General features: G+C 36.8%; 3 protein-coding genes, 2 non-coding genes and 1 pseudogene across 8 annotated transcripts; 3 read left to right on the top strand and 3 right to left on the bottom strand.

Moving 5' to 3' along the window:
• Nucleotides 1-3649: 3649 nt before the first annotated feature.
• On the bottom strand, nucleotides 3650-5082 carry LOC113766127 (annotated as a pseudogene).
• Nucleotides 5083-33637: 28555 nt separating this feature from the next.
• LOC113765259 lies at nucleotides 33638-34122 on the top strand. The gene is made up of 2 exons (XM_027309377.1): nucleotides 33638-33719; nucleotides 33792-34122. Exons 1-2 carry the CDS (start codon nucleotides 33645-33647, stop codon nucleotides 34119-34121), a joined length of 405 nt encoding a protein of 134 aa, XP_027165178.1. The 5' UTR covers nucleotides 33638-33644; the 3' UTR covers nucleotide 34122.
• Nucleotides 34123-41592: 7470 nt separating this feature from the next.
• LOC113765258 (glycine-rich cell wall structural protein-like) lies at nucleotides 41593-42748 on the bottom strand. Its single transcript, XM_027309375.1, has 2 exons — nucleotides 42593-42748; nucleotides 41593-42054 (listed from the first exon to the last, which is right to left on the bottom strand). Exons 1-2 carry the CDS (start codon nucleotides 42702-42704, stop codon nucleotides 41759-41761), a joined length of 408 nt encoding a protein of 135 aa, XP_027165176.1. The 5' UTR covers nucleotides 42705-42748; the 3' UTR covers nucleotides 41593-41758.
• A 10195-nt stretch (nucleotides 42749-52943) lies between these two features.
• LOC113764831 (cold and drought-regulated protein CORA-like) lies at nucleotides 52944-93199 on the bottom strand. Of its 4 annotated transcripts, XM_027308844.1 has the most exons (3): nucleotides 93067-93198; nucleotides 92174-92407; nucleotides 91620-91746 (listed from the first exon to the last, which is right to left on the bottom strand). In XM_027308844.1, the coding sequence occupies exons 1-2, from the start codon at nucleotides 93155-93157 to the stop codon at nucleotides 92223-92225; spliced, it is 276 nt and encodes a 91-aa protein (XP_027164645.1). In that variant the 5' UTR covers nucleotides 93158-93198; the 3' UTR covers nucleotides 91620-91746; nucleotides 92174-92222. The 4 variants fall into 4 exon arrangements, with proteins under 4 accessions (XP_027164643.1, XP_027164642.1, XP_027164645.1 ...); XM_027308842.1 differs by lacking the exons at nucleotides 91620-91746; nucleotides 92174-92407 and adding an exon at nucleotides 52944-53374 and having other exon boundaries at nucleotides 93067-93199; XM_027308841.1 differs by lacking the exons at nucleotides 91620-91746; nucleotides 92174-92407; nucleotides 93067-93198 and adding exons at nucleotides 52953-53374; nucleotides 54025-54173.
• LOC113767183 lies at nucleotides 77601-77707 on the top strand. Its single transcript, XR_003467903.1, has one exon. It is a non-coding gene; the product is annotated as a small nucleolar RNA R71 (small nucleolar RNA).
• Nucleotides 81690-81796, top strand: LOC113767217. The gene has a single exon (XR_003467936.1). It is a non-coding gene; the product is annotated as a small nucleolar RNA R71 (small nucleolar RNA).
• Nucleotides 93200-127215: the final 34016 nt, after the last annotated feature.

Genomic DNA, 127215 nt, shown 5'->3' with positions numbered 1-127215 from the left:
GCAACTTCAAAACATATCTCCCAAAAATAGTGGCGAGCTTCCAGGGATAAGTCCCGCGGTCTTTCTTTTTGGACTTAACTCTGCGGCCTCTGGCGTGGGCACGCTCTGGAATGAATAGTCTTCTGGAAATTGGCCTCTTTTCATCACTTTTGATACCAATCGCCTGCAACTGACACAAATATCAATTATGAGCAGAAACCCATTACTTTGCATAATAAGTGGCCAAAATTGAGATCAAATACCATCAAATAAAATACACAATTGTCTCACTATCATAAGAGTAGAAGACCTTTCTATATGTATGAAATTCAACTGGTCTCTTCAACTACTAAATGACTTGAGCGGAGTCACCCTCCTTGGGATGACTGTACTAAGCTAATTACTTTGAAGGGATGTTATTTACTTTTATTCATCTTTATTTTACCCCAAAAAGAAAACTAAAATGACTGTCAGACTTAGGTACTATTGTGTCATTTGCAATTGAGGTCTACCCCTTATACCGTGTCTCATAGCATTTTTTCCTTGCTCAACCTACATGGTTCAATTCCAAGGCACACTTGTCATATCTAACCGGACAAATAAGTGACAGTGTCCTCAAATACAGGAAAATTCGAAGCCATTTTTTTAGGGAGAGGATGTAGGAATACATGAACCCTTATCTGCTCTTGAAGTGGTCAAATTTGGCATTTGACAAAGATAGTTTCGGAGTGTCACATAAGCAGTGGACCTTAGAAATATAAGACAAGTTTATCCAATTCAGCACTTAATATAAATCCTTCACGAGTTCTTCTCGACTTTTCAATCAATGCCAAATTTGTCTATTTTGGCACTTAACATTTTGCGCAAAAACGTATGTATATTTGTTCTTTGATAACAAAAAAAGAAAAAGAAATTAATGTGCTACAATGTGCAATTTGTAAGCCAAGTTGCAATTTAGTTTGACGTGTCCAATGCGATCCCGACAAACAAATTCAATTAATAGTTCCAAGTTGCAATTCTGCTAGAAGTCAAACTTCCTGCTTCGGCACGTAAAACGCTGCATGTCTTGCTTCTATCATTCATTAAAGCATTGACAGAGACTCCACGGGGTTGGATGCTGCAGAAAACAAACATTTTATTTCAAGAAATGTAACAGAAATTATGAATGTATTATGGTTTTTTCAAAATAGAAACATTTACCAGGACCTATGCACCTTTAAATGCCCTTTAAATGTATGTTTCTTCACTTTTTTTTGCGCTTATAATGTGCTATTGTGATAAGATTATTTTTCTTCCATTTAATGCCTCCGGACACGTTAATTATGCCCAGCAGCCAAGTGGATAAATCATTAAATTCTGCATGCAATGCACGGAAAATTCAATGAGTTATCTACTTGGATTATATAATGTCCGCCAGCCTCGTGGGTAAATCGACTAGGATGAAAGGGTTGGAGGTTTCGACCCAAATTGCAGGTCAAAGCTTTCAGTACTGTCGTACAAAGAACTGAATCGGCAGGTCGACACTATTAATTGTAGAAAATGACTTTCAACAGCATATATAGTGACCTAGTCCACTAAGGGTTTAATTAGCATGTGTCCAATAATGCTTTTTTTTTACTTTTACAGTATCTAATCAATCTTTTCCTCGCAAATGATATATCCAGAGCATCTACTGTAGCTTTACAGCAAATATTTTCTTTCTTTTAAAAAAAATAATAAAAAAAAATCAACCTGTCAGGTTGGGAAAAATTTTCAAAAAATTATGAAACTTGGAATTTAGCATTGGAATGGGGTTTGTCTTTCCACAGCTTTCAGTAGCTTGAACATTGTGAATAGATAGGAATTGTATTATGCATCTGAGTCTATCTCTTGTAGAAATTTCCATTCTTGATCTCAACAAAATTAAACAATTTTACCTTGAAAAAACGATGACAGTTTATGTTCTTCACTGGTTAAAGTTGGGTTCATTTTGAAAAGGTTGACTTTGTCATTTTTAGAGATTTTTTTTTGCTATGTTATTATCACTGACCACTTTCCTCTAATACTATAATTTCAAAAATCAATAATAATTCGCATTTACATATTGACACTAAGAAGTTCCCATCTTTTTAATGCTTTATGCTTCTTTTGTCACCAAAAATCGTGCATGTTCAGCTCAATACTTTAATTTTTATCAAACAACTGCACTTACCACCACTCAGAAAAAGAACCCCATCACAGATTTTGAATTAATGGTCTGGATCATAATGATGACAAAACATAAAGATAGTTAAATTTTATTTTGTAGAATTCAAAATGAAAAGCTTCTCCCAGAAACTATGACATTTTTAACCCATCCCGCAGTGCAATTGTACAATTACTTTCGTAATTAGGATATCCCATTAATTATTCTTTTAGTATAGCTTTAGTAGTGGTGACAAATTTTTCTTTATGTCACAGTACTGAATTGGTGGTATAAAGAAAAAATCCAATATGACATGGCTAGTCTGAGAAAAGAATATTATATTATACAATTTGCAATTTTACATGGTCAATCTCAGTTTATCCCCTCAAACTAGGTGGTAAAAGATAATTTTACCCCCAAACGTAAATTATACAAAGAATTATAAAAGATAATTTCTGACAAATCCTTTAGGTATTAAAAAAACATATCAAATAGCTCAGAAAGTAAACCAAAACAAAGAAAAAAGAGATTCACAATATCTACGTTATCTTAACTCCTCTCATGTAGGAAAATAGTAAATAGTAAAGGAAATTGTCACTTTGCCTTTAAAACTCGACTCACTTGGTGGGAACATTTGTTAGATGATCGTGAGACCTTTGATTTGGGATTCAAGCACTCAGTTTTCTTTCTTCCTTTCACCTCGTAAGACTTGAAGTCTTTCTTTTAACCCAAAAAAAAAGTCATTTTATTGAACTTTCAATGTTTGAAGTACATGTGAAATTGCAGAAAGCATAAAAGAGGTGAATAAAGGTTTATGATCAATTATGAATAGATCGCGAGACTTTTTGGTGCAGCAAATTTCAAGTAAACACCTAAACTATGTTCTTCGAGATCATTTAGTGTGTTAAATTGGCAATCAGTTAAAGGATTTGTTCATATAATATCATCCCAAAATTTGATTTGCACTGCTAATGTTGCCATGAATTGCAGCTCCCAACTGGTACCACTCAATTTTACAGTAAGCTGACCAGTAGAACTAGCAGTCTAATCAGTATTGCCACGAATACGAGTAAGGGTTTTTTTTTTTTTTTTTTTTTGGTTATCTATGATTAGTCAAAAATATAATCCAAAAGGAAGGGTTGCATTTGCCAAATTTGCTATCTCAAACATTTGTGTTAGATTAAAAACGAAGCATACTTAAAAAAAAGTCCTAGAATTACAGAAAAAGTGACCAGAATAAGCCTCGATTTTTTCTAATTTGAAATAGTAACCTTCCCAATTTTTAGTGGAGAATGACTGAATTGAAGACATATCCCATGAAATATTTTGTCATCACAACAAAAGTGCTCAAAACGAGACACAAATACACTCACATACTTGAAATATTTAACTACCCAACAAATACATGGAGTCATATTACATGATCAATAATCAAGCTCTTATCCGCACTTCATACTACTAAGTGCTGCTATATATCACCAATGAGCTTGCTAGAAGCTGGCTTCATTAGTTCTGAGGCTCAGCATCCACAGCCCGACCAGGATAGTAGCAGCACCTGCAACCCCCACCATAATAGTTTCGGCCGCAACAACCAAAGCGGCAATTTCCACCATAACCACCACGGCCACCCCCAGGATATCCACCATACCTTCCTCCTGGATAGCCCCCGTATCCACCACCTGGGTACCCCCCATAACCTCCTCCAGGATACCCTCCACACCCCCCCTCCGGGATAACCACCATATCCTCCTCCGGGGTACCCACCATAGCCACCTGGGTACTTGGCTTCTTTTAGGCCATTTGCTTCTTCTGTCTTGGCTGCAATGAGCATAAATATGGCACGCGCGTTAATTACTTCAGTCACAATTTCAAATAGTAAACTTTCGACAGATTTGTGTTCATGCTTTTGGTCAACGCATATGATATCAATGAAGTATCATAATCATTTGGAATTCTGTCTTCTAATGTATGTGTCAAAATTATTGCCTTCTTTTCACAAACTCCCTGAACATGGTCATCACTACCAACTGAAAGATAATTTTATCATAGTGAACATGGTTCTTGCTAATTAATCGTTTATACACTATCGATATTGGGAAATTCTATAGCAATATGATTGGATGCATGTCATATGTAAACAATTAAAGCTTCAAATTTGGTTAGAAGTTACATGTTGTATATTCATACTCATGTAAAATAAGAATTACTAAACCAATGTAAAGAAAAGGGCAAATTATATTTTACCCCCCTATGATTTGTTATTTTTGTACATAACCTCCTTACCGTTTAAAAAATTATACATAATTCCCTCATAATTTGGATTAAAGTGTCAAAGTGATCGAAATGATTATTCGTAATGAAACCTTTGAAAATATTAAAATTACCCTTATTTAAAAATTAAAATGATTGAATTAATCAAAATATATAAATATAATATACATGACACACTAACTCCGTATAATTTTATATTTTACCATATAATTCCTTAGTGTCAAACCTTCCCCAGTATGATTTTATATTTTATCATATAATACTAGTTAAAACACACATTAACTAGAATTAGCGTATTACCACCCCCAAGCCCCGCTTCAGGAAAAGGCTTGACACTTAAAGGTGCAGCTTATCTAAGGTGCATCTAAACCTTAAAGAACACTTCAGCTATGTTTCTTAGTACTCGGACACTTCACATGTGCAACCAAAATTATATACATAACTTGAAATGCTAAATTCTGTGGTCCAAAGTTTTAAATTAACATATGCTACAAAGAAAGCCAGGCAGATAAGAAATGGGTGGAATTTGAATTGGAGAATAAATTCTTACAATTGTCAACTGACACTGACGTGGAAGTTTCAGCCAACTCCCTAGCATCCACCTGCGACGTGATCATTAGAACTACAGCCAACGAAATGCAAGACAAAAGAAGTTTCTTGGAACTCATTTCTGCTCAAGGTATTTTATGTAATCAAAATTTGTTTTGGGAAGGATGAGAAAGCTTGTGTAGATTGACGTCTATTTATACGAAAATCTGTGAGACATTGCCGTCAAATGGATGTGGTTGGGCGTTAAAGGAAAGATTACGATCATTGGTACAAAGTCAATGCTATCATAAGTTGCAGTCCCTCTGCGGCAAGTATTATTGTCAATCAATTTGGACGTAGGAGTGACTTTGATCACATTCATTCCGAGTTGAATAATATCTCAAACATATTGTTGAGAAAGAAAATTCACATAAAAGAAAAGGTAAACTTTGCAATTCGTGAACGGTTATTAAATAAAAAAAAAAAAAAGTATGCCTAGTAGGCAGTTAAATTAAGTGACATTTGCATTACAAAAGCAATATCTTGTAAAATATGTTAAAACTTCTAGTTTTTAGAAACAAAATACCATATGATATTGCAAACTATAAGATTGGAAGAATGTGTAATTTAAATTGCTTGTGGCATAAATTAGTGCCGCATTATGTCTTGTCTTTTGACCAATTCAATAGTTAAATGCTAATTTGTGGACGGTTTGTTATGTTATCTAATTTAGTTCTAGAATTTGAAGTACAAGTCCGGATAATATTTCTATCATGGCGGAGTTAGGAGTTGGGACACTATGTTAATTCATATATACTGAAGGATTAATCATTAAACTCTGCAAACGTGCACGGACCATAATTTCAGATCAACGCTCTCAGTACTATCGTACAAAGAACTGAATCGGTTGGTCGCTCAATATTAATGGTAGAAAAAATGGATTCAAGGCCTCACAATCTTGCACAATTTGAACTTTGACGTAAATCAATAGAATTTCAGTAAAAATCAGGTCCGATTTGATGTAAATCAGGTGCAGTTCAATGTACATTGGTTTGTTATTATTTGGTGTAAATTAGGTACAATTTGATATAAGTTGATTATTATCATTTAGTATAAGCTGAGAGCAATTTGGTATAAATTAAAAGTAAATTGTTAATTTATACCAACTTATGCGAAATGGAACTTGTGATGCCCCATTTATGAAAAAATGACTTTCAACAACATGGTGACTAAATGACCGAGTCCATTAGGGGTTTACTTAGCATATGTCCAATAATATTTATTTTTACTTTTTACAGGTTTACTAAGCACGTGTCCAATAATACTTATTTTTACTTTTTAGAGTAACAAATCAATTTTTCTTCTCAAATGATATATCCAGAGCATGTGTTGTAGCTTTACAGCCAACTTTTTCTTTCTTTCTCAAAAAAGCTGCTTTGTTGATCATGATGCTTTGACTTTACCTCGTAAACGTGTCATTTCACAAATCTCTGGTTTTCACGCTAAGTCACTTCCTCTTCGATATCTTGGGTGTACTCTCTACTCAAGGAGAAGGAAAAGCAGTTATTTTTCAGATATCTGCGCTTCAGTTGCTAAGAGAGTTTTGTCTTGGAAGGAGAAGCTTTTGTCATCTGGAGGGAGGTGAAGTCCCTCGCCAAGTTTGGCAATCGTTTCAAGTAGAGATTGGCGAGTTTGTCACTCCTTCAACGGTAAAGCATGCAGTCATTCAATGGTGGTTGCGGCCAGCTAAAAACATGAAGCTTAAACTGGTTTATCAGTTGCTGCCATTGCTGATTTGCTGGCATCTTTGGAAAGCTAGGAATACTGCGGTTTGGGAGAGAAAATTCTTAAATTGTGATGAAAAAAAAAATTATTCTACAAAGGGGGTAATTTTTGAAGTTGATGCCAGACTTGTGATCTTCGCATTTGTGAAATGCGAGTTCAGATACCTCGCATTTCACAAATGCGAGGTAGGTGTTTTCAGAAAAAAAGAAAAACAAGATCACATTTTCCAAATGCGAGATTGCTCAATTCGAAAACATCGTTGGTGTCTATCTCAGAATGCAATTTTACTCTCTCCGTGCAGCCAAAACTCCTGACTCTCAAAATTATCTTGGTCACCGCTTTGTCATCGGAAATCTCTCGGCCTTGTCCTCGGAAGCTCTTCAAATTTGTAGAGCCGCAGCATTTCTCGTCCGAAGCTCTCATCGGAAGCAGCGGAAGCTGTCGGCCATTGAAGAGCTTCCCCTTTGGGAACCCATCTCTGCTAGCTAGCTGCCCTCTCTCCCTCCTCCCAATTTGCCATTTTTACAACCTCAACAGGACACCCCCTCACTTTTGAGTCCCATTTGCACTGCACATTTTATTTTCTCTTGGCATCCGGCTTTCTCCATTTGAGTCCTTTCACCAGAAACAGCATAAGAGGTAAGAATTAAATTTTGTTCTGAGTTTAAATATTTTTCTGGGATTTTTTTGTTTTTCAAATTGAAGTGGCTTTTCTAATATGGCAATTTATTGGACATTGTTGTTGTTTCGGTTGGTCTCTTATTTGGTAGTATAACAGCATCAGAAAATGTTTGATAAAATGTTTGTCGAAAGCGTAATTTGGAATTGGCCGGAAAAGGGAGAAAAAGTTTGAAAAATCACAGTTTCTGCAATTAGTGCAGAGAAAGACAGATCCGAGCTCGGATCCAATAAAACCCAGTTGGATCCGAGGGCGCGTCTGAAAGATCCGAACTCGGATCCAATAAAACCCGATTGGATCCGAGGGCTCGTCTAATCATCCGGAGGAACGGATCCGAAGCCCATGGATCCGAACCCTGATTGAACCAATCCGACCTCGGATCGGTTGGCTATATGAACAAAACCGAGGGCTCGGTTCCTCATTTTCCAGCTTTCTTCTGACTGCAGTGGTGAACCAACATAATAATTGTTGGGTTGCCAATTTTTTACTTGAATTATACTTGAATTTAAGCACCCTTATCCTTCCAAATTTTTAAACCCTGTATAAGAACTTTATATTAAACACCCCTTACTAAAACTAACATTTGTGGAGGTAAAGGCAAGGTTTGAAGTGAAAATGCTTAATATTCCCGCTCCACTACTTTTGTCTTTTATACCAATCCTATATTTACTATCGCTATTTGGAGAAAAAAAACTTGTTGCTAAAAACATTGGGAAAAACTAAACTATATAAGATTTGACAATTCTAGTTATTATTAATTCCCTAAACACCCCTTTCCTCGATTTTTAGTCTTCCTACGTTAACCTCTGATTAAATTATCCTCATCATTCTAACCATTATATATGCAAAAAAGAAGAAGATAATAAAAGTAAACCTACAAAAAATGGTTAATCTAATAATTGTTGAATGCTAACATCTCTCTTGGAGCAAATACATCTCTCTCTTTAAATGATTATTTTAAGAATGTTTTTATAATTTAGGGGTGAGTTTGTTACAAAATATATAATTGTAGGGGAAGTTAGTGACCCACTTAACATTGCAAGAATCTTAAGTGGGTGACACAAGCACACATGGAAATTCACACACAAATAAAAATACGCGACCACACAATACGCGATCTCATGGTCGCATATTATTTGTCGTGTTTTCTTCGTGGTTAGTGTTTCCGGAAAACATCATAAATGTTTTGGGAAAAGGTAAAAAGTTTTAGATATGCTGACTACATCATTCGTTTACTAATTTGTACCTTAAACGCACATTCAAAATGATAAATATATGTCCTTTATATCACAATTTAAACAATATAAAAAAGTAGGGATTGTTATTTGTTATATAGTCTTGTACTACATGGGCTAATTTATTTTATTCCAAAATAGGGATTCTTTTCACACATATGTCTATAGAGAGACCTCTGCGAGTGTCTCTTTATTGGAGAGGTAAAATACACTATGAGGATGGGTCAATTTGTTACTTGCCTCGTACCTGCAACTGTACATTCTTATTACGATCCAGAATTGGATATGATGAGTTGGTGGATAGAATTTATCAATATATGGAGGTCGATAAGGGGCTGTTCAAGTTGAATATATTTCTCCGCCAACCTTGTGGCCGGAGCTCTTATAATGTCTCCCCAGTGGTGGATGATGAAACTCTGGAGATAATGTATGATGTATGGAACAAAATTGTCCCATACATCGCAGAACTTTATATCGAGAAGGAGGAAATATTCCAAAATCCTCGAGTTAGTAGCACATTCATTTTACCAAATACCAATTGTGGTCTGATGATGTCGCTTGTCCATGCATGCATGGATCCAGCAAGATTTCGACTATACTCTAGTACAGCAGTACTAGAGACAGCATCGGTATCACAATTGCAACATAGGGATTGTGTTAGGGATTCGGTAGAGCCACGTCTTACATCAGGCTTAAGGACGGGTCTTGAATCTGTTGAAGGCCTTGACTCGATTCAAAGTTTTAGAGATCCAGAATCGCCGGATCATATTGGTAGTTATGGCTTCAATTTCACTGCTGGTCCAAGTCATTGTAACACATTTCTAGCTGATGATTCGGAGCATGATATAGAAGATGTAGAAGAATCTGAGTCGGTTGATGTGTCAGGCAGTGACTCAGATGGCGAAATTGAACAACGTGGAGCCCACCAGGATCTCGAGAACCAACAGCCCTTTGATGCAGCTGGCAACCTCTCATATGCTCCACGAGGATTCAAATTCTTCTCTAACCTTGGAAACATAGATGATGACGATCAACTCACTGATAAAAGTGAGTTGGAGCGCATTGTGACATTCAGTGAGGAGAATAATAATATAAGTCTGCACATGAGATTTGAGAGCAAACAACAGCTGAGCAGGGCTATTAGAATGTGGTCTATCAATCATAATAGGGAGTTTAGGGTTGTTGAGAGCAAGAGTAACACTTGGGTTGCCAAATGTAAATCTGCATTTGAAAGGAGCACTACCACTGCGGCCAACATGTTATGTCCTCCATGCGACTGGTGTGTCCGAGCAGTGAAAAAAAAGACTCATGGATTGTGGTAAATAACCAAATGGGTCAACGACCATAATTGTGTTGGTGATTTGATGAGTAATAGCAATGCTAGCCTTACACCTTCGGTTATTGCTAGACACATAGTTCGTAGCATTGAAGATGATCCCGGGTTTAAAGTAAAGAATATAGTAAGCCATGTTAAGGAAGTTTTGAAGGTGGATGTCTCTTATAAAAAGGTTTGGTACGGCAGACGCAAAGCTATTGAACTTATATTTGGTTCTTGGGATGCCAATTTTGCCGAACTACCAAAATATGTTGATGCACTTATGCAGTCAAATCAGGGATCTGTGACCAGGTGGTTGCACCATTCTGATAGTATGGATCGTGTGAAGACATTTAAGTATGTCTTCTGGGCTTTTGGACCGGCTATTGATGCATTTCACATGTGTCGACTGGTTATATGTGTTGATGGCACTCATTTGCGTGGCGAATATAAAGGCAAACTACTTGTTGCAGTTACGCAAGATGCCAACAACAAGATTATTCCGATAGCCTATGCCATTGTCGACGAAGAAACTATTTCTAGTTGGTCTTGGTTCATGGAACAACTAAGATACAATGTGGCCCGTGATCGGTATCTTATTTGTGTCATTTCGGATCGGCATAATGGTATCATCCATGCCATGATACATTATGACTATTGGCAAGAACCTTTGGCCTTTCATAGATTTTGCCTACGACACGTTAGGAGTAACCTAATGACTCACTTCAAAGGCTTGCACCTTAAAAGGTTGTCTTGGGCAATGGGAAGAGCCAGACAATTGCGCAAGTGGCGGGCATTCAAACGAGAATTGAGGAACATGTTTCCAGTTGCATGGACTTATCTGTCTAACATTGGAGCTGAAAAGTGGTGTCTAACACATGACGGTGAGAACCGTTGGGGTATTCTTACAACCAACATATCCGAAAGTTATAATAATGTACTTAGAGGAGCACGTCATTTGCCTATCCGGGCTTGTATTGATATGACATTTCATCGGACAGTTGAGTTGTTTAAAACCAGAAGAGAGGATGCTAGACATTGCCGTAATCCATTTCCTCCAAAGATATGGCGGCGGTTTAAGAATTCGGACCTGAATTTGGGCTTTTTCCTCTTCCATTTTTGCATCATTATCACCTTCCATCATCACTCTACACATTTGAGGTAACTATTTTCAACTTTCTTTGAAATTTTACATTTCTCAATTCTTCAATTTTTGTATTTTTCTATAAATTTGGGAAATGCATATATGTTGGATTTTAATGTCCAAATTTTGCTACATTGTGCTAGTATATGTCATTACAAATACTTGTTTGCTTAGAATTGAGAAATTTGTTAATATGGTGATAAATTTTGTATAATTTTTCTAATGAAAGCACATAATTCAATGTTTGCAATTTCCTATTTCTTTGTATATGTGGCATTTGATTGGTTGAAATGAAGTTCATTTTGTGCAAAGTGATGATAAATTGTAGTAAGTATAGTGGATTGTTATGCATTGCTTTGAGGAAAATAGACAAAAGCTGAGAATTGTTTGAATTGAGGATGTTTTTCGTAATGCATGAGGAGATGTTGTGTTCAATTGATGATTAAGGCTTAACTTAATAGCACATTGTCTTTGATAGTCCATTTTACGTTGAGATAATATTCTATGCTTGCAATTGGTTTTAAATCTCACACATTTGGATTTATCATGTGACAGTTAATTTCCTTATAGAAAATATATCTTCTCAATGTTAAAAATGGATTTGAGAATGTGTTAAGCAGAGTATTTGCTTCAATTTGTTGATTGTTGGCAGGGAGTTTCGTCCTTTTACAAGGGGAAACTCTACTGAAATTTTTTTCAAAATACTTTCCAACATTTTTTGAAATGTATTTTCAAGGAATTTAGATTGCTTTTAATGTGCATTGATCTTGTTCTTGATATAGGCACCATGGTCCGCACAAGAAGGGCTATTATTCGCACTCCTTCCCCCTCTTCAAGCGAGGAACGCACTCCCTCACCTGAGAAGTCACCAGTGGAGGAATCCCCTTCACCTGAGTCGCCTCCACACTCACGGCGTAAGACAGCGTCCACGAGCCGTGACGAGCCACTTCCTGACTACGATACCACTCGTTTCACCTCGCTCGACAATCAACAGTGGTACGAGGCCGGTTTGGACAAAGAAATCATTATTGAAAAACATTTGGCACCAGAGGTGGATGACCACTACAAGGTCTCCACGGCATTCAAACGTCTTGGATGGGAAACTAACCTTAATTTGCCGAAGCATTACTACCCCAATCTGGTCCGGGAGTTCTACGCCAATGTGGAAAACAAACAGAGTCACAGTGGCAACCTCATCGTCTCATGGGTTCGAGGCAAAAGAGTGACTCTAAATCGGGATACAATCGCCAAATTCATCAAACTCAAAGATGAAGGAGAAGATGTTAAATTGACCAAGGAGTTCAAGACACGTGATCCATGGCAAGTGGGAGAGGCCGTGGCACGTCTTAAGGGTCAGTACCGTGAGCGAAGAAGTGCGAAAAAGCTCACGGTATACGCCGACTCCTTCGAGCATCGGTACCACCTGATCGTCTATCTTTTTGCCTTTAATGTGGTGCCGAAAAAGAGTGAAAAATGGAAGCTCCACAATAGTGACTTATACTTTCTGGATAAGATGATGCATGGAGTGGGTAGACAGTTGACCGGTATTCCTCTACCCAGCATCGTCATCAGCTACATGCGAACTACCGCTCGAATGAGGCTGGCGAGACCTGTTTCGGATTTCCTCGACTGCTCTCCCATCTTTTTTAGAAGCTCAAGGTTCCTCTTGGAACCGAGCGGGCCATTGTCACTAGGTCCACCGAGGAGGTCAGTGTCTCGATACTCAAATCCTTGGGTATCCCAACTGATTTTGGAGCTGCTCTAATTCGAGACACTGGAGAGGCTTCGACTTCTGCTCAGCCTCCGCCTCATACTGAACCACAAGCGGAAGCTCAAGAGACGGAGGCACAATGGAGTCTTCCTCCTCCCGTTCCACGACCACCACCTCCGCCGCGATCCAAGTGGCAAGAGCTTCTCAATGCTATTTGCTGTATGGAGACACGAGTCGTCGAGCGCATTGACCAGACGGAGCGGATGATGACTGAGCGACTCGACAGACATGATCGCCGTCTTCGTGCGATCGAGGATCATTTCCATATCCGCCAGTCACCTACTCCAACACTTCAACATGAGGAGGGGCATATTGGTACTTCACATGGTCCTCATGGAGCTGAGGGGGCAGTAGACCCTCGTTCCGAGCAGCCATGAAGATTTTTAGCTGATTACATCCGTTGTTGCTTTATTTTTCTTTTATTGGGTTCAGTATAAACATTGTAGTTTTCTTTTGGAATCTCCTGTGCTACTTGTGGTTTTTTGTACTCTTTTGTTTCATGGTGGATAGAATTTTGATGATCGTGAGGATTAATGGCTTCACACTGAATCACCACTTATTTTGAGGGAAGTTTCAGTTTCTTTAACCTTCCTCTACAATGAGGACATTGTAGCTTTTAAGTGTGGGGGAGGGATTACTTGATCTTATGGGTAATTGTGTCTCGAAATGCATGATTTTAGTTGTCTATAGCTTAAAAATATTGGAATTATATTTGGAAATATTGTCATGAGGTTAATTTTCTTGAAATTGAGGTTGTTGGCAGTGAGTTTCATTCATTTTTATGGGGAAACTCTGTCAAAATTTTTCTAAAATATTTTTCAATATTTCATTGCAATTCTTTCAATTAAATGGCCAAAATGTTCAATTTTAAGTGTCTAATTCTTCCATTAGATAAAATGTTATATGTATTTTGGAAAAGTTTAGTCCTTATTTGACTTGGAATTAGTCGTTATGCAATTAGAATTTTTATATTTTAGAAAGTATATTTGGCTAAATAAGGAAAATTATGCTTAGAATTTTGCATGTTTAATGATATTTTTCATTTTTACTTAATTTTATAAGTAAGTGATTGATATAGTCAAGACAAGACCAGATTCTTTCTTTGATTATGCTTAGAGGGAAAAGAAAAAAAAATTATTGTTAAAAAAAAAAACAACCTACTCCAATGATTCACATACTGAGTAACCAGGGATTGGCATTTACAAATGTCGACATTCGCGTAAAAAGGTATTGAAATTAAGAGTATGCTTCGCAATTTGAATAAGTGAAATGTTGAGTAACCGGGAATCATCACCTAAAAGTGTCGATTTTCGCGTAAAAAGACATTTCTACTATTTAAGTAAAATGAAGTATGAATAAATCCCTCTTAGTTATGAAAATTTTATGGTTATGGGATGAGGAAGGCCATAGAAATGACTATGTGATTTACTTATTTGTGAAATTAAGATAAAACGAGAGATTGATTGAATTTGTTGAATTAAAGCATAATTTTTTTATTTCATTGAATATTATGAGTATTTAATGTAATCTGAGAAATGACACAATGATTGTGTTGAGGAATTAAATTTGACAAAAGTATATATATTGTTTTATCTCTTGGATCATTGTGGTAGCTATGTGTGCAATTGCTTGAGGACAAGTGTGGGGGAATTTGATAAGAGAATGTTTAACGTATATTTTGTACAAGTTTGGCATGAACTTTTGGTATGTTTTGAGAAGATTAAAGCCATATTTGAACTCTTTTGGTGATAATTGCTTAAATATTGTTTAAGTGTTCAAAACTTGATAAATGAGTGGATTAATGCATTAATTTTTTGAAATTGTGAAGGTTATTGAGGTATGAAATTCATGCACAAGCTGAAAGAAATGTAAGGACCGTCCACAGGATAAAGTACACAAGAAATTAGGAGCAAAAATGAAGAGAAAAGAGAAGAAGTGAAAAACTGGAAAAACACCAGCAGGGATCCGAGCCCGGATCTGTGTGAGTAACGAGCCGATCCGAGCCCTCGTCTGTACTTCCGGAGCAGTGTATCCGAGTACAAACGATCCGAGCTCGGATCCATAAAAGAAAGGCCTCGGATCCTAAAAATCCGAGCTCGGATCCATTTTCACCCCCTCGGATCCGAGGCCCGGATCTGTCTCTCTCTTCAGCAAGTGGCATTTGTGAAATGCGAGGTATATGAGCTCGCATTTTGTGAAATGCGAGGTCATATATACCTCGCATTTCACAAATGCGAGGTCTGTTTTTTTTTTTTTTTTTTTGAATTTCGGTGATGGAAAAATTTAGGGAGACTTCGCATTCAGCAAATGCAAAGACCCCAAGGATAGAAAACCATACACAAAATGCCCCCTTTGTAGAATTTTTTTAAAAATCATCATAATTTTAGAAATTTCTCGGTTTGGGAAGACATGGGAGTTGGAAGGTACTCGTGGCCATGTTTTTACTCTTCACTGGTGAGTTGGAAAAAAACATTTAAGCTCATCCCGGTTAGGTGGATCCCTCCAGTCTTGACGACATGTAAACTGAATACCGATGGTAGTTCTTTTGGTAATCCGAGAAGGAGTGGTGGTGGGGGGGGGGTTTGAGGAATAGCTCAGGGATATTTTTGTTAGGTTTTGCGTGTTATTGGGGTGTCATGTCGAGTTTACATTCAGAGTTGAAGGCTTTGTTATTTGGAGTTAAGCTTTGTGTTATGCGAGGTTTCTTTTGCTTGCATTTGGAATCAGATTCTTTACTTCTAGTCCAAATGGTTAAGGGGGTTAGTAGATGTCCATGGGGTTTGCAACGAGAGCTAGACCAATTGCTCACTTTTAGGCATTTCTTTCAATCCCTCACTCATTGTTATCGTCAAGCGAATTTGCCTGCAGACCGCTTATCTAAGGTTGGAACTGAGTTAAAGTCCAATATAGTGTATGATTCGTGGTTGCAATTGCCACGATTAGTTCGTGGAGACCTCAAGTTGGATAGGTTAGGTTATCCTAATTTTCGGGTTTACTAAACATTTGGATTTCTGGAATGGAATCTAGGACGTCCACAATCATTCAAGCGCTGTTGCTGCTGCTGTTGTTTCGCTGTTGATGCTGCTGTTTTTTGGCTCTCTGGTTGAGCAATTCTCACTTTTTGCTGGTTTGGATGTTTTTGCACCTCTGTTTGGCAGCTGCTGATGTAATGTGATATTTATTTCTCAAAAAAAAAAAAATTAAAGTGAGAGTTTATGTCTTTCACTAGCTAAAGGTTGGGTTCCTTTTGAAAAAGATCGAATTTGTTATTTTTGGTGAATTTTGCTATGTTGTTATCACTAGCCATTTTCTTGTAATAGTATAATTTTAGAAATAAATAATAATCCCATTTACATATTGGCAAAACACCGAGCATGTTCAGTTCAGGACTATAATTTTTATCAAACAAAAAAGAACCTTTTTGCCTTAATTGTCACAGATTTTGGACTAATGGTCTCGAAAAATTTCAAGCCTTAATTGTCAATGGCCAAAGACTGGACTGCTTCCATCCTTTTGCCCATGCTTCTGCAACTTGTTTTTGTTTTTCATCGTGCAACTGATGAAAATGTTAGAAACAATGGAATAAGCTTACATGTGCATGTGCAACAAAAATTTTACTTTAATCTGTATTGTTTCTTCATATTCGTAGAGCCATTCAGTTTAAAGGTTGAACCAGGGAAGAATTCAGAACCAAATAAAAAGATTAATTCTACCTTTTACCCTTCAACCATAGCTATAATTTTATTTTGATCCCTGAACTTCGTAATGAGATACTTTAGTTTCTATAATATGAAATATGTCCCAAAATATGGACAAAAAAAAAAAAACTAATGCAGGCCAATTCTTCAATGTTTTTAAATTTAAGATAGTCTTCTCTCAAATTCCTATAATTTTCATTTTATATATAAGAGTTTCAATTGTAAACATCAATTTAAGCACTCGTGATTTCCTATAATTCTACTAGTCAAGACTAAAGAGAGTAAGTTTCGACCGGACTAACATGAAATGACTTTCTAATGCCAAGTGTTATTCCATCCTTTTCATATTTCTTTTTTTTTTCCCTATCCTCTTTGGCCTTTATACTTCGGAAAAGAAAGGAAGGTGGAAGGAGTTGTTTACTCTGTAAGCTGGCCAGAACGTTTGATGTACACAATATTGGTAAACAACTACTGCATTGAGCCAACTTACACATGGATGGATGAATGATACAGTTGATCAAGCTCTTATTCATGTTTCACTCTAGAAAAAACAACTATTACATTGAGCCAAGTATAGTATTGAGCCTAGACTAGAGGCTGGTTTATTAATTCAGAGGCTTTACATCGACTGCCTGACCTCTGCCATAATAACTGCAGCCAGACAACAACCAAAGCGATAATATCCTTATAGAATATGATAGATTAAGTTATTAAAATATTATTATTGCGACCAAAAAAAAAAATTCACCGTAACCACCATGGCTAACCACCACTAGGGTACCCTCCATATCCATCCCCAGAGAATGACTTTCAACAATACAGACTAAGTCTTAGAGTTGAATTCGTGTCAATCGAATCACGCTCAATCTTTTTACTTTTGCATTCAGTCAATTTTTCCCCAGCAATTGATACTTCCATAGTACCTATTTTAGTTTCACAGTAAAAGAAGGCGAATTGTTCATGTCTCTAATATGATATAATTTACTTCATTTTATGCAGTTTCTGAATATAGAAATGCCCAATTAAGTTAAAACTCTAAATCAGGGCAGAACTAAGAACCAAATAAATTGTGCCAACTCAGTTTAGGCTTCTGTACAAGTATGTACTCGATGAGCAAAACTCTCCCTGGTATCAATAGTGTCAAAGCGCACTGTTGTGCCCCTTTTCTAATGCTAAAAAAATAACAAAGTATAGTTTCTAGAAGGGCAAATTATCCCAGTGGCCACTAAACTTTTGCCATCGTCGAGTTTTGGTCACTCAACTATTAAAAGGCTGGTTTTGACCATCAAACTGTATAAAAGGTAGACTCGAGCCTGTCGCGCCCCACTTTTCGAATGAATTGTGTATGGTGTGGTGTGTGATGATGTGATGTGTGAAGTGTGGTGTGAACGTGTGCAAAATGAAAAGTAAAAAGGCCATGGGACTTTGGAAAGCGACGATTTGGCCAAATGAAATTTTAAAAAGGGTTTTTTAAATATGAAAACGGAGTCGCCACTTGGTATAGATTTGGGGTGTACCAAGTCACCCAAAAAGTGTTTTTTAAAGACAAAGTAGTAAAACCCTTTTTAAAACGACTCCTAGTCCACGTAAGCCAAAGAAAAAGGTTCGGGGGTCACGTTTGACAAAGGGGAAGGCAAGGATAGAATCCAAGGCACCCCTTTGACCTAGCCAAGGCTAGTTGCGCGACTCAACCAATTTTTCCTAATTTTTCTACCCAAGGTATGTATCGCGTATTGGATATGTCTATATGAATGCAAAAACCTAGACCTAGGGGGATTGGGGGAAATTTCTCTTCAAAGGTTGAGTGGTGCCAATCACATTAATTGTGAAGCCCAATAATGATCCTTTTGGAGAGGTCACACCTAAACCTAAATGACGTGAAAAATGAGTGGAATGCATGCCATGTGAAAGTGTGAGTTTGTGTGAAGTGAGAAAAATGATAAAAGATAAGATAAGAGTGAAGGTGTGCAAATGTAGATGAAAGTACTCGTGTGCGAGTGAAGATAAAATGTTCGTGTGCAAGTGGAGATAAAAAAGTGTTCGTGTGCAAGTGAAGGTGATAAAAAGGTGCATGTGTGCAAATGAGACGAAAGTGAAAGTGTAATGATAGAGTGGATTGAGAATGCATGAGCCTAGGGAATTCATGCATATTGGGTACGGGGAGACCTAAATCGTGACTTGATTTTCCCTTTGATTAGAAGGCGAAACTAGCGTGCTAAGGCTATCGAGTAGCCACACTCGCTCGTTTCCCTCATCAGAAGGGGACTCTCATGCAAATGTACACTATAACTATCATGATATGCAAAAATCCTAAAAAGAAGGGAAAGGGGGTTCAAGGAGCATGCCAAGTGATAAAACTAAGAAAAATGCATGATATGTGGTGAACAAGCAAATGACATGCTAATGAGGGGAAATCCCTAAGGGTCTAGCGTTGGACTAGCCCATTCTATGAATTCCGACTAGCGTTGGACTAGCGGAAACGTACATTCATCCATTCCATTCATTCATGGCTATGAAAGCAAGTAGACATGCCAAAATACTCGTAAACACATAGCACATAGCATTTAGCATGCTCGACTAGATGCAAGAGCCTAACAAAGCAAATTAACACGTAGTAACTAAGCATGCAAGACACATAAGACAATTAAAGCCCTAACTATTACATTTGCTAGCTAGGCACATGACTTCGATAGGTCTTCATTGAATGCTCCTCCAAGCCCTATCTATTACATTAGGGAGACCCTACTACAATCTAAAAGGGGGAAAAGGAATAAAATAATTAAATCCCTAACTATTACAAGCCAAGAGGTGTACACATACCCCATAAAGAATAACTTAAATAAAAAAACAAAAGGTAAATAAAATAAATGAAAGGAATTAAAGAAAGGCAAGGAAAGCAACGTAGACATGCATATTCACATAACACGTAGGAGCACGTAGGAAAAATAAAATCAAAGAGATAGAGGTTACCTCCCTTGAGTTGTGAAATGAAAAGAATATTAGCTTCAAAACAATAAAAGGGTCAAGGCACCAATTTATTTGGCAAATAATCACAAATGATAAAAATAAGCATGAATTTGAATCAATTGAATCATGTCAACAACCCACATTTAAGAAGTCAAAAGAAGAAGGGACTTAATTGCAAAAATGAACAAAGTTTTGGGGTCAAAATTAAAGAAAAATAAAGTTCAGGGACCTAATCGCAATTACATTAGGGACCCAATTGAAAGGAATGGAAAGCTTCCAGGGCCACAGTACAGTTAAGGGAAAATGCAGGGGCTGATTTGCAATTTCGTTTCTGGTTTCTTCATGGACCAGGCTATTGGGCCATTTTATTCACTTCTTGGGCCAAAATCCTCTTAGCACAAATCAGGACCCAAGCAAAACAGATGGGCTAGCCTACTATTTTGGCCCAAAATTAGCCAACCAAACAGATGGATCATGATCCTCTGGCCCAAGCCAAAAATCCAAACAAAAGTGTTGGGCTCTATCTTCCTAAGCCCAAACAAAGTAATCCCTTAATCCAAAACACTTATTTTACTAAACCCAACAAGATAAACAAATTTAACTAAAATTATTAAGCCCCAATCATGACCCCAAATCAAGAATGAATCTATCCACAAAGTCACATAAAATATGCAAACAGAGGATTACACTTAAAAGGACAAAATTAGTTCAATTCATCCAGATTTTGGGCCACAATGAAATTAGGCAGAACATGAAGGGTTCAATTGCATTTTTTTAGAAATTTATGCTCTGCAGAAGCTCTCTTCTTCAACGCTAATTTCTGGGTTCCGCAATCGAAAGGCTATTCAATGTACAATTCATGCACAAACCCAAATTCAAGCCTGAGATTCGGATTACTAAAGATTCCCTTTGATTATCACAACTCCTTTTGATTAACACACCCAAATCAAGAACATTAAACCATTGAAGATCCAAAATACATCAGATGCCATTTCAGCTTTCTTCGCAAACAGGGACATGCCGAATTCGGTAACAGACAACAAAACCCAGAAAATGGGAAGCATAAGGGAACGGAAAAAGAAAGATGCAAGACAGCAATACATCAAAGTTTCTCAGGCAATTCGTCGAACAGGTTGAGGGCATCAGAAATTTTACTAATCTTCTACTCAACTAAAGCTATATTCAACCCCAAAATTTTGTCAAAACACAGGAAACTTCAGTCCAATCGACATCCAAAACAGACATACTTCCAGTTCATGAATACTCAACAGAAAATTTGCTACTAGCCACAAACGTGAAAATAAAAATACAAAACAGGCTTTGAAAGCTTGAATAGAACTGAAATTTGAAAGACAATGGCGGCTCACCTTCTTCAATCTGGATTTGGCCATTCACGGACGGCAATGACGGACCCAGGCGAGATGGTGACTGCTCCATTTGCTCTGTTTTTTTTCAATTTTTCCTTTCACTTTGCCGAAGCCTTCTTCCTCTGGTTCCTTTGTCCTCGCCCGAAGCTCTCCCTTGCCTCCTTCTTGGTTCGCTTTTCTTTTTCAGCAACTAGCCGTCGACTACCCCCCAGAACCTCTCAGCTCTCTCCTGCTCTCACTCAGCCGTCCTCCCTCTCTCTGTTTTTTCCTTTCATTCCCTCTTTTTAGCTCCCACGTAGCCCTTTTTCTGTTTTGCTGTCTCCTTGCTCAGACCGCCGCTCCTCATTTCCTTTAGTTTCCCCTCTGTTTTTCTTCCCTTTCTGGTTTTTTCCCTTAGCCCCTTTGGTAGCTCCCCTTCTCTGTTCAATTTCCTTTCAGCCGCCGCTCTCCCACGAAGCTCCACCACCAGCTCTCGTAGCCTCTTTTCAAAGCCCAGACGCAGAACTTCTTTTCCCTTGTTCTAGTTTTCCTTTGCTCTGTTTTTGCTTTTTTTCCTTTTCGTAGCTCCACCACCAGCTCTCCTCTTTTAGCCGAAGCTCCCACCTCTCTCAGACCTCTCTTACGTTTTTCTTCTCTTTTACTAGCCGGCCATCCTTTGTTTCCGCCCCCTCCTGTTTGCTAGCTCTCCCTTCTTCTCTTTCGTTGTCCCTTTTCCTTCATAGCCTCCTCAGCCGTCATCTCCTTGGTTTTTCCTTTCTCTCTGTTTTTCCCACCGTAAGCCTTGGCCGCCCTTTTTGCTTGTCTTTTTTTCCCTTTTTGTTTCTGCTATTTTTTCGTTCCACCTCCCCGTAGCTTGTTTCTTTTTGTTTCAAAAATTCCCTAAGCTCAACAAGTGTCCTTGACACCTACCCCTCTATACAATTGTCCTATAATTCCTTAGACACTTGTCTAATGATTATTTTATACACTTGTCCAACATGCACACTTCCACCTATCCACACATTTTTCTTTCTTTTTCATTTCCATTTTTCTTCAAAAATCAATTAAAAATAAATTAACAATTTTCAAACCAAATTTTAAGAGAATTAAAGCCACTTTTAACATCTTACAAAAATGAAAATGAAGAATCTAACTCAATTAAATAAATAAAAATAAATGATAGAAATTAAATTAAAAATAATTAAAATTTGGTGTCTACAGTTTGCCCCTCTTTGTCTGAGTTTTGGAAAAACTTGAGACAAAGAAGTAGACACCAAATACTTACCTGTGTTATTCGGCAGTGAATGTCTCGAACGATGAATGCTTTAGAAATGGGGGACTGACCCCTTTGACAAACTTTTGAAATGGGACTGCCCTAGACAAGAAATTTAAAACGGGATAGACCCAAACAGGAATATAAATGGGATAGACCCACGGGATAGACCCGGACAGGAATGTAAATGGGATAGACCCAAACAGAAATTTAAATGGAATAGACTCGGACAGAAATTGAAATGGGATAGACCCAGACAGAAATTTAAATGGGATAGACCCGGACAGAAATTTAAATGGGATAGACCCAGACAGAAATTTAAACGGAACTGACCCGAACAGAATTTAAACGGGACTGACCCGAACAGAAATTTAAACGGGACTGACCCGAACAGAATTTAAACGGGACTGACCCGAACAGAAATTAAACGGGACTGACCCGAACAGAATTTAAAACGGGACTGACCCGACAGAAATTTTAAAGGACTGACGCCGAAACAGAAATTAACGGGCTGACGAACAGATTTACGGACTGAACCCGAACGAAATTTAAACGGGACTGACCCGAACAGAAATTAAACGGGACTGACCCGAACAGAATTTAAACGGGACTGACCCGAACAGAAATTTAAACGGGACTGACCCGAACAGAAATTTAAACGGGACTGACCCGAACAGAATTTAAACGGGATTGACTAGAGATAGAAAATTCAAATCATGGGACTGGCCCGAATAAGCTTTGAATTGTGGGACTGACCCGAAAATGCTCTTGATCGTGGGACTGACCCGAATGAGCTTTTGATCATGGGACTGACCCGAAAATGCTTTTGATCGTGGGACTGACCCGAAAATGCTTTTGATCGTGGGACTGACCCGGAAATGCTTTAAAATTGGGATAGACCCACGGGATCTTTGGAATGTTGCGGCACAAAATCCAGGCCCAACGTGATGTTTGGACTGTTGGCGGCACGAAACTCAGGCCCAACGTGATTTTTAGATGTTGGCGGCACGAAACTCAGGCCCAACGTGACATTTGGATTGTTGGCGGCACGAAACTCAGGCCCAACTTGATATTTGGAATGTTGGCGGCACGAAACTCAGGCCCAACGTGATTTTTAGAATGGTCAGTGGGATAAGACCCAATCCTGCCATCCAATTGGTGAAGAATTTGATTCGTCAAAATACAAGAAATTAAATTTGACTTTCCAAGAAACAAAATTTTGAACTTGTTTTTTTTGATTTTTTGAATTTTTGATGATTTGATTTTTTTTGTTTTTGTTTTTGTTCAAAATTTGCCCCAGTATGATGAATTGGTCAGTGAGACGACATCTGAGCCTGACGGGGTGTGGACGGTCAGCGGGTATAAACCCGGTCCTGCCGATGCGGATAAACCCGGTCCAATGTGAGATAAGTCAGCGGATTAAACCGGTTCCTGCGAGATGGCGGATAAAACCGTCCAATGTAGATAGTCGCTGGATTAAACCCGGTCCTCCGAGATTGGCGGATAAAACCCGTCCAATTGAGAAAGCGGTCACGGGATTAAACCCGGTCCTGCGAATTGGCGGATATAAAACCTAGGTCCAATGTGAGATTAACGCGCAGCGGAATTAAACCGTCCTGCCGAGATTGGCGGGATTTAAAAACCCGGTCCAATTTGAAAAAACGGCAGCGATTATACCGGTCTCCGAGATTGGCGGAAAAAACCGGTCCCAATTTATAAAAACGGTCAGCGGATTATACCCACCTGCGAGATGGCGGGAAAAACCGGTCCCAATTTTGATAAAACGGTCAGCGGCGATTATACCCGGTCCTGCCGAGATTGGCGGGATAAAACCCGGTCCCAATTTGATAAAAACGGTCAGCGGGATTATACCCGATCCTGCCGAGATTGGCGGGATAAAACCCGGTCCCAATGTGATAAAGTGATGTTGGCGGCACCAAGTCCAGGCCCAACGTGATTTTGTGAAGTTGGCGGCACAAAGTCCAGGCCCAACTATTTTTGGAACAAGAAATTGAATTGGATTTGTCAAGAAACAAGACATTAAATTTGATTTTCCAAGAAACAAGAATTTGATTTTGATTCTTGATTTTTCTGAATTTTCCCCTTCCCTTCGGATTTTGCCGAGAGAATTTTTCAACAAAATTTGCCCCAGTGTCGGGTCCATTTTTCCTCCTTCTTCTTGCTTCTCTTTGCAGTATCGGCCTTCCGCCTTACTGGATGCTTTTCGTCATTTTGAATCATGAATACCTGCACAGGGGTCTTCACAAAGCATGACATGCACTTAAATTTCATGAAAAGAGCAACGTGATTGATTCGAAAATGTATCATTTTGACTTTTGGATGAAATCCTCAAATGTATTGCGGAAAATTTTGCCCCAGTGTGGGCACACCTAATTGCAAAAATGTGTTTGGATGAAGCTTCATTTATTTGAACAAAGTAAGGAACTGTGTTTCCTATACAATGCGAAGAAATCTAAAATATCTTGCTTAAACTCATACAGAAAATTTCATGATGAATTTTCTCAAGATAACACCAATTTCAAGAAGATTTCTTCCTTACTTTTAGCATTGGTGCTTAGGGTAACGGGTCACCACTTCTGGTTGACTCATCTTTTCAGGACCAATCAAGTGACTTTTTTTTTTTTTTGAAATGGCTAAGGAAATGGGAGATAAGAATCTGTCTCATTTTTGTGCCCCAGTTGTATGTAATCCATTCAATGTCACATCTTAGTGAAAGCGAAAAGTTTGTTACCCTTATTTTCAAGAAAACTTAGTCAACATACAAGCTTTCTAGGCTTGTAACGTATGGACAGAAGTGATAGCTAAAACATGTGGAAACGGGTTATGCCCCTATGATCACAAATGATTTGATGAATTTCTTATGAGCATGATCCTCACTTTGGATTGTCATGAAAGAATAAGTCCACGATGGACTTTATTAGCTTGTAATTTGGCTTGAAAACGATAGTTTAAGACTTTCAAGGATATTGCACCATAGATCGCATTTTTCCAAAATTGCCCCTATTTTGAAATCAAAAGATCTCAGACTTTGTTTGCATTTTTCTCATCACTCACCAGAGACTTCAGCGTCGATTTTTCTGCATTTTCTTGCATTTACTTTCCTTTCTTTGCTTTTTGCCTCTTTTCCCTTTCCCTCGAGCTGATGGGTTTTCACATGGTGAGTAGCGTCAACCTCATACTCAAGCAATTCAGAAATACAGCTAAAATTTTCCGGCATCAGAAATTTTCTTGACAGGGCCATTGCAAAGAACAGAAGTCAGGACTTTCGGCTTTTGTAATGGGGTCAGGTGGGGTGCTTAGAAAAGTTAAGGCTTGAAAACGGATTTCAACACTGGTTTGAAGAATCTGAGATCGCATTGTTGCGTCAACCCTATTTTAGGGTAAAATCAGAATTTGCCCCAGTTTTTACTCAATTGATTTTCTTTTCCCTTTTGATTTTTCGGCCTTTTGCCATTCTTTTGAACTTTCACAAAATTTGCCCCAGTTTATTTTTGAACTGAGGTTCTCTTTTCTTCCTTTGCCTTTTGATTTTGTGGCTTTTCACTTTTCCGCTTCTTGAAATTTTCTTTTCAACCCAAACTTGCCCCAGTGTGGGGTTTGCGACTCTCAGGGTTCGCCAAACGAAGTATTTTATTCTGAAGGCTCAAAAGGGATAACTAGGGATAAAATGTTTGATTGGAAAAGAAGATGGCCTGACTTGTATTCCGTTCCTTACATTAACTCTGAGAGGAAACTTTCGTTAATGGGAAATTTTTGGCATGTATCTGAATTAACTGATTGAGGAAAACCCTTGTTCATCCATATTTGTGAAACGTTGGCGATCCACGCGGACAAATCTCTTCCCTTTCTTTTTTCCCAAAAATTGAAACCCAGATAGATTCAAATTTCTCCAATTTGTGATTCCCTCTTTTTTCCTTTTGGCATTTTTACTTTTCTCTTTTCTCCTTTTTTTCAAAATTTCCCAATCTCCTTCCCCAATGTGGGGTGCGATCATATGTGCACTCGAAAAGAACCACCAATTTAGCTCAAACGAGGATGCAAGGGATGATCAGTGTTTAGATTGCAGAAATGACGGCCAAAGTATCATTCTTATACCTCATGACAACCGAAGTAGCGAAATGGTCATTGAAAATCCATTCTTCTTTTGATATTTGAAAATTTTTCAATGAAGGGTAGTGATCATTAAGACCCTTATTTGAAACGAAATTATTCTTTTAGAAGCTCAAATGGGAGAGTAAATGATGAAAATCTGTATAGGTAATGAAACGAATGCTTGAAGTATCATTCCAAATTTTCCAAACAAATAAGAATAATGCACATTTTTGCTTTCACTTAGATGTGAATTGAACCAGATTGGACACCTTGAACATTTTCAAGCAAAAGTTGCCCCAATTTGCGATTTATCAATCAATGTGACTGATTTTATTTTGGAATTAAGTGAAGGAGAAAGGTATCTCATAGGGCCTTTTGAGTGACCGTTCACTCTCTTTCTTTCTGAGCACTCTTATTGTACAGGTTGGAACACCAATCGAGTGTAAGGATTTTAGGAAGCATACACTTGTGAAATTCAGGCTATAGGTTGAAAAATCTCAAATTGGGTCTTATTTCTCAAAAATCATCATGAAATCTCCAATGAGTAAGAGTAAAGAATGAAATGTACATAAATATACACAAAACAAAAATTGTCCAAAAAATTTTATTGTTGAAAAAGTTTGAAACAAAATTGCTCAATCAATTATGATACAAATGAGAAGAGAGAAACTCGTAAAGAGCTCACACATACACTTTTTGTCTCCTTTTTCAAATATACAAAATTTTCCTTTGGAGAACAATTACAACATCTCTCAGAGGGTTTTCATCGTAGGATCCGCCCAAGAATCAAATAACACTTGTAATCTTCAAACTTTATTGGATTAAAATTATCATCAGATATAGAAGAATATTTTCGTCTTATTGAAACATTTTTATGAATGCAGGGGAGGGGGAAACAAAAGAAAAATACCCCGAGTTAGTAGGCCAAACTGCAAAATCGGTATGCATGTCCTATGGGGGGAACCTTTTTTATGCCAAGGGTAGGCCTAGCATGAAAATGCAATCCGCTAGAATAGGCACTATACAATACCTGATGGATCCGATCAACTCATGGAGTGAAAAATAACTTGAAAAATTTGGCCCATTGGAATGAAAAGAGACATTTGTCCTAAAATGAGGGAAAAGTCCGAATGGATTGCTACTTTGGTCGATGCATGAAATAATGTGTAAAAGAGATTGCAATGTCTCAATTAATTTATTCGGTGACCCTTAGACTTAAACCCTAAAAAGGGAAAAAACGGGTCAAATGGATTGGATAATATTGATGATTCATTTAAAAATGACCAAATTGCCCTAAAAATAGGTAAACTGGTCAAATGAATTAAATGAAATTTGATTTATTCAAAAATTGATCGAATCGCCCTAAAAAGGGTAGATTGGTCAAATGAATGAAACTTGATTTATTCAAAATCGACCGAATGACCCTAAAAAGGGTAAATTGGTCAAATGAATTGGATGAAATGAATTTATTTAAAAATGATTAGATTGTACTAAAATTGAATGAATTGAAAAAAAATGGATTGGATAAGATGGATGATTTGTTCAAAAATCGATTGAATTATTCGCCCACTGGGTGGTTTCAAGAAATCATTACAATGCCTTGGTCTATGAGCCTCTAAAATCAAAATTTGGCCTCTATATTTATCGTCTCAACAATGAGGAATCATTTGTGAATTTTCTTCGAATTAATGTCCTTTTACGCAAGGGAATTTTACCAATTTTGAGAAAATGGCCAAAAAGTGATTATTAGATGCTTATATTCCAAAAATTGCTTCATGAAAATGATCGGATCTTTACCTTACCTTGTGCACTACCCCTTCGGATGGTACGAGAAAGGTAAACGTGCAAGTCTCATTTGGATTACATATCCGAGACATGGGGTGGTTTATTCCTAACACGGGATCCCCCAAATGGCATTCCCTTTCTAGGGTTTATGCGTGATGCCAGTTTATTAAAGCGATGTAAATATGTGACAAATATGACCTAAAGGACATAAATAATGTATCGGGGGGAAAAAGTCTAAAAATGAAATATATTTATTGAAATCAAGTGCAAAGACTGAAATTTAAACATGTGAGCTATCTAGAGGGTGAGTCACTAAAAGAGTGCCAAAAGGGCCTCTTATCGCTAAGGCATATGAATGCAAGCCAAGAAACAAAAGAATGGTTAGTGCAATTGATAGTACACATAACACATTGGGAGCAATTAAGAAAAGAAATACAATAAAGCAAGTAAAAGGGGTGGAACCCCTTCCCTCGTGCCTAATGTGCTTAAAATAGGGTGAGGCCGACTCTACCTTAGGTCATTCTAATATGGATGCATGAGGCTGGGGTTCACTAATGCCTAGACTCGATAAAGCTTCGGCTCCCAAGCCTTCAGACCTAAAGGCGAAGGGTCATCACTCCCAGGGCCTTCGGTCGGTGGCTCGAGTGATCCCTTAGGTAGCGCTATGGGCGCAGAGCACACCATCCGCCTACCCAAGGCAATCGATCCTAATCCTACAAGGCGGTGTGGGATGGCGCCCACGAAAATACAAATAAAATGGGATAAAGCAAATAAATATGCACGTATGAAGTGTTCCCCTAATTTGAGGGAAGGGGTTGAGAACCACGCGAGGCTCTAAAGGTGACACACCCCCTCCCAAATGCAATGCAAGCGCGAGATAAACAAGTAAACAACATCCAATCAACCAATCACACATACGTGAGTGAGGGAAAAGTTTGATACGCGCGCGATGCGAAAAAGTCCTAAAATAAAAATGCAACCCTAATATCCAAATGCAATGCATAAAAAGGGTAGAAAAAGGAAATGAATGGCTAAGTCAAGTGCTTGGACCCACTTAGGAAGTCCCCAGTGGAGTCGCCAACTGTCGCGCCCCACTTTTCGAATGAATTGTGTATGGTGTGGTGTGTGATGATGTGATGTGTGAAGTGTGGTGTGAACGTGTGCAAAATGAAAAGTAAAAAGGCCATGGGACTTTGGAAAGCGACGATTTGGCCAAATGAAATTTTAAAAAGGGTTTTTTAAATATGAAAACGGAGTCGCCACTTGGTATAGATTTGGGGTGTACCAAGTCACCCAAAAAGTGTTTTTTAAAGACAAAGTAGTAAAACCCTTTTTAAAACGACTCCTAGTCCACGTAAGCCAAAGAAAAAGGTTCGGGGGTCACGTTTGACAAAGGGGAAGGCAAGGATAGAATCCAAGGCACCCCTTTGACCTAGCCAAGGCTAGTTGCGCGACTCAAACCAATTTTTCCTAATTTTTCTACCCAAGGTATGTATCGCGTATTGGATATGTCTATATGAATGCAAAAACCTAGACCTAGGGGGATTGGGGGAAATTTCTCTTCAAAGGTTGAGTGGTGCCAATCACATTAATTGTGAAGCCCAATAATGATCCTTTTGGAGAGGTCACACCTAAACCTAAATGACGTGAAAAATGAGTGGAATGCATGCCATGTGAAAGTGTGAGTTTGTGTGAAGTGAGAAAAATGATAAAAGATAAGATAAGAGTGAAGGTGTGCAAATGTAGATGAAAGTACTCGTGTGCGAGTGAAGATAAAATGTTCGTGTGCAAGTGGAGATAAAAAAGTGTTCGTGTGCAAGTGAAGGTGATAAAAAGGTGCATGTGTGCAAATGAGACGAAAGTGAAAGTGTAATGATAGAGTGGATTGAGAATGCATGAGCCTAGGGAATTCATGCATATTGGGTACGGGGAGACCTAAATCGTGACTTGATTTTCCCTTTGATTAGAAGGCGAAACTAGCGTGCTAAGGCTATCGAGTAGCCACACTCACTCGTTTCCCTCATCAGAAGGGGACTCTCATGCAAATGTACACTATAACTATCATGATATGCAAAAATCCTAAAAAGAAGGGAAAGGGGGTTCAAGGAGCATGCCAAGTGATAAAACTAAGAAAAATGCATGATATGTGGTGAACAAGCAAATGACATGCTAATGAGGGGAAATCCCTAAGGGTCTAGCGTTGGACTAGCCCATTCTATGAATTCCGACTAGCGTTGGACTAGCGGAAACGTACATTCATCCATTCCATTCATTCATGGCTATGAAAGCAAGTAGACATGCCAAAATACTCGTAAACACATAGCACATAGCATTTAGCATGCTCGACTAGATGCAAGAGCCTAACAAAGCAAATTAACACGTAGTAACTAAGCATGCAAGACACATAAGACAATTAAAGCCCTAACTATTACATTTGCTAGCTAGGCACATGACTTCGATAGGTCTTCATTGAATGCTCCTCCAAGCCCTATCTATTACATTAGGGAGACCCTACTACAATCTAAAAGGGGGAAAAGGAATAAAATAATTAAATCCCTAACTATTACAAGCCAAGAGGTGTACACATACCCCATAAAGAATAACTTAAATAAAAAAACAAAAGGTAAATAAAATAAATGAAAGGAATTAAAGAAAGGCAAGGAAAGCAACGTAGACATGCATATTCACATAACACGTAGGAGCACGTAGGAAAAATAAAATCAAAGAGATAGAGGTTACCTCCCTTGAGTTGTGAAATGAAAAGAATATTAGCTTCAAAACAATAAAAGGGTCAAGGCACCAATTTATTTGGCAAATAATCACAAATGATAAAAATAAGCATGAATTTGAATCAATTGAATCATGTCAACAACCCACATTTAAGAAGTCAAAAGAAGAAGGGACTTAATTGCAAAAATGAACAAAGTTTTGGGGTCAAAATTAAAGAAAAATAAAGTTCAGGGACCTAATCGCAATTACATTAGGGACCCAATTGAAAGGAATGGAAAGCTTCCAGGGCCACAGTACAGTTAAGGGAAAATGCAGGGGCTGATTTGCAATTTCGTTTCTGGTTTCTTCATGGACCAGGCTATTGGGCCATTTTATTCACTTCTTGGGCCAAAATCCTCTTAGCACAAATCAGGACCCAAGCAAAACAGATGGGCTAGCCTACTATTTTGGCCCAAAATTAGCCAACCAAACAGATGGATCATGATCCTCTGGCCCAAGCCAAAAATCCAAACAAAAGTGTTGGGCTCTATCTTCCTAAGCCCAAACAAAGTAATCCCTTAATCCAAAACACTTATTTTACTAAACCCAACAAGATAAACAAATTTAACTAAAATTATTAAGCCCCAATCATGACCCCAAATCAAGAATGAATCTATCCACAAAGTCACATAAAATATGCAAACAGAGGATTACACTTAAAAGGACAAAATTAGTTCAATTCATCCAGATTTTGGGCCACAATGAAATTAGGCAGAACATGAAGGGTTCAATTGCATTTTTTAGAAATTTATGCTCTGCAGAAGCTCTCTTCTTCAACGCTAATTTCTGGGTTCCGCAATCGAAAGGCTATTCAATGTACAATTCATGCACAAACCCAAATTCAAGCCTGAGATTCGGATTACTAAAGATTCCCTTTGATTATCACAACTCCTTTTGATTAACACACCCAAATCAAGAACATTAAACCATTGAAGATCCAAAATACAGCAGATGCCATTTCAGCTTTCTTCGCAAACAGGGACATGCCGAATTCGGTAACAGACAACAAAACCCAGAAAATGGGAAGCATAAGGGAACGGAAAAAGAAAGATGCAAGACAGCAATACATCAAAGTTTCTCAGGCAATTCGTCGAACAGGTTGAGGGCATCAGAAATTTTACTAATCTTCTACTCAACTAAAGCTATATTCAACCCCAAAATTTTGTCAAAACACAGGAAACTTCAGTCCAATCGACATCCAAAACAGACATACTTCCAGTTCATGAATACTCAACAGAAAATTTGCTACTAGCCACAAACGTGAAAATAAAAATACAAAACAGGCTTTGAAAGCTTGAATAGAACTGAAATTTGAAAGACAATGGCGGCTCACCTTCTTCAATCTGGATTTGGCCATTCACGGACGGCAATGACGGACCCAGGCGAGATGGTGACTGCTCCATTTGCTCTGTTTTTTTTCAATTTTTCCTTTCACTTTGCCGAAGCCTTCTTCCTCTGGTTCCTTTGTCCTCGCCCGAAGCTCTCCCTTGCCTCCTTCTTGGTTCGCTTTTCTTTTTCAGCAACTAGCCGTCGACTACCCCCCAGAACCTCTCAGCTCTCTCCTGCTCTCACTCAGCCGTCCTCCCTCTCTCTGTTTTTTCCTTTCATTCCCTCTTTTTAGCTCCCACGTAGCCCTTTTTCTGTTTTGCTGTCTCCTTGCTCAGACCGCCGCTCCTCATTTCCTTTAGTTTCCCCTCTGTTTTTCTTCCCTTTCTGGTTTTTTCCCTTAGCCCCTTTGGTAGCTCCCCTTCTCTGTTCAATTTCCTTTCAGCCGCCGCTCTCCCACGAAGCTCCACCACCAGCTCTCGTAGCCTCTTTTCAAAGCCCAGACGCAGAACTTCTTTTCCCTTGTTCTAGTTTTCCTTTGCTCTGTTTTTGCTTTTTTTCCTTTTCGTAGCTCCACCACCAGCTCTCCTCTTTTAGCCGAAGCTCCCACCTCTCTCAGACCTCTCTTACGTTTTTCTTCTCTTTTACTAGCCGGCCATCCTTTGTTTCCGCCCCCTCCTGTTTGCTAGCTCTCCCTTCTTCTCTTTCGTTGTCCCTTTTCCTTCATAGCCTCCTCAGCCGTCATCTCCTTGGTTTTTCCTTTCTCTCTGTTTTTCCCACCGTAAGCCTTGGCCGCCCTTTTTGCTTGTCTTTTTTTCCCTTTTTGTTTCTGCTATTTTTTCGTTCCACCTCCCCGTAGCTTGTTTCTTTTTGTTTCAAAAATTCCCTAAGCTCAACAAGTGTCCTTGACACCTACCCCTCTATACAATTGTCCTATAATTCCTTAGACACTTGTCTAATGATTATTTTATACACTTGTCCAACATGCACACTTCCACCTATCCACACATTTTTCTTTCTTTTTCATTTCCATTTTTCTTCAAAAATCAATTAAAAATAAATTAACAATTTTCAAACCAAATTTTAAGAGAATTAAAGCCACTTTTAACATCTTACAAAAATGAAAATGAAGAATCTAACTCAATTAAATAAATAAAAATAAATGATAGAAATTAAATTAAAAATAATTAAAATTTGGTGTCTACAGAGCCCATTCTGTTAGATTTAGTCGTTAACTTTGCAGAGGTGTCCGTTTGCGCGATTTCCAATACAAAAGGTAGGGTCAATTTAGGAAGTCGAAAATAGATCTTCTTGTTCTTCTTGTATAAAACTAATAAAGATTACTTACCCGAGAGAAACTACAAGAGAAGGAAATGGAAGAAGCCCAACTTGGATTAGAGGAAGCAGGACCAAGATCAACGCCACCAAGAGTCGGGCCAGCAAGATCCATGCCACCTACATCGTTGACACCCATTTTGCCTACTTGTGTTTGTGGGATGAAGACAGTAATGATAACTTCATGGACTGCACAAAATCCGGGAAGAAGATTTGCCAAATGCGCATTGGGGGAGGTTTGTAACATTTTTTTAGATACTTAATTTATTATTGTGTAAGAAATATAATGAATTTGTTTTTTTTTTAAGGATGGCTGTGGCTATTGGGGTTGGATAGATGATGAAATGTGCGCTCGATCTACAATGATTATACCGGGTCTACTCAGAAAGATCAATGGAATGGAGGAAAAAATGGTTGAATTTGAAAAAGCTGCAAGAAAGTGGGAAGCAAAAGCTGTGAAATTGGAGGGTAAAATGAAGCCACTTCAAACTGAAATTGCCAAGTACAAATCAGCCAATAAGCGACTCATTCGATGCGCAGTGTTGCCTTGGCTAATAGTTGTCTTAGCAATGTTAGTTATGAGAATAGATAATTCTGGTGGCATGCTACAAATTTGTGGCATCGTTGAAAATCCTTGAAGAATAGCTACTCTGTTGTAATGGTAGCATATTGAAAGGGAAAGGGCAAATGGCTTTATAAAGCCCCTTTTGTACCCCTCTGTATAAACATTTTGATGTATAAAAGTTGTATTGTTCACATGAATAAATAGTTATTATTTGGTGTCAAAAAAGGTTTGAAACAACACATTTCAGTTCTACTAATTTCATCAATAAATGACAGAGACATAAGAACTAAACAAAAGTGCTGCATTAACATAGAACAATCTGTGTAGATTGGACAAAATAAATTGTTTGTACATATGGACCATGTTCGTAATAGGTCAGCATATCAAATCCAAAACAAACTTCATACAAAAAGACAAAATGTAGTTGCATTATGTCCCAATCTAGCTATAGCTTTACTTCCTCTTCAATTTGATCCTCTTTTGACTCTTGGTTGTCCTCTGGTAGTTGTTGCTGAAGTTCCTCCTCTTCTAGTACCAGCTCTACTCCATTTTCCTCTCCAATTTCCAACAGTGAAAGGAGGTTCTTTACCTAAATATGCATAATTGGCATTGATCTGCCCCTTTTCTGAATCTGTTAACTTTCGTTTTCCTGCTTTCCTTTGTTGATGAGCCCCTTGGCTCTGAGACTGTTGTTGGTTTTGTACAACTTCTTCCTGCTGTCGATGCTGTGCATGTTCACTTTCCTCAACAGCAGATTGTGATTGCTGTTCTTGTTGGTTCTGCTGATACTCTTGATCCTGCTGCTGCTGTTGTTGCTGATCCTGCTGCTGTTGCTGTTGCTGATGTTGATTCTGTTGCTGGTGTTGCTGATTTTGCTGCTGTTGATATTGATCCTGCTGCTGGTGTTGCTGGTGCTGGTGCTGGTGTTGGGTCTGCTGCTGCCTCTGGTGCTGGTGTTGGGTCTGATGTTGCCTCTGGTGCTGGTGTTGGGTCTGATGTTGCCTCTGCTGCTGGTGTTGGGTCTGTTCATGCTGACTCTGGTGCTGGTGTTGGGTCTGTTCATGCTGACTCTGGTGCTGGTGTTGGTTCTGTTGTTGCTGTTGCATGTTCTTAGAACCACGTTGCTGCTGTTGGTGCTGCTGCTGCTCCTCGCTATCCTGATTCTGCTGTTGTTGATTGTCTTGTTGCTGCACCTTGCAACCAGCTGCATTATGGCCGGCAACACCACATTTTCTGCAATGGATGACTATTCTTCTCCGCAACCTGTTTCCAGTCTTTTGAGTTTCAGTAGGATCTCTTCTCCTGGCCTTCTTAGGTCTGCCAGGTTGCACTATCCTTTCTGGTGGATCAAGATCCACCCCATCAGCTTCAGGCCACATTACTTGTCCATTGATAGGATACAAAACATTTTTGTAAATTTTTAGAAACAGATCTCTGTTGTAGCAGTCATACACCTCTTTATAGGGGTCGCCATTATTTCTGTGAATTGCTGCAATAGCATGACAGCAAGGAATACCTGATAGATCCCACAGTTTGCATGTGCAGGATTTTTTCTTTAAATAAACAGCAAACTGGGCCCCCCTTGGTCCCCTAACCTGGTATCCATCCACAGCATTCCAAATGGTCCTCCATTGTCTTGATTCTATCACCCTATCATCAATTATTTTTTTAATTAGTGGGCCAATGGACAATTCAAACTTCTCCATTGCAGTTGTCCTTCTCTGTATCCTCTCCATCAGAAATATCCTAATGGACTCTAACATTGTGATAATTGGCTGCTGCCTAGCTTCAAGTATATGACCATTAAAACTTTCACACAAATTATTAACCAACATATCGCATCGAGTATGTTCTGAAAAAAAAGTCTTACACCAATGACTGGGATGTGGTGCTTTCTTCACCCATTCATATGCTTCCTTGTCAAAATTTTCCAGATCTGCTGATGCTTTCTTGAATAGTCCCTCAGTAGTACTTGCTGCAATGTTCCACAGTTTTGTCTTCAGGGCAAGTCCACGATGTTTCTTCTTGAAGTTGTTATACAGGTGATGCACACAGTATCTGTGCTCACTGTTTGGTAGTACCTCAGATAATGCTCGGTCAAGACCCTATAAATTATTACAAACAAAAGGCATTAGTAAATTGAAACAGATTTGTGTACTGTGCATATACAAAGGGAAGGAGTTAATACCTTCTGCTGGTCAGAAACAAAGGTGTAGCTGTACCCATTTTCAATCTGCAAGTCATTCTTCAGCAGCTCAAAAAACCATTTCCACTGTTCAGTTGCTTCCCTCTCAACCACTGCCCAAGCAATGGGCCACCATCCATTGTTGGGATCTACTCCAATAGCAGTCAACAGCTGTCCCCGATATTCAGCCTTTATGTGGCATCCATCAACCCCAATAATGGGCCTACAACCGTCAAGAAAGCCTTGTTTTAATGGTCCCAAACAGCAATAAAGTCTCATGAATTTTGGGTTGCATCCAGGTTGTCTGAAGGGAGTAAACATAACTTCCATTGTGGTATTTGGGTGTGTCCTCTTAATTTCTGCACAATATCTCCATATGTCCTTATATTGCTGCTCTGCATTCCCTTGAATCTCCTTTTTAGCAATTGCCCTTGCATTGTATGCCACCCATTTTGAAATTTCAGCTTTGAAGTCCTCATCAACTATTTGTCTTAATAATCTTGGAGGCATTTCAACATTACATCTAAATCTCTCCATGTACTTGTTTGCAAGCCACTTAGCAGAAATATTCTTGTTCTTCCATACATGACTGCAGTTTATGTGCTCATTATTCATGCTCTTGACAACCAAATCAGCTATTCCAAGTTCCCTCTCAACTGAAGCATAAACAAACCATTGGCAAGGAGGTTTGCATTTTGCTCTAAACCTTTTTTTTTCATTTGTGTATGGCTTTACTGGTTTTCCTTTCATGATGGAATATGTTCTAACAGCTAATCTTAGCTGTTCAGCTGACTCAAACTTCATTCCTATGTGAAACTCAAAATTAGGGTCTTTTAGATCTCTCTCCGGATTGAAATCAACATACCTATTCCTCCAGTCATCATCATTCTCTTCATCTGAGGAGCCAACATCACTATGCAACTCAGTCACCACTGTGTCTTTATCTAATGCATGGACATCATCTAAATGAGGAGCTGCCTCTTCTCCTGATGCTCTATTGTTGTTTCTTCTCCTTCTAACTTGCTTCTTCCTCCGCGACTGTTGGTTTCCAGTTCCCACATCCGTGGGTTGTTCTTCATTTGTCTCAGGCTGCTGCTGATGTTCAAATTCAGTTTCAAGTCCTGATTGTTGTGACCATGGATCCATCCCAACTGTTTGTTGTTGTCTGCCTAGCTCATCTACAACTGATTCTTGCTGTTGTGCAGCATTATTACAATCATCATTAGAATTGGGATGCTGTGAAGATCTAGGTTGCTCTGTATTTGAAGAATCCACACCAGATTTTAGCCCCTCAACAATCAATTCTTCTAACATTTCTTCATCCCTACAGAAATCCCTATCAGCACTAAAGCGATCACAATCTCCATCCGAATCAGTATCAGTCTCCACTTGGCCATCTATATTTCCTCTATCATTTGCATCCCCATCATCCCCATTATTCAAGGCATTCTCTTTAGAAGAGTTCCCAACATCTATCTTGCCAATTGATCTTGTAAATGGCACTAGTTCAAATCCAGGTTCCCTAATAACATTTCCATTTTCGTCAAGTTCCTCGATGGTGACTGCGGCTTTTTTACTCAGCTGTAGATCAGAAGGAAGGGACTTTGTGGCCATCATCTTGATTTCATTCTTTGACTGGTGGTCACAGTACACCTCCATGATTTTATGCTTATAAGCCCAATTGCAAAAACTGATAATGGCTTTATCAGTAGATAATTCCTTCAACCCATTTCGAAAATCTTTCCCAGGCTCAACATAGTAATACACCATACATCCATAATGCCCTAATTTATCCACCATGTAGTTTATTTCATGCACAGACATTGTTTCCGCATCACATAAATCAACATAATCTACATGCCCATCAATGTATCTGTAATTTTGCCAATTGAATTTACCCCCATGATACATTCGTATGGTGAACAGAGAAGAACCTGGCACTGCATGACATGCGATTAGTTAAAAAAATTAAAATTTTAGTCAAAACTAGTAAACCCAAATTCAATGAATGAATTATTTATTAACCCCTTTTTCCAGCATTAAGAATACTTTAATCAGTGTACTATGAAATCTCTATGCTTTATTGCAAAAAGCCAAAACAACGATAAAATGTAGCCCATACATACATGAAACACACAATCTATTCTGGGATGTGGATAACTAAACAAACTTAGGGATTTTAAAACTTTACCGTATGCATCAGATGGATCAAAATGCTGGCCCTTTGGTCTAATCACCCACTTGGGCCACTCCATCGTTCCACGAAATGAAGATCTTGTTTGTCAACCCGTTCTGCTGTCGCTCAATCCCCCAAAATTCTTCGTTGTTGCGTTTTTCTTTAATTGTCAATTGTTTGATGTTTGGGTTTAGGCAAGGAAGAAAAAGAACAGATGCATGGGAGAGGAAGAAGAGGTGCAAGTGATATTTTCGACTTCCTAAATTGACCCTACCTTTTGTATTGAAAATCGCGCGGACAGACACCTCTGCGAAGTTAACGACTAAATCTAACAGAATGGGCTCGAGTCTACCTTTTATACAGTTTGATGGTCAAAACCAGCCTTTTAATAGTTGAGTGACCAAAACTCGACGATGGTAAAAGTTTAGTGGCCACTGGGATAATTTGCTCTTTCTAGAATGAACAAAAATAAAAGAATGGCTTTGGAAATGGTTTTGGTTTGAAAAACATAAGGCCGAATACGGGGCTCTAAAAATGCAGTGATTTGGAGAGACAAAAAAATAGTCTAGAAGAAAGAGTTATTAGTAAAAGTTACGAGTTGTCACCCGGTACTGTGTTATATGGTTCATCAAGTTACAAAAAAAAATTTGCAAAATAATTTTTTATTTGAAAAACAATAAAAAAAAGAAACATTTTCTAATTTTTTTTTCGGATACGATAAACCTACACTATTCTATACAAGGAGGAGGAGGGACCTGAAAAAATCCAAGGGTAATTCGAAGGGGACTGACCACCAAATTAGACAGGTGTACAATGCACCCGTATGAATATTTTAAGCAAACCCATATATTATGACAATTAGTAGGAGGCTTAGTTTGAAGAAACATTTTCTAAATGATTTCAAATTTTTTAGAAAACCAAGAGACATAGGCTCGGCAAGTCCAGTTGTGAGGAAGGAAGGTCCAGGTATTAGGCCCAAGTACCAACCTGTCCTTAAAATCGGGTTGCAACTTTTAGTGCAAGCTTGCTTGCAACAACCCGTAACGTATCCCATTTTTGGGATGTCGCCTTGGACTAAAATGGAAGCCATCAAGTATTGAACTTTTGGTCAGTTAAGTCAAGGTTATACTTGTTTTATTTGTCAAAGACTTGTGCAGTCGATTCTTATTCCAGATCTAAGGTATATTATCTCCTGGACACCATCCACTATTACTTTGATTTCCTTGAAAACTTTATACTCAGGAGGACTCGGATGGCATCTGCAATTTTTAGTGATAGTAACCACTGTCCAATGGATGGAGTAACACATAAAAAATCACTTCCAAAGGATGAGATTAGGATCATTCTTGGATTTGGCTAGAACTTCCAAGCTATGTTTTGAAACTCAGAACAAAAAGCGACTCAATTGAAATCGGGGGTTAGGATCAATAGTTTAATTCAAGAGTCAAATCGGATGATATTATAAATACGTCATGAATATTAATTAATGATATATAATTCAGATAATATATAAAAGTTTCCTTTAAATTAGTGGTTTACAAATTTACATAGTTATTTGATGAGTTTAGATTTAGTTCAAAAGGATTCTGGTTAAATAATTTTGAAAGCTATAAGCAGAAATGTAATTTGGAAAACGTGATGAGTTAGTTTTACACTTTGCTAAAACTATAAGGGTCAAAACACAACTATAAAAAGTTTTAGGGTATCCACAGAAAATGAATGTCAAACCTAACTCCTACTTGCTGTTTTCTTTGCAGCGGGCGTCACTTTTTTTTTTTTTTGTCGAAAACGACATAAGACACACACACCCAACTAATTAAATATTGACTGCGGGCGTCACTTACTGTAGTACAATTTATACATCAATTTCTTGTTCTCTGAACAAAGCCTTTTGGTTTTTATTAGTAATTTTGATTCATGGCTTTTGATAAAAAACCCATGACGAGAAACAGCCGAGGAATAAGGAGGAGGATGATCCAGATGGTGCTGTGAAGAATGGTAGAGAAGGGATAAAAGCAAGCAACGGGTGAAGAGAAGTTGCTGGAGAAAGAGGCCATCACTTGCTTTGTTTTTTTTTTTTTTGTCTTTTTTTCTTCTTCTTCTTTCTCTAGATTACACCATAGCTCTCTCTCTTTTCTTTCATCACACAATAAACTCGCATGAAAGCTCTCTTTTCTCTTCCCTTTTTTGCTCTTTTTTTTCCCTTCTTTCTCTAATTTGATTGCAAATTTTCAAGAAATTAGTTGCATGAGAAATGGGTTTAAAGAATTTAGCTAATGGAATTTTTCTTGCAATCTGGGTTTATAATTTGATTTTAGATTAGTTCTTTGCTGCTAGCCAAATATCAAAGGAAGATAAGGGGGAAAAAGTCATCACAATATGAGAATGGAAAAAATCAGGTTTTGTCCGTTTTCACCTGTTTCCGCTCAAACCCGATTTTGATAGGATTTGACCGAGTTTTTGAGATGCAATTTTTTATGATCGAATGTCTATTTAAAAACATCACTTCCAAGACCATAGTAAGAAGATTTTCTCAAATTTTGGTCATACAATTGTTAAACAAAAACAATCCCACATCAATTAGCCAAAAAATCTTTGTACTAATCAATAAAGAGTAAAGAATTTGGGCCCCTCTAGTCACTACCAATTGGATTAGAGATGACCCTTGCATGAAACTAATTAAGTAAACAAAATCATACTATTCACATCATTTTCTGTATAGGTAGATCCGATCAAATATTTGGTTTGGATAGAAGATTGAATTCGTCATATGTGTTATTGAAAATTTTTTGTATTAGATTGGTTAATCAAGTAAACCCCAAAAAAGTATCAATCTAATGTTTAATTGATGTACAAATAATCCAACAAAAAGTATCCATGACTTCGTTGTTAGTTTGAAATACTTGCTAATTTGGATAGCCTTTTTTTGGAAAAAAAAAAAATTTCTTTTTAGTGAAACATAAGTAAACCTGTTTTCAATTATTTCCTTTTCTAATGATTTGTTATCAGCTTATTCAATGTAAATTACATTACAAAACGTGGTACAGTATCATTCTAAAAAGGTTTTCAAAATAATCTCTAGTCAATATTAACATTACTCAACTTTTTAGTGAAATATAAGTAAACCTGCTTCATAAGGCATGAGAATATTTTGCCATCACATCAGAAGTGCTCATACAAGAGACACAGTTACACACACAAATACTCGAAATATTGAACTAGCTTGCAAATACATAGAGTGCATGTTGCATGATCACTCGTCAAGCTGTTATTTCTATTTGACACTACAAACTACTGAGCCTGTTTAAGCATTGATGAGTAATCACGACCTAGCTTGATGCTGGCTTTATTAGTTCTCAGTCTCTGCATCAACAGCCTCATCAGGATGTCCACCATGGCCGCCACCACCACGTCCTCCATAGCCGCCACCACCACGTCCTCCATATCCACCCCCGTGATATCCTCCATAACCACCACGGCCGCCACCGCCACGTCCGCCATAGCCACCACCCGGGTACCCTCCATATCCACCCCCATGATATCCTCCATAACCTCCTCCTGGATAGCCCCCATATCCACCACCGCGGTACCCTCCATATCCTCCTCCACGGTACCCTCCGTAGCCATCAGTCTCAACTGCATTAGCTGCAAAGAAGATAAATACGGGGTAGGCGTTAGTTACCGTAATCGCAATTCTGAAATGTAAGGTTTGGCCCGAATTGTCCACACGCTTTTAGGTAGCATATCAAGAAACATCGTAATCATTTGAACATTTATCTGTGTCAAGTTAGTATCGTACAGATATCCTTAAAATGGATTATTACTACTAACTAATGGCTAGTTTTACCATAGTGAATCATAGTTTCTGACAATTAATCTTTATTTTATTATGAGTATAAAGATTATTTAACGCTATATTCAAAATGAGAATCTTAAAATTTCAATAAAAAGTATGTTTTATGCATAGAGAAGTACTAGTGTAAAATTTATTTTGACACAACAAGTACAGGAAAATGATCCAGTTGCACTATACTCCAAGTCCCACGTTGGGAAAGGCTTAACAATTGTATGTACACCTTGCTAAGGTGTATGTACACCTCAGCTATGTTTCTTTTCTACTCCGACGCTTCACATGCACGACCAAAATCTATCTGAAATGTTAAACTAGAGAATAAATTCTTACAATTGTCAACAGACGTGGAAGTCTCAGCCAATTCCCTAGCAGCAACCTCTGAGGCAATCATTAAGGCTATAGCCAAGGAAATGAAAAGGAAAAGAAGTGTCTTTGAACCCATTTTTTGCTCAGGGAAAACTTATGTATTGAAAAACTGGTTTTTGGAAGGATGAGAAAGCAGGTATAGATTGGTCTCTATTTATAGGAAAATCTTTGCCACATTTCTGTCAAAAGGGTCGGGGAGTCGGCCCACCAGGTCGTTGGGCGATGAAGAGATGATTGTTTGCACTTGGTAGAAAGTCCATATGATCATAAATTACAGTCCCTTTAGTGAAAGTTATGAAATAGAAAGATGTACCTAAAAGCGTTTATTCTAATTTCTACTATGGAGAGGATAATGTTCATGTCCAATATTCAACAATATGTCCAAGTATTGTTGACAATTTGGACTCTGCTGATTACTTCGATCGATTATGATTATTACAAATTGATTAAATTGTCAAACATTTTTTTTTTTTTAAGAAGAAGAAGAAAAGAAACAAGGAAGAACATGCCAAACTTTGCAATAGTTCCAAGAGAGGTATGATTGGAAGGCTATTTAATTATGTTACGTTTTGCATTACAAAAACATGTTTTGTTATGTTTACTAAACGCCTATATGGTATAGAATGGACGAATACCATTTTGTATCTCAAATGTAAGATTGATAACGAGGACTTAAATTTTCTTTTGTCATAATTAATTTAGTGTTGCCTTTTATTGGTTTTCCTTTTGCTTCTAGTTAAGTTGTGCTCTTGATCTAATTCTATTCACCGAAATTGAAGTATAAGCCCCAAAATTAATTACTTGTATGCATATTTCCAAAACTAATTCGCAAGGAAGAATCTTTTGTAAAAGACGACACAAAGATTAGCACAATTCAGCCTCCAAAAAATAGTATAAACGCATTAGAATCCTAAGCAGGACATGATCATATCTATGTAACTAAAAGAAGTAAAATCTTCTAAACCTAGAAAGCACATTTTAAAATAGGGCCCAACTTGCGCTCTGATCGTGAATTGCCTTCAAAAGCATATATTACAGATCCATGACTGTTGATAAACATTGATCAAATGTGTAAAAACCGTACCATCTAATCTTTAACTTAAATACCAAGCAAAAAACTTTAGTGATATGTTGCAAAAAACTTTAGTGATATGTTGTGCCCTCATTTTAATTGCAACAGTCCATTGATTCAAATGTAATCAAGATTGTATGGAAGTTTTCTACTACCAAAAGGATTTGGTTCTGTACACAATAGGAACCTATAAAGTTTCATAAACCAAGTTAAAAGTAATATTTTTTGTAAGAATATAACTAATTGTGTATTCTTTTTATTCTTTAAGTTTTGCCCATACATTAAATACTTCTAAATAGGGGAGATTTTAGCATTCCATTTAGATTTCATACTGACCCCAAGTTAAATATATCATTGGATAATGAAATAAGTAATTTTGACATTTAGATTGCAACAATTTAAATAATTCAAAATATAGCTAATTTTCATTCTTGAGATATTCAAATTGAAGGAATAATTCTCTAAAGGAATCATAGAATTTTCCCTAAATATGAGTTCCAAGTTTGGTTCTATTGCATCATTTGTAGTCTAAGCTCTTTCCAATGTTTTAAAACTTGGAACCTTAATTGAACCGATGAGGTTTTCGGATAGAGGTTCAACCGGTTAGACCGATTCAATCTTGGTTCAATGAATTTTTTTAAAAATAATTTATATGAATATATATGTACAAAATAAGACATACAATGGACTAATTTAAGATTTTATATGATGAAAATTTTAATGTTTTCAAAGAATTTGGATTTTCAGAAATAAAAATGTTAAATTATAAGTTGCAACAAATGAATTTCATCTCAATTTCAATTGTATCTACCAAAAACTAATCTTAAATCCAACCCAAAAATACCACAATATTCTAAAATTATACAAAATTCAGGTCCATTGGAATTAGACATTATGAGCTTAAATTTTTAATTTATGTTTTTGGGATTTAGAGATTATAACTTAAAAAAAAAAGAAGTTTGGAATTTGAAGAAAGTCAGGAAAATAGAAAACAGAGATGCAAACTTGATAAAAGGCAAAAAAATGAGAAGAAAGCGAGTGGATGTGGCATTTAATAATTAGTCTTTAGGGTTAAGGAAAACCTATTCTTATAGATATATATATATATATATATATTTCAATTTAATAGACAAAAACAAAAAACCACCGGTTCAACGGTTCAATCCAGTTCAAACGGTTCTTACCAGTTTTTAACTTCAATTAACCCAAGGTATGAACCGGACAGAAACTATGACCAGTTCACGGCCAATCGGTCGAACTAGCCAATCCGGTCCGATTTTCGAAACAATGGTTCTTTCCCTTATCTCGCATTAACACTTTTTCCTAGTTCAACATATATGGTTCAATTGCAAGGCAAACTGGTCATACGTAACCGTCAAATACGGTGTACTCAAATATGGAGTAAAATGAAGCAATATTTTTCAGGAAGAAGGTGTAGGAACTCAAGTCATTATTTGGTGTCAAAATTATCAAATTTGGCATTTGGGATAAACTAGTTATATACAGTGCCACATAACCAGTGCGCATCAGAAACACACACACTTAATAAAAGTACTCCTCAAGTTCTTTTGGTAAATGTCGAATTTGACAGAGCTTTTGCCGGGAAACATATGTACGTCCTACTTCATTGATTTTTTTTTTTGATAAAATAGAATAAAAAGAAATATAAATTGAAAACTTACAATGTGAACATCCTAAGCCAATTTTCTTGACAAACGGCATATGAAGCCTTTTGTTGTCTCAAATGCGATTGCGACCTTCTAATTTCATTTATATTGCTGTCCTATCTTGGCATTGCAAGAAGTCAAAACTTGCTGCTTCACTGCTTAAACCGCTGCTTGTCTTATTAGCTATCATTCATTAATGCATTCACGAAGACTTCAACGTGATGAATGCTCTAACAAACATTCATTTGTCGAGAGGGTCATGATCCATTAACTAAGATTGCGAATTCAAGAACTAGATATCCTAAATTTTTTCTTTGGATGAATTTTTCGTACACTAATAGTGTACATATTATCAGTTTTGGATGACTGATAACTATGCAAAATTTATCTTTAAAATCCAATTTTTGCACATGTATCATAAATTTAACAGTGATTGTGTATATAATATCAGTATATATAAAATTTACCATTTTTTCTTTTTGTTTCTTAAATTTCACACCTCTAGTTTAAAAAAAAAAAAAAGAATGAGCATCAATTTGTAATGATTTACCACATTCTCAATCCATTATGCCTTTTTTTTTTGTGTGTAATACCCCCATAATCTGATAATCACGTTGGATCCTAACTAATCTAAAATCAAACAGTCGGATCCCTTTTGAAAGTGATTCTTCTAACGTTATTTTCTCCATTCATAAAAGTCTTGGGGTTGTTCTTGATTCATTATTGCAACTGATTATAGATTATGATGTTGAAAAATTAGTTTTTGTGACGTTTTTTATTGCTTTTATATCTTGCTTATAGATTTGGTAGCTAAAATCTATAATACCCAAATAGTAGTTTTTACTGATACTAATTATTCTTTATAATCAATTTCTATAATCAAATTTTATAAAATCTAAAGCAATCGAAAAAACAAGACCTTAACAGGTATCGACTTCATTGTCACTTGGCTCAACAACAATGAGTGAATCATTATGTTTTCGTCAAAGAGACGTTTACCAGAAAATGAGCATCTTTTGAAGCAGGTACTCGCTCTTTGATGCACTTAGGCATGGCCACGGTTCCAGAACCAACGGTTCTGGTTCCAGAACCGCCGGTTCTGGTTCTTCAAAGAGGTAGAACCAGAACCGCACCATATAAGATGGTTCTGGTTCTGGTTCCAGAACCGGCGGTTCTGGTTCTTCAAAAAGGTAGAACCAGAACCGCATAGTTCTGATTTCGATTCCTTATGGTTCTGGTTCCGGTTCCGGTTCCGTATGGTTATATACAATTTAATTTAATTTCTTATCCTTACCAATTTTAATACGAATATAACAATATATTTAAAATTTTAAATAAAATGTAAAAAAATAAATACAAAATAAATATCATATTTTAATTTTATTATTATTCTACAAAGTACGAAATAATAAATAGATAATAGATGAAGAAATTGAGAGTAGTTTAGAGATGGAAGAGAGAAGATTGATTTTGGTGTAGTAGAAAATAAAATTTCAAGTCTTATTTATAGGACAAAATGAAATTAAAAATTTGGAACGTTGTATTGTAACGTTCCAAATTTGTAACGTTGTATTGAAAATTTGGACAAAATTACAACGTTGAATTGTAACGTTGTAAACTTGTAATTCACCCTAACCCCCAATTTGTCAAATTTAGCAGGCAGCCACCTTTCTTGTTTTTTTTCTATCCTTTGCTTTGTTTCTTTCTTCCGTTGAGAGCCTGAGGACCTTTGTGCAAGTCAGGAGGAGCCCCCGAGAGCAAAAATTGAGAGCAAAAATTGTGGTGGCATCATGATGCCTCTACTTTTATTATTTTTTATATTAATTATTTTTAAATTTTTTAACGGTTCTGGAACCGACGGTTCTGGTTCTGGTTCTATTTTTTAGAGAACCAGAACCGGAACCTTTATCCAAGGTTCTACTACGGTTCTGGTTCCACGGTTCTGGTTCCGGTTCTGGTCCGGTTCCAAACGGTTCGGTTCCGGTCCGGTTCCCGGTTCCAAGTGGAACCATGGCCATGCCTAGATGCCCTGCCATAACGCTAAGATGGGCTTTCCGCCATACAATACTCAGGACACGATTGAGTCATTTTACCCACACAGCTAACGTGCCAGCAGAACTTAATGATAGACCTGCTTGGCCTATTCGGAACCACTTTATTTTGTCTCCGTGTCTCGTGTCGGCATAAAGGATGGAGTTTGCGGTTTCGAGCCCAGCTCCAAGTCAAAGTTTTGGGTGTCAAACCATTCTCATAAATTGCAGAAAATGACTCTCAACAGCATAGTGACTTTAGTCCATTGAGGGTTTAATTCGTTTTTGTCGAATACTGCTATTTTTACTCTTTTCCAATCGAACTACCCGTGGAAAATAATTCCAAGTCTCAATAGGATATCTATGCCCAACGCCAAAGGAAATTTGGAAGGATCGGAATGGATTTAAAAATTATGGGATTTAAGGTCAATGATGCCCAGTTAAATATGAGAATGGTAGGGTATTGATTGGGAATCCTAGGACCCAACTTATTTGCTCTCTATACCTTTTTTTTTTTTGTCTTTTATTTAGCTCTCTCTCTATCTTTTTTCCTTTTACTTTCATTTCTTAGAAAATCATTAACGAAATATGTTGAAGTTTCTTATTAAGGGCTAGTTGTGAACATAAGAAATATCAAAGAAGGATTTGAAAATCAAACGTTCAATAACCTAAAAACATGAAAAGTTTTGGTTTTAAGTCTAAACAAGAAACAATGGTAGCCATAAGTTCAATCAAAGTAGTATTTGTGAATAACTTGTTGGGCATGTTAAATCAAACCTAAAAAATAGAAGTTTCTAGTTTAGTAGAAGTATTTTAGTTAAGGTAAGTATTTAGTAATTTATTAGAGTCAAATTATAGTAGTTTTAATATATAGGATTTGGTATTTTATAATTAGGTAATTCATTATAGTTGTCAAAATTTATTTACCAAATCATCTAGTCTATAAATAGGAAATCTTATTATTGTCATCAATTGAAAAATGTGAAATTCAATAGGCTTGTTATTATAGTGTGCAATTAATATATTATTATTAGCATTAATCTTCTTCTCCTACGCGTACTCTTATGTGTGTAAATTGCCTTCTTATATACATTGATTTTATGAAATTTATCTCTTATAGATTTTTGATGAAATTTTCTTTAATTCTACATTGCCATTGGCGGACCCAGAGGTTAAATTTAGGGAAGCAAGACTAGCAGAGACGCATGCTTAAGGGGGCACTCTAATGTTTTTGGAAAAAAACTTGTGAGTAAAGTTTAACTCTAATATTTTTGTTTAAAAAAAAACTTGTAATAAAGATATATATTTGGATAGGTTCCAGTCCAAACCAACTTGCTAGCTCTTGAGGTTTAAATAAGTGTAAATAAATTTAGATAGGATGTAAATAAGTAGGATTGTGGTGGGGGGAGGGGGAGAGGAGGGTTGAGTTGGGAGGCAAAGTAGGAGTGTAAATAGGAAGTTTAAAATCCAAAATCTCTAGTTTACAAAATAAAAAAAAAAATAGGATTGTGGTGTAAAAAAATAAAAGGAAATTTCACCATTTTGATCCCTAAACTTTTTCACTAAAATCAATTTCATTCTTCATGGTTTATTTTAATTAATTTAGTCTTCAAACTAATTTTTCACTTTCAATGTGGGACTTTTGCAGCTGTGCCACCACATTTACGTGTTCCGCATGGCCGGACGGGGGCATGATTGGGCACAATTGTCACACGGGACTAAACTTCTACAATCAACAGATTTAGTGTTCATATCGTACCAAAATGGTGAAAATTCATATCCTTTTTGCTTCTTTATTGATGGCAAATTATTTTATGCTTCACCACAATTATACCACCTCAAAATCTCACCGCAGATCTATCTACTCTTCTTTTCAAAAGCAACATTTCATTTCAATTTCCCTCAAATTTTATCAGATTATTTCTCTTCTTCTACTTCAATGGTGTCTTCACTCTCAAGAACACTTTGTTGTAGACTTCTTCTCACCATCCCCAGATTAATGCCCCCAACTTTCTCTTATTCCTTCAGCTCAAAAAGCCTTTCTTCGGCCGGCACCTCCTCAGAGTCGAATGAACGATTCAGCCGGGTGAGATGTTGAGTCACCAGCGCCCTTTTTTTATCTTTTTCTTCGCCAAACACAACTAAGCAATAACACATCATTTAGACTCGTCCCCTCAAAAATGGGTTGGATATTGGCGTTCACAAAGTCCAGTTTTTGCTGAACATTTTTGGAAATTTTCTTTCTTTTTTTTTTTGGAATTTATTGTTATGGTAATAATTATTAGAATAAAGTTTCAAAGTTTAATTTTTTTTGGTTAAAAACAAAAAAGCCCCCAGTGTTATAGTCATCATACAGAAAAGCCCCTTGTGATTTCATATCATACGCGTCGATACTCCATGGTTTGAATTATTCTGAAAAGTCGACGGAAATCATCAAATTTACGGCGTTTGTCTTAAATGCACCGGAAAGGCGGGTGTTTCTTGCGGAAAATAGATTTCTTCCACAAACTTTCACCTGATATGCCTACTTTACCCTTCACCCTTTAATGAAAAGAGAACTTGTTCTGGTCTTCGGCTTCGACCAAAATTGAAGGACACAGAGCAGTTCTCAAGCCAGCATTCGAAGCCTGTGAAAAATTGTAAGTAATCAATCAACCAGAGGTTGCAAGCCAGCAAAGGATGATGTAGTTCTCAAAGCCAGCAAAGGAAACCGAAAGTGCAGCAACCAGCGGGGGAAAATATATCTGCTTATATTTTGTTTGTAAATATTGAAGGGAAAGTGCAGAAAGTGGTCGACGATGTCTTCCTCAAGCTCACTTGGGATCAAATCAAAGTTCTTTCTGTTTGGGATTTGCCCACTGCTTCTGATTGATCCTCTGTCCAATGCAGCCTTGGTTTGTAATACCATGGCTGCAAAGAACCCTGATAGGATCCCGTGTTTGTCAGGAAAGTTTGATAACACTCTTATCCACTTGACAACTAACAGTGTAGCAACCTACAATAAACCAAAAATGTTGAACATGTTGAAACTAGTAATCAAGTCCAGCACTGGGAAGGGAGCTCAGTGAGTTGAATTTGAGCTGAAACAAAGCAGACTTAAAGACCCTGCCTAAGCCTCCTTGTTCAGTTGGATGGACAAATAGCCCAGGATGGGAGCCATGTGAAGCCACCAAGCAAAGCTCTGCCATTCCTCAGAAACACCCACAGTATTCGGGAACCCTTCTTCTTCTCTTTCCAATAGCTTCTGATATCAAAGTCTCTGCCTTTTTGCTTTGGATTGCTCTGTCCCTCCCTATCTTGGACTCATCCTTCCTCGCACCTCAAAATTGCTTCTGCAATTTTCGCTTATATCAAAAGGGTATTTTTGTCTTTTCATTCAGCTCCGTCTGTTTTAACGATTTCCGTTGACTTTTCAGAATAATTGCATATGATATGAAACCACAGGGAGCTTTTATGTATGATAATTATACCACTGGGGGCTTTTATGTTGTTAACCCATTTTTTTTTTTCACATTTTGACGGTGACCTTCTCTTCTGTTTGCTATAATGTGTAAAAATTGTTGTGCGTTTTTTAGTGGGAAAACTAAACTTGGGCATGTGTCAGTGTCCTACAATCAATTCAATGGCTGAATTTCAAGGACACTTGGATAATTGATCAAGTTCAAGGAATTATTTATTGGGGGAAATATTACACTACATTTTACACATTTCATGAGGTTGAGCATAATTTTCATACGGGACTAAATTTAAAAAATAACACATTGCCAAGGGAAATGGAGTTCATATCTATGATTGAAAGTGAAAAATTAGTTTGAGGATTAAATTGGTTAAAATGAATTATTATTTTTTAAAATGAATTAGTTTGAGGACACTGAAAGCACTGTGCACTCGTCTTGCCCACAGAGTGTCCTCCTTAGCACAAACATTCTAATGATTAAGTATTTAATGATTGACTGAGTCGACTAACCAAAAACAACAAGATTATCCTTCCAATAAATTATGCAAACTAAAAGAAATGAAAATTTTCACTTTAAGAAAATATAACAAACCTAATATTGCCTTATAGTTAAAGAATTTTGCTAACTTTAATATATTGTTATCATTATTATTCAGCCTGAAGCCATGACTGAAAGTGATATATACGAAGACAAAGATTAATTCAACATGAACAAAAAAAGATTTTAGGGAAAATAAGACAATATTTTTGGGAGTCAATACTACGGAGAAGATGACAAATTTTTACATTAAAAGGATGCCAAAAAATTGAAATAAAAATTAACCTTACATTTTTTACTTTTATTTCTTTGTTTGCTTTTTTTAGGTAAAAAAATACAGGAATTATTATTTACTTTTATCTTTTTTGTCTTCTTTGTATGATAAAAATTATCATATACTCTACAATATTAAATATACAAACGAAATTAAATTGATAAAAGGAAAGGAACTCTGTTTTGTTTATTTTCTTAAAATCTCTTCTCATTTTTGTTGGGTTAATGTTTAATGTCATGCATATTTGATTTTATTAGACTTTAAATCGAATGATGATGATGCTAACGATAATAATAATGATTAATAAAGTTAGCAAATTCCTATAAAAATAAGCTAGTACTTTGCTTGTTATTTGGTAAGAGCAAGTCCTCCTTTTAGGTTTATGTAAACCGTCAGACGGCTAATATTTTCCTTTTTACAGACTAATATGTCCCATATTTACACTAGAGGAGGAAAACAAATATTGCATCAAACCTCAAGGGTTGACATACTTAATTTTGGCTTGGAGGGACCGGTTAGAAACAAATTTCTAGAACCAAAATTTTAAATTAAGGGACCTAATACACAGTTCTAAATGTTAAAGATCAAAATAGGATCACTGATTAAAGTTGAAGTACCGTTGGAGTCATTTACCCGAACCATTATTTTGCCCTCTAAAATCGTCATGGACAATCCGAGGCTGAAATTCATTGTAATCTACCTTTCATTTATACTTGAGAATAGCACAATGTTCAATCTGTCACCCTCATTGTAAAAATTAGATTTCAGGCATTTGTGCAATGGTTTGAGAGAGAGAGGTCGTGAAACAAAGTAAACAAGATCTTCTGTATGCTTTTGACATCACTTTTGACTAAATATTGGACGGATACATACCTAAGTGAGGGTCTTTTTGAAAATATATGCATTGGTTAATTTAAGTATACCCAAAAGAAAAGAAAGAAAAAAAGGAGCAATTTGATAATGATTTACTGATTTACAGATAAAACCAAACCAAAAACTAGCGTTGGCTTTGTTGTCAATTTGAGATACTAAAATTACTCTTTTTTTTGGTGGAAACTTGTTTGTCAATTTGAGATACTAAAATTACTCTTTTTTTTGGTGGAAACTTGTTTGTTGGTGGAAACTTGTTTGTCAATTTGAGATACTAAAATTACTCTTTTTTTTGGTGGAAACTTGTTTGTCAATTTGAGATACTAAAATTACTCTTTTTTTTGGTGGAAACTTGTAAAATTGACTTCGTATTGCATGAAAAGATTTTGCCATCACCTCAAAAGTGCTCAAAAAAGAGACACAAAATCACACTCATATACTGAAATTGAACTAGATAGCCAGCAAATACATGGAGTGCATATTTCATGATCACTGATTCAGCACTTATTTGAATTTCACATTACAAAGTGCATACTATTATAGTAAGCATTCATGATTAATCATGACATAGCTAGAAGCTGGCTTTATTAGTTCTGAGGCTCAGCATCTGCAGCCTCACCAGGATGTCCACCATGGCCGCCACCGCCATGATGCCCTCCATGTCCATAACCACCATGGCCGCCACCCCCGTACCCTCCATGTCCTCCTCCGTAGCCACCTCCATGGTGTCCTCCGTAACCTCCTCCATGACCTCCTCCGTAGCCTCCTCCGTGGCCTCCTCCGTAGCCACCTCCATGGTACTTGGCTTCTCCTTCCTCATTTGTCTCAACTGTCTTGGCTGCAATAAAGATAAATAGGGTATGGGCGTTAGTTACTGTAATGGCAATTTTGAAAATGTAAAGTTTGGACCAAGTTGTGTACATGTTTTTAGGTTACCGAGTATTTTAGCAAAACACATCGTAATCCTTTTGAAAATTTGCCTTTTAACGTATGTGTCAAATTATTATTTTACAGATATCTTTAAAATGGCTAATTACTACCAACTAATAGCTATTTTATCATAGTTTCTGAAAGTTAATAAATATAAAGATTTGTTAACAGTATGTTCAAAATGAGAATCTTAAATCCATATTTTATGCACCGAGACGTACCATTATAAAATATAGTTTTACTCTAAAAATACAGGAAAGGTAATCCAGTCACAAACGACTATGCTCCCAACTCCCATGTTTGGAAAGGCTTGACAATTCGAATCCAGTAACTGAAAGTGGAGGTGTATTCAATCTTTTTAACCACAGCTCTGCCATGTTTCTTAGCACTCCGACACTTCACATGTACAACAAAAATCTATTTTTGTTTTTTGAAGGGCAACAAAAATCTATCTGAAACGTTAAACGCTGTGGTCCTAAATACTGAATTAAAACATGGCGCATATAAATTAGAAAGAGAAAAAATGATGAAATGTGAATTGAAGAATAAATGTCTTACAATTGTCAACTGACTTGGCAGCCACCTCTGAGGTAATCATTAGAACTACAGCCATGGAAATGAAAAAGAAAAGAAGTGTCTTGGAACCCATTTTTGCTCAAGGAAAATTTAGGTATTGAAGACTGATTTTGAGAAGGATGAGGAAGCTGGTGCAGATTGACCTCTATTTATAGGAAAACCTATGCCACATTCCCATCGAAAGGGTCCCGGAGTCGGCCCACCAGAGTAGTAGGTGTTGAACAAATAGAAAGATGTACGGAGAAGCATTTGTAATAATTTCTACATGTCTTTAAGGCATATAGACTTCGAGCACTATGGAGAAGATAAGGTTCTTTTTTTTTTGCCAGCAACGATACATTTGTATAACCTACTTTATCTTAATCTAGGGGGAGAGGGAGTCTAAGGAGGCTGTAGTAGGAGGCTAGTAGGTATACTTTATCTTAATCTAGGGGGAGAGGGAGTCTAAGGAGGCTGTAGTAGGAGGCTAGTAGGTATACAGATCCAACTAAATCAAAAGAGTGTTCTGACATAATCCCTAAATTTTTTTCGCTACAAATGATATTTGAACCCTCTCCTATAACTCAAGGAGGGACTTAAGTCCCTCCTTAATGGCCACTGAGCCATTGGCCCAGTGCTATGGAGAAGATAAGGTTCATGTCCCCTATATTCAACAGTATGCCCCAGCATTGTTGATAATGTGGACTCGGCACCGACTCCGATGGATTATATGCTTTCCAATTTGATTGACGTGTCAATTATTTTATAAGAAGAAAAGAAACTATTTTGAAGAACACGTCAAATTTGCAATAGTTCCAAGAGAAGCATGATTAGAATTATGTAACTTTTTATTTACATCACAAGATACAATAATATCTTTTATTATGTACGTTAAAAACCTATAAGTTGTAAATATAAGATATGCTGTGCCCTAATTTTAATTGCAACACTCCATTCATTCAAATGTAATCAAGATTGTATGGAAGTTTTCTACTACCAAAAGGATTTTTCCCATATATTAAGCACTTCTAAATAGGGGGAGATTTTAGAGTTCCGTTTAGCTTTCATAATGACCTCAAGCTAAATATATCGTTGGATAATGAAATAAGTAATTTTGATTTTTAGATTGTGCAATTAAAACATAGATAAATTCAAAACATAGATAAATTTCATTCTTGAGATATTCAAATTGAGGGAATGATTCCCCAAAGAGATCATAGAATTTTCCCTAAATATGACTTCCGAGTTAGGTTCTATTGCGTCATTTGCAGTCTAAGTTCTTTCCCTTATCTCGCATTAACACTTTTGCCTAGTTCAACATAGATGGTTCAATTGCAAGGCAAACTGGTCATACGTAACTGTCAAATACGGTGTACTCAAATATGGGGTAAAATTAAGCAATATTTTTCAGGAAGAAGGTGTAGGAACTCAAGTCATTATTTGGTGTCAAAATTATCAAATTTGGCATTTGGGATAAACTAGTTATATACAGTGCCACATAACCAGTGCGCATCAGAAACATATGTGTGTGTGTGTGTGAAAGTTACACATTCCAACACTTAATAAAAGTACTCGTCAAGTTCTTTTGGTAATTGTTGAATTTTACAGAGCTTTTGCCTGGAAACATATGTACATTCTACTTCATTGATTGTTTTTTATTGATAAAATAGAATAAAAAAGAAATATAAAATTGAAAACTTACAATGTGAACATCCTAAGCCAATTTTCTTGACATAACAGCATATGATTTGTCGTCTCAAATGCGATTGCGACCTTCTAATTTCATTCATAATGCTATCGCTATCTTGGCATTGCTAGAAGTCAGGACTTACTGCTTCAGGGCGTAAAATGCTGCTTGTCTTATTAGCCATCATTCATCAGTGCATTCACAAAGACTTCACAATGATGAATACTCTAACGAGCAAACATCCATTTGTCGAGAAGGTCATGGTCCATTAACTAAGATTGACAATTCAAGAATTAGATATCCTGAGTTTTCCTTTTTTGTTTTTTTAAATTTCACACCTCCTTTTCTTTTTTCTTTTTTTAAAAAGGATGAGAATCAGTTTGTAATGATTTATCACATTCTCAATCCATTATGCCTTTTTTTTGTGTGTAATACTCCAGTACCTGGTAATCGCGTTGGGTCTTGACTAATCTGAAATCAAATATTGTCAAATCCCTTTAAAGAGTGACTCTTCTAAGGTTATTGTTTTCATCCATAAAAGTCGAATCGAGACCTTATTTAGAGTTTGTTTTCAATTGATTATTGCAATCGATTATAGATTCTAATGCTGAAAGATTAGTTTTTGTGACGTTTTCGACTACTTTTGTATATTAATTATAGATTTAGTAACTAAAATCTATAATATCCAAACATAGTTTTTGCTGATTTGAATTATTCTTTATAATCAATTTCTACAATCAAATTTTGTAAAATCTAAAGCAATCAAAAAACAAGACCTTAATAGGTATCGAGTTCATTGTCACTTGGCTCAACAACGAGTAAATCACTATGTTTAGGTCAGAATAGAGACGTTTGCCAGAAAATGAGCATCTTTTGAAGCATGTATTTGCTCTTTGATGCACTGCCATAACGCTAAGATGGGCTTTGCGCCATACAATACCTCAGGACACGATTGAGTCATTTTACCCACACAGCTAGCATGCCAGCAGAACTTAACGATAGACAGGCTTGGCCTATTCGGAACGACTTTATATTGTCTTCGTGCCTCGTGTCGGCATATGCAAATCAGTGGTCAAAGCTGTCTGTGTCGTTAGAAAACTGCAAGTCAAAGCTTTCGGTGTGAAACCATTCTCATAAATCGCCGAAAATGACTCTCAACAGCACAGTGACTTTAGTCCATTGAGGGTTTAATTCGTATTTGTCGAATACTGCTTATTTTTACTCGTTTTTTAATCAAACTGCCCGTGGAAAATAATTCCAAGTCTCAATACGATATCTATGCCCAAAGCCGAAGGAAATTTGAGTGGATCGGAAGGATTTAAAAATTATGGGATTTAAGCTCGATGATGCCCAGTTAAATATGAGAATGGTTGGGTATTGATTGGGAATCCTATGACCCAACTTATTTGCTCTCTGTACATTTTTTTATCTTTTATTTAGCTCTCTCTCTATCTTTTTTCCATTTTTTTTCATTTCTTAGAAAATCATTAACGAAATATGTTGAAGTTTCTTATTAAGTGCTAGTTGTGAATATAAGAAATATCAAGGAAGGATTTGAAAATCAAACGTTCAACAACCCAAAAAAATGAAAAGTTTCTGTTTTAAGTCTAAACAAGAAACAATGGTAGCCATAAGTTCAATCAAAGTACTATATATAAATAGCCTGTTGGGCATATTAAATCAAACCTAAAAAATAGAAGTTTCTAGTTGTTTAGTAGAAGTATTTTAGTCAAGGGAAGTTCTTAGTAGTTTTTTAGAGTCAAATTATAGTAGTTTTAATATATAGGATTTGGTATTTTATTAGGTAATTTATTATGGTTGTCAAAACTTATTTACCAAATCATCTAGTCTAAAAATAGGGACTCTTATTATTGTCGTCAATTGAAAAAAGTGAAATTCGATAGACTTGTTATTATAGTGTGCAATTAATATATTATTATTAGTATTAATCCTCTTCTCCTACACGTACTCTTATGTGTGTCAATTACTTCCTATATACATTGATTTTATGAAATTTATCTCCTATAGATTTTTTAAGGAATTTTCTTTAGTTCTACGTTGCCATTGGCGGACCCAGAGGTTGGAATTGAGGGAAGCAAGACTAGCAGAGATGCATGCTTAAGGGGGCACTCTAATGTTTTTGAAAGAAAACTTGTGAGTGAAGTTTAACTCTAATATTTTTGTAAAAAAAACTTGTAAGTAAAAATTAATATTTGGACAGGTTCCAGTCCAAATCAACTTGCTAGCTCTTGAGGTTTAAATAACTATAGGCATGGTATAAATAAATTTAGATAGGATGTAAATAAGTAGGATTGTGATGGGGGGATGGGGGAGAGAGAATTGAGTTGGGAGGTGGAGTAAGAGTAAAAGTAGAAAGTTTTAAATTCAAGATCTCTCACTTACAAAAAAAAAAAAAAAAGAATTATGATGTTAAAAAGTAAAAGAAAATTTCACCATTTTGGTTCCAAACTTTTTCACTAAAATCAATTTCATTGTTCATGGTTTATTTTAACCAATTTAGTCTTCAAACTAATTTTTCACTTCAATGTGGGACTTTTGCAGCTGTGGCACCACATTTGTGTATTCCGCGTGGCCGGGCAGCGGCAAAACTGTCACACGGGGCTAAACTTCTACCATTAACAGATTTAGTGTTCATATCCTACTCAAAATGGTGAAAATTCATATCCTTTTTGTTTCTTTATTGATGGCATATTATTTTATGCTTCACCAAGCAATTATACCACCTCAAAATCTCACCGCAGATCTATCAACTTCTTGAATTCAAAAGCAACATTTCATTTCAATTTCCCTCAAATTTTAGCAGATTATTTATTCTTTTCCTCTACATCAATGGTGTCTTCACTCTCAAGAACACTTTGCTGTAGACTTCTTCTCACCATGCACAGATTAATGCGATGGTCCCAACTTTCTCTTATTGCTTCAGCTCAAAAAGCCTTTCTTCAGCCGACACCTCCTCAGAGTCGAATGAACCCTCCGCTCTCATTTCAGCGGGGTCCGATGCTGAGTCACCAGCGGCCTTTTTATCGTTTTCTTCATCAAACTCAACCAAGCAATAACACATCATTTGAGATAATTAATTCAGTACTTAAATTTAATAGATTCAGATCTTAATATATTCATACCGTTTGATAACCAAAAAGTAAACATCTGAATTAATTAAGTGGCACTGAATTTTCTAAACAAAACTTACTCCCAAAATTAAGTGATAAACTATTCACTTATCACTGAATATATTATGTATTTAAATGTATTAGATTTAATACTTAATAATTCAATAATTTAATGGATTCAGATTTCAAACTTTAGTTTTCAAACATTAGTTTTATCAAATGCATCCTTAGACTCCTCCTCAAAAATGGGTTGGATATTGGCATTCACAAGTCCAATTTTTGCTGAAGATTTTTGAAAATTTTCTTTCTTTTATTTTGAAATTTATTGTTATGGTAATAATTATTAGAATAAAGTTTCAAAGTTTAATTTTTTTTTCACATTTTGACAGTGATCTTTTCTTCTATTTTCTATAATGTGTAAAAATTGTTGTGCGTTTTTTAGTGGGAAAACTAAACTTGAGCATGTGTCAGGGTCCTACAATCAATTCAATGGCTGAATTCCAAGGACACTGGGATAATTGCTCAAACTCAAGGAATTATTTATTGGGGGAAACATTGTCATAGGTATGAACTCCATTTCCCCTGGGACTGTGTTATTTTTATAAATTTAGTTGACAGGTTGTCGAACCTGTGCAATAATAAAAACCTGCTCAAACAAAAGTTAATTTTTGTAGATAGTGATAAGTAGGGTCGAATCTACAGGAACTGGGAATATTTGTCTCTCTTGAAGTTCAAATTGACAATGGGGGATTTTTATAGCAGTGGAAATAATGAAACTGTTCGAAATAAGTAAAATAAAAAATAAATAGCCAACTAAAAATTAAATGACAAACTATTAAAACCAAAGTAATAATAACTAAGCTCTAGTCAAGAAATAACTTCAGGAATGGTTCAACTAATTGATCATCGATGCAGAGATAATTCCAATTATTAACTAATAAATAGATTATAACTGTCAAACAAGCGATGACAGTCAACTCCTCCTTACTGTGTCGATGATTGAGGTATGTCCGTCAATCACTACTCTAATTGAGAAATAATCTTAGGTACGCCCATAAGACTTAATACCCCAATTGCCTTACTTATTAGAGAAGTCATATTCTAATCAAATAACACACTACTGAGGTTATTTTAGATTAGCCTGCATATTCTCCTGACACGAATCTAATCATATCAGTTGCCACTATTTTAGAGCAATTAAACAATTACGGATTTAATACTCTAATTGATATCAAGTTGCTAAATTACTTCAACGTCCAGGCCCAAGATATTCAATTAACAAAACAACCATAAATATTACAAACAGAAAATATGCAAATACCAGTAAATAAGAGGAATAAATAAAATTAATTCGATCTCACAATTTTTAGATAAACCAAAACCTCCGTTGTTCCTTGACTAGAAAAAAGGATTTAGTTCATCCCTGATGAGAAAAACCCACACAAAGTTGTAGGAACAGTTGCGGCCATTGTCTTCGATTCAGATGATTCAATTAGTTGGAATGCAGAAAGAAAGAAAAACAAAAAACTACCAAGAATGACTAACTGTCTTCTATCTAAGTCCTCACATATGGTGGACTCCAAGCCACTAAAAGACGAAATTGTCCAAAGCCAAAAAGGAGTCAGAATTGATTGCTACTTTTTCTCCTTATTTTCCTACTATATGGCTATAGGAGTCAACAAAAGGAAAGAGTCCTACTGCTACTAGTCTGCCGTACTTTCCTTATCAGATAAGGAAACAATCTTCAATTTGTTTTCAATTGGTCTCGTGTCTCCTGTTACCACTCAAACTCTTCTGCTAGCTACTGTCAAATTGGCACCTTTTTATGGTATTTTGTTCCACTCTCTGCAATAATTACAAATTTTCAAAAGTGAGTAGAATCTGACAATTAATCCACATTTGGTAAAGTAATAGGGGAAATTAATTACAAAATAAATGACAAAATTGCAATCTATCAATTCCTCCCACACTTAGACCATGCTTGTCCTCAAGTATGAGAACAGCAAACAAACACCAATTCCTGACCCATCTACCTTATTGCCAATATATCAAGAAAAACAACTATCAAGCCTCAATGGTCAAGATCCAAGAAACATCACCTCGGTTAGCTTCTAAACCTCAGACTCCTCCAATTTATGGCTAAATACTCTAAGAAAAAGGAATGGTCGATCAACATTTATCAGCAAATGGTCCAACTATTAACCAAAATCTCAACATAAAATCCATAGATCAGAAGGCTAACTTTAGGCACACATTTATACAACTTACACACTTCTTTTTTGTTTTTATGCTCTTTTTTCTTTTTTTTTCTTTTGGAGTAATAATAGGCTTAGTCTCTAGCCATCAGAGCCTTTTAACGCGAATTTCAATATTTGTCAGGTGAAGAAACCCGGTTACTCAGCTCCTATCGCTACACGACCATGTACTCATAGAAATTACTACTTTTTGATATGAAAATCGACACTTTTGGTGAAGATCCCGGTTACTCAGTAGTAATAACTAGCGGAGTACTGTCAACTTTTATTCACAACCAGGCAACAAAGTAACTCAAAATATCACATTAAATAGCAACAGCTAGCCTCATTTCTTCAAGCATGGAGAACTAAAGTTAATAATTGGACCAATTCACATGAAAATGCCGAAAAGTTAATCCCTATATCTAGAAAAGGTAACCAGAAATCATAAGAGTCACAAAATCATCGATATTCACCAAAGAGATATTTTTGGACTCAACCAAATTAACTTGATACACTTTTATTACTAAAACTTGACAATAGGCAGATTTAAAGTCAACAACCATCATCAATCCTTGGTAGTCACAGATGAGCTGATCACTAATAAAAGTAGAAAGGAAATAAACAAAAAATAGATAGATAACAAAGAAAAAAGAAAAAAATATAGGAAAAACAACTAAAAACTATAAATACTAGTACCACCGCTGTCCCTCCCACACCTAAATTCGACATTGTCCTCAATGGAGATCATAAAGCAAAGAAAGCAAACAGGACAACGAAACTTCCCTGAGTACGTGGTGGAGGGTTTCGAGCGGTTGTGGTGGCCCCTCTGGTGGAGTAATGGCGGTGAGGAGCGGCAGGGGCGGCTGACGTCAAGCGGGGCTGCGGAGTGCGACGGAGGAAAGAAAGGGACAACGAAGGTGGTGGCATTTGAGACGGGCGGTGCTTGTTGAGGTTGAGGCAGCGGCGGCGGAGAAAGAGAGAGAGTTGCGGCGCGCGTTGGTGGGGTTTCGGCCGAAAGGGAAAGACAAGGGAAACAGGGGAGGAAGAAAGGAAGAAAAGAGAAAGAAAGAAAAAGAAGAAAGAAAGAAAAAGAAAGAAAAGAATAAAAAGGAAAAAAAAATGTTCTTCAGATTTTTTTTTTACTTTTTTTTTTTCGAGATACGGTTGTTCAAACATGATGTGGGCACGCCAAGTTTTGTAAAAATATTCTGATCCTGGGGTGATTTTTTGCAAATTAACGCATGCCCTCCTTGTGTGGGCACGCCAAGATTCCACGTTCTGCCGGTGTTGCGAGATGTCGAGGTTTTACCAACATGGCATGGGCACGCCATGTTTTACAAAACTCTCCTGATCATAACGTTGGGACTTACAAATCAACGCATGCCCTCCAGACGTGGGCACGCCACGTTTTCCTATCCTGGTCACCGTTGATGAAAACATCAAGATCAATCAGTAATCAAGTGAGAAACGACGAATTTAAAGCATTGAACAACGAAAAATAAACAAAACCAATATTTGGGTTGCTTCTCAAAAGAGCCTCTCTTTAACGTTTTTGGCTAGACGTTTGACAGGTTGTCAATGTCTGTGCAATAATAAAAATAAACCTAATTGCCAATTAGGATAACCAAAATCCGATTCCAAGTACTAGAGCAGGGACTCTAGGTGTGCAATGGGTTACTTGATTCACTCTGTTCCCGAAGAATTTGCTTGATCTGATATACCCGAATGGGATGGATTTTTCATAAATAATTATTAATTTATAAATAGGGCAAGTAGGGTCGTATCCTCAGGAATTCGGGATATTTGTCTTTTTTTGATGTTCAAAGTAACAATGGGGGATTTTTTTATAGCAATGGCAATAAGTAAATGGTTCGAATAAAAATAAATAACCAACAAAGGATTAAATGACAAATTACTAAAATCAGAGTAATAATAACTAAAGGTCACCAAGAAATAACTTCAGCAATAGTTCATCTAATTGATCATCGATGCAAAGGCAATTCCAATTATTTACTAATAAATAGGTTATAATTTCCAAACAATCGATGACAGTCAACCCCTCCTTACTGTGTCGGTGATTAAGGTATGCCCGTTAATCACTGCTCTAATTGAGAAATAATCTTAGGTACGCCCGTAAGATTTAATTTTTCAATTGCCTTACGTATTAGAAGCTCTATTCTATCTAAATAATGCACTACCAGGGTTATTTTAGATTAGCCTGCGTATTCCCCTAACACAAATCTAATCATGCCAGTTGTTACTATTTCGAGACAATTAAACAATTACGGATTTAATACCTCAATTGACAATAGATTATTAAATCAATTCATTATTCGGATCCAAGACAATCAATTAATTAAATAACCATAAGCACTGCAATCAGGGAATATGCAAATATCAATAAATAAGGGAAAAAGATAAAATTAAATCGATTTCACAATTTTTAGATTTACCAAAATTTCTGTTGTTTCTTGACTAGAAAAGCGGGTTTAGTTCATCCCGGATGCAAAAAACCCATACAAAATTGAAGCAACAGTTGCGGCCATTGAGTCCGAGAATTGGGACAACTCGATTTCGTCCGACTATTGAAAAGATAGCAAAACTACAAAAGGTGATTGATTGTCTTCACCTCGTCTGACATACGAAGAAGGAAAAGAAAACTACTAAGAGCTAAAGAAGAAAAGTCAAAAGCTCAAGCTCCAGGTCATCTGCTAGTTGTCTCCTATTTCTAATTTCTATCTAATGCTCCCTGCTATTGTGCGGCGTTCCTTCTTTTACCCCGAAGAAGAATCCAGCTTTCTTTTCCTTTGAATGCCGTCTTCCGTAAATTACCAAAAAGGGATCGCGTCTTAATATTTCAAAAATACCCCTGGTTTCCTGCTACTCGAACTCTTTCTTGATGACTGTCAAATTGGCACTTGTTATAGTATTTTTGTTCTACTCCCTAAAATAAATGCAAATTGCCAAAAGTGAGTAGAATCTAACAATTAATCCACATCGGATCAGGTAATAGGAAAAATTAATAATAAAATAAATGATAAAATTGCAACCTATCAATTCCCCCCATACCTAAACCATGCTTGCCCTCAAGCATGATAACAGCAAACAAACACCAATATTTGACAATGGCTATTGCTCTATCTACAATATTGCCAAGATACCAAGAAAAAATCATATATCAAACATCAGTGATCAAAATCCGAGAAACATCATCTCGGTTAGCTTCTAAACCACAAACTCCTTCAATTCCAGGTTAACTAATCTAAGAAAAAGGAATGACGTATAACATTTATCAGTAAATAGTTCAACTATTAACCAAAATCTCAACATTAAATTCATAAATCGGCAAGCTGACTTTTATCACACATTAACACAACTTTTACTTTTTCTAATTTTTTTTTATCAATAGCACAAAAGACTTAGTCTCTAGCCATTAGAGCGTTTTGACGCGAACTCCAGCATTTGCTAGATGGAGGAGCCCGGTTACTCAGCCCCTCTTGCTATACGATCACGTACTCATAGAAATTACTACCTTTTGACGCGAGAATCGACACTTTAGGTGAAAATCCCTAGTTACTCAATAGTAACCAATAGTGGAGTATAGGTAACCTTATTTCACAGCCAGATAACACAATAACTCAAAATAATATAACAAAAGAAAACAAAAAAATAGCAGCTAGCCTCATTTTTCAAACATGGAGAACTGAAATTAATAATTGGACCAATTCACATGAAACTGCCAACAATCATTCCCTACGCCTAGGAAAGTTAACCAAAAATCAAAAGAATCAAGCAATCACCGATATTCACCAAAGAGATGTTCTTGGACTCAACCACATTATTTCAATACACTTTTATTATTAAAACTTGGCACTAGTAAAATTAGAGGTAACAATCCAGCAACAAACTTTGGCAGTCATAGGAGAGCTAGACAGATAAATGACAAAAAAGTAAACGAAAACTAGACAAATAACAAACTAAAAGTAAAAGAAAAACATATGAAAACTAAAAACTAGAAAAACTAGCACCATAGCTAATACCCCCCACACCTAAATGACACATTGCCCTCAATAAGATAAATAAACAATAAAAGCAAGTAAAATGGCAACGGGACTTCCCTGAAGTCATCAAAACAGGGGCTAGTTAGGCAGAAATTGAGGTGCAAGACCCGCATGGTGCATGAATGCTGCCAAATTCTGTGTCATGCTATGCACGTTATTATCAATATTGATCATCCGAGCCTTCAGATTTTGAACTTGAGTCCAAAGTTGATTCCAGATATCAGTCCCTGGGGGTGGAGGATGCGGGGCGGAGGTAGACGAGTCGGGGTCATTGCCAGCATAGGACGAACGGGCAAACGAGGATTGAGGGGGGACGCGAGGTGGTCTCGGAGGAGTGAACCGGTAGGAGCCATCGACGTACTCAAGAACTCCCATCCTCTCCAAGCACTCCACATCCAGAAATTTCATTTCAAACGCCAAATGAAGGTCATGATCTTGTAGATTAAGAACCCCCAACTGGACTGCCAAGTGTGTGATGTAGGACCCAAGAATCAGGAGTTTATTTTTCTTTGCTAAAACGGTCTTGAACTGTGCTGCCAACCAACACCCCAAATTCACCTTGACATTGTTTTTCATACACCAGATGAAGAAGAACTCGGGTCGAGAGAGTATACCCGAGCTATCTTTGTGACTCGAGTAACTGTAGGCCAGAAATCGCTGAACATAACGGGCACTAGGATCCTCAAGAAAGGAGCTCCTAGATCTAGAAGGGTCATAGCGTTGCCTATCGACAGACATGTCCCTCCACACCTCGTAATCACATGCACTTTCAACGTATTTGATAGGGTGTTAATTGTTGGTTATTTTATTGTTAATTTCCCCTTTATCCTTGTCAAATATTGTTTTAATTATTAATATTTACTTATATTTGGTATTGGACTCAATTTCAGGAAGTGAAACAGAAAACTACAAAAAGGAGGTACTTTTTGGAGAATATGGAGACTTCTAAATACTCCACAGGCTTGGCCCACATTGCTAAGAAGGACCGGATTTCCATTTCCCTTTTTGCTGACTTGGAGTCCTACCAAGAGTAAACGTAATACAAGGAATGGCGCTGAACCTTCTTTGGAGCATTTGGACTCTCAATTTCGGTGGGACCAGCAAGATAAGAAGCCTTAGTCATTTGGGCTCTTAAAAGAAACAAACGTACAGAGGATTGGTTTTGTTCCTTATCCGGCGGGACCACGGAGAGAAGTGAAGAAATTTGTTTTAGATTAGGAGACAATTCTTTTCCTTTGGCCGCGGCTTTATCTTTGGGGAACTGGGAGTTTTTCCGTGGTTCTTACTTATCGTGTTCCTCTTATCAATCAATAGTTTTAGTTTAGGCTTTTAGAATAGTTTTATTTTTTCTTCTCTTAGCTCTTTCGCATGGTTGTTCTCCATTAATGGAGGACTAACCTCTTAATTCTAGTCAAGGGGACAACTGAAGACTTGGTTCAACAATTACTGTGAGATCGAAATTATTTTAATCGCTTCCTCATTTATTGGTATTTATGTGTTTCCTGTTTTTAATTGTTATAGTCCTTATGTATGATTGATTAATGCGCAATAATTAATTATTCATATAGGCTATTTTGCTAAATAGAGGTAATTGAATCTGTAATTGTTCGTTATCTCTATCTTAGTAGCAACTGGCGTAATTGGGTTTATGTCAGGGGAGCATATGATCTAGCTTAAACAAACCCTCGTAGCGTGTTTGTTGGTTAGGATTGGGCCTTTCTAATTATTAATGCAATCTAGAAATTAAATCCTACGGTCGTACCTAGGGTTATTTTTGGGTTAGAGAAATAGCTAACGGTCGTACCTTAGCTATCGAGAAATTAAGGAAGGGTTGGTTGTTTATCGCGTGCATGACAACTATAACTAATCTATTACTGAATGTGGAATTATCTGTGAATCGATGATCATTGCATGAACCATTTCTGAAGTGTACCCTTGGCTAGAGTTTTCCCTTAATTATTTCTTTGAATTAATTATTTTCTGCAGTTAATTTATTTAGTTAGCATTTAATCCAAAACCGCCCATACTTCGAACTCTAAAAGAAATAAATTATCCCCAGTCCCTGTGGATTCGACCCTGCTTATCACTATCTACAGAAGTTATATTTTATTTAAGCAGGTATTTATTATTGCACAGGTTCGCCACCTGTCAATTTTTGACGCCGTTGCCGGGGACTGGTGCCTGATTAATTTGTTTCTTTTTTAGTTTATCTTGTTTTCATTTTTTTTAATTTATGGCGCTTTCTTTCTTTCTTTCTCTTTTATTCCTCTTTTTCCCCGCTTCTTTCTTCTTCTTCTTTTCTTTTCTTCTTCGACCGAGACCCAAGCCACACCGCGCCGCACGCCGCCTGAGCCCAACGCTGCCGCGCCGTCGCGCGCAGCCTCCCCTGCTCAACCTCCACCAGCTCCACTCTCTCGACCACCTCCACCTCTCAACCTCTACCAGCTCGCCATCGCCGCCGCCGTCCAGCCCTGAGCTCCACCGCACGGTCGCTCCCACCACTGCAGCAGATCCAGCTCAGCCGCCTGCCCACGCCCACAGCCCAGCACCGCAACAGCTTGCTGCTGCCTCCAACCCCACACGACGCACAGCGCCCGAACTGCCATCGCCGTTCGCCGCTCGCCGCCAGTCTCCCAGCTCCCCCTCTGCGCTCTCTCCACTTCGTGAACCAGCCGCACTTAAGCTCACCTCCACCAGCTCTCCCTCGCACGCCACTAGCTGCTCCGCTGCTCGCTCCATTCCCACCTGTCCAAATTGACAGGTGGAGGTATTGAACCTTCAACTTCGATTAGTATTTTTTTTTCTGGTTCTGCTTTTGCTAGATTTTGCGCTTGTGTGTCTGGGTTTCTTGTTGGATAACAGAGGGGGTTGTTGTGGGCATTTTCTAGGGTGAATTTTGGACAGATTTGGGTCTAATTGCTACCATATGTGGGGATATTTTCTGATATTTGTTGAATTGTTGGCCTTCTGACCTTCCCTGTGTGTATACCAGTGGTACTGGTTGGAGTGTTTTGTTTACATTCATTGATTTTATGTGGTCGCCTGTCTGATTGCGAGCTAATGACCTTGTACTTCTGTTGTTGTTCGCATTTTCACCTGTGGCTGCTGAAATTGACAATTTCTGGGGTCATTTGCTACTTTTCACAGGTTGGATTTCTTGTTGGATCCAAGAGGGTGATAATTTGGGCATTTTCTAAGGTCAATTTTGGGACAAAATTACGTTTATTTGCTGCTTCGTTTGGGGATATTTTCTGGCATCGATTACATTATTGAGTTGGCCATTTGCTTTAGTTTTTCCCTGTGACTCACCAGTGGTACTGGTTGAGATTTTTGGCCTATCGTTGTGGCTCCTATTTGAAGATTCTTGCTTATTTGAAAGTTTAAGTTCTTGTGATTGGGTTGCTGCCGTTGAATTTAATTCTTTCATGTCTGTGCACCAGTGGTACTGGTTGCAGTGTTGCTTTCCATTTCTTAATCCTCTGTGCTGGACTGCCTATTCGATTCTTGAGTTTTGGTGCCTGAACTGTCTCTCGATTCTTACCATTAGTTGCTGGAATTGCTGGTTTCTTGGCCAAATTGCTAATTTTCAGCGTTTGACTTGGGTATTTGACTGTCCAACTGGTGACATTTGTTGCGTTTCACTCGTTTCAATCAATTGAATTCATTGCTCTGTTGGTATCCCTGTTGGTATCACTTGAGTTCTATTTTGCTAGTTTCTGTCTTGCGTCCTTTGAAGTGCCTTTGGTTGGGTATTTTCTGCGTTTGTTTGTTGAATTGGAGGGCTACTGTGCCACGTCCTTTGCTTATTGCTGTTGGTGGCGTCTAATTGACTTGCTGGGAGTATTTTACCTATTGATTTCAATTGCTAAATCTTTAGAACATTTGTTGCGATTTTGGGTAGAATTGGGTTCATTTGTTGAGATTTGTTGATTTATTTATACTCTATTACCGCTTCTAGTCTGTTTGATCGCCATATTCGTTGGAATTGACTGCGTTCAAGCACATTGTTGGACGTCCTCGGCCATTGATTGAAACTGCTGCATTGTCTAGAAATTTGCTGGTTTGAAGTTCTCTGTTGCACTCTAGTTCGCCTGGATCAAGACGCACGTCGGAGCTCTCCTTCCCTCTACAATCTTTCACTGCCGCGCACTACCGTAGCACCATTTTCACTCCACCGTTCCCACCTATTCCATAGCCGCCCGAGACCTTCCACCACGTATTCAGGGAAGTGTAGTTGTCCTATTCGCTTTCTTTACTTTATGATCTCCATTGAGGACAATGTCGGATTTAGGTGTGGGGGGGAGAGCTGTGGTACAGCTGGTATTTCTGGTGTTCAGCTTTTAGTTTTTTTCTTTTCCTTTATTTTCGTTGTTATTTGTTCTATTTTTCGTTTATTTCCTTTTCTTTCTTCCTAGTGGTCAATTTTTTATTTGAATACCAAGTTTGATGTTGGATTGTTGTCTCTAATTCTGCTATTGCTAAGTGTTATTAATAAAAAGGTATCAAGTTGATGTGGTTGAGTTCAGGAATATCTCTTTGGTGAATATCAATAATTGCTTAACTTTTTCTATTTTTGGTTAACTTTTCTAAGCATGGGGAATGATTGTTGGCATTTTTCATGTGAATAGGTCCAATTATTAATTTTAGTTCTCCATATTTGGAAATTTGAGGTTAGCTGCTGTTATTTTTGTGTTATTTTAGTTATTGTGCTACATGGTTGTAAATAAGAGTTGACTGTACTCCGCTAGTAGTTACTACTGAGTAACCGGGGATTTTCACCTAAAGTGTTGATTTTCGCGTCAAAAGGTAGTAGTTGCTATGAGTGCGTGGTCCCGTAGCAATTAGAGTTGAGTAACCGGGCTCCTCCATCCGTCAAATGTTGGAGTTCGCGTCAAAAGGCTCTAAGGGCTATAGACTAAGTCTTTTGTTACTCAAAAAAAAAAAATGAAAAAAATGAAAAAAAATAAAGATTGTATTAGTATGTGAATAAGTCAGCTTGCCGGTTTGTGATCTTAATGTCGAGATTTTGGTTAATAGTTGGACCATTTGCTGATAAATGTGAGCAACCATTCCTTTTTCTTAGATTAGTTTGCTTTAAATTGGAGGAGTTGGTGGTTGAGAAGCTAACCGGAGTGGTTTTTCTTGGATCTTAACTGTGATGCTTGATATATGTTTTTCTGGGTATCTTGGCAATATGATAGTTAGAGCAATAGCCATTGTCAAATTTTGGTATTCAATTGCTGTTCTTATGCTTGAGGGCAAGCATGATTTAGGTGTGGGGGGAATTGATAGGGTGTTAATTGTTGGTTATTTTATTGTTAATTTCCCCTTTATCCTTGCCAAATATTGTTTTAATTATTAATATTTACTTATATTTGGTATTGGACTCAATTTCAGGAAGTGAAACAGAAAACTACAAAAAGGAGGTACTTTTTGGAGAATATGGAGACTTCTAAATACTCCACAGGCTTGGCCCACATTGCTAAGAAGGACCGGATTTCCATTTCCCTTTTTGCTGACTAGGAGTCCTACCAAGAGTAAACGTAATACAAGGAATGGCGCTGAACCTTCTTTGGAGCATTTGGACTCTCAATTTCGGTGGGACCAGCAAGATAAGAAGCCTTAGTCATTTGGGCTCTTAAAAGAAACAAACGTACAGAGGATTGGTTTTGTTCCTTATCCGGCGGGACCACGGAGAGAAGTGAAGAAATTTGTTTTAGATTAGGAGACAATTCTTTTCCTTTGGCCGCGGCTTTATCTTTGGGGAATTGGGAGTTTTTCCGTGGTTCTTACTTATCGTGTTCCTCTTATCAATCAATAGTTTTAGTTTAGGCTTTTAGCATAGTTTTATTTTTTCTTCTCTTAGCTCTTTCGCATGGTTGTTCTCCATTAATGAAGGACTAACCTCTTAATTCTAGTCAAGGGGACAACTGAAGACTTGGTTCAACAATTACTGTGAGATCGAAATTATTTTAATCGCTTCCTCATTTATTGGTATTTATGTGTTTCCTATTTTTAATTGTTATAGTCCTTATGTATGATTGATTAGTGCGCAATAATTAATTATTCATATAGGCTATTTTGCTAAATAGAAGTAATTGAATCCGTAATTGTTCGTTATCTCTATCTTAGTAGCAACTGGCGTAATTGGGTTTATGTCAGGGGAGCATATGATCTAGCTTAAACAAACCCTCGTAGCGTGTTTGTTGGTTAGGATTGGGCCTTTCTAATTATTAATGCAATCTAGAAATTAAATCCTACGGTCGTACCTAGGGTTATTTTTGGGTTAGAGAAATAGCTAACGGTCGTACCTTAGCTATCGAGAAATTAGGGAAGGGTTGGTTGTTTATCGCGTGCATGACAACTATAACTAATCTATTACTGAATGTGGAATTATCTGTGAATCGATGATCAGTGCATGAACCATTTCTGAAGTGTACCCTTGGCTAGAGTTTTCCCTTAATTATTTCTTTGAATTAATTATTTTCTGCAGTTAATTTATTTAGTTAGCATTTAATCCAAAACCGCCCATACTTCGAACTCTAAAAGAAATAAATTATCCCCAGTCCCTGTGGATTCGACCTTGCTTATCACTATCTACAGAAGTTATATTTTATTTAAGCAGGTATTTATTATTGCACAGGTTCGGCACCTGTCAGTATTCCCTAGTCTCAGCATACTCCCGAATGATGAATCCAAATGCCAAATTAAACTTGGTAATGGAGAAGTTGAACTCCTGACCCATTAGACGGAAATGAATGACATTCAGGGTATTAACAGTTTACCTCATAGGCAACTCAAACTCAAAAGTGGAGTAAAACTCCCTAATCAGCTCGACAAAGGCGGGACAGAAGATATCACGATAAGGGCGCCACCCGATGGCGGTAAACATCTGCTCGACCTCCTCCCGTATACCTAGGGCAATCATAGCAAGTTTCTCACAACACTTGCAGGATTTGATACGCCGCTCACAAACTTTAGCCTATCTCTGCTGATCGGCAGGTCTAGTGAAATTTAAATACCCCCCAAAGTGAGTGAGGACATTCACATGAGCACCAATACCCCTACCTAAGCGGGTTCGGACACTACAAGAGGAGGGTTGGTTGGTCGGTGCATTCACTGGAATAGAGGGTTGGGGTGGGGGTTGAGATTGAGAGGCTCTAGACTTAGAAGATGATTTTGGTCTCACCATGGTCGTGAGCAATCAACCCAATCAAGAATCTGGCAAATGTATTGGCCCAATAAAGCAAAAGTCACAACTATGTGTAAGGCAACAATCACTGAATAAACACTGGCATCTCTCAACTGAACAATTGACTGCAAAGCTAGTCCACCCAAATCTTCAACAAATGTCCCCCCTTGACAAATTAAGTGCACAACTCAACCAACCGAAATCGCAGCAAAAACCTCAAGAAGTGAACAATTCAAGCAATAATAGTTCAGTAAGTTGACAATAGCACCTTAATAAAAAGAAAAACGCTCAGCTGTCAATCAGATAGTCACCCAAATAGCAACCTAAGTCAGCAGCCAAATTGTCACCAACAATTCAATCAACTGCCACCAGCTTCGACAAACAAATCAAGCGCCACAGGTTACCCAATTCAACAGGCAATAGCAGGACTGATTAACCAAAGTCACAACAGAAACCTCAAGGAAATTGGCAATTTAAATCGACTGGCAATTTAAATCGACCGGCAAAGCACTTGAAAGCAAAGAAATCAACTAATAATGTCGTACTCAACCCAATAAGCACTGTTGGCTCTCAACTGGGCAATAAATACAACCACAATAGCAGCGAATCTCCCAAACAATGTAACTCAACCCAACCAAGAAATAAACCCAATTAGACACAACCGGATGGCGACTAATTCAACTCAATTCAACCAACTGGGCAATTAAATTGTCCCACAATTAAACCCAAGAAAAAAGTCGTCAAACAGAGAGGTAGGAGTTTAAGAGGGGTGAATACCTCCACCGTAGATAGTGGCCAAGCAAAAGCTCTGGTAGAGACTGATGGCGGCGCAGAGAGGGAGACAGAGGTGGTGGCGCTCTGTCGTGGCTTCGCGTGGGAGACAGACGGCGTTGGCGTTTGATGTCGTGCGGCGCACGAGCAGTGATGGCGTCCCGGTAGCGGTTGGTGCCGTGGGTAGAGAGTGAGGGAGAGGAGGCGAGCGGCTAGCCGGTGGCGTCACTGGCGGTGGACGATGCTGCCAAAAGAAAATGCAGCGGCGGATAAAGGCGCGAAGGAAGTCACGGTTCGCGATAGGCGGCGTGCGCAGAGGACGGCGGCTAGCGACGTCAGCGCTGATCTGGTGAGGTAAGGGAGCGACCGAGGCTACGGTCGCACGCTTAGTGGCCGTCCGTGGGCTACAGGCGGCAGATGAAAAGGCGGCGACGATGGAAGAGAGGAGGAGGAGCGGACGGCGGCCGAACAACGCGCGAGCGACGCGCGAGGTTGGACGGGAGTGTGTGTTAGTCGCTTGGCGAGGTGGAGGAGGAAGAGAAAGTGGCGGCGTGTGAAGGGAAGAAGGTAATCGGGGAAGAAGAAAAAAAGAAAAGAAAAAGGAAAAAGAAAAAAAATAATAAAATAGTTTTTCTTTTTTTTTTTTGATTGGAAAATCACAAACTAGGGTCAAACGGAAAGACCCTCCTTTTTTTGAAATTTTATTTATTTATTAATTAAATTTTTTTAAATTCTTTTTTTTTAAAAAAATTTATTATATTATTAATATTAGCATTAACAAAATTTATTTTCAAAAATTTAACATTTGAGATTAAAATGACCGCGAAATTGTTCAAAGTTAGAGTGTCTACCTTTCCCGCGAACATGACGCGGGCAAGTCAAGAAGGCAAGAATCTTTCTGATGAAGAGCTCTCCATATGACTCGACGTGGACACGTTATAAGGGCAAGAACCCTTCTGACGAAGAGCTCTACATGTGACTCGCCGCGGGCACGTCATGAGAGTATGGACTCTTTTAACCAAGTGTCGAGAAGTTACACCTTGCCACGCGCTCAGTTGACGCGGGTGCGTCAAGTCAGAGTGATACCTACGAATCAATGGTTCATTCTCCTCCACCACTGGAATGCGGCTCAAATGGTCGGCTATTAGATTCTCTGAGCCTCTTTTATCTCTTATCTCCAAGTCGAACTCTTGCAGGAACAATATCCACCTTATGAGCCTCAGTTTCGCATCCTTTTTGGTCATTAGGTACCGTAACGCTGCATGATCGGAAAACACAATAACTTTAGCACCTAACAGATATGACCTAAATTTTTCTAAGGCAAAGATAACCGAAAGAAGCTTCTTCTCAGTAGTGGAATAATTTAGTTGAACGCCATTCAAGGCCCTGGATGCATAGTAGATGACGTGAGCTGCCTTTCCCACTCTTTGCCCTAACACAGCTCCAACTGCATGGTCACTGGCGTCACACATGATCTCAAAGGGTAAACTTCAGTCCGGGGGTTGGATGATAGGGGGTGAGGTCAACAGCTTCTTTAACCTGTCGAAAACTCTCTCACACTTGTCATCGAACTAAAAAAGCCACATCTTTTTGTAAAAGCTGGAATAACGGGGCTCCAATTTTTGAGAAATCATTGATGAACTTTCGATAAAAACCTACATGTCCAAGAAAAGAGTGCACTTCCCGCATACTCGCGGGGTAATGTAAAGCAGATATTATGTCTATTTTAGCCCTGTCAACCTCAATACCTTTAGAAGACACAACATGACCTAAGACTATCCCATGATCAACCACAAAATGACATTTTTCCAATTAAGTACAAGATTAGTCTCTATACATCTCATCAGGATCAAATTCAGGTTATTTAGACAAGTATCGAAACTATCACCATACACACTGAAATCGTCCATGAAAACTTCAATAATTTTCTCTACATATTCTGAAAAGATGCTTACCATACATTTTTGGAATGTTGCAGGTGCATTGCACAACCCGAATAGCATCCGTCTATATGCAAAGGTTCCGAACGGACACGTGCATGTCATCTTCTCTTGATCTTCTGGTGCGATTGCTATCTGAAAATATCCTGAAAATCCATTCAAGAAACAATAGCAAGCCCTACAAGCTAAACGCTCAACGATTTGGTCAATGAAAGGAAGAGGAAAATGATCTTTTTTCGAGACAGCGTTCAATCTGCGGTAGTCAATACACTGTCGCCATCCGGTAGGTTTGCGCACTGGCACAAGTTCACCCGTTTGGTTGGCCTCCACTGTCACTCCTGCTTTCTTCGGAATGACCTGTATCGGGTTCACCCAAGGGCTATCTGATATTACAAAGATGATCCCCACATCGAGCAACTTCAATATCTCTTTCTTCACCACTTCCATCATGAGGGAGTTGAGTCTCCTTTGAACTTGCCGTATAGGTTTGGCGTCCTCCTCCAACCTCATTCGATGCGTACAGATGGAAGGGCTGATCCCCTTAATGTTGGCGATGGTCCATCCTATTGCCTCCTTATGTTCTCAAGGATTCGGATTAGCTTCTCCTCTTGGGTTTCTGAGAGTACAGCTGAGATAATCACCGGGAGTGTTTTGTTGTCGCCCAGATATGCATATTTTAAGTGATTCGACAGGGATTTCAACTCCAACACAGGTGCCTGCACCACAAATGGTAGTACCCTCTGGTGAGATTCGAGAATGAAAATTGATGAGACTTCATACCTTTTTGTTGTGGTCGGCAACGAGTGTAATGCCCCTAGTATGCATCTCAAATCTTCACTCCACTCTACCTCAGGAGTTGTCTCCAACTCGAGGTGCTTGGTTAAAGCAACCTCCAACTCGTCCCTGCCAACAGTTTCAAATACTTCCTGCACCGCAGGGTCAATAGAACTCATAAAAAAAATATAGCTAAAGTTAAAGTTTGAGGGATATTTCATAGTATCAAATATATTAAAAAGAACAATTTTCTCATTAAATTCCATGGACAAGGTACCCTTATTAATATCAATTTTAGTCTGTGCTATACTCAAAAAGGGTCTACCTAATAGCAAAGGTGAGAGATCAGGTGAATGATCATCATCCATGTCAAGTACATAAAAGTCAGTTGGGAATACCAAATCATTGATTTTGACCAACACATCCTCAACTAACCCATTATGGTATGCATTAGTTCGATCAACTAATTGGATTATTATCTCAGTTTCTTTTAATGGACCAAGGTTCAGAGAACCATAGATAAATTTTGGCATTACATTGATCGATGCTCCTAGGTCTAATATGACTTTTCCAATCAGGGTGTTGCCTATCCTACAGGAAATGATAAACATACCTGAGTTTTCGCACTTAGGTGGGAGATTCCTTTGTAGAATTGCTGACACATTCTCCCCCACGATGACTCTTTCATCTCCCCTCAGTCTCCTTCGATTGACGCACAAGTTCCTTAAAAATTTTACATATTTCGGCACTTGTTTGATTGCGTCTAATAGGGGAATATTGATCTCTACCTTGCGGAACACCTCCAAGATCTCCTTTTTCTTATCCTATCTCCTCGGTTTCTCCAACCTGCTAGGGAAAGGAGGCGGGTGAGTTTTGAACTCAATGATCGGGTCAAGGAGTACTACTGAATTTGTGCTATTACCACCCTCCTTCTCAAGCTCGTTCTCAATCTTTTCCACATACTTGTCCTTTGGAATCGTAGGTTCAGGCTCCTGAATTTTCTTCCCGCTCCTTAGGGTCATCGCACTTACATTCTTTTCAATTCAAGTTGAGACGGCAATTTACCTTGGACTAGGGACTCTAAACGATTGATGTTATGGCCATTTGATTCATCTGATTTTGCATGGATTGCATCTAACTCATTTGATTTCTTATATTCTGTAGTTTGGCATCCGTCTTTTGTTGATGTTACCCGGTGGTAGCCATCAGTTGTTTCATCATCTCTTCCAAAGATGGACTAGAACTCGGTGGAAGAAGTGGTGGTTGAGGTTGGTACTGCTGCTGGTACCCTTGTTGTCTATGTGGCACAAAGTTAGACTGCTTGTTCCTTCCATAACTGAGGTTGGGATGATCTCTCGAACCAGGGTTGTAGGTACTTGAATATGGGTCATATTGCTTCCTTGGCGCCGGCGCATGGCCAGCCATGTTTACGTGTTTTGCATTTTCTTCTTGAACTAGCGGACACATCTCCGTAGTATGATCCAAGGCAGCGCATACCCCACATACTTTGGCTTGTGAAGCATTTCCCACAGCTAGTTGTCGCACAAAAAATGTCAATTCGGAGAGTTACTGTTGGATAGAGGAGGTTTCTACCTCATTCATCTTACGCGTCGGGACATCCTCTCTCGAACCAAACTGCTGTGAATTCTCAACCATTCCTTCAATCAACTCCCATGCTTCTTGAGGAGTCTTGTTCACCAATGCTCCTCCACTTGCATTATCGATTATGCTTTTGTCCCTAAAGAGTAACCCATCATAGAAATATTGGATGAGCAGTTGCTCACTTATCTGATACTGAGGGCACTTGATGCATAATTTCTTGAATCGCTCCCAGTAATCATAGAGCGACTCCTCTAGATGCTGTTTAATGCCGCATATCTCATTCCTTAGACTTACAGCTCGAGACGCGAGGAAATATTTGTCTAAGAATTTTTTCTTCAGTTGGTCCCATGTGATGATACTACCTGGTGGTAGGAAGTACAGTCAGTTTTTTGCAGAGTCCTTCAAGGAGAAGGGGAATACCCTCATTATCTGCTCTTCTGTAATCCCCGGGGGTTTCATGCTATTGCAGACGACATCAAATTCTTGCAATTGCTTGTAAGGCTCTTCACCTAATAAACCATGAAAAGACGAAAAGAGATGAATTGATCAGATTTTAATTCAAATGGAGTGTTATCATCTAAACTTGAGAAAGTAATACACAAAGGCTGCTGATTTAAATCACGAGCAGCCAACTCCCTTAGTGTTCGTGCATTCGCTATAGTAACTTCCTATTGATCCGAGTCACTCAAAGTATCACTAAGTGAATCTGTTGGTTCAACTTCTGGCTCAGAACTCAGAGATGCAGCACTGGAGTGCTCTTCTCTGAGTTATCTGGTCTCTTTTCTTGTTCTACGTGCAGTCTTCTCTATCTCGGGGTCAAAAATTAGTTCACCTGTACGAGAAGAATGAGGCATACACTCGAAAAGCACTAGAAAATTAGAACAAAAGTGAACTTAAAAAGAAAAAAAATAACTGACGCTAGTCCCCGGCAACGGCGCCAAAAATTGACAGGTTGTCGATGCTTTTGCAATAATAAAAATAAACCTAATTGCCAATTAAGATAACGAAAACTCGATTCCAAATACTGGAGTAGGGACTCTACGTGTGCAATGAATTACTTGATTCACCATGTTCCCGAAGAGTTTGCTTGATCCGATATACCCGAATAGAATGATTTTTTCACAAATAATTATTAATTTGTAAACAGGGCAAGTAGAGTCGTATCCTCAAGGATTAGGGATATTTGTCTCTTTTTTATGTTCAAAGTAACAATGGGAGATTTGTTATAGCAATGACAATAAGTAAATGGTTCGAATAAAAATAAATAGCCAACAAAAGATTAAATAATAAATTAATAAAATCAGAGTAATAATAACTAAAGGTCTAACTAAGAAATAACTTCAGTAATGGTTCACCTAATTGATCATCGATGCAAAGGCAATTCTAATTATTTACTAATAAATAGGTTATAACTGCCAAACAATCGATGACAGTCAACCCCTCCTTACTGTGTCGGTAATTAAGATATGCCCGTTAATCACTGCTCTAATTGAGAAATAATCTTAGGTACGCCCGTAAGATTTAATTTTCCAATTGTCTTACGTATTAGAGGAGTCCTATTCTAACCAAATAACACACTACCAGGGTTATTTTAGATTAGTCTGCGTATTCCCCTGACACAAATCTAATTATGTCAGTTGTCACTATTTCGAAGCAATTAAACAATTACGAATTTAATACCTCAATTGATAATAGATTATTAAATCAATTCATTATCCGGATCCAAGACAATCAATTAATTAAATAATCATAAGCACTGTAATCAGGGAATATGCAAATATCAATAAATAAGGGAAAAAGATAAAATTAAATTGATCTCACAATTTTTAGATGTACCAAAACCTCCGTTGTTTCTTGACTAGAAAAGCCGGTTTAATTCATCCCGGATGCGAAAAATCCATACAAAATTGAAGCAACAGTTGCGGCCATTGACTCCGAGAATTGAGACAATTCGATTTCATCCGACTATTGAAAAGATAGCAAAGCTACAAAAGGTGATTGATTGTCTTCACCTCGTCTGACATACGAAGAAAGAAAAGAAAACTACTAAGAGCTAAAGAAGAAAAGTCAAAAGCTCAAGCTCCAGGTCATCTGCTAGTTGTCTCCTATTTCTAATTTCTATCTAATGCTCCCTGCTATTGTGCGGCATCCCTTCTTTTACCCCGAAGAAGAATCCAACTTTTTTTTCCCTTTGAACGCCATCTTCCGCAAATTACCAAAAAGGAGTCGCGTCTTGATATTTTAAAAATGCTCCTGGTTGCCTGCTACTCGAACTCTTTCCTGATGACTGTCAAATTGGCACTCGTTATAGTATTTTCGTTCTACTCTCTGAAATAAATGCAAATTGCCAAAAGTGAGTAGAATCTAGCAATTAATCCACATCGGATCAGGTAATAGGGAAAATTAATAATAAAATAAATGATAAAATTGCAACCTATCAACGTTAAACACCACTCTTCAATCTGGATGTAATTCAATTTTTCTTATAATCTGTGGCCTTCCTCTGGGATCCAAATAGCCATTGAGTGCAACCTTCTTTCTTAATTTTCTATTTATTTTCACTTCATAAATTGCTTTCATCCCCTGATACTTGTTCGCAGCAACTTTGAATTTACCCCTACAAGCAAACTTAAAAAATTATTGTACAGAGGGATTAATAGCATGAATAGCAAACACAGAATGAGACTTAACAAGATATTTCATTGTATCAAAAATATTAAAGTAGACTATTTCTCCATCAAATTCCATTGTGAGAGCACCTTTACTAACATCAATTTTAGTTTGGACAGTACTCAAGAATGTCCTTCTGAATATAATGGGTTATGGATTTGAGGTACTTCTACCATCCATGTAAAGCACATAAAAATCAGTAGGAAAAATTAATCCATCTACTTGTACTAAAACATCCTCAACTATCCCATCTGGATAAACAAATGTACAATCAGCCAATTGAATTATTATCCCTGTTTCTTTTAAAGGTCCTAAATTTAGGGAATCATAGATTGATTTAGGCATTACATTAATAAAAGTCCCTAAATCTAACATGACATTTTTGATATTAGAATGTCCAATCTTACAGGGGATAGTAAACATACCTGGATCCCCACATTTAGGTGGTAGTTTCCTTTGTAGAATCACTGAAACGTTCTTACTTACCACAATCTGCTCATCCCCCCTCAACTTTTTCTTGTTGACGCACAAGTTCTTCAAGCATTTAGCGTATTTTGGGACTTGCTTGATCGCGTCCAACAAAGGGATATTGATTGCCACCTTTCGAAATAGCTCTGAAATCTCCTTTTCTTTATCTTGCTTCTTTGGTTTCTCTAACCTATTCGGAAAAGGCGGTGAGTTAGTTCCAATTTTAATTATAGATTCAGGAATTACCTTTGGATTTGCATTTCTCATTCCTTCCTCCTTAAGTTTTTTGTCAATTCGATCTTCATTTTTATCCTTCGAAATCACAAGTTCGGGTTCCTGAATTTCCTTCCCGCTCCTTAAGGTCATTGCACTTACATTCTTCAGGTTCAGTTCAAGTTGAGACGACAATTTTTCATAAACTTGGGATTCCGGGTGGTTGATTATTATTGCCATCTAATTCATCTGATTTTGCATTGCTTGCATCTGGCTCATTTGATTTCTTATGTTCTGCAATTCGGAGTCCGTCTTTTGCTGATATGTCGTAGTACTAGCCATAAATTGTTTCATCATCTCTTCCAAAGATGGACTGGAGCTCGGCGGAGGAGGTGGTGGTCGAGATTGATACTACTGCTGATACCCTTGTTGTCTACTCGACATAAAATTGGATTGCCTATTCCCTCCATAGCTGAGGTTGGGATGATCCCTCCAACCAGAATTGTAGGTATTCAAATACGGGTCATATTGCTTTGTTGGCGCCGGTGCGTGTCCAGCCATGTTTATTTGTTCTGCATTTTCTTCTTGAATCAGCGGACACATCTCCGTAGAATGACCTAAGGCAGTGCAAACCCCACATACTTTGGCTTGTGGGGCATTTTCCACAGCCAGTTGCCGCACGAAAGATGTCAATTCAGAGAGTTGTTGTTGGATAGAGGATGTTTCTACCTCATTCACTCTACGTGTCGGGACATCCTCTCTTGAACTAAACTGCTGTAAATTTTCAGCCATCCCTTCAATCAATTCCCATGCTTCTCGAGGAATTTTATTCACCAACGTTCCTCCACTTGCAACATCGATTATGCTTCTATCTCTGAAGAGTAACCCCTCATAAAAATATTGGATGAGCAGTTGCTCACTTATTTGGTGTTGAGGGCATTTGATGCACAACTTTTTGAACCTCTCCCAGTACTCATAGAGAGACTCGCCTGGGTGTTGCTTAATGCCGCATATCTCTTTCCTTAAAATACCAGCCCGAGACGCAGGAAAGTATTTTTCTAAAAAAATTTTCTTCAACTGCTCCCAAGTTGTGATGCTGCCTGGAGGTAGATAATTTAACCAGTCCTTCGCCGCGTCCTTGAGTGAAAAAGGGAACGCTCTCATTTTAATTTGTTTTTCAGTAATTCCAGGGGGCTTCATACTAGTGCAGACTACATCGAATTCCTGCAAGTGCTTGTGAGGCTGCTTACTTGAAAGGCCATGAAAAGATGGTAAAAGATGTATCAACCCAGATTTCAACTCAAATGGGGTATTACCATTCAAATTAGGGAAAGTGATGCATAAGAATTATTGATTTAAATTAGGTACAGTCAACTCCCTCAATGTTCGTGCATTCGCCATGGTGACTTCCTCTTGGTCTAAATCTCGAATTGTCATCACGCAAGTTTGTCGACTCAACCTCTGGATCAAGTATCTGAGATGCAACACTGGATTGCTCCTCTCTGAGCTGTCTAGTCTCTTTCCTAGTTCGGCGTGCAGTCTTCTCTACTTCAAGGTCAAAAATCAATTCACTTGTACGAGAAGAACGAGGCATAAAGTAAAAAAATATCAGAGAATTGAAATAAAATAAAACTTAAAAAGAAACAAATGAATTAATGTCGGTCCTCGGCAACGTCGCCAAAAATTGATAGGTTGTCGAGCCTGTGCAATAATAAAAATCTGCTCAAACAAAAGTTAATTTTTGTAAATAGTGATAAACAGGGACGAATCCATAGGAACTGGGGATATTTGTATCTCTTGAAATTCAAATTGATAATGGGGGGTTTTTATAGCAGTGGCGATAATGAAACTGTTCGAAATAAGTAAAATAAAAAATAAATAGCCAACTAAAAATTAAATGACAAACTATTAAAATCAAAGTAATAATAACTAAGCTCTAGTCAAGAAATAACTTCAACAATGGTTCAACTAATTGATCATCGATGCAGACACTACAAGAAAATTGGTTTTTAGTGACAAGCCATTTTCGTCACAAAAAAAGAAAAAATCGTCACTGATAAGTTTTATTGACAACTTTCTAGTCATCACAGAGTCGTCACTGATGGTGCGTCGGTAATAGTATACAGTGACAACCTTAAAAGTCGTCAGTGAATGAGACTGTTCTGCGACAACTGGTGTCGTCAGTAATTGTTGTAATTTTAGTGGTGACATAATATCTTGTCAATGATGTACAAAGTAATGTCGTCACTAAAACTAATCCATAGTGTCAACTGGTATAAACTAATTACTGACAACTTCTGTTGTCACTAAACACTTTTCAATTTCATAACAATAGGTGGTTGTCAATGGAGAAATCTAATTCAGTGACAACACTTTACCACAATGAAATTTGATGATTTTCCTGCTAAACTATATCTTAAAAATGAAAAAAAATGACAATGCTTTACTATTAACAAATGAAGGCATCCATTACATTATGAAATGCCAAAATATCATTTTAAGCATTCGAATATCATAATCAAGTTCAATAACACCATACAAATAGTTTGATAAGTGGTATTTGGCCTAAATTTCACATATAAGTCAATGCAGTTTTACAAAACAAATCCAAGTCCCAAAAAAATTGTGTTGTCGAAACATTTCTTGAGTATAAGATTTTCTCTGTAGTTCTTGAGTCAATTAACAACTCTTGCTGCTGATCTTCCAAAAGTCTATAATGAGCAACATATCTGCAGTGAAGTACTTCAATTATTAGTAGGTGATAAGAAAAACTTGAGACAAGAAAGAGAAAGAATTTGCAAGAAAATAAGCTAAATCATTTCTTTTAAGTATCATCTAGATAGCGACTAAATAAGAGCAAAGTAAGAGATAAAGCACTTAGAACTTCCGACAAACAACTAGGTATAGATATAAAAATGTGATTGTACTAATTCAACCGTATAAATTCAGTAACTTCCTAAAGTTTTGCAAACTTTTTGCAAGTAAATATCAAAGAGAACAAACCCAACATTGCTGAACATAGCACCCTCAATAATTATCACTAATTTTTTGGAACTGACCAATACATCTGATTTTTACCAGGGTGTTTTAAAGTATTGAAAATTAAGGGAAAAAATAAACAAATGGATTTTACTACTGTTCGCTCAATAAAGATAGCCTTATCATCTCCGACTTGATCTTGGATTGCTTATATGACTTTTGCATCATTATGAATGTTGATCAACTCTTGCAAAATATTTGAAGCTATCTAAAGTTTAAAGTTAAAAATATTGGTTATTTTAGGTTCACTGATTTGAAGGCTAGTTTTCAAAGCATTTTGTTAATCAGAGGCCTGCTCAATCTAACATGCACATTAATCAAGAAGAAAGTCAATTGATAGGAATATCTAAGTAACTTTTCTTTGAGACATACATTTAATATTGAATCTGAAAAAAAAATTCTGTTGGTTAATATACTTGACAAAACATAGAACTTTGGATTATACTGAAGAAACATGATAACAAGTATGTAATTCTCACACTCATTTTTGGATACTTAAAGTAACTTAGAGAAAATATGAAAACAAGTTTTCTCATTCAAACTCAAAATGAAAATCAGCCCAAATTCACTAGTTCTGAAAATAAATGAAGAGAGTAAATTATGTCCAAAACAGAACAACAGATTAATGGTGGCAAAATGTGCAACAACATATGAATGGTGGCAATATATATATATATATTGATATAGGAATTGATCAGTTTCAGAGAGAGATACATCCAGATGCTATCACTAAAAAAGCTTTTACTCATTTGTGGTAGAAGGGTTATCTCCTTCCCCAATCAAAAGAACACGTGAGTATAAAAAGGTAATTACCTAAATAAACTAACAAAGTGGATTGGATGTCAGAGATACATACAAAATAACTTGCTTCACTTGCCTCCCATGCAATATGATGTCCAGTCCTAAAAAAAATTTCAAGCAACATCAGTATAGTCATGATTGAATTCTGCATTTCTCTGCACTCAGCCAACTTGTTACCTTCCATGAGCTCTAGATCACACACATCATCTCTGAGGAAGATATCTCACGCATGAGCAACTTCATAGTTTCTATTGGCCCATGCTGACACAAAGGAATTCAAAATAAGCACATGTCACTCGTAAAGTCATGCACATCAATGATCAATCAAACTAATTCCAAAATGTGTATTTTGGGATAAGGATTATAAGAATTCTTACCATTCCCTGTCCAATAAGTCTAAAAATAAACCTGTTAAGTGCACTAGAATGTACACACTTATAGAGGATGGAGTATGCCAGTCAAGAGCCATTTCTATTAAAGTCCTCAATAAGTTTATCAACTTGGCTTCTTATAAAATCTAAAGATCATCCTTCTTATCCACCGCAATTAGCTTCTCACTATGTTCCTGAAAAGGATCAATATAACTTCTGTCCATCACCACCTGATATTTTTGAATTGATATTTTTGAACTAGCTTAACAAAGTCAAGGCTAAAAAACTGTAGAATTCTTCTATACAATCATGCAGGAAATGTTTATACTCACAAGCATATCTTCATCCTCAGTATCACTTAGGTACCACTTCTGCAAACAACAGCCAAACGTTAGATCCAACTAAACCTTATAAATTATCCCATCCATAAGAAAAGTATATACAGATATGGATACTCGTTCACATATTAAAATAGTAATAGACAGGAGAAAGAAAGCAAGCGGGACAGTGAAACTCACACCAAAAAGCAAAAAAGGAAAAAGAAAGTTAAGGACTTTCTGTTGGTCAGTAATGGAGAAAAATGCTGAAATAGTGAACTGATTATGCAATAAAACATCAACAAACCAGAAGCCCAACAAAAGCATAGATCAGACAGCAGCACCAAAACGTCTAGTTTAGACTAGAAGGGAAAGACTAGCTTATTGCTAAGGAATGGAAAGAGATATATCTGTCAAATATGATGCATCAGGAAGGTATCAGCCACTACATAAAATCTACTTAAATTTTTTTCTTTTTTTCAGAAAAAAATTAAAAAAGTTAATTAATCGTCAGGGAAGTTGAACTTAAGTCTTCAGAGATTGGCCTGCCTCTTTATACTTGCTACATCCCTCTTGAGACGATTACAAGACTAAGGACTAATCCATCTTCTCTTGGTTTTCCTTTAAAGGATCATAAATTAGGCACAAAGATCCTATCTTTTGTTTCAGGCATTCGTACTGTATGCAATTAGACATATGTATATCTGTCCAGGGGATGCAAAATAGATGGAGAGGACCCTAAAGGGTAAACAGCAATCGGGAAGATACTAGTCCCAAAGAACACTTCAAAATCGCAGAATGAAATTAGGTAAGCTAAATTCTTCAATTATCCAAAGGACACAACCTTGTTTTTCAATGGTAGCCAAGCACGTTAAGCTCAAACACAACTGTAAAAGCTAAGGATACAACTTTGTTTTCCACGGGAAGCCAAACAGTCATGCTCATGAATGTCTCCGAATTCTTCATCCCCCACATTGAATTCCTTCACCAAAAAAATTTTGCAAAAAAAAAGTAAGGCAAATTTTGCAGAAAGAGATGATTAAATCCATGACTCAAACTAGCCACCAAAAAATTTTGCAAAAAAATACTTGGGGAAAAAATTTAGGGAAATTAATTGGGGAAAAATTAGGGAAACAAGTAGAGATATGAGAGGACCTACCTAAGCATTGACCTTGTAGAACTGGAGGACAGCAAGCTTGACCTTCTTCTTCTTGTGCTTCATCTTCTTGGGCTTGGTGTAGGTCTTCTTCTTGCGCTTCTTGGCGCTACCACGGAGGTAGAGGATGAGGTGGAGGGTGGACTCCTTCTGAATGTTGTAATCGGCTAGGGTGCAGCCGTCCTCTAGCTACTTGTCGGTGAAGATAAGGCACTGCTGGTCTGGGGGGATGCCCTCGTTATCCTGGATTTTGGCCTTGACATTATCGATGGTGTCAGAAGACTCCACCTCAAGGGTGATGGTCTTCCTTGTCAAGGTTTTCATGAATATCTGCATCTTTGATGACGGCGACTGCTGCCTCCGTTGCTGCTAGGGTTCTGGAAAATGAAAAAATGGGGTTGAGAATAAAGGAGTTGACTAAGGGATTGAGAGTGTGAAGAGTACTGAAGCCATCTGGATGTGGGGAGCAAGAGTGGTTCCGCGCCACTTTTTTTCATTTTTAGTTTGAACAAATTTCTAGTACTGGTCAATCAAGACAATTCAAGTCAATTTTTAGCTTCAATTTTTATTTAAATTTACTAATGTATTTCTAATCACTACTTCTTAACATATTTATTAAAAAATTATAATGGATGAAAAGTTTTTGCTAAATTCAAAGAACTGGTAAATGTACTCTTTCTCAAGTTGTAATAGTTTATATAGTTGTTCTAACTAGAAACTTTCATTAATTTTTTTCAATTAAAAACCTATTATTATTTGAGTAACTATGACTAGTTTAATAAATCATCAAATTTTAAAAAAATTAATTAATATTGAGGCTCACAATTAAATAAATGCATTGGAGATGTTCAAGTTAGTGATGATACTATGTTGTCACTAACTATGCTATAGTTTTATTGGCAAAAATTGGTCGTCAATAAATATAAACAGTGACAACAATGAAAAGTTGTCAAAGAAAGTGGTAGAATTACTGACAACTTTTATCAAGTTGTCACTATCGCAAAACTCGTGCCTTCCAAGTCCCATGGCACGAAGTAGTTTTGTGACGACAATTAAGGGTAGTCACTGAAAACTTAGCTACTTTGAATCAATTGTGATAACCTTCAATGTCGTGACTAAACAACCTCATTTTGTGACGACTTTTTGTCATCACTAGGAAATGTTGTCACTAATGACCTTTTTTCTTGTAGTGAGAGATAATTCCAATTATTAACTAATCAATAGGTTATAACTGTCAAACAAGCGATGACAGTCAACTCCTCCTTACTGTGTCGATGATTGAGGTACGCCCGTCAATCACTACTCTAATTGAGAAATAATCTTAGGTACGCCCGTAAGACTTAATTCTCCAATTGCCTTACGTATTAGAGGAGCCATATTCTAATCAAATAACACACTACCAGGGTTATTTTATATTAGTCTGCGTATTCCCCTGACACGAATCTAATCATGTCAGTTACCACTATTTTAGTGCAATTAAATAATTACAGATTTAACGCTCTAATTGACATCAGGTTGCTAAATTAATTCAACGTCCGGGCCCAAGATATTCAATTAACAAAACAACCATAAATATTACAAACAGAAAATATGCAAATACCAGTAAATAAGAGGAATAAATAAAATTAATTCAATCTCATAATTTTTAGATAAACCAAAACCTCCGTTGTTCCTTGACTAGAAAAAGAGATTTAGTTCATCCCTGATCAGAAAAATCCACACAAAGTTGTAGGAACAGTTGCGGCCATTGTCTTCGATTCAGATGATTCAATTCGTTGGAATGCAGAAAGAAAGAAAAGCAAAAAACTACCAAGAATGACTAACTGTCTTCTATCTAAGTCCTCACATACGGTGGACTCCAAGCCACTAAAAGACGAAATTGTCCAAAGCCAAAAAGGAATCAGAATTGACTGCTACTTTTTCTCCTTATTTTCCTACTATACAACTACAGGAGCCAACAAAAGGAAAGAGTCCTACTGCTACTAGTCTGCCATACTTTCCTTATCAGATAAGGAAACAATCTTCAATTTTGTCTTCAATTGGTCTTGTGTCTCTTGTTACCACTCAAACTCTTCTGCTAGCTACCGTCAAATTGGCATCTTTTTATGGTATTTTGTTCTACTCCCTGCAATAATTACAAATTTTCAAAAATGAATAGAATCTGACAATTAATACACATTTGGTAAGGTAATAGGGGAAATTAATTACAAAATAAATGACAAAATTGCAACCTATCATTAGTCCCGTATGACAATTATGCTTCTGCTCAGCCTCATGAAGGGTCTGTTTGTTAGGACTGAAAACATTCAGAAAATGTTTTCCTAATTTTCAAGTGTTTGGTTCATTTATAACATAGGAAAATATTTTCTTTTGGAAAAGATTTTACGCTTGATGGCGTAAAATAACTTCCGCAAAAAAGAAACTGAAGTTATTTTCCCTATCTTAAAGAAATGGAAACATCGAAGTCAAGCAATCACGTCGCCATGCTTCCTCCCCCTCTTCCTACACATGCACCCTTTTCGTTGTGCTCTATTTATCTTTCTCACACACACAGACATATGCTAAGGCAAAAATTTTTGACAAACTCAAATCTCTGGAGATTAACTAATCTAGATCCAAAGGACTGTTCAAGTTGTCTATATTTGGGTGAAGGTTGGTGATGATGATCAGTACGTCTATGCATGGTTTTGGTTCTTCAGCAGATGTAAATGTGGGAAATGGATGACGATGATGATAGAAGAAAAGCCGACAAGGATGCTAAAAGAGGAATAAGTTAATCACAGTAACATGGGCTCAGTCATTACAACGGGCTTGGGTGTTTCTGTAAATAAGTATCTAAACACCAGAAAATAACAGAGAAAATAAATTATTTTCATGTCAAAGATTTTCTGTGGAAGACTTTTTCCGAAGAAAATATTTTACTCCCTACCAAACGGACCCGGAATGTGTAAAATGTAATGATGTGGCCACAAAAGTCCTACATTGGAAGTGAAAATTTAGTTTGAGGATTAAATTGGTTAAAATGAATTATGATAGATGAAATTGGTTTTGACGCCGTTCTCGACTGGACTAGAATAGAACTTGTAACTTGTGAGGCCCGTGATCTCTCCTCCCCCATGGGAAAACAAGGCCTTCCAACCTCATTCTGGAATGCATTTGGCCATTAAATCTTTATCTGACAAATTAGAGAATCTCATCATATTACCAAAAAGGTATCTAAAGATAGGATATGGGGCAGGGACGGTCATCAGGTGGACCGTTCCTGAGCTGTTCACGGCTAAGATTTGGCTAAAAAAAATGTATGGTCTAGATTTCATCTTGTATCTCGATTTTAACAATATGTGTGGAACTCACAAAATTTTGTTCTAAAATTACATGCTGTTGAAAGTAAGTTACACCATGTGCAAATAAAATTATACGCTGTGCAAAATGCACATAATTGCCAGGACTGCAACCGTTCCTGCCACTGGTCACTAAAGATAAAGGCTAAAGAGGGCCCTCTGGTTGCCGGTTATCTGACCAGAATAATTGAACATCCATTAATGATCTATTTTTTGTTTGCTGGGACTATACTTCTATGGTTCAGCGGTTTCCTCGGGCTCCAGCTGCAATCGGTTGGTGCCTAAGATGAAGTTCCTGCAAGCAAAGCACTATGCACTCGTCTCGCCCACTAAGTGTCCTCCTTTGCTCAAACATTCTAATGATTAAGTATTTAATGATTGACTGAGTCGACTGACCAAAAACAACAGTATTATCCTTCCAATAAATTATGCAAACTAAAAGAAATGAAAATTTTCTCTTTAAAAAATATAACAAACCTAATATTGCCTTATAGTTATAGAATTTTGCTAACTGTAATATAGTGTTATTATTATTATTCAGCCTGAAGTCATAACTGAAAGTGATATATACAAAGAAAAGGGAGATTAATTCAACATGAAAAATAGAAAATTTTAAGGAAAATAAGAAAAGGGAGATTTTCACGTAATCAACAGAATATTTTTGGGTAGTCAATACTACGGGGAAGATGACAAATATTTATATTAAAAGGATGCCAAAAAATTACAATAAACAACTACCCCTACATTTTTTTTTACTTTTATTTCTTTGTTTGCCTTTTTTTAGGTAAAAAATACAGGAATTATTATTTACTTTTATCTTTTTGTCTTCTTTGTAAGGTCAAAATTATCATGTACTCTACAATTACAAAGAAAATTAAATTGATAAAAGGAAAAGAACTCTCTTTTGTTTATTTTATTAACATCTCTTCTTATTTTTGTTGGGTTAATGTTTAATGTCATGCATATTTGAGTTTATTGGACTTTAAATCAGATGATGATGATGCTAACACTAATAATAATGATAAATAAAGTTAGCAAATTTTTATAAACTAAGGTAGTACTTTGCTTGTTATTTGTTAAGAGCAAGGCCTTTCTTTTTTAGGTTTATGTAAACCGTCAGAAGGATAATATTTTCATATTTAAGGATAATATGTCCCATATTTACACTTAGAGGAGGAAAACAAGTACTGCACCATGACCTCAAGGGTTAACATACTTAATTTTGGCTTGGAGGGACCAGTTAGAAACAAATTTCTAGAACCAAAATTTCAAATTAAGGGACCTAATACACAGTTCTAAATGTTAAAGATCAAAATAGGATCACTGATTAAAGTTGAAGTACTATTGGAACCATTATTTTGCCTCTAAACATCGTCATGGACAAGTGTTAATCCGAGGCTGAAATTCATTGTAATCTACCTTTCTTTTGTACTTGAGAATAGCACAATGTTCAATCTGTCATACTCAGTCAACTAGTCAATTAGATTTCAGGCATTTGTGCTATGGTTTGAGAGAGTGAGGTCGTAAAACAAAGTAAACAAGATCTTCTGTATGCTTTTGACATCACTTTATGTATGGCTACACTAAATATTTGGTCTTACCATTTCTTTTCAGCTTATCCACCATATTGGTTAGTTTAAGTATACCCAAAAAAAAAAGCAATTTGCCAATGGTTTACTGATTTACAGATTAAACCAACCAAAAACTAGCCTTCGCTTTGTTGTCAATTTGAAATACTAAAATTACTCATTTTTTAGTGGAAACTTGCCAAATTGACTTCATATTGCATGAAAACATTTTGCCATCACCTCAAAAGTGCTCAAAAAAGACACACAAAATCACACACACATATACTTAAATGGAACTAGCAAATACATGGAATGCATATTACATGATCACTGATCCAGCTCTTATTTGTATTTCACGTTACAAAGTACATACTATTATAGTAAGCCTGTTTAAGCATTCATGATTAATCATGACCTAGCTAGAAGCTGGCTTTATTAGTTCTGAGGCTCAGCATCTGCAGCCTCACCAGGATGTCCACCATGGCCGCCACCCCCGTACCCTCCATGCCCATAACCACCATGGCCGCCACCCCCGTACCCTCCGTGGCCTCCTCCGTAGCCTCCTCCATGGCCACCTCCGTAGCCACCTCCATGGTACTTGGCTTCTCCTTCCTCATTTGTCTCAACTGTCTTGGCTGCAATAAAGATAAATAATGTAATCGCAATTTTGAAAATGTAAAGTTTGGACCAAATTGTGTACATGCTTTTAGGTTACCGAGTATTTTAGCCAAACACATCGTAATTCTTTTGAAAATTTGCCTTTTAACGTATGTGTCAAATTATTATTTTACAGATATCTTTAAAATGGCAAGCCTGTTTAAGCATTCATGATTAATCATGACCTAGCTAGAAGCTGGCTTTATTAGTTCTGAGGCTCAGCATCTGCAGCCTCACCAGGATGTCCACCATGGCCGCCACCCCCGTACCCTCCATGTCCATAACCACCATGGCCGCCACCCCCTCCTCCGTAGCCACCTCCATGGCGTCCTCCGTAGCGACCTCCATGGTACTTGGCTTCTCCTTCCTCCTTTGTCTCAACTGTCTTGGCTGCAATAAAGATAAATAGGATATGGGCGTTACGAAAATGTAATCGCAATTTTGAAAATGTAAAGTTTGGACCAAATTGTGTACACGCTTTTAGGTTACCGAGTATTTTAGCAAACACATCGTAATTCTTCTGAAAATTTGCCTTTTAACGTATGTGTCAATTTATTATTTTACAGATATCTTTAAAATGGCTAATTACTACCAACTAATAGCTATTTTATCATAGCGAATCATAGTTTCTGAAAGTTAATAAATATAAAGATTTATTAACAGCATGTTCAAAATCTTATGCACCGAGATGTACCGAGAATCTTAAATCCATATTTTATGCTCCGAGATTGAATGCACCGAGAATCTTATAAAATATAGTTTGACTCTAAAAATGCAGGAAAAGTAATCCAGTCACAAACGACCATACTCCAACTCCCACGTTTGGAAAGGCTTGACACTTAGAATCCAGTTACTGAAAGGAGAGGTGTATTCAATCTTTTTAACCACAGCACAGCCATCTTTGTTAGTACTCCGGCACTTCACATGTACAACAAAAATCTTTCTGAAACCTTAAACGCTGTGGTCCTAAATGCTGAATTAAAACATGGCGCATATAAATTAGAAAGAGAAAAAATGATGAAATGTGAATTGAAGAATAAATTTCTTACAATTGTCAACTGACTTGGCAGCCACCTCTGAGGTAATCATTAGAACTACAGCCATGGAAATGAAAAAGAAAAGAAGTGTCTTGGAACCCATTTTTGCACAAAGGAAAATTTATGTATTGAAGATTGATTTTGAGAAGGATGAGGAAGCTGGTGCAGATTGATCTCTATTTATAGGAAAACCTATGCCACATTCCCATCGAAAGGGTCGCGGAGTCGGCCCACCAATGTAGTAGGTGTTGAAGAGATGGTTGTCGTGCTAGGTCGAAAGTCCATATAACCGTAAACAAATAGAAAGATGTACGGAGAAGCATTTGTTCTAATTTCTACAGGTCTTTAAGGCATATAGACTTCGAGCCCTATGGAGAAGATAAGGTTCATGTCTCCTATATTCAACAGTATGTCCCAGCATTGTTGATAATTTGGACTCTGCACCGACTTCGATGGATTATATGTTTTCCAATTTGATTGACGTGTCAAATATTTTATAAGAAGAAAAGAAACAAGGAAGAACACGTCAAACTTTGCAATAGTTCCAAGAGAAGCATGATTAGAATTATGTAACTTTTTATTTATATCACAAGATACAATACTATCTTTTATTATGTATGTTAAAAACCTAAAAGTTGTAAATATAAAATAGGGTCATGTCCTTTTGATCCAACAGCTAGTTAAGTGACAATTCGTCAAGTTATTATTACATGGTTATGATTACTGCACTGGAAACTCTCTAGTTTTGGTTTGATTTTAGTTCCGATTCTTTTTCTAGATATGGTTCTAGTTTCTTGCAGTTATCATTCTAGATCTTCTAATTGCACTTATATACTTATTGTTTCACCATTGAATATGAGAAAATATAGCAATGAATCTGGAAGAAAAATAAGACTTTTATTATATTATTAGCTGAAAAAAATCATATAAATTCTACACAAAATACCTCAAACTACTTGGTTGTTTTAAATAAAATAAAAAGATGCATGATTTTGTCATTGATATTGAAATATAAAAAGAAAAATACCTCGATTAGACAATTATACAATTTACAATTAGTTGAGCTTTCAAATTTGGACTTTAGGCTAGGCCAAAATAAGCCTAGGGGCTAGTGTTGAGTTTTCTGCTTAAATAAAATTGTATGGTTCAAACTGACTATGAACTTGCAGTGTTGGCTTTGGTTGTAATATTCTTATGAACCCGAACGGGAACATTTAGTCAGGGTTCTGGCCCCCCTTCTGGTATAACAAGTCCAATTTCAGTTTTGAATTCGTCAAACCGCTAGTGTGATTTTAGTTTGGTTATGATTTAAGCCTAAATTACGACGACTCTTTCATTTCATCCCTCTCCTACTTAATAAAAGGAGAGTTAAAAACAGAAGGAACAAGCATCCACCATGCATTTGTCAATCCATTATGCAGTTTTGTCAAAATAGAGGCATTTATATTTATAGGAAACGTGTATCTTTAGAAGTATGCATTTGCACTTTTCCTCCAAGATGCTGATCCGGTTGAGTCATTATGCCCGCACAGTTTAATGATCGACTTGCTTCGCCTACCAGTTAAAGACTTTTTTATTGTCTTCGTGCCTCGTGTTGTCTAAAGAATGGTACAACTGTGGTGAAAACGTGAAAGTTTTCAGTGTCGTTAGGAAGGAGGCAAAGAGCTTGCGATTTCAATCCTGAATGGAGGTCAAAGTTTTCAGTGTCATATGAGAAAGTGAACCATTTGGTTGCCCAATATTTTTTTTTTCCAGAGATATTTTTTTTTTTGGGTGTCAAATGATTGGTTACCCAATCATTTGGTTGCCCAATATATGTGGTTGCCCAATCATCTGGTTGCCCAATATATTTGGTTGCCCAATGTTTGCAACAAACGACTTTCAACAACATGGTGACAAAGTCCATTAAGGGTTTTCTTTTCTTTTCTTTTTTTTTTTTTTATAGCAAGTGATGTTTTTATATTACCCATTTTAGCTCCATAGTAAATTGCTTTCAAATGGCATCTGCATCCTTCACTAGTCCAAGGTTGGATTCATTTTGAAAAAGTTGAGATTGTTACCTAAATAGAAATTTGTTGTGGCAATAAATTTTTTTTGAGGGCAATAAATTAAGTGTTTTTCCGCTACCACTAGCCAGTTTCCTCGAACACCATAATTACAAAACTAATCCGCATTAACATGTTGCATTTAAGAAATTCCTACCTTCTTGTTGCTTTATGCTTCTTTTGCCATAAGAAGCCCTTCGTGTTCAGCTCAAGACTATAAATTTTATCGAAGAATTATACTCTCTACCACTGATTAAAAGAAGAAGCATCACAGATTTAGCCTTAATGGTCATCAATAAAAAAAAATAAAAGTATTATATATGAATAGCAGTGGCTAACCAGAGGTCAGGATTTGGTGGGGCAAGACTAGTGGAGATGCGTGCTTGACGGGGCAATCTATATTTTTGTAAAGGGAAAAATGCAGTTTTGATTTTCAATGTTTTGCCCGTCTATCAAACCGGTCTATTATTTTTCAATCATAAAAAATTTGGTCTCCAAAATTATGGATTTTATACAAATTTAGGAAAACTAATAGAAAATCACAATAACTAACGATCAAATTCAAATTAGCAATAGTGAAAGGTTTTGACATTATATTTTTAGTCCCCAAGGTTCAAAGTTTTGATCAATATACTCTCTTGGGATTTAAATAATAAGCATGGTTATGGTTCCAGAATGAAATTAAACATATGACAAATGTTTTCCCAAATCTAAAAATCTCTAAAAGCACCTCACATCGGCATAATATTATCTTTAGCCGAAAGAGTAACTCTAGTTAGAATTGAAAAACTATACCCAAATAATATACAAAATAAAATTAGTGGAAGAAAAGAGAGAATACTAAGTTCAATCATAACTTTAATCTAACTACTATACACAAATTCTTGCAATACTTGTGGACTTAAATTTCAAGTGGTTGTAGTTAGAAATTGTGATTGCAATAATTAGTGAGATCACTACAACAAAAATGACCTTTAACGGCATTTAAAGGTGTCAGTATGGATAATTTAACCTGACACTTTACATTTTCTCATACCTCAGACGAGTGTTATCCCTTCCAATGTGGGGATAGGCTCATATATTCAAACGTGTCAGGAAAACTATGCTGTTATAACATCCCATCTGCCAACAAAAATCTCTTTTCTTGATAATTGAAAGTGTCAGGATAGCTATAGTACAACATTAGGATATCGAATTCTATGCTGACACTTTTAATTGCCAAGAGTTTTTTTTTTTTTTTTTTATATAGAAGCAACCTGCAGGTAGTACTCCCCGCTATACATTCCGTCAATCAGAAACCCAAAGGATTTGTAAAATTATCTCAAAGAACAGAATGCATATAAGAAAATGTGCTATGATGCAAAGATTTAGAAACATCAAACTTGAGCAGCACTGTGATTATGAGAACTAAAAATGCCAACTCCCATAAGCAAGAGGAGATTTGTCATCATGTTTCATACATCAAAAGATTCATAGGAATGATTCATATATAACAGATGAGCACATGACTAGTAAGGTTAATGGCCACAAGGAGTCCGTACAGATGTCCAGACATGCCTGACAAATGGTAAGCTAATGAGAAGGAGCTAAAAACGTAACTAGCGTTCATTTACACGACATGAATTACACATCAAGAAAGTCAATCGACTCTCAACAGCTCACTTGTATCTTGTAGGCTGAAAGTTCTTCTATCAAATGCTACTGCAAAACAGAGGAAGAACAAGATATAAGCATGATTTTGACAACACAAGACTGCAGGACCAAGGAAATGGAAAGATAAAAGAGTATATACGGAACAATCAATAATGTTTTCATGGTTTTTAATGCAAATGAGTCTCAAGGACCCTATCAGGAAAGAAATTTTTCTTCTAACAATCTACTGTCATATACACAAATGTTGAGCACTAGCAAGAAAACACAAACCAGAAATGCTTATCCGGAACCAAGGAAGTACATTATTGTAGAATCAGTTATGATTCTGTCACAAGAAAGAGAAGTATCACGGTTTTAGAAGCTGATAGACAGACTGTGAGCGGCCTAGTAACTATCAACATAAGTTCATAAGGCATAGTGGTTTTTACCCATTACATGCTATTTACTGATAAGAAGATTAATTGCATAAGGCATAACAGCAATAGGCATCATAGTAAGACTTATATTTACCAAGTGGCTATGTAACCATTTTCTGGTCCTCATGTGTTGCAGCCTGATGATGGTACCACCTTTGATTGTATCCCCTTGTTGGGCATTGGTATCTGATACAGGTCTAACAATCTGCAAACCAAGTTTAATCATACCTAACCTTAGAAAATTATGATGATCTAGAAAAGAATAGATACTAGAAAAAGAAACATACCCAATAGCTGTTTGAGTCATCAACGTTGGGAAAACCAGTGACGGACTGCTGCCCACTACCAGAGCCATATGGTACATCATGTGAATGCAGCCTAAACTTTGTTCTCTCATGCATCAACTTGATCACTGACCCATAAGTAATCTACCAAAATCACATATGCCGAACAAAATAAGAATGACTTAGCACAAAGCTCCATTATACAACTAGTAGAACTCAAAGCATCATACACCATTTTTCATTTTCGCCACACAACAGAAACCTCAAACTATAAAATAGGAAAAAAAATCAAATTTAATTCATAAATCAGCTCTTTAAAAAATCCAAATTGCAACAGCTAGATTTTTATCAAAGATTATCGAGGCATTTCATGAAACATGTCGAAGGCTATTACTAATTCTACACAAACAACTCCATTTCCTCTTTCCCTGTCCTCTTTTAGCTTAGAAACCTCTGAAACGCTAGAATTTATAACCATCACATGCCTATAATAGCACAAACTTGGTCAAAATTTTGAACAAAAAATAACTATAAAACAACTTTCCGCGTACAGTTTCAACAAATAGGGGGAAAAGCACACACACAAAGATGCACCGCATATCTGTGCAACTACAGGAACGCAAAAACCACGAATTTGAAGTAGTAAGTGGGCTTTCGGTTTACCTAGACGCCTTCGGAAGTGGCAGAGACGGGGGAAGAGGTCAAATCGAAGTCAAAGGTAAGAAAAAGGAAAATGGCGAGACCTGACAGGTGCCGAACCTGTACAATAATAAATACCTACTCGAGAAAAATACAGATTTTGTATATAGCGGTGAGTAGGGTCGAATCCACAGGGACTGGGGATAATTCGTTTCTTCTAGAGTTCAAAGTATGGGGGGATTTTTGGATTAAATGCTAACTAAATAAATTAAATGCAGAAAATAAATAAAAGAAATAATTAGGGAAACTCTAGCCAAGGGTACACTTCAGAAATGGCTCAGGCACTGATCATTGATGCAGAAATAATTCCAACATTTAGTAATAGATTAGTTATAGTTGTCATGCACGCGATAAACAACCAACCCTTCCTTAATTTCTCGATAGCTAAGGTACGACCGTTAGCTATTTCTCTAACCCAATAATAATCCTAGGTACGACCGTAGGATTTAATTCCTAGATTGCATTAATAATTAGAAAGGCCCAATCCTAACCAACAAACACGCTACGAGGGTTTGTTTAAATTAGATCATATGCTCCCCTGACATAAACCCAATTACGCCAGTTGCTACTGAGATAGAGATAACGAACAATTACGGATTCAATTACCCCTATTTAGCAAAAATAGCCTATATGAATAATTAATTATTGCGCACTAATCAATCATACACAAGGCCATAGCAATTAAAATCAAGGAACATATAAATACCAATAAATGAAGAAAATAATTAAAACAGATTCGATCTCACAGTAATTGTCGAACCAAATCGTCAGTTGTTCCCTTGACTAGAAAAGCTTAACCACGCCTCATGAGAAAATCTCCCCGTTGGGGAATATTGTCGAATACCTGGCGTGTGTCAGAGGCCAGTCCCAAGAAAGAAAACTAGAACTAAACTAAAAAACTAAAACTAAAGCCCTAGATGTCTTTTGCTTCTGTACGTTGTCCCTTAAAAAGCCAAAAGAAAGAAGCCTAAAAGCTATTTCCTGTGGTCCCCACACATGTGGACAAAGCCTCCAAATTACTTCCTTGGTCCAAGTCTCTCTACGTTGCTTTCTTTGAAAGGCCCAAATGACTAAATGCCTTTCACTAGCTTGTGGTCCCCACCAATTCAAGAGTCCAAGGTCCTTAGAAGTCTCCATTTTCCCATAAAAGTCTCTCCTTTTTGGTAATTTTCTGCTTTGTTCCTGAAATTAAGTCCCAATACCAAATATAAGTAAATATTAATAACTAAAACAATATTTGGCAAGAATAAAAGGGGAAATTAACAATAAAATTACTAACAATTAACACCCTATCAATTCCCCCCACACCTAAATCATGCTTGCCCTCAAGCATGAGAACAACAATTGAACACCGAAATTTAATAATGGCTATTGCTCCAACTACAGTATTGCCAAGATACCCAGAAAAACATATATCAAGCTTCACAAGTTAAGATCCAAGAAAAATCACCCCGGTTAGCTTCCCAACCACCAACTCCTCCAATTTAAAGCAAACTAATCTAAGAAAAAGGAATGGTTACTCACATTTATCAGCAAATGGTCCAGCTATTAACCAAAATCTCGACATTAAGATCACAAACCGGCAAGCTGACTTATTCACATACTAACACAATCTTTATTTTATTATTTTTTTTATTTTTATTTTTTTTTTTTGAGTAACAAAAGACTTAGTCTATAGCCCTTAGAGCCTTTTGACGCGAACTCCAACATTTGCCAGATGGAGGAGCCCGGTTACTCAGCTCCAATCGCTACGGGACCACGCACTCATAGCAACTACTACTTTTTGACGCGAGAATCGACACTTTAGGTGAAGATCCCCGGTTACTCAGTAATAATCACTAGCGGAGTACAGTCAACTCTTATTTATAACCATATAGCACAATAACTAAAAATAACACAAAAATAACAGCAGCCAGCCTCAAATTTCCAAACATGGAGAACTAAAATTAATAATTGGACCAATTCACAAGAAAAATGCCAACAATCATTCCCTATGCCTAGAAAAGTTAACTAAAAATTAGAAAAGTCAAGCAATTATTGATATTCACCAAAGAGATGTTCCTGAACTCAACCACATCAACTCGATACCTTTTATTAATAAACTTGGCAATAGCAGAATTAGAGACAACAATCCAGCATCAAACTTGGTATTCATATGAAGACTAACCACTAGGAAAAAAAAAGAAAAGAAAATAAACGAAAAAGGAGATAAATATCAAACTAAAAATAAAGGAAAAACCTTTAGAAACTAAAAATAAAAATACTAGCACCCAAAACTGACCCCCCCACACCTAAGTCACACATTGCCCTCAATGTGATAATGTAACAACAGAAGAAAAGAGAGGGGCAACGGTACTTCCCTGAAGTCATCAAAACAGGGGCGGTTCAGGTGGAAATTGAGGATCAAGGCCTGCATGGGGCATAAATGCTGCCAAATTCTGCGCATGTGATGCAGGTTGACGTCAATGTGGGTCATCCGAGTTGCTAGTCGTTCAACTCGCATCTGGAGCTGGTGCCATTCGTCAGCCCCTGGGGTAGGAGGAGGCTGCGAGTGTCTAGGTGTCCTAAACCTAGAAGCGGATCTTGGCCTTACCATGATCTTTAGATGTCACTCTAATCACAAGGGACTACAATTGCCAACAGATAATGGAAACAGGAATTTCAAAGTAATAACAATTTTTTTGTTTAAAACCAACCCAATGAACAATAGGCACAATTCAATCACCCACAGGTTATACGAATACCTGAACACTAATAACAAATGCAATCAATGAGCCCCTGTGGTCCAAATGTAGTCAAATTCAGAATCAAGGCAGTCCAATCATGCAGCAAGTGCTCCAAATAGCTTAGTAAAGGAAACCAAAAGGATAAAATGCTCCTAAACAAGGCAATCAGAGGCAACTAACTTCAATAAGCAAATTTAAGCGTTATAGGCACCTCCCAATTTAACAAGCAAATTACCCACAATTAGACACAAATCACAGCAAAATAGACACAATTGGTCCCAAAATAGTAACAGCTGCCTCCAATTGGACAGTCCATTCCCCAATTCAACCTGCCAAAATCAGCAATTGACCCAAGAAAATGGTAACTCCAGCAACAGTTCAGGAACCAACACTCAAGAATCAAATAGGTAGTCTGGCACAGAGGATTAAGAAATGGAAAGCAACACTGCAACCAGTACCACTGGTGCACAGACAGGAAAGAATTAAATTCAACGGCAGCGACTCAATCACAAGAACTTAAACTTTAAAATAAGCAAGTATCTTCAAATAGCAGCAACAACGATAGGGAAAAGATCTCAACCAGTACCACTGGTGAGTCACAGGGAAAAAATTAATCAAGCGGCCAACAAATGAATAAATAGCAGAAAATCTCCCCACTATGGCAGCAATTAAACCCAATTCTGTCCAAAAAGTACCCCCAGAAAATGCCTAAATGACCTCCTGCTTTATCCAAAACAACTCAATCACAGGTTGGACAGAAACGATTCAATCACAAATGCCCAGTAGTCACAACTCGATCAATTGGTCAACCAATAACACAGGATTAACAAATGTTAAACAATTACCAACGCCAGTACCACTGGTAAACGCACAGGGACAAATTAAATCAAAGAGCCAACCGAATCCACTAAGAGATACAAACAACACCAGATAGTACTCCAAGAGCCTAAACAAATGACAGTTTTATCAGACTAGGCAAATCAGTTGCAGGACATAACCCAATGCACTGGGTCTCCAATTTAATCAAAATAAGATAAAGGGGCACGATACAGAAACTAACAAAGCAGAACTCAAGTGATACCAACAGGGACCCCAACAGAGCAATGAATTCAACTAATTGGAGCAAGTGAAACTCAACGAATGTCACAAATTGGTCATTCAATTACCCACTTCAAGTGACCAAACCTTAAGAATTTTAAGAGTCCCAGCAAACAGGCAATTCCAGCAACCACAGTTCAGAGTTCGGACAACAGTTTAATCCCAGCAGTCAATCAGGTAGGCAATCGCATAAGATTAATAAATTTTAGGCAAACCACCACAACCAATACCACTGGTGCACGCATAGGGAAGAACTAAATCAAATGGCCCACTCAAATGTGATCCCCACAGATGAAAATAGAGGCCTTGAGTAGATAAAACCCAATCAATGCTCAACAATGTAATTAATACCAGAAAATACCCCCAAATGGAGCAGCAAAGAAACGTAATTCCACCCTTATAATGAAACCCAGAAAATGCCCAAATTACTTACTGGCTTCAGCCATCACAAAACCCACAAAAAATGTGCAAAATCCAGTAATTTAAGGACCAGAGAAATACTAATCAAGGTGAAATTGGAATACCTCCACCTGCCAATTTTGGGCAGGTTGTGACGCGCGGCAAGGAGGTGGTGGCGATGGAGCTACTGGAGGTTGGCGTGAGCTGAGGCGGAGCTGATGATGGCCGCGGGAGAGAGAAGAGGGAGGTGGCGCGCGGTGGTGGCCGCGGCTGTGGAGCGTGGGCAGGCGGTGGTCAAAGGCGCTGGTGAGTGGAGGTGGCGGGGATGAAGCTTGGAACGGAGGCGGCGGCGATGGCAGCTGGTCAGCGGCGTGCGGCAAGTGGGTAGCCGGTGGTGGATGGCGGCTAGTCAGCAGCTGAGCGCGCAAAAGGACAGGAAACTTGGAGCTTGGAGGTGGTCGAGAGGGTGGCAAGCTGGTGGTGCTCGCGTGGTGGTGGCGGAGACGCGCGGAGTGAGCTCGCCGCTGTGTGGGCTGTCGTGCTTGGTGGTGTGCGGAGGATGGAGGGCAGCCGAAAGAAGAAATAAAAGAAAAGGAAAGCAGGGCAGCGGGGAAGAAGAGAAGGAAAGAAAGAAAGAAAGAAAGAAAAAGAAGAAAGAAAGAGAGAAAAAGAAAAGAGAAAAAAAAAATAGTTTTTTTTTTCTTTGGATTCTTAATTTTTTTTTTCTTTTTGGGTTTTTTTTCTCAATGTTTTTTTTTTTTTTCAAATTTTTTCCTGAATTTGAAATTCCAAAATTTGAATTTTTGAAGAGAAAGAAAAATGCCTTTTGAATTTTTGAATTTTCTCAATGTGAAATTTTGAAACTTTTTTTTTTTCCATGTTTTGGGTCGTCAAGCACCGCGTGGGCATGCCAAGATTACAAAACATTCACTGACCTCAGGAGACCCAAACACCGCGTGGGCACGCCAAGATTGGTGTTCGTCCTCTGATCTCAGGAGACCTAAACACCGCGTGGGCACGCCAAGATTTCACTTCCTGATCACAGTGGAGAAAAATATCAAGACCAACTACTATCCAAATGAGAAACAATAGAACGAAAGAATTGAACAACTAAAAATAATAAAATCAATATTTGGGTTGCCTCCCAAAAAGCGCCTTTCTTTAATGTCTTTGGCTAGACATTGTTATGTCTTGTTCATGGAGGATAAAATCTTGTGGCTCGCTTCAATGCTTCATCTTCAATATGATCCTGGTAACCCTCATAGATGGAGTAATCTTTGAGCACACGAGCTACGGGCTTCCATGGACTAGTAAATGGTGCTAAACAAGTCAACGATAATTTGCATTCTCCATTCACTCCTCCATCACATGCATTCTTCGGTTCAAGATATTTTTCCATTGCCACTCTTAACTTATTCCTGTCATGAAATTTCAAATTTTCTGGTATAATAAAATCAATTTCAGTAACAGGAATTGAAGAATAGGAGTCAGGAAAATATTGATTAAGGAGTGGAGAAGATGTCACCGCATTTGGAGATTGTTCACTGGATTCATTCACTTGAATGGGTTGCGGTTGGGGTTCCATTTCTTCATTTTCGGCTTCTTTTTCAACTGCATCTGTAGATTTTTCATTTTTACACTCTTGCATCTCCTCATCACTAGTCAAGCAAATTGCACTCTCATTTTCTTCAAAATCAACAATGATTTCCGAGGACAATTCTTCCATTTGAGAAGCCAATCGATTCATTTTGGATATCAATAGACATAGTTGATCTGCCAGATAACTCATTGGATCCTTCATCATCTCATTCCTCATTTGTGTCTCCTGTTGGAATCGGTATGTATTAATAAATAATTCACCCAATTCCTGAAAAGACATACCTGACAAGGACGATGGTTGTTGAGACTCTTGCTGTTGAAAATCCATTGGCCCGGTCGCATAATCAAAATTGGAATTATCCCACCATCCTTGATCATACCCGTTTGAATAAGGGTCATACTGCATTTGATATTGGGGTGGAAAATCTCCAAAAGTATCAATTGGAGCACTTAGATTATCTTGAAATGCGGGGCATGTGTCAGTTGAATAACCTGAGTCAAAATAAGTTCCACAATTTGCACTATCCCATTGATCATTAGGAAACACGTGAGTCTCATAACCCCATTCAGGAACAAAGTCCAGTCTATTATCAAAATATGGAATGTTAGCAGCCATAAAAAAAAATAAATAAATTGAAAATGAAAACAAGGTGAACTAAAAAAAGAAACAAATTAATCTGACACCAGTCCCCGGCAACGGCGCCAAAAATTGACAGGTGCCGAACCTGTGCAATAATAAATACCTACTCGAGAAAAATACAGATTTTGTATATAGCGGTGAGTAGGGTCGAATCCACAGGGACTGGGGATAATTCGTTTCTTCTAGAGTTCAAAGTATGGGGGGATTTTTGGATTAAATGCTAACTAAATAAATTAAATGCAGAAAATAAATAAAAGAAATAATTAGGGAAACTCTAGCCAAGGGTACACTTCAGAAATGGCTCAGGCACTGATCATTGATGCAGAAATAATTCCAACATTTAGTAATAGATTAGTTATAGTTGTCATGCACGCGATAAACAACCAACCCTTCCTTAATTTCTCGATAGCTAAGGTACGACCGTTAGCTATTTCTCTAACCCAATAATAATCCTAGGTACGACCGTAGGATTTAATTCCTAGATTGCATTAATAATTAGAAAGGCCCAATCCTAACCAACAAACACGCTACGAGGGTTTGTTTAAATTAGATCATATGCTCCCCTGACATAAACCCAATTACGCCAGTTGCTACTGAGATAGAGATAACGAACAATTACGGATTCAATTACCCCTATTTAGCAAAAATAGCCTATATGAATAATTAATTATTGCGCACTAATCAATCATACACAAGGCCATAGCAATTAAAATCAAGGAACATATAAATACCAATAAATGAAGAAAATAATTAAAACAGATTCGATCTCACAGTAATTGTCGAACCAAATCGTCAGTTGTTCCCTTGACTAGAAAAGCTTAACCACGCCTCATGAGAAAATCTCCCCGTTGGGGAATATTGTCGAATACCTGGCGTGTGTCAGAGGCCAGTCCCAAGAAAGAAAACTAGAACTAAACTAAAAAACTAAAACTAAAGCCCTAGATGTCTTTTGCTTCTGTACGTTGTCCCTTAAAAAGCCAAAAGAAAGAAGCCTAAAAGCTATTTCCTGTGGTCCCCACACATGTGGACAAAGCCTCCAAATTACTTCCTTGGTCCAAGTCTCTCTACGTTGCTTTCTTTGAAAGGCCCAAATGACTAAATGCCTTTCACTAGCTTGTGGTCCCCACCAATTCAAGAGTCCAAGGTCCTTAGAAGTCTCCATTTTCCCATAAAAGTCTCTCCTTTTTGGTAATTTTCTGCTTTGTTCCTGAAATTAAGTCCCAATACCAAATATAAGTAAATATTAATAACTAAAACAATATTTGGCAAGAATAAAAGGGAAAATTAACAATAAAATTACTAACAATTAACACCCTATCAAGACCGAAAAACGAGATTGCCATTAGTAAAAGTAAGCCAATGAACCAGGTAGTTTGCCAAAAGAGCAAACTGAGATCGGACTTGGAAGACGATTCTCGATAAACTATTCGAGTCAGGGGAGAAATTTGTTGAGCCGAATTCGAAGAAGAAGATGATGATGACCCGGAAGTGGGTTTCCTTCGAGAGAGATTTTGTTGCTGATGCTGCTATTGGCTGCCTGAGGGAGCCACGGTTGAAGCTTTATGGAAATCGGAGCTCCAATCACAGGCTCCGATGCTTGGAAGATCCTAATGATGAAGATGAAGGTGGGGCTAATCGTAATCGGAATCGTGTGGGGACGGGTACGGATGTCAAAGATGAAGGGCTTCTGGAGCCAGGGGATGAGGAAGTGAGTACCCTCTCCAATGGTGTCATCGATGACACCGTGGAACCGGTCGAAGAGGACAGCCCGCTGCCCTCCGTCGACAATGTAGAGGGAGGAGTTGAGGACGGTGGCGCCGATACCCAAACCAACTACGTCGGAACGAAACTGCTGCCTGGCTGCTACCCATTTTTCCCACCAACTATGTCGGAATCTGACAACAGAGACAGAGAGAGGGGGAGGGGGGCTGGAAATGGTGGAGCCGGAAAATGAAAATTTTGAGCAAGTGTTTTGACTAAGTGTTTTGGCCGGCAGAATGAAAATTTTGAGTATTTTAAGCAAATGAATCTTCCTCCAAAATCAAACGATGCGTTTTGTGTCTTTCTTTTCTTTTTTTTTTGTACATCTCACATTTTCTCAAGTATCATGTTAGGTAGTCTAAAGGCACATTATTATTTTTATATCTGATAAAATAAAAAAAAATTAGAGTATATATTATTGAATTGGTAATAAGTATGATGATAGGAGTGCTATAATGACACAAACCAGCAAGTGTCCTTATAGGAATGTGAGGAAAGACCATTTTTGTTGTAGTGGATAAGTACCAATCTTTTAGGGATTTTTTAAAATTTCCTTTTGTTTTGTCTTGTCTTTTCTTCCTGTTAAAACTAAATGTTCCAAAAACAAAGTTTTAAAGTAATTATTTTTAATTTTTGTGTACATTGATATTTTCATTGAATAAAATAGTTCTATAAAATACCTATTTTATTTGAAACTTCATTGATATCCTATTGAAATGGAAAACTAAAAAGAAAGAAAAATTTATTAAATGAGTAACTTAATTTACATATATTGTATATTCCTCACATTTTGAAAGGCTATGTAATTGGATGTTTAATAATCAATGTAAGCGTAAAAATGAAAGAACATATGGTCCATCAATTATTCATGATGCAAAAAATAATTACACATTATGTCAAATTTGAGATCAACATTATATGCCAAAAAGAAGAAAGCTATAACAAAACGAGTGCCATGAATAAATGAAGAAAATAACACAAGAACAAAAAAAGAAGTTCATCTAGAATTCACAGTACACAAGTAAAGTAATTTTGATCTAAAAACCCACGTATCACTATTTGAAACTTAATAGATAATAATGATTCAATCTCGAAACAATGGGGACAACAGATGTAAAATCAAAATGACTAATGGCAAATTAATTTTGACCATTAGAATTGTTGAATTTCCATCAAATTATCCTAAATTTGCATAAAATCAAAATTTTGGGGATTGAATTTGTTGTGATCGAAACATTAGGGACTAATTTGGCATATAGGCCAAGCATCAAGGTTCAAAACTGCATTTCTCCCTTTTGTAAAAAAACTTGAGGGCAAGTTTAAAAAAATACAATGATATAAATGAAAATTTCCGATATTCAAGGGAATATAAAAGGATTTTCAAAATTTGGAGGTAGGAGAAGGGAAATCTAATTTTTCTAAAGATAGATATGAAACCTTTCTAAACTTGTAAGGAGGTGTTAGGAAATTGGCTAATTTTTTTAGGCAAGTTTCTTATTTTATGTGGAAGTAACTAATTTCCTAGCTGGTTTTAGTTACCTGAAATAGTAGTCAAGGAATTTCCTATTTTGTTTAGAATTTATAAATTATTTCATATTCTGTATAAGTTTAGGAATTAGCACTGGTTTCCTATTGTTATTTGGATTTTGGGTAGATAATGTTTTCTATAAATAAGTGAGTTGGCATACTACGTAAGGGACACACAAGGCACGAAAGAGGCGATGTGTAGCCTTACACATGGGGATGAGAGAGGGTTCTTGGAGATGAGAGATGGCATACAAGGGTTAGATTTTGATTCAAATTGTATTCTTGTATAGGGTCTTTCTCTCATAATAAAGAACGGGTTTCTTTCTTTGGACGTAGGCTCAATGGTAGAGGCTAACCACGTTAAATACTGTGTGTCATTTGTCTTTCATGCTTGTGGCTTATTTCTCATTAAATTGTTGTACATTTGATATCTCAATAGTTGTTTGTTCCGCATTTGGATCTTAACAAGTGGTATCAGAGTTTGATTGCGAAACTGGGCTGCTCACACGCATTTGGATCCCAACAAACTGAATGGTTTGATCAAGAGTTTGATTGTTTAAGGTTGGATCCTAGTTAACTATTGAGATTAAGTGGGTTGGTGGCTATTACCAATTAAACAATGTAATGGGTGGTATCCTTGTTTCAGGAGTTTGGTAAGAAGCATTGAAGGCAAAGCATGGAAAGTCGAAAAGCATGGAGATACTTGACGGTGAATCTAGGCAGGTGATTCAAGGGTCAAGAAAAAGGTGGATTCCAATATTGATTTTGGACATGAATCGGTGGAGATTTTCTCACAACTCCATCGGTTGATACTTCATCTTGAATGGTTATTAGATTCGGTTATGTTCTTTGGGTGGTGTGGCACGTGTCCCAAAGAAACAAAGAGATCTAATTTTCATGTGCCAAAATATTATGACAGTTACAAATTTTTCATTTTAGGTAGAGTATTGGAAACTACATGTGGCAAAACAATTCTGAAAATGAGAAAAAGTATGGTGATTTTGCCACTTGATTGTCTCAATGATTAGAGTTAGAACTCACAGAAAGGGATCTTAGGTTGCAAGTGGTCATGAGAAGAAATATTGCAAAAAGGAGATGGTGAATTGAGATACCTTCTCACAAGCCAAATGGAGGTTGGATTCGGGATAACTACACATGTTCATTTGTCGATTGAATCAATTTGGTGTCAGAACTGTATTGATTCGGATGTGTAGTTCAGTACCATATGATTTGGTAGTTGAAGACAAATGGTTGTTAAAAAAATTTTCACCAAAGTGAAGATTTGTTAGAAAATTGGCTTAATTTCTTTTAGACAAATTTCTTATTTTGTGTGGAAGTAACTAATTTCCTAATTGATTTTAGTTACTTGAAGTAGTAGCCAAGGAGTTTCCTATTTTATTTAGGGTTTAGAAGTTATTTCCTATTCTGTATAAGTTTAGGAATTAACACTGGTTTCCTATTATTATTTGGGTTTTTGCCAGATAATGTTCCCCATAAATAGGTGGGTTGGCATACCACATAAGTGACACACAATGCATAAAAGAGGCGATATGTAGCCTTATACATGGGGATGAGAGAAGGTTCTTGAAAAATAAGAAATGGTATATAAGGGTTGGGTTTGAGTTCAAATTATATTCTTGTATAAGGTTTTCCTCTCATAATAAAGAATGCGTTTCTCTCTGGACACATAGGCTCAACGGTGAAATCAAACTACGTTAAATATTGCATGTCATTTATCTTTCATACTTATGGCTTATTTCTCATTAAATTGTTGCGCACTTGATGTTTCAATAATTGTTTGTTTCGCGTTTTGATCCTAACAAGATCTCGGACCCTTACTTACATATTAACCACTCTTTCTCTATCTTTCGGACCAATGTGAAATATAATCCTTTACTGGTGAATCTAACAAATCTCCCCCTTCATGAGTAACCTCTCACATTAAATCCAACTTTACAAGCCATTTGTCAAATCCACTTTAATATTCAACGCAAACCCACTTTATCACCTAAAGTCACCTCTTCTTCTAAACATGGATCCACTCTTATTCAACACCCAAATTGCATTTTGGACCCCTACCAACCTTTGGCTCCTTGGTCTAACACCAACCGGACCCCTACCAAACCCATGGCACACTTGGTCCAATTCAAGTTAAATTTTTTAACACTTTGGCACTTCGGTCCATCATCAAGAAGAGAATTTTCACCGGTTCAACTTCGAAAAGAATTCACTTGCCCATGAGTAGTTCAGTTTCGCAACCTGAAGTTCTAATACCAATTTGATAGGGAGAAACACCTCGAGAGAGTCCACCAAAGAGTCCAATATATAAGTTAGGAACCCAATTCTGATCCAAAAGCTTAAAGCATTAAATCTCGGACCCTTAATTACATATTGCTCGCTCTTTCTCTATATCTCAGACCAATATGGATATAATCTTTTAATCATGAATCTAAGAGGTGATATAAAAGAATTTCTCAAACACTACTCATCTCATCTACTTGTGAATAGCCATATATATAGTGTAATCCTTGCAAAGTGCAGTTCGTTGCTAGCAAAATCAAACTAAGTTTAGAAGTTGTCCATTAAATTATGTAGAAGTTTTACTAAAGTCAAGTTTTTAGCAGTTTTCCTACTGGGTAATTGGTAATCTACTATGTAATTATTTGTATGGTAATTTCTTATTTTTCAAGTATCGTGAGTTATAAAAATACAACTTGTAAGGATATTTGTCTAATAGAGTCTTCAGCGAGTGAAGTATTGGGTTCTTCCTTTATTTGACACTTCAGTAAAGTTTTAGTGTGACATGTGTTCATTATTTCCTCTTTATCACACCTATTTTATGTGATTCCTTCTATTCTATAACTCTGCAAGTTAATATTATTAGACTCCTATAATAAAAATCGGAGTTCTATAATTGGTGTCGTGAGTGAGTATCTTATGAGGTTAGTCTTGGGTATCTTCCACTGTTAGAATTAGAGTACAAAATTTGCTTAGAAGCATTCAGTTGATCGAGTAAGGCAACAAGATTAGTTTTGAATTGTAAAATTGTGAAGATTAGACCATAAAAGTAGTCCAAAATTTGTCATATTAATAATGGTATCCAAATAGAATCTCCTGTCAAAATTTTTATTATCGCAGGTTATCTAATTGAAGGATTTGATTGATTTTATCAACTAGGAGGCTAGAAATTTGACAAAGAAGAGAGGAACAAATTGTTCAGATAAGTAAATTGTAGAATGATGGATGAATGTTGGGATTTAGTTAATGGTGAATCACAAAAGAAAAAGTCAAGAAACATATTATTATTGGTTTTTATAATTTGAAAATTATCTCAAACAATTTAATTTAGATGATTTCTTTGTGGGTTGCTGCAAAAACGTAGTTGAAAAGAATTCTAAAAAAATGAAAATATTATTTTTCAAGTTACAAGCAAAACAATACTTGACTGTCTAACAAGATTACTTTTTTTCCAATTATTTTCTTTGTTGGATTGTTTCAGGCTTGGCTTGATACAGACTAGAGAGCAAGGTGGGGATAAAATGGAGATATATATAGAAGTAGATTGCAAATCCATAATTGAGCAACTACAAACAAAGGAATGACAGCACCCAATGTTGTAGAATGTGATCCATGATATATGTCACACCCCATTTTTTGAAATAAAACGATAAGGTTGAAAAAAATGTATTTATTGATTTTAGAAATAGAAAAAATGAGTTTTTAATTAATTTTTATTTGAAAATTGGTTTTTGATTTTAGAAAATAAATAAAGAAAAAGAGGGCCTAAAATGGGACTTAAAAAGTGCGACGATTTGGATTCAAAATAATAGTCTAAAAAGGATTTTTAAGAAAAAAATAGGAGTCGCCACTTGATATCGAGTTTAGGTGTACCAAATCACCTAAAAATGTATTTTTAATAATAGATAAAACTCTTTTTAGACGACTCCAGATCTTTGAAAACAAAAGAAAACAGTTTGGAAGTCACGGTTGAAAAAATGGAAGGTAAAGATTTGAAAAAATTAAACCTAAAGCACCCTTTCAACCTAGCCAAAACTAGTTGCGAGATTTAGTCAAAAATTTTATTAATCTAACCTATAAAACTTATCATATTTGGATGTTTCTATATGGACGCAAATCTAGACCTAAAGGATATCGAGAAGGTCGAAATATCTCTTCAAAATTTAATTGATGCAAATCACTTTAATTGTGATGCCCAAAATGATTCTTAGAAGAGGTCATGAATATGCAAAAGATGATACTCAAAAAAAAAAGAAGAAATATAAATATGCATGATCTAAAAAAGAGGAATGCAATATAACGGGTACGGGGGACTAAAATTTGTGATTCAATTTTCCTTTCTATAGAAGAGATACGAGCGTGCTAAAGTTAAGAAGCCATACTCGTCCATTTCCTATATTTGAAGGGTGATTTTTCTAATCTAATCAAATAAATGAACTAACCTATTTCTAATTTCCTAAATAGAAGGCAAGTTTAAATGTCACATTTTACGTACATAGGAATAAGAGAGATAATACATAGAGAAAATATCATGCAAGATGAGAAAATTATCCTAAAATGAAAAAAATGTATGAAATGCAATAAACGTCACGCAAAAAGTGTGAATCTGGCGCGAAAACGGGCTAAAGAGTCTAGCATTAGATTAACCCATTTCTACAACTTTTCACTAGCGTTGGACTAGTGAGAAATCGGGAGAAAGGCCACAATTAGCATTGGACTAGTGAGAAGTCGAGAGAAAGGTTACAATTAACGTTAGACTAGTGTGGTGACGTCATGCATTTATTATAATTAAATAAATCATATAAAGCATAATTAAACCAAGTAAACACATAATGCACATAGAGCACATAACACATAAGTATAATTTTTAGATGTAAAACCCTAGTGAAAGCTAATAAACACGTAAGCACACAAGCAAATAAATGCAAATAAAAACTTAACTATTACATTCGAGACCCTAACTACAATCTAAAGGGAAGTTTTAAAAAATAATAACCTAACTATTACATTAATTTAACTAATTGCATTTTTGGCAAAATTAAAACCTATTTATTACATAAGCTAACTAAATACATGTCTCGAGAATCTATCTATTACAATTTGACATTTACATGCCTTTCAAATAGTCATCAAAATTAAATAAAATAAATGAAACTTAAAATGAATAAAATGAGTAATTAAAAGAAAAAGCACTCAAAACATGCAATTACATATAGAAAACACATAGAAACACGTAAGAGGATTTAAAATTATTAAAGGAGGTACCTCCCTTAAAGTAGTGGTTAAATGAGATTGGATTTGTCCTATTCATACTCCAAAATCAACAAAAATTGTCATGGCACCAATTTAATTAACAAATAAATTATAAAGAATTGGAAATAACCATGCAATCCACCAATTAAAGCATTTAAATGAAGTATAATTAACAATTAAAGAAGATAAACAACTTATATTTAAGAAATCAAAACTGCTAGGGACCTAATTACAAAAATTAAGAAAGTTTTTAAGGTCAAATTATAATTATTTCAACAATTAGGGGTCAAAAATCAAAAAATAAAGTTTAAGGACCAACTTGTAATTAAAATAGGGATCTAATTGAAAGAAAAGGTATTTAGGCCATATTATAATTACTCAAAAGTCTAGGGAGCTATTTACAATTTTCGGATCTGGTTTCTTGAGAAAACAGGCCTCTGGGCCATTTTTACTTCTTATTTGGGCTGAAGGCCATTTGGCCCAACTAAATCCCCAAGGGAAAGGAGACGGGCTAGCCCATCATTTTTATTAAGCAGACCCAACCAAAAATGCATGGGTTTTGGCTTCCAAGCCCACCCAATAAGAAAAAACTAAAACCCACTTCTTAAAACCCAAACAAAATAACCAAAATCCAATTCTGATCTATTTTACTAAACCCAACAAACCATTAAATCACGTAAAAAAATTAAGACCTAATTATGTCCTATAACCCAGAAATAATTTGCTTAAAAGACACATCTAAGCATGCAAAAGAGGATTAAAACTTAAAAGGGGAAAAATGATTCAAATGCAGGAGTTTTTGGGCCTAAATGAAATTATGTAAAAATTAAGGGGTCTAAATGCAATATTTTGAAAATTCCATCCATCTGATTCGAAGAAAGCTTTGCTTCTCTGCAACTTTCTTTCGCAACTTTCTTCTCTTTTTAGTTCATCAAACACAGCAACTTTATCAAGCGAAAAACCAAGAATTCGGACCCAAAAACACAAACCCATGAGACCCAAGATCCACAGGCAAAGTTCAATGCAATCCTAACAAGAAAATCTGATCTAAATGCTATGAAATAAGCAAAAAAACAGCAGAAAAAAAGAAGGGAAATAGGAAAACAAGTTCGGCAAGAATTTTTGACAAGTTTGATGTGAATCTAAGCTTAGATGAGGCTGGCAAAGATGAAATACCATACCTTTAACGATTTAAGAAGTAAAAACGCCGCTTTGAACCTCACGGAAAAGAGAAAATCGCAGGTGGGAGCTTAGTTCCTTTGCTGCAGAAGTTGTTCGAGAGCTGATAAACCTCCGAATTTGAGCCCCACTTTTACGATCTTAGAGGCATTTTTCTTGAAAATTGTGTGAACAAAATTTGTCCCTCTACTATCGTAGATTATGCATAAATAAAGAAATCCTCTAAAAGACAAATTTTGGGTTCGATTTTGCTCATGAAATAGGCTAGAGGCTCAACCCTGGCTCAAGTTTTTTCTAGAAAAATTTCTGCACTTTTTCTTCCTCTTTCACTCTCTGCTTTTTCTCCTTTTCTTCTTTGTCCGCCACCTCTCTCTCTCTTTTCTTCCTTAATGTAGTGTTTTAGAAGCCTTTATATGGAACAAACCTGCCCCATAACCCTAAAAGCAAAGGTGCAGATGAGATGGATTTTTTGTGGCATTTTTGAAGCCATTGTATGGATTGTTTTCTAGAATATTCTTGATGATTTCTAATGGCATGAGTTGGCATTGTACTTGGGGGTTTAGAGGGAAAGAAAAAATGCAAAAAAAAAAAAAAAAAAATTGAGCGAAAAAAGGATCAAATGGCCATTGCAATTTTCTGGTACTGTGGCCTCTCTGCTGGCTTCTTCGTACGAAGAAGAACTAACCAGCGCGCGCAGGTGTTTTTTTTTTTTTTTTTTACAAAATCTGATTTTAATCAAAAAAATTTCTATTTTCTTTTCTTTCTAATTTTCTAAAAAAATGAATTGAAAATGATTTTCTTAAGAAAATAAAAATATCATGAAATGAAAAGGAATAAATGGATAAATAAACAATAATAAATAAAACAAAATAATAATAATAATTAATAAATAAAATGAAATATTCATAAAAATGAATGCAAATTTCGGTGTCTACAATATATTTAGTATAAGATCTCTATTACCATTAACTCTTTTATACAAAATCTAAAAGTAAATTTTGATTGTAACTAAAGGATTAGCTAAGTTTGCTACTGATCAAAGGATTGACATAGAATGGAATGATCAGTTCTTTTTTTTTTTTTTAAGTGGGAGGTTTTAAACCCAAAATCTCTTACTTACAATCTTACCTTACCATTTAATTCAACCTTTTCTCCCTGTAAATTTCTATTTAGATAACTGGGGAATCCTAATATTTGGGATTTATCCCACCTTTGTAAAGTCATAGTACTTTTATGAGTATCAATAACAATACAAATTGTTACCATTTCTTTGGAATGGGGGAAGGGGGAAAAAGATCACATCGTTAGGGTTTATCATATTTCGGCTTATATACTATATTTGACGGACAGCTTGAGTAAGGGTGCCTTTAAAATCTATTATCAGTCAAACATGAAACAAGCTGCATAGAAGATTTTGACAAATCTGTTATCAAAACTATTTGTATAGGATAGGGTGATTGAGTATATACTCCCAAAAAATCAATTTGATAATGTTTAATTGATCAACAGATAAACTAAAGTATACGTTGTCATTTTGAAATACTAGTTTGCTTGGATAGCCCATTAGTTGAGAAAATGGAAAAAAAATCGTTACAACATAAAAACATTGTTCAATCAATTATTTATTTGTTAACTATATTTTTATCTTGTATATGTCATATTACAAACTATACTATAGTATTATTCTATCAAAAATTCTTGAATAATATCTAATCAATGTTAATATTACTCATTTGTTTTAGTTGAAAATAGATAAACTGAATTCATATTGCAGAAGAATATTTTGCCATAACATCAAAAGTGGCAATGCAAGGGACACAATTAGAAATAGACATGCTGGATATATTGAACGTGCTGGCAAAGATATAGAGTGCACATTACATGGTCACTAATCAAGCTCTTATTTGTAATTCACACTACAAAACTACTATTGTATATCACAGTGAGCCTGTTCAAGCATTGACGAGGAATCATGACCTAGCTAGAAGCTGGCTTGATTAGTTCTCAGTCTCTGCATCAACAGCTTCACCAGGATATCCGCCATGACCGCTGCCGCCACGTCCTCCATAGCCACCACCAGGACACCCTCCATAACCTCCTCGCGGGTAACCTCCATATCCTCCTCCGCGGTACCCTCCATAGCCACCTTCACGGTATTTGGCTTCTTCTACGCCATTCGTCTCAATTTTCGGCTGCAACCAAGATAAATTCGGCATGGCGTTATTTGCTGTAGTCATAATATCGAAATGTAATGTTTGGACCAAATTGTGTAAATGCTTCTAGTTCTAGGTTACCATTTCAAAAATATCGTAATCATTTGAAAATTTGTCTTTTATCGTATGTGTCGACAAATTAATTATTGTTCTAGAGATACCCTTAAAATGGTTAATTGTTACCAACTAATAGATCGTAATATCATAGCAAATCGAATCGTACTTTCTGAGAATTAATTATTGTTCTATTAAAAGAAAAAACTATGTTTTATGCATCGAGACGTACTAACGTAGAATATATTTTTACACTAGAAATACAGGACGATTAGTCCAGTTACTAACCGTTACACTCCAACTTCCACGTTGGGAAAGGCTTGACACTTGTATATACACCATAACTGTGGTGTTTTTAATCGTTAAACATGTAGGGCACTACATATCTCTAACATGGTTTGATTATCTAAATATGTAGGGCACTACGGATTTAATTAATTAATTTGGCAAGAGATTAACAAGTCACCTTGAATATCAAGCCCTTGACATCCAATTAACAAAATAATCCCATAAAAATTCAAGTAGAAAACGTGCAAATATTAACAAATTAAGAAACGCATGAAAACTAATTCAATTTCACAGATATTCGAGATTGCGTCGTCGCGTTGATCCTTGACTAGATGAAAGGTTTAACCACGCCTCATGAGAAAATTTCCATGCAAATTAATTGATTTCAAAGGTATCATCTTTTTCTCTAATAATCAGTAGTAATAACAAAGCTTTGTTCCAATAGTTCTAATAGAAGAGACGGAAAAAGAAGAAAACAAGGGAACGAAGGAACTGGACAAAAGCAATGAACCGCAGCTGTGCCCCCTCTCAACAATCAAAAAAGAAAACAAAAGCAAAAGCTGCCCCGCGATTGTTCCTTCAGTTTCGGAATTCAATCAGCAAAAGGAAAGGCAATCTGCTTGTGGTACAATATGGAGCCCAGTTTGTAGATCTTTTAGAAACTTTCTATGTGTGGAGCATTTTCCTCAAGAAAGTCTCCTTTGTAGCACTTGTTTGCTCCACTTTTTGTTATTAGGGCTAAATACCAAATATAAGTATATGTTAATAATTAAAATAATATTTGGCAAGAACAAAGAGGGAAATTAACAATAAAATTACTAATAATTAATACCCTGTCAATTAAATATTTCTAAGGATATAAGTGCAAAATTCTTGTACTTTATGAGAATATAAAAGTTTATTTTTTAATTTTTGAGGGTGGAGGGAGGTCTAACTTTTACAAGGATAGGTATGAAATGTTTAAAATTTTATAGGGGATATAAAAGAATTTCTAAAACACCCCCATATATAGCTATCTAGTGTAATCCTTGCAAAGTGCATCCGTCCTTAATTTTTTGCCCTTGCTTCTGAAACCTGTTTTACTTTTCTCAAAGCTCAAGCACAAATAATTTTAAAGTCATGGAATCAACTTACGTGTCTCTAATATAATTATTTTTTTTCCTTTTTCAGCAACACTTAACTGCTTTCATTGAGGGGAAAGAACAGGATTGTACAAATAGGATTGTGCATAAGATGCTCCATTGCTTCATACTAAAAAACTTTCTTCCTTTTTCTTTTTTCTTTTGGTGTCTAAGGATAGATAAAGGAAATTTTAGTTCACATGAAATTCTTTCTTTTTAAATCAATAGTAAAAGGCTACAGCAAGTTATCAACTTCGATTAATGAGGTGTCACAAAATTGTGAGCAGTGAGTGTAAACTCACTTCATACTGATGATGTAGGACAGATTTATCGAAAGGTATATTAAATTCATAAAAGCAAAAGAAATCTCTTTCATTTATTTCTTAAAATCTCTTCTTAATTTTGTTGGGTTATGTTTATTTTTATGCATGTATTTTTCCATTTATTAGACTTTAAATCAAATGAAGATGACAACACTGATAACAATAAATAAAGTCAGATGTCAACATAAGGTAGTTTTAGGCTAGTTATTTGTTAAGGCTAAGTTTTCATTTTTCTCTTTTAGTTTATGTAAACTGTTACAAGGATTTATTTTTTTTTTCATTTTTAAGGACTACTATGCATCATTTCTACACTTAAAGGAGGAAATTAAATATTAAATAAAACCTCAGAGGGCAAAGTGAGAATTCACATATCTAGTTTTGGCTTGGAGGGACCAATTAAAACCAAATTCCTAGATTAAGAAACCTAATAGACACTTCTAAAAGTTGATGTACTAAATAGAACCATTGATAATAGTTGAAATACTATGGGAGTCATTTATCTAAACCAATATTTTCCCTCTAAACATCATGGACCAGTCTTAGTCCCTAAGTCCGAAATTCATTGTAATCTACCTTTTCACTATACTTGAAAATAGCTAAATGTTCGATCTCTCATAGTCAAACAGCTAATTAGAATTTCCGACATTCATGTTATGGTTTAAGAGAGTTAGGTCGTGAACTAAACAACATCTTCTTATGCTTTTGACATGATCACTTTTTGTACGGCAAGATTAAATATTAGGTATTACCAATTCTTTTCAGCTTATATACTATATTCGACAGACACATGTTTGAGTAAGGGTCCTTTAGAAATCACTTGTTAGCCAAACAAATAACCGAACTTTATAGAAGATTGAGTTCGTTGATTATGTTAGCAAAAATATTTGCATTGGTTAGTTTAGGTATACCCAAAAGAAAAGAAAAGAAAAGAAAGACCAATTTGATAATATTTTTGGGTATCTTTGGGTAAAGCTCTGCCCAACCTGAGGATTAGCCTCCAGACCTGAAAAAAAAAAAAAGAAAAGAAAAGAAAGACCAATTTGATAATATTGTTAACTGATTTACAAATAAACCGACCAAAAGTAGTCTTCGTTTTGTTGTCAATTTGAAATATTCAATTTTTTTTTCTTCTTTTGGTTGAAACTTACTAAGCTGAATTCATATTGTATATATCGATTTTACCATCACATCAGTAGTGCTCAAGAAAAGAGACGTTGAGTGATTACATATTGAAGTAGCTAGATAGCAAATATATGGAGTGCATATTACATAATAATCCAGCTCTTTTTTTTTTTTTTTTAATAATCCAGCTCTTATTCGTACTTCACAGTGCTATATGGAGTGCATATATTACATGATAACTTGCTCGCTGGTTTTGCTAGTTCTGAGGCTCAGCATCCACAGTCTGACCAGGGTATCCACCATGGCCATAGCCACCTCCAGCATATCCCCCATATCCACCCCCGGGATATCCCCCATATCCACCACGTCCTCCGTAGCCACCACCAGGATATCCCCATAACCACCACGGCCACGCCCTCCATAGCCACCACCAGGGTATCCCCCATAACCTCCTCTTGGATAGCCTCCATATCTAACCAATGGGAGGGAGAAGGATTGATTCAGCAAAGACTAGGCCGATGCCTAGCAAGTCAAGGATGGAACCAACATTTCCAGGATGCAAGGTGTACACATGTGCACAAGGATGCATCAGATCACTGTATTATTCTAATCTCTATAGAACCAGCTCAAAGGAAATTCAAGAAAAGGTTCTATTTTGACCAGAGGTGGACATACGAGGAGGAGACAAATGCAGTGACTTCAAGTGCGTGGAATGAACACCAACAAGGATCTAAATTTTTTAAGGTGACAAGAAAGATCAAAGCATGCAGATTAGCCCTGTTGGAATGGAACAAAAAGAAAAAGAACAACTCAAGAGAGATAATACAGAAACTGAAAAAACAAATTGAAGAAGTCAAGATGAATGACAATGGCCAAAGGAAGGACAAGATTGATGAACTGAAAAGCAAATTGGGTAAGGCATATAGGGATGAAGAAATCTACTGGTCCCAAAAGGCAAGAAATAATTGGCTTAAGCATGGTGATAGGAATACCGCATTTTTTCATGCCTCTGTGGGAATCAAGAGAAGACAGAATAGGATTTCAGGTCTTCAAAAAGAGAATTGAAGCTGGTGTGCTACAAAGGAAGAAATGGTGGAAGAGATCAGTACTTATTACAGCAACATTTTCAGCACTTCACAACCTGATAACATTGATGAGGTCCTTGAAGATGTCCCCCATACAATAACTCAGCAGATGAATGAAAAACTGATCAAACCTGTGGATGAAAAGGAAGTCAATGCAGCAGTATTTTCTATGCATCCAAACAAAGCACCAGGCCCTGATGGTATATGTCACCTCTTTTTTTCCAAGAATATTGGCATATCATTAATTTGGATGTAGTTAATGCTATCAAGAGTTTTTTCCATAGTGGTTATATGCTTAAGGCAGTTAATGAAACCTTGATAACTCTAATCCCTAAAGTGTCTGCCCTTACTAATATTACTCATTTTAGGCAATCAGTCGATGCAATGTCCTTTTTAAAATTGTGTCCAAAATCCTGGTAAATAGGCTGAAAAAGCTTCTGTCTAAGTGCATTAATGAAGCTCAATCTGCCTTTGTTCTAGGCAGATAGATTCTGGATAATGTTTTCCTTGCTCATGCAGTTATGCACTTCTTAAAAAAAAAATAAAAAAAAAAGAGGTAGAAATGCTGATGATGCTCTGTTCTGCTGCAAGGCCACAAACCAGGAAGCTTGGATGGTAAAAGAAATGCTGAACAAATATGCGAGGGCATCAGGGCAGCTAATCAACTTTGAAAAATCTGCTATCTATTATAGCAGAAACACTGACTTGGACATTAGACAGGAGATATGCGCATACTTGGGAACATAAGGAAGCATTCAGTGGAAAGTATCTAGGTCTTCCAATGGTAATAGGACGAACAAAGAACCAAGTGTTTGGGCAAGTCAAAAGACGTGTAACAGAAAGACTACAAAGATGGAAAAGAAACCTGCTAAGTCTAGCCGGTAAAGAAGTATTGCTAAAGTCAGTGATAATGGCACTCCCATATTACACAAGGCCCTGTTTCAGAATCCCAAAAGGAATGTGTAGAGACATTAGTAAACAAATGGCAAGATTTTGGTGGGGGGCAGATGAGCAGAAAAGGAAAATACACTGGGCCAAATGGAGTACACTCACTGAGGTGAAAGGAAAGGGAGGATTAGGCTTTAGAGACCTGGAAATGTTCAACACAGCTTTGCTAGCTAAGCAGCTATGGAGGATCATTGTCCAGCCTAATAGGCTAATCAGTAGAGTCATGAGAGCAAAATACATGAAAAGAGAATAGGAATGGATGAGAGAACCTCCTATATCAGTATCATACCTATGGAAGAGTCTACTAAGTGCAAGATTCCTATTGATAAATGGAATAAGAAAACAAGTTGAGGATGGGAGTACGATCAAGGTGTGGGAGGATAGATGGGTACCAGACTCAAGAGATGGCAGTGTGAAACCAGATAGAGTAGCACAAGTGGATATCCAATGTGTCAAAGATCTGATCAAACAGGGACAATGGGACAGGGAGCTACTGAATACAATCTTTAGCAGAGAGATGACTCAAAAGATTGCAAAAATTCCACTTAGCATATACTAAAGAAGGGACAGACTAATCTGGAACCACTCTAAAAATGGAGAGTATACAGTGAAATCTGGTTATGCACGTGCAAAGGAGATGGAGACACAGGCAACAGAAACAGTGCAAATCAAGTAACAGACGAGCAGCCATAACAGGAAGGAAAGTTTGTGGAAAAAGTGTGGGGTGACGTGCACGGGGTATACATTCACAATTAGCTCATCCACAATCAAGTTTAACATTTATAATTCCTAAGTACCCCACACGCGATTTATCGCAAGTATACGAATCGTGAGTGAATATAGGGTATTAAGGGTCGATCCCACAGAGAAGATTGCAATTACCGGTGTTTTTCGAACTCCTTTATTATCTAGACTACTATAAATAGGGGTGTGCATTCGGTGCAAAAGCGGTAATTCGGTGCAATGAATTCGGTGAATTCGGTTATTCGACCTATAGAAATCTAAATCGTTTTCAATTTCAAATTGGCCATAACCGAATTCATTCCGCAACCGATTTCAAATTCGAAAACGGTGATGAATTCGGTCTAACCAAATTCATCTATTAAAAAAAACTGATTTTTTAAAAATTATTACTGATTTGATCCCCAAATTTATTCATAATTTAACACATTACTTATGTTCTAATAATTTTGTGGTTTAATTTAATTGGCATTTATTTGATCACTTATACCTAGAATCCTTAGTCTATGATTTAAGAAACACATAAAAAGTGATTAATTTAAACTAGAATAAACTTTAGACTGTACAATGATTAGTGATAATTTATGAATTTATAATTTACAATGATTAAAAATAAGTAATATTAGTTACAAACATACAAATTACAATGATTAGTGATAAGTTATATTAGTTACAAACTTATAATTTATTTCAAATTAAAATAAAACTTATTTACTTACATATGTTATTATGAAAGTCAATACACTAATACATTGATTTGCAATTCACATGCATTCACTTACACTGCTTAGTTGTCTTGTCTATACTTAAAGCCTTAAGATTACTGAATAGATAATATGAATTTTTATGTTAAATATGTAATATAAATTTAGAGCACACTAATACTTGCAAGTTACAAATTACGGATTCAAATATTCAATAATTCAAACATGAATGATCAATGATGTATCAAATTACCAATATCTAAATTCTAATTACTAATTATGTTTATTGTTTAATATTTAGTATTATACATATATGTATTAATTATTATCTAATTCTAGTCATGTTACTCATGTATAAAATAATAAGTAGTTATCTTATATTGTTATGTATTACTATATATTTGTATTATTATAGTCATATAACAATTAACAAATACTAAAATAATATATTGTACATTATTATATATTATTATTATTATAAGTACATGATATGATGATAATACCATATACTAATTATTATTAATAGCATTTACCTATATAATATAATAATATACTAGTAGTATATACTAATACTAAATAGCATTTATCTATATATTATATAATTTTATATACCAATTTGGTATTCGAATGTGGTAATGCAGTACCCTATTTCAATTACCGAATTTGAATACAAAATCGGTTATTACCAAATTCATAATCTCATTACCTATTTCATACCATATTAGAATTCGGTGAATTCGGTATGTATCGAATTTGTACCAAATTTGGGAAAAATACACGGAACCCCCCTATGGTTTCGTGAAAAGACACGGAACCCCCCTATCGTTTAGAAACATACACATAAACGCCCTAAACTTCATAACTGAAGTGGAAATAGACCTATAACCGGTTGAGCGAACTACTGATGATGGGTCTGCGAGGTTCTTTTGAAAAGATCGTGAGTTTCATTCCCAATCTACCCTTCAGTTGCTATATAGAAGGCACTACATATTAGGGGAGAATATATTTGAAGCTATCAAAGAGTGAAAGGAAAAAGGGAGAAAATCTACTTCTGAGTATATCGAAGTCGTCATGTCCACTTCTGCAAATTTTGGAGGAGGTTTGACAGATCTAAGGTATGAATGGTCTCGATGCTTCTGCAAGAAAAGAGCAAAAATCAAGATCGTGGAGTCCAACAAACCCTCAAAAGGTAGGCTGTATTACATTTGTGAAGATCAATCCTGCTCCTTTTGGGCATGGTGCAATCCTCTAAGAAGGGATGGAATGGGCAATGAATGTACTAGTAAAAGTCCAGAAACAAGATTAGACGAAAGTTCTGGGTTCTCTCCAAGAGTGAACAGTAATGAAGGTATGCTAGCTGTGAACAATGGTGACATTTTGTCGGGGCTACATGCAAAGTTGAGCACGGTTGAAGGCACTGTGGGGATGTTGAAAGTGATAATGATTTTGTCTCTTATTATTTGTTGTTTATCTCTAGTTATTGCTGCTTATAGAAAATAGTAGTTTGGTTAGTAGCAGTATAATGATGTACTAAATAATGTAATGATTTTAGTTTATGAAAAAATTCCAAATTTTGTCATGATTTGTATTCCTGTCTGAAAGAAAGATAATAATCATACAACCTGTTTAGTCATGAACCAACTGTCATGACCACAATCTAATATGATAATATGATAACCACAATCCAATATATAGCAATACAAAACCAACTGTAATTTAGATAGTCATAATATGATAACCACAATCCAATATATAGCAATACAAAAAAGAGCAATAATGCCAATAATGTCATTACAAAAAAGAGCATCACTTACAAAATATGTTAATCCATTATACAATGTCATTACAAAATATGCCAATAATGTCATTACAAAAAAGAGCATCCTGATCCTAATTTTTCTTAAATCTTTTGGATCGAGAACTGGGGTTGTTATCAGTAACTGCAGCAGTGCTGCTTTGCTGAGATACTTGATGCACTGGTGCTTCTCTGGTTGGGGCTGAAGTGGAAGCTGTTCTTGCCCCTCGCTGGGTATTGCTTGCTGGAGCCTGCAACCAGAGTCAAAAATTTACTGCTGGAATAATTATCAAGAGTACATAGTGCAAGAAAAATTCAAGTACTTAAATGTACCTTATACAACTTGGATTTGGGATGAGGAGGTTCCTTACAAGTTCTCCTATTATGGCCAGTTTTTAAACATCTCTTACAGTATACTGGCAACCCCTTTTTGGAAGCTCTTTGTGGATCTCTCGGTTCATCCGGACCTCTTTTCCTAAGTTTTTTAGGTCTCCCAGGTTGTTTCTTCACAAATGGTGGATTTAACAGCTGCATTCCACTATCAATCCAGTGTTCTTTGGATGGAACAGCTCCAATGCTATAAGCATATGCCCTCAAGTATGCCTCTTTACTATAGCACTCATCGACATAGTTTTCAACCTTCATCCGCATGCTTTGAATGGCAGAAATAGCATGCACACATGGAATTCCAGTCAACTGGAATGCACCACATGAATAGCTTCTACGTTGCAAGTTCACAACGGAGGTTCTGTTGAAACCATCAACCTCAAATGATTCAATACCATCAAATACAGCAATACAATGTCTGCTCTTCTCTACACTTTTAGCTAACTTCTCAACAATGTTTGGACACAATCTGCCTCCATATTTCTCCATGCCTTGCCTCTTCAATGTCAATCGTTGCATTAACTTTCTTCTGAAAAATTCAAGAAGAGTCACAATTGGCTCGTCTCTTGCTTTTAAAATGTAGTTGTTGAAACTCTCATTTAGATTGTTGACTGAAATATCAGTCTTAGCAGCCATTCCATAATGTGCTCTAGACCACAAATGATATGGCAGCCTTTTTAACCAACCAGCAGCAGTAAGGTTCTCTCCATTTTGTGGCTGAGCTATCTCCAAAGCATTCAATGCTCTCTTGAAATCATCACCATTAGTTGCTGATGCAGTAGCCCAAAACAATTCTCTCAATTCACTGTCTTTGAACTTTGCCTTAAAATTCTCAAACAGATGCTTAAGGCAAAATCTGTGTTCTGCACCAGGAAATAGCTCCTCTATAGCATGTACCAGTCCTTTTTGCCTATCAGAAATGAAGGTATAAGGCACTACATTGCCCCTTCCAATATGAGTAATCAGTTCCTTCAAAAACCAAGTCCAACTATTATAGTTTTCTGCATCAACAATGGCAATGGCTATGGGAAACATATTGTCATTCCCATCCCTTCCAAGTGCTGCTAACAGTTGACCTCCAAAGGGCCCCTTCAAAAAGCAACCATCTAGGCCAATGATTGGTCTACAACCTGCAAGAAAGCCCTTTTTAAGAGCACCCAAGCCATAGAAAAGCCTTTGAAATGTTGCCCTTTCCTCAATAGACCTCCTGTCTATTTGTATAGCGATATGACTGTCTGGATTTGACTGTCTAACCGTGGCAGCATAATCCCACAGCCGTTCATATTGCTCCATATCACAACCTTTGATTGTCTTCCTGGCCTTCCTCTTAGTCCTGTATGCTTTTTTGCTACTTATATTAACCATGAATCTTCTTCTGGCATCATTAATAATGCCATCCAAGCTGCAATTAGGGTCATCTCGAACCTTCTCTTGAAACTTTCTGCTCAGATAAGTTGAGGTTGCATGCTTGTTAGTGTACTCTCTGCCGCAATGGTGCTCTCCCTTTAGTGTTTTGATCTGAAAAGTGTCAGTCCTATTAACTCTGCTTGCATGAATCCTCCAAGAACATCCTTTTGCACATTTGGCAGTTATCCTCCAACTGTCATTGTTGATATATAAAACTTCGTATCCCTCTCTAATGTTCTATTCAACAAGTGCTTCTCTAAATTTTGTAAAATGAGTGAATTTCTTCCCAACCTTTAATTCAAAATTTGGCTTGTTAAACTCCACTGAAGCATTGAAATATGAGTAGTCAGGCCCATGTTCATCACCAGAATATAGGAAGTCTTCATCTGCAGTCACAGGCTCATTCCATTCCTCACTGTCAGGGCCAATAGGTTGGTCTCCTCCATGCTGATGCTGTGCTGTGGACTCCTCACCTTGTGCTTCCTCATGTTGTTGCTGCTGCTTATTCAAGTCTTCAGTTTGTTGATGCTGTGCTGTGGACTCCTCACCTTGTGGTTGCTGATGTTGTTGCTGCTGCTTATTCAAGTCTTCAGTTTGTTGATGCTGTGCTGTGGACTCCTCACCTTGTGCTTCCTCATGTTGTTGCTGCTGCTTATTCAAGTCTTCAGTTTGTTGA

This window comes from Coffea eugenioides, chromosome 3 (assembly GCF_003713205.1).
Source record: "Coffea eugenioides isolate CCC68of chromosome 3, Ceug_1.0, whole genome shotgun sequence".
Taxonomy (NCBI): Eukaryota; Viridiplantae; Streptophyta; class Magnoliopsida; order Gentianales; family Rubiaceae; genus Coffea; species Coffea eugenioides.
The sequence above is the reverse complement of the archived record's forward strand: the minus strand, read 5'-3'. Positions and strand labels throughout refer to the sequence as shown.

Bases quoted from the DNA above. Each gene is read 5' to 3' on its own strand.
- LOC113765259 (XM_027309377.1), top strand. From the start codon at position 33,645: ATGAAGACAGTAATGATAACTTCATGGACTGCACAAAATCCGGGAAGA. The intron at 33,720-33,791 runs GTTTGTAACATT...TTTTTTTTTAAG, and splicing joins CCAAATGCGCATTGGGGGAG to GATGGCTGTGGCTATTGGGG.
- LOC113765258 (XM_027309375.1), bottom strand. From the start codon at position 42,704: ATGGGTTCAAAGACACTTCTTTTCCTTTTCATTTCCTTGGCTATAGCC. The intron at 42,055-42,592 runs GTAAGAATTTAT...TCTTCTTTGCAG, and splicing joins TTCCACGTCTGTTGACAATT to CTAATGCAGTTGAGACTGAT.
- LOC113764831 (XM_027308842.1), bottom strand. From the start codon at position 93,157: ATGGGTTCCAAGACACTTCTTTTCTTTTTCATTTCCATGGCTGTAGTT. The intron at 53,375-93,066 runs GTAAGAAATTTA...TCTTTATTGCAG, and splicing joins TGCCAAGTCAGTTGACAATT to CCAAGACAGTTGAGACAAAT.